At 36.9% G+C, this 144,179-nt stretch overlaps 1 protein-coding gene across 1 annotated transcript; it reads left to right on the plus strand.

Annotated features, from left to right (window-relative positions):
- Positions 1 to 46,276: 46,276 nt before the first annotated feature.
- Positions 46,277 to 112,813, plus strand: FAAH2 (fatty acid amide hydrolase 2). The gene is given in 8 exon segments (XM_058535074.1): positions 46,277 to 46,331; positions 46,334 to 46,467; positions 51,318 to 51,340; positions 61,874 to 61,995; positions 105,093 to 105,139; positions 106,786 to 106,889; positions 110,188 to 110,390; positions 112,542 to 112,813. Coding segments are annotated over 8 exon segments (960 nt in total).
- The last annotated feature ends 31,366 nt before the right edge of the window (positions 112,814 to 144,179 follow it).

Below are 144,179 nucleotides of genomic sequence, written 5' to 3' on the forward strand. Positions count from 1 at the left end.
GACCCCAAATGTGTTGAACCTGAATAGGACTACATTGAGACATATTACAATTAAATTGTCAAAAGTGAAAGACAAAGTAAGAATTTTGAAAGAAACAAGAGAAAAGAGACAAGTTATATACAAGGGAACCCTTAAAAGAATATGGGTGAATTTCTCAAAGAAACTTTTCAGGCCAGGAAAGAATGTGTTGGTATATTCAAAATATTGAAAGAAAAAACATATAGGGCCAGCCCCATGGCTTAGTGGTTAAGTGCACGTGCTCCACTGCTGGCGGCCCGGGTTCTGATCCCGGGCGCGCACTGATGCACCGCTTCTCCAGCCGTGCTGAGGCCGCGTCCCACATACAGTAACTGGAGGGATGTGCAACTATGACATACAACTATCTACTGGGGCTTTGGGGAAAAAAAGGAGGAGGATTGGCAATAGATATTAGCTCAGAGCTGGTCTTCCTCAGCAAAAAGAGGAGGATTAGCATGGATGTTAGCTCAGGGCTGATCTTCCTCACAAAAAAATTAAAAAAAAAACTATCAACCCAGAATTCTATACCCCAGCAAAGTTGTCCTTCAGAAATGAATGAGAGATAAAGACTTTCCCAAACAAACAAAAGCTGAGGGAGTCCATGACCCCTACACTTGCCTTACAAGAAATGCTATATGGAATTCTTTGAGTGGAAGTAAAATGATGGTAGCTAACATCATAAAAACATATGAAGGTAAAGGTAAATACATAGTCAAAGTTAAATTCTGTAATATGGTAATGGTAGTGCATAATTCATTTACAACTCTAGTTTATAAGTTAAAAAACAAATGTAGTAAAAATGACCATAGCTACAATATTCTGCTATTGGATACACAATATAAAAATTTCTAAACTGTGAAATCAATAATTCAAGATGTGAGGGGGAGGAGAAGTCAAAGTATAAAGTTTCAGAAGGCCATTGAATTTAAGTAGTTATCAGTTTAAAATAAGATATTATAACTTTAAGAATGTTATGTGAGTCTCATGGTAACCACAAGGGAAAAATATATAGTAATTACAGAAAAATACTTGATAAAGAAGTCAAAGCATACTTATACCAAAGGACATCAAAGCACAAAAAAAAAAAAAACCCACAGGATAAGAAGCAAGGAACAATGGATTTATAAAACAGTCAGCAAACAATTAACAATATGTCAATAGTAACTCCTTATATATCAATAATTAACTTAAAGTTAAATCGATTAAATTCTCCAATCAAAAGACATAAAATGTCTGAATTGATTAAAAAAACAATTCAATGATCCGCTGCCTACAAGAGTCTCACTTTAGCCTTAAAGATATGTGTAGACTGAGGGTGAAGGGATGAAAAAAGATATTTCAAATAAATGGTAACTGAAAAAGAGCAGGGGTAGCTATACTTATATCACACAAATTAGACTTTAAATTACAAATGGTAATAAGAGACAAGAAGGTCATTATATCATGATACAGGGGTCAATCCTTCAAGAATATATAACAATTGTAAATATTTATGCACCAAATAAAGCACCTAAATATATAAAGCAAAAACTAACACAGCTAAAATAAGAAATAAACAGCAATACAATAATTGTTGGGGACTATTAAGAGTGGGGGACCCCTCTCTTAAAAATGGATAGATCAACCAGACAGAGAATCAATGAGGAAAAAGCAGATTTGAACAGCACTATAGACAAAATGGACCTAACAGAGATACATAGTACATACTATCTGATAACAGCAGAATACATATTCTTCTCAAGCACACATTGCACATTTTCTACAACAGATCATATATTGGGCCTTAAAACAAGTCTTAGCAAATTCAGGAAGATTGAAATCATATCAAGTCTCTTCTGTGACCACAATAGTATGAAACTAGAAATCAGTAACAAAAGGAAGACTGGAAAACTTGCAGATACATAGAAATTAACCAACACTTTTATGAACAACCAATGGATTAAAGGAGAAATTAAAGGAAAAATTTAAAAGTATCTTGTAACAATAAAAAATGGAAATACAACATACCAATACTTATAGGATGCAGCAAAATATGTTTTAAGGGGAAGTTTATAGCAATCAATGCCTATATGAAGAAACAAAAAAGATCTAAAATAAACAACCTAAGTCTATGCCACAAAAAGCTAGGAAAAAAAGAACAGACTGAGCCCAAAGTTAGCAGAAGGAAGGCAATAATAAAAATTATAGCAGAAATAAATGAAATCAAAAACAAGAAATAATAGAAAAGATTAACAAAACTATTAGTTGGTTCTTTGCAAAAGTAAACAAAATTGACAAAACTTTAAGTAGACTAGCCAAGGAAAAAGAGAGAGGACACAAATCAATAAAATTTTAAATGAAAAAAAAATACATTACAACTGACACCACAGAAATACAAAGGATCATAAGAAGCTACTATGAACAACTATATGACAAAAAACTGGACGATCCAGAAAACGTGGAAAAATTCTAAAGAACATACAACCTATCAAGACTGAATCAGGAAGAAATAGAAAATCTGAACAGACCAATTACTAGTTAGGAGACTAAATCAGTAATCAAAAATCCCTCAATGAAGAAAAACCCAGGACCAGATGGCTTAACTAATACATTTTATCAAACATTTAAAGAAGAATTAATACCAATCCTTCTCAAATTGTTCCAAAATGTCAAAGAGAGGGTACACTTCATAACTTATTCTATGAGGCGAGCATTACCCTGATACCGAAGCCAATGAAGAACATTATAATAAAAGAAATCTATAAGCCAATATCCCCGATGAATATAGGCAAAAATTTATATGCAAAATTCTCAACAAAAGACTAGCAAACTGAATGGAGAAGCACATTAAAAGGATCTTTCACCATGACCAAGTGGGATTTATCCCTTTGATGCAAGTGTGGTTCAATACACACTAATAAATCAATGTGATACATCACATTAATAGAATGGAAGAAAAAAATTATATGATCATATCAATAGACAGAAAAAGTATTTGACATAATTTGACATCTGTTCATTATAAAAACTCTTAACAAATTAAGTACTGATGGTGCTCAAGGCAGGCCACCCCAAGATGCACCACTCTGGTATGCAGATTATTTCAAGTTGAAGACAATAAAGACTCAGAAGACTCAAAGAACATTTGAGTTTCCCCTCCCAAACTGCCTAAAGAATTTCACATAGAAAATCTGTTTCAGGAAGGAGCCAGTATCATATGATGGCTGCAGTATAATGTAAAATAAGATGCTGTGATAGGAGAGGTAGGAAAGGCACCAAGCCCATTTTATCAAAATTTCTGTCTCTCCCTGGCCACATTCTCTATAGGTGGCCCTGAAAAGAGTTGTCAGACAAATTGCATTTCTATCTCTGTCTTCTTCCCCTCTGAAATCCCAAACCACTACACCCCCAACACCTTCCATGCCTTTAGCTAAAATACTTAAGCAAGCAGCTTAGACAGAATGACGAGCTGCTCATTTCTGAGTTTCTCCCATGTATACATGTTATTAAATTGGTATTATTTTCTCTTGCTAACCTGTCTTTTAATTATTTGGCCAACCATAAGAACTTTAAGGGAAAGGGCAGAGGGCGATTCTCCCTCTTCCCCGACAGTACAGAAGGAATGTACCTCAACATAATAAAGGACACGTATTCCAAACCCATAGCTAACATCATACTCAATGGTCAAATGTTGAAAGCTTTTCCTCTAACATCAGGAACAAGTCAAGGTTCTCCACCCTCACCACTGCTATTCAACTTAGTACTAGAAGTCCTAGTCAGAGCAATCAGACAAGAAATAAAGAAATAAAGAAAAATAAATAAAAAACTTCACAATGGTAAAGGAAGAAGTAAAATTGTCACTATTTGCAGACAACATTATTTTATGTATAAAAAAATCCTAAAAGTTCCACCAAAAATCTGTTAGATATAATTAATGAGTTTAGTGAAGTTGTAGGACACAAAATTAGCATACAAACATCAGTGATGTTTCTATACACCAACAAAAAATTGTGTGAAAAAGAAAATGATCCCATTTACAATAATATCAAAAACAATAAAATATTTAGGAATAAATTTAACCAGAGGCAAAATATCTCTACACTGAAAACTTCAAGACATTAGCAAAAGAAATCAAAGGAAATATAAATACCTGGGAAGGTATCCTGTGTTCATGGATTAGAAGACTTAATATTGTGAAAATTTCCATACTACCCAAAGCAATCTTTATATTCAAGGCAATCCTGATCAAGATTCCAATGACATTTTCTTCAGAAGTAGAAAAAACAATCCTCAAATTTAAATGGAACCATAATAAACCCTGAATAGCCAAAGCAATTCTGAGAAAACAAAGCAGAAGGTATCACACTTCTTGATTTCAAGCTATATTATAAAGCTAAACAATCAAAACAATATGGTACTGGCATAAAAACAGATGCATAGACCAATGGAACAGAACCAAAAGCCCAGAAATAAGCCCGTGCATATATGGTCAACTAATATTTGACAAAGGAGCCAAGACCACACAATGAAGAAATGATAAATGGTGCCAATTATATGTATATGTAATATATATATATATTATATAATATATATATGTCAATTATATCTCAATAAAACTAGGAAAAAATCTTAAGTATGGTACAATATATATTTATAGCCATGAAATTCACATTGATACAATCCTTCAAATTTAATCAAATTTCATCAATTATACATGCACTTATCTGTGTGTGTGTAACTCTATAATTTCATTACACGTCTAGCTTCACACAACCGTCACTACAGTCAAGATATTTAACTGTATCATCACAACAAGACTCCCTCTCTTAGTCCTTATAATCACACCGTCTATCTCCCTGTAGTAACTTCAAGGGATTTCAGTCCTAAGCAAGGAAACATATATGACCAGAAGGTGGCAGCAGCATGCAAGTATTTAGGCAGTACTTTGACAGGTTTTCCTAAGGGTATGGAAAGGAGATGGGAATGGTGGAGCAGGTAGAAATAAAATCCCCTGGGGAACAAGGGCACCAGAAGGGAGCTTACATATCCAGGTAATGTTGCTCAGCAGCTCAGTGAGGAATCTCTGGGTCAGAGACCTACAAAAGACAGCAGCAATTTTATAGATCCAAGTTTTATTATATCTACGGCTAACGGATGTTGGGTGCAGTTTTGTGTGTTATGCAAAGCAAGCAGGCTCTAAATAGCTAAAATCTGCTTATTTGGGCTATCTTTAAAACAACTGGATATATAAAGTTTGAGTTTGGTGTTGGTGGACTTTTGAGCTAGTAAATCTCAGCCTGCTGTGAAGAAATAAACAACATAAGGTCAATATACAGAAACCATCTTTGGCTCTTTTATACAACACTCCCTCCTTCCATCTCTAACTCTAGAATCTACTAATTTTATCTTCATATCTATGATTATGGTAATTCAATAATATTTTATAAATGGGATCATGCAGTACCCATCCTTTTGAGATTTGTTTTTTCACTCAGCAGATTCTTTTTGAAGTTAATCCAAGCTGTTGCGTGTATAAATAGTTCATTCTTTTTTATTTTCGAGTAGCATTCAATGATATTGATGTACCACAGTTTGTTTTTGCAATCACCTGTTTAAGGATATTTTGACACTTTCCAGTTTGGGGCTATTATGAATAAAAGTTATATCAGCATTTATATATAAGTTTCTGTGTGAAAATAAGTACTCATTTGTCTAGGATAAATAAATGCCCAAGAACAATAGCTGGGTTATTTGTAAGTTTTCATTTTTAGTTTTAAAAGGAATTGCAAAATTATTTTCCAGAGTGGCTATACTGTTTTACATTTCCACCAGCAATGTGTGAATCATCTAGTTTATCTTTGTCCTCAATAATATTTGGAGTTGTTACTATTTTTTAAATTTTAGCCATTATGAAACATATGTAGTGATAGCTCATTGTTGTTTTAGTTTGCATTTTTCTAGTGGCTAATGATGTTTAATATCTTTTCATGTGCTTATTTTTCATCTGTGTGCCCTCTATGGTGAAATGTCTGTTCATATTCTTTGCCCATTATCTGATTGGAATGTTTGTTTTTTTAATGTTGAGTTTTGAGTGTCTGTTATCTTAGTCAGCTCAGATTGACAGAAATAATACCATAGATTTGGTGACTTAGAGATTTATTTTGTACACTTCTGAATGCAGCTGCCTTCTCCCTGTGCCCTCACGTGGAAGAGAGAGAGCTCTGTGATATCTCTTCTTATAAAGGCACTAATCCCAACATAAAGATTCTACCCTCATGTCCTCATCTAAAACTAATTATCTTTCAAAGACCCTGGAATGATTAAGGCAGAAGAGTCTTGCCTCCTGCGATGTACTGGCCAGATAGAAGAGGCATGACTCTGGATTGGTTAGTTTGCATACCAAAAGCTGAGCCCTTTACCATCTCTAAGAATTGGCTTGACCCAGGAGGGCCAGTGTCTCCCTAGCTAAAAAGGTTTTTAGGATGTCAAAACATCATAATGTAGAGAAAATAAAAAATATAAACAATATAGCCCATTTCCACATACTGTAACATTAGAGATTAAGGTATGAATTTTGGGGGGACACAATTCAGTCCATAGCACTTATGTATTCTAGCTACAATTCTTTTGATAGATGTGTAATTTGTAAATATTTTCTCCCAGTCTGTTATTTATCTGTCAGCTTCTTAACAGGGTCTTTCACAAATAACAATTTCTTGATTTTGATGAGGTCCAATTTGTCATCTTTTCCTTTTTTGGTTAGTGCTTTTGGTGTCAAATCTAAGAACTCTGTCCAGCCCTAGATTTCAAAGATCTCCTATGTTTTTTTTCTAGAAGTTTTACATTGTTTGTGATCCATTTTGGGTTAAATTTTTATAAGGTGTAAGGATTACATTGAGGTTCATTTTTCTGCCTATGGATATTCAGTTTCTTGAAAAAGCTAACCCTCCTCCATTGAATTACTCTTTCTCCTTTGTTAAAAATTAATTGGACATTCTTGTGTGGCTCTATTTCTGGGATTATTATTCTGTTGAACTGGTCTGTCTGTCCTTCAGCCAGTAACTCAGATTTTTGATCACTGTAGCTATATAGTAAGCCTTAATATCAGAAAGAAGGATTTGTCTAATTTTATTTTTATACTTTAAAATTCTTTGGTTATAATAGGACATTTTCCGTCTTATCAAAATTTTAGAAAACTTGTCCATGTATACAAAATAATAAAAACATTGCTGAAATTTGTGATAGCAATATTAAACCTGTAACAGATTGAACAGACTAAGACAGGCATGGTATACTATCTTTTTTATACTTGATGGGACTCAATGTGTTAATATTTGTTATTTATTTTTGTCTAAGTTCATGAGACACTGATCTGTAATTTTCTTTTTAGTGTGGTTTCATTTTCTGGTTTTGATACCAGGTTATTACTGGCCATATAAAATGAATTTGGAAGGGTTTCCTTCCTCTTTATTATCTGGAAGGGATTGTGTAAAATTGGTATTAATTCTTCTTTGAAAGTTTGGTAAAATTCTCTAGTGAAGCCATATGGAATGGAAATTTATTTTATTTGAGCTGTTTAATTAAAGATTCAATTTCTTTAATGGTTATTGTACTATTCATGTTATTTATTTCATCTTGAATGAATATTGGTCATTGGTGTTTTTGAGTCATTGATCATTTCTTTTAAGTAGTCAAATTTATGAGCATATATTTGCTCATAGTATACCCCTATTACCCTTTTAATGGCTGCAGGATTTGTTTCGATATCCCTTATTTCACTACTGATATTGGCAGTTTATGTCTTTATTTCCGTTATCTTTGTCAGGCTTGCTAGAAGTTTATCAATTATATTGATTTTTTAAATCAGATTTTTGTTTCCCTAATTTCTCTTTTTGTTTTGTTTCAGTTTTGTTGATTTATACTCTTATATTTATCTTTATTTATCTTCCTTCATCTTAATTTGAGTTTATTTTGCTCTTATTTTTCTATTTTATTGAAGTAGGAAATTGCATTATTGATTAAAGTCATTTTCTCTTTTCTGATGTATATATATGCATAGATTTTAGTGCTATAAATTTCTTTTAGTTGTATATATTTTTAAAACATATTCTTTTGAGCCTTTCTTTATGACCTATGAGTCGTTTAGAAGTGAGTTGTTTAATTTTGAAATGTTTTGAACTTTCCTTGTTGTCTTTTTGTTATTGATTTCTAGTTTAACTATATTATAGTCAGAGAATGTATTATGTATGATGTCAATTCTTTTAAATTTGTTGAATTTTGTTTGATGGCCTAGGATACAATCTGTCTTGATCAATGTTTCACGTGAGTATAGAAAGAATATCTGTTCTGTATAAGTTGAGTGATGTGTTCTATATATGTCAATTAGGCCCTATTCATTGACTATGTTGTTCAGGTCTATATCCTTGCCAATTCTCTGTCTAGTCCTTTCATCAGTTGGTGGATTCATGGTTGAAAGTTCTTTTAACACTTGAAAAATGTTGTGCCACTTCCTTCTAATCACTATAGTTTCTGATGAGAAGTCTGCTGTAATTCTAAAGGATGTTCTTTTAAAGATAACATCTTATTTCTCTAGCTGCATTTAAGGTATTTTTCTCTGCATTTAGTTTTCAGAATTTTAATTATAATATATGTTGTTGTGGATTTCTCTAAGTTTATCCTCTTTGGGTTTTGTCAGTTTCTTGAATCTGTAGGTTCATGTATTTTGCCAAATTTGCTGAGTTTTCGACCATTGATTTGAATACTTTTTCAATCCCACACTCTTTCTCCTCTCCTTCTGGAATTGTTTTTGGATCTTTTCTTATAGTCTAACAGGTCCCTGTGGCTTTGTTCATTATTTCTGTTTTCTTTCTCTTTTTCAGATTGAGTAAACTCTTTTGATCTGTCTTAAAGTTTACTCATTCTTTCCTCTGTCATCTCCACTCTACTATGAAGTCCACCCAATGAGTTTATTTTGTTTTTAATATTGGTTATTGCATTGCTCAGCTCTTTAATTTCTATATGGTTCTTCTTTTTATAACTTCTGCTTCTTTGCTGCGATTGTCTATGTTTTCAGTTGTTTCAAGATAATTCTTAATTGATTGTTGAAGCATTTTTATGTTGGCTGTTTTAAAATTTTTGTCACATAATTCTAGCATCTGATTCATCTTATTATTGGCCTTGGTTGACTGTCATTTCCCATTCTGTTTGGGATCTTCCCGGTTCTTATTATGACCAGTTATTTTTTTATTATATCCTGGATATTTGGTTATTATATTAGGATACTCTTGATCTTATTTAAATTCTTCTATTTTTGCAGATAGTCACCCTGTTTAGGTTTATTGTGTAGCTTCTGGATTAGTTTTGTGGACTTTAATTCCAATAACTTTAGTTTTCAGACTCATTGCAGTGTTATTCTGGTCTGCTTCATTCTTCTGATGTTGCTGGTGCTTCTGTTCAATCACTGTTGGTTCCATGTTGGGGGCACAGGATCCTTCCCTTGAATGCCTCGCGCCACTGCGCCACTGTCTGAATTTGGAAGTGAGGGTTACAGAAGCTCCTGGGTCTGGGTTTCCATTTTACACTGTGGGTAGGACAGGAGGATAGAGGGCTTCAATGCTGCTGCCACTGTGGGCAGATTGGGTGACTTGCCAATGCCTTGGTTGTGAAGTAGGGGTTGGGTTGGGTTGTGGCTTTGCTGTTGCTGCTGCTGCAGGCAGATTAGACCATCTGCCCATATACCAATTGTGGGGCAGTGGTTGGAATATCCTTGAGATTTGAAGCTGGTACCACATGCAGATCAGCAAGCCTGCTGGTGTTTGGGTTGTGTAGCTAGAATTAGAATTTTTCAGTAGGTCTCTTTTGACCTTCCTCTTTCCTGGTCTTTTTTCCAGAGACAGGTTAAAATCTGTCTAAATTGGTTTTTTTTTTCTATATTTTTGGCTGGTTTAGGTTTTGGGCCACTCCAGTTTCTAGTATGAGCTAGGTGAGAGACATAGAGAAAACCCAGGGAATTGAACATGTTGTCATTCCTCAAGTCCTGAGGTTCCTAGCCTGTATGCTTTCTTATTTTCAGCTTTCAGAGTCTTTATATGTTGTCTAATTATTTTCAGGGTATTTCCAGGGGATTTAGGGGGCAGGATCTTGGAAGAGTGAGTCTATGACATATTTCATAACTGGAATTCCCTTATAAACTTTTAAGGGGAGTTTGTCATTCTTATTGAGGTTTCGTGAGTGGAATCAATGTCTTTATGGAATAGAATTTATACCTTCAGTCCATCATTCCCCAAGCTCATGTAAAAATCTCAGCTCCTTTGAGGTACCTGTCATTCAACCTAACCTCCCTTTATTCCACTAGATTTGGCAAATGGATCACTGTCTGCCTCTGTACCTTAAGTCCTGAAATAATGGTTAGTGTTTTTAATGTACACATAAACAACTTACCCAACACATTTATTTCTCAATTTCTTCACCTCCTCATCTTCAGTCGTCCTTTTCTACATTCGTATGGATACATCTTATATTTTCTCATCTCCCAGAAATACTTCACATCTTTACTTCTTTATCGCCATCTAAACTATCTTGCTTCAGTGTCCTAATGTTGCCACCTTATTCTCAGTGGATAACTCCAATTCATAGAGAACACCAGAATCTGTAAGTCTTGAACTTCAAACTCCATAAATTGACAAATCCATACAGTTCCCTGACTCCATATTATTTCTTCTTGCAACATTGGAAGAGGTGTCTCACTTTTTGTATTGGTTAATTCTTCCGGTGTGTCTCTAGTTTCTGTTTCATCACTTTGGGAACCTTGTACTATAAATTTCCCCCTTCTCTACTCTGTATTTTATTCTATTATTTTTTAAATCCATCTGGTATTTTTGAAAAATATTTCATTCTCATATTTTAACTTAAATTTTTTATTCCTCTAGACAATTTAAGTATAACAAATTTACAATTTGAAACTGAAAACTTATTAGAGGCCTACTTTTGCTGCTTGTTCTGTCTGCCTTCTCTCAATCACGGTGGCTTGTTTTCTTTCTTTTGTTTGTAATTTTGTATTATGAACTCATGTTTGGTGAATTTATATCTATGGGTATCATTTGTAGTGTCGCCTGGTGCTATGGACTGAACTATGTTCCCCCAAAGTTCATATATTGAAGTCCTAACCCCTAGAACTTCGGAATATTACTGTATATGGAATAGGGCCCTTAAGGAGGTAAATAAAGTGAAATGAGGTCATATGAGTAGGCCATAATCTAATATGACTGATGTTCCTATAAGAAGAGGAAGAAACACCAGGGATGTATGCGTACAGAGGAGAGGCCGTGTGAGGATGCAGTGGTAAGATGGCCGTCTGTGGGCCAAGGAGAAAGGCCTCTGGAGAAACCAAACTTGACAATACCTTGATTTGGAGTTCCAGCCTCCAGAAGTGTGAGAAAATAAATTTCTGTTGTTAAGCCATCCAATTTTTAGTATTTTGTTATGGCAATCCTAGTAAACTAATATACCTGTGCCAACCCTTTGTCATCCCAGAAAGAATTTAGGCTAATTTCTACTAGGTGCACTGAGATACTACTAAGTTGGGGTTACTTTATGCTAATTTCTAAGTCTGAGTCTTTCTAGATCTTGCAGGTAGTCTAAACTAGAACTCAAAAATAATGTGAAGATAGGATTGTGGTTATGGATTGTCATGGGATTATACCTTTCTACCTAGAACTCAGGTTTTACAGAAGTTTTTTCTTACCTTTCTTTGCTGCTGGCTGTATATTTTATCTAGACCACACTTTTCTTAGCCTGTAGACCTTCAACGGTCTTAATTTTATGCTGGTGTCTCAATCCAAGATTCTTACTTTGATAGGGTCTAACTCATATTTCTTGTCTCTTTGTGGCCATTAAACTTCAATCCTCTTTTGTTATACAGATCATCAAAAGTCCTCAGTATACCCATGACTTTGACATCAACTTACCTTTATTTTTTGAATCACGGGGATTATTCTTACTTTTGTATGAGCTCAATAATTCTTTTTAATGGGCTAATTTTACACTTTACACAGGATATCTAGGTATTTTGGGGTGATATCTTTTTCATGAAATTGTGTCCACCATATTGCTGGAAAGACAACTACTCTTTTTCTATATTTTATTTCATGATATATATTGCTGCTATAATTTTTGTTTTCACTACTGCTATGGTTGTGCTCTACAAGTTTTAGCAATTAGCGTTTTAGTGTTTTTTCTTTTTGTCACATAGTTCCAAGTCATATGTAATTTCCCTTATGATTTTCTCTTTAATTAAAGTGTTATTCAGTTTTAGTTTTCCTTAAAAATTGAATATTTTAACTAATCCTTTGATCTCTAATTTGATTGCATTAGATCAGATAACATAGCTTGTATAATGATGATTTTTTGGATTTACTGAGATTCTTTTGGGACATAGTTTATGGTCAATTACTGTGACTGTTCCATGCGTCCTTGAAAAAATTGTGTATTCACTTTTGGTTAGGTATAAACCTCTATTAATTTTATCTATCTATCTATCTATCTATCTATCTATCTATCTATCTATCTATCATCTGTCATCTATTTGTGGTAGGCAGAATAATATTCCCCCAAAAATGTCCATATGCTACTCCCTGGAACGTCTGAATATGTGTTACCTTACATGGCAAAAAGGCCTTTCCAGATATGATTAAGTTGAAGAAGCTGACATGGGAAGATTATCTGGATTATCTAGGGGGACATAATCTAATCATATGAATCTTCATAAACAGAAAACATTTTTTACTGTTCATGATCAGAAAACCAGAGGGATAGCAGTGTAAGAATGATTCAGCCCAATATTGCTGGCTTTGACGATGTAGAAAGGAGGCTATGAGCCAAGCAAAGTAGGAGGCCTCTAGAAACTGGATAAGGGAAGGAAACAGTTTCTTCTCTAGACTCTCAAGAAAGAAATGCAGCCCAGCTGACATCTTGATCTTAGTTCAGTGAAACCCATGTCAGACTTCTAACCTACAGCACTGTAAGATAATAAATTTGTGTTATTTTTAAGTCACTAAGTTGATGATAATTTCTTACACGGCGATAGAAAACTATCTATGCATATTTGAGTGTATTATTCATGTTATTCAGTCTTTCATATATTTGCTTATTTTTGTTCATTTGATTTATTAATCCCCCAGAGGGGTATATGTTAAAATTTTTCAGTTACAAATGTTGGTTTTGCTATTTTTATTTATAGTTCTTTTTGGATAAATGGATAAATGCTTTATCCATTTTGAGGTTATATAATAGGGTGCATATCATGCATATTATGTTTATGGTAATTATATTTTCTTGATTTCCTATTACTTGCCAGTTTATGGTATCTCTATTTGTCCTGGGAATTTTGCCTTAAAATATATTTTGTTTGATATTAAAATTGCTGTTCCATTTTCCTTTATTTCACATCCACCTGGCAGACCTTTCCAGCCATTTATTCTCAACCATTTACATTTTTTGTTTTAAATATATCTCTTAGAGATATGTTACTGGATTTAATTTTTAAATCCAATCTGTGAGTTTCAGCCTTTTAACCTGGGTGTTTAATCCATTCATATTTGCTTAATTACTGTTCTATTAGGATCTATTTCTGCCATCTCATTTTATGTTTTCTATTTATTAAGCTTTCTTTTAAGTTTTTTAAACTATTTTTCTTTTATTAAGTTGAATTATCTTCTGTTCATTTGAACATTTTACATTTAATTTTTCCATTTCAGGTAATCTTTTTAAAACCCATACATAGGCTTATTTTGCATACCTATTTCTTAAGTTTATTAATGTATGTTTTTTCCAAATAAGACAAACAATTTAGCATGCTGTCACCTCTCTATGGTCTTTTTAAAAAAACAAATAGTATCCTCCTGTGCAGGAAAAGTTAACATAGCAAGCTTGAAACTGCTATCCTTAGAAAGGTCTGCTTATAAGATTGTCCTTTGTCTGGCATCTAAAAACTTGGATTTGGGGAGATTTTCTACCATTGTCAAACTAATAAAAATGGCACACTGTGACTAAATTGTTTGTGCAAACAATGTGGTTTATGCTGAACACTTGCTTTCCTTGTGAGACTCTGTAATCTTGGTACATGTAGGCAGAGAGTGCCTATGTGACAAACTCCTAATAAAAATCTTGGGCACTGAATCTCTAATAATCTTCCCTGGTAAAGAACATTTCACATGTGCTGTCACAATAAAATGCTGGAATAATTAAGTATGTTCTATGTGCCTCCATTGGGAAAGGACTCTTAAAGCTATTCCTGGTTACCTCTGGACTTCTTTTCCTGTGCCTTTTCTCTCTGTTGGTTTTTCTTTGTACCACCTTGCTGTAATAAATTTTAACCATGAGTATGAGTGCATACTGAGTTGTGTGAGTCCTCCTAGTGAATCATCAAACCTCAGAGTGGGCCTAGGGATCCTCAACACACTTCCACATCACCACCATTCTGGTGATCATCTAGAATCTTAGCTATTTCTTGTAACAAATATGTTTTATTCTTATTGATATTTTAATTAACTTTACTACTATGTCTCACAGCATGTTCCTAGATTTAGTTCTCCTCTGAACTTTTTATTTAGAAGGTTGTATTAAGATAATTATAGCTACTCTAACAGATAAAATACCAAATCTTGGCACCTTAACACAGTAAAATTTATTTCTCATTTATATAAAGTCTGAACAGGTATTCCTAATCAATGAGTAGCTCTTCTCCAAGTACTCTAAGTAGTGGCTCAGATAATCACACTCTTATCTTTTGGTTTCTCTATTTTTAAAACTTGGCTTTGAAGTTTGCCAGCTTGAGGAATGCGCATGAAGGATGATGTATGTGAGGCAGTTTATATGCTAGCCCTGGAAGTATTATACTCACTTCCAATCACATTCCATTGGCTAGAATTCAGTCATATGGTCTCACCCAATGTGTATAGAATGAAGAGAAAGCAGAGTTGATGAACAACCAACAGCCTCTGCCAGAAAGGTCAAAATATGTTATAGTTTACACTCAATATTTTTTGTTTTAAATACAGTTAAACAGTAAGACAAAACTTCACACGTGTTCTCTCCACACAACAACTTCCTTCATTTAATTAACCTAATTAATACAAGCACAAGGGCAAGAAAATGTGATAAAAGGCAAAAGATGAGTTGAATATCTAAGTTGAACCCTGCAAGTCTAAATTCTCTGAAGATATTGGCATCAGAATCACTCGTGGTTGCCTCATCCTCTTCCATGTCCTGTCCAATGTCATAGAGAATCATTTTCTTAGGATTATAAAGGATATTCAGGCTTCCCTAACTTACATTAACTTATCCTCTATCTGGATTTTAGTACTGTCTGCACTGTGCCAATCTTAATGGTGCATCAGGGCTTGCTCCCAGTAGGCATTCCTAATTTCATTTATGAAGGTGTTTCTTTCCACTCAAGATCTTGTAGTAATATTTCCTACTGATATTCTTATGTTTTAACTGTACATTTTTCAGGAGTTGCTTACAATCTTCTGTTTTCTCCATCTCATATACATTCCCATAGTCCTACTCTACTTTCTTGTACTATTCTGTGCCTAGATAGCTGCAAGTTCTTCTCAAGAAGGCTTTTATGTAAAGATCATTAAGCTTAACTGCATGTATGCAGTCTTCTATTGCACTGTGCAGTTTTCCAAAGTTGAAGTTAATAATACTCTGATTACAGTAGAGTTTGATATTTGTTTGTATATTGTTAAGGTCTATCCCTAGGGCTCCTAAGTACATTTCATAAGCTAATCTGTAACTTCTTTTTAAAAATGTTTTGGTCCCACCTTCTTTCTTTGACTTAAGTATTTACACATATTTTCCAGATTTTTCATGGTCAAGAGCAATCTTAAGGGCCTGAACAAAAAACTTTACTGAGTTCTCAATAAAGTCTGCATAATACAGGAGAAGGCATGTGTGTATAGGTCATCTGCATTGGTGCAATCCATATGTAAAATATCACTGGCCATAGATGTACTTCAGGGCAATTCCCAAGGAATCTTAAATATTTTGCTTTGGGCACTTTGAAATGATGGGAGGCAGGAACAAATTTTAGGGCTAAATCTATGCAGAGAAGAATTTTCTAAAAATATTATTAATCAAAATTAATTTTTTTCATTTTCTCATTTCCTATCGTAGTGCTGATATTCTTGTTTTAGTAATGCCTGAATTTTGTGGTGTGGTTCTAAGGTTTTCTGGAAAGAGTAACAACAATTGTTGCATTCTCTAGAAGAAGGTAACATGCCTTCTCGTAGGTGATTCCAGGCAAAGAAGTTGCTCAAACTCACTGATTTCTGGGCCTGTCTGAAGGCTTCTCTGAACTTTCCAAAACCTCTAATCAGATAATTGATTACTTGGACATTTAGATTTCTTATTAAATGTCGATGACTTTTGTATAAAACTTTTATAAATTTCATGTAATTTTTATTGGCACTGTAAGAATTTCTTTGTTTCATGAAATACTATGCTTCCTTTTATTTCCTACTATATGGGCAACTATGGCTTGGTGGCTGCCGGATACTTCACACTATTCAGCAGCTGTCTTCTGGGTCAGCATGTCTTATGTGGAGTAGATGATTAAAAGTACTTTCTAATGGAAGAATGAGTGGTGCTACTGCATGGCACCCAGAGAAACTCCATATCTTTTGATCTACTGCAGGTGTCTACTGTTTTACTTTGGTAATGGCATCAGAGTTAGGGGAAAGTCTTGTTTATAGGGAATGACACATGGTCTATAGGTCTCAAGGAGAGATAGTCACATCGAGGGGCCAACCATTTAGAACTTTCCTCATGCTACTGAGGATCTTGTCTCATTATCATCTCAAATCCTTATTCAATGTATTCTTTTCCTGGACTCAGAGGAATTTGATGACGGTAAGGGACAGGGTGAACTTAAGGTTCAGAATGAAAGAACCCCAAACACTACTCTTTAAATCAGGAGTGTGGGCAGAGTTCCAGAGCTCCTACCAAAAAAGGCAGTGAAAGGCACTCTAGTTCCTCAGCTTTCCTCATCTCCTTGATGCTTGGTCCTGCCTAAACCACAGTAACATTTTACGTCTACTATCTTAGTCTCTGTTCTCCTAGAATCCAAAGTATCATTGGTTCATCTCTGTTATGGTGCTGAATCTATTTATGTTGATTACGCCATCTCAATACTAACTGGAGTGTAGGTAGACATAGCAGTTTGGACATGCTTCCACCCAGGGGTTAATGGGGAAGTTACTGAGATTATGTGGCTTGGTCCAGGTTGTCTCTACCTCTAATGCCAATAAACTTTCAGCTCAAGCTTTCCTTATTGCTGCCTGGGTTCCAAGAATGATTTCACAGTGAGTTTTTTTTATAGTTAAGCTCCTAAGGCACTGTATGCCTGAGAATATCTTTATTCTGCACTGAATTTAAATGACAATGTAGTTAGATACAAATTTTCAAGTCTGTAGTTTTTTTTCCTTCAGTACTTTAAAAATATTGCTTCATTTTATTCTTGCATCAGTTTTGGAAAATGTTATAGTATTAATCTTTTATATGTTGCTTTGCAAATGATCCACTTTTCCCTTTGGAAGCTATTTTAAATTTATTTATAAAATTAAAATTTTATATATGTATTGAATAACTAATACATTCACATGACTAAGAAATTTCAAAGTTAAAAGTGGCTACCTTTCTCTGTGGTTTTCCTCACTTCTTCATTTTTTCTCTTTTCTCAGGTGTAAACCTAAACAAAAACAACCTGCTTACTAAGGGAGAACAGTTTTGCTTTCTCTTTTTACTGTATGCTTTTAGAGTACCACCTTCTTTTCTAAAGTTATTCTATTAAGCATTATTTTCCCATACAAAACCAATATCCTCCAGAAGGATTCTGGTGCCTTCTAGTTACACTTGGATGCCAGTATTCGTTAACTGTCTCTGGGTTACATGTCCACTACCTTCCCTACTTCAATTGCGACCTGGGATTCATGTGGTAACCATTTTCTTTACTTTATGGACCGAATCTATGTTCTTGCTCTTTTATTGTTACTTCTCTTCCCCTCCCCAGCATTCTTCACCTCACTTCCCCCACCTCACATCTCTCTATGTACAAACACACACCCACTCCAGATATTAGATTGTTAAGCCTCTCTACACTTGACTCAACAGATACAAGATTAATAACTATAAAACGCTTGAGCTCCACCTATTTTACTTTTTACCTGACCCTCTCTCTAAATCTTCTTCTGGAGGTCTCACCACAATTTGTATCTACTCACTTCTTCATTTTGACTCTTTTTTATGTGACAGTGTTCCTCATATCCAAACACAATGGGCATGCTAGCCATATGTTCCAGCCTCCAGATTGGACTCAAGGTCACTTATGTGAGCAAGAACACAAAATATGTAAAATCAGGCCTATGCCTGAAAATCTGGAATGCATGACTATTACCACCTTTAGGGAGTACAGCAGACATCTATCTCTAAATTGTGGGAAGAGAGGTGGGAACTACTTTAGTAGTAGTTAAGAAAATTATTCAATAAACTCAAAAGTATAAGAAATATTACATTATTTTATTTTTCTTTAAATCATATAAAATTAGACTCTGAGTTTTGATCCTGCCAGGCTGATTAATAATTCAAGGCCCATCATTATCAGAGCTTCATCCCCACCCCAACCCACCCTCCACAATTGTGCAGAAGTCCTGTAGGTTTTATGCAGAGCAAAATGTTGTAGGAAGCAACTTTGTTATTTGTTTCAAACTGTTTAATAGTGAGTGATATAATCTTAAAATCTGATACAGTATTTTCATTCTGGGCTTCTGTATAGTATTTGGGCATAAAAACCTTTGATGAGAATGCAGCCTTGGTTCCAGGGTGCACCCTCCATAAACAAATTATGCTGTCATTCTTCCTGGAAGTTTTATGGACATCAGGTCCCTCACTACTAGTGGCATCAGTAGACCACTATCCACTTTTATTTTGGTGGAATTCCTATTCCTTCTTTTGGTCTTTTGCCTCTCCCATTAATGCCACTTCCTCTCTCCTCTCCCCATCCAGCATATCTGTTTTAATCTTCTTAGTAACTTTAGACTTTCACAAAAGCCAGTAAGAAATGTTGTTGCCTAGCAATTTCTGATTTCTGTGTTATCAACACTTCTAAAACAAAGGAACCCAAAAATTTTCTAGTAGAATCATGGTAGAAAAATTACATAGAACAGAACACAGCTAGCTGTCATTCTTTTCAGTTCTTCTTTATCAGTACAAACAAAACACAAATTAATGGCTCAATTATTTTATTTAATTTTGTTTAGTGTATACTCTACTATGATTTGAACACAAGAATGGGTAAGCTTGAGTGGAAATGCAGCAGAATAACATTGACAGAGCCTTAACTCTTTCCATCTCATCAGTAAAGGGAATTTGTGCCTTAGTCATATGGATATCTCTTCATATTTCTGTTTTAAAAAGGACTGGAATTATGATAATTCACACTAAATAAGCCAATAATCATAGATCAAAGATCCCAGTCTATGTATTCCGGAAAAACTGAGAAATGCAGGTACTGATCTTACAGGGACTAAAACGGGGACTTTATTTTGAGGAAAAGAAAAATGAGACAAATCTAATATTTATTGTTGTCTATTACATACTAGGTGTTTTGGTGAGTATTTCATACTTGATACGTCATTTAATCCATACAACGAACCTATGTTATAGTTACTGTTATCACTCCTATTTTACAGATGAGGAAACTAACACTAGAGAAGGTATGTGACTTGAGCAAGTTATACAGATACTAAGTAGCAGGGTCAGGATTCAGTTGCTGGCTCTCTGCCCATGACTCTACTCACAAGATATATCCATAGTGTATTCCTTCCTTCTCTCCCTTACTCCCTTATTCACTCAGCAAACTTTTGTTAGGTTCATTTATTTCAGCTTCATATCTCATCTCTTCTGAACAATATGACTAGTGACATTTCTCTTATTTTCCTTTTCCTTTATTTCAGAAGCTACCTCAGGAGGAGAAAAAACACTGAATTTCCACTGAATAAATCCTCCTTTTTCAGTTCATTGATACCAATTGAGCATGCCATCAGTGACACTTTCTGGTCAGGAAGCATCTTTTATTTAATTCCTTCTAACCTGTACAGGTTCTCAGGAATAAAGCCTTGAACTAGGTTTAGCCAATCAATGTATTTCTTTCCTGGGCCACAGTGATTAATTCAAGGTTGGGCATGTAACTTAAGCTCACCCAGTTGGAGTAACTCTTAGAGATTCTCTTGGGGATGAGGTAAAACAGATTCATTCTTTCCTGTGGGGCATATTGACTAAACATATAGCCCGGGAGCTGTTTGCAGCCACATTGGCATCATAAAGAGCACCAACACTAGGATGAAGCAAACACCGTGGAAGGCAGATTAGGTGCTGAATAAGTTGACTATCACAGGAATTTTCAGCCAATTTGTTTCTTTTATTTGCTTAAGCTTTTTTGGAGTAAGATTTTCTGTCACTTGGCATCAAATGCGTCCTAACCCATACACAAGACCTGCATAGTTAACCTCTGCCTGCCTTTCAAACCTCAGTTCCTACAACTGCCTCCCTAAATTACTGTGTTTCAGACACTGTAGTCTTCATTCAGTTACTTGGCCATGTCAAATTCTTTATCATCATAGCATTTCTGCAAATTCTGATCACTCTGCCTGAGATGTCTTGTCTTTCCTGGCTGGATCCTTTTTACCCCACAGGTCTCTGCTTAAATGTCACCTTGTCAAAGAGGCCTATCATCTCTGATGATCCATTTAAAGTAACTCTCCTCCATGCAGAAATAGAAGTATAATGATGTACACCTGAAATTTATACAATATTATAAACCAATGTTACTGCAATAAACAAAACACATAAATAAATAAAATAAAAAAGTAGCTCTCCTCCTCTCTAACCATCTCACCCTCCCATTCTATATCTCAATCCTTTGCCTTCTTCATAGACTCATGCTAGGTTTTGTTCTTATCTCTTTCCTCTATGAGATGTAAACCTTTATTAATCTTGTTCAATCTTGGGTCTTCAGCACTCAATATGTCAGTGCCAGTCATATGGTAAGTACTTAAGATTATTATGGACTAAATTAATGAATATGGTTCTTTGCCCTCATGGAACTTACAGTAGAGAGGGCCAAAGATATCAGTGGTTTAAATAACCCCATTATAAAAGAACAATTGCATAAAATATGATCAATTTGATGGAGGAAGAGGGAAGAGCTATGAGGAAAAGGAAGGCAATAAGAACAAGGACAAAATTTATGATTTCTTGCCCAATACACATAAACTGTCCTACATAAAGAACAATTAATTTCAGTGACTTCCTTTTAGTTACTATACTTCTTTCTGGAAATGTTTTGTGATCAGCTGGGATGTGTTGTGCTTCTACTGTGCCATATATAGCCACAGATCATTTAAGACTATATCAAGGTGTGTTTTAAAGTAATTCTTTTCTCAGAAGAAGATAATATAGATGGACCACTGAGAAAGACAAAATAATCAAACTAATACCTATTTAGTATTTACAAATTGCATAAGACTAATTAACTACCGATTTGTTTATTCTAAAATTGAGTTTCTATTATATTACAGGTATTATGCCACATAATAGTAACATAGAAACAAATCACATCTGTTCCTCTGCACTCACGGATCTTATAGCTTAGTCAGGGAAATAGCCAAGTAAAAAAAATAATTATTATGTAATGTGGTAAGGTGGCATAAGAAAGACGAACACACAGTGTTGTAGAAACACACAAGAGAGACATCTTAGCTAGCCTGGAAGTCAGGGAAGCCTTTCCAGAGGAGGTATCTATAGGCTGAGTTTTGAAAGATGAGGGAGGATTAAATGAATAATGGGGCAAAAGGGCATTTCCTCACCTTTAAGGTACTTAACTATTCACTGGAGGTTAATCTTCATGGCTGAGTCATACATTTATTTCATTATTCTTGATCTAGTTTACCCTACTCTCAGAAACCTGTTCCTTTATTCCTTATCACCATATATTACTTAGTATAGAAATACATACTTAGAAATTGTTAAGAAATTCTACATTGACATATTGTGAGTTATCACAGGGTTCCTTGTATTTTTCTTATATGTTTGGTTTTTAAAAAATAATAGAAATAATAATATAATAACAGCTGCCATGTGTTTATTCACTTATATATTCAGCAAAGGTTTATTGAACATAATGTATATGCCATATATTGGTGAGGTGCTGAGAATACCACTGTGGACATAACAGACATGTACTAGATCTTCAAGGATTTACACTTGTGTTGAATGCTTGGTAAGTGCCATACCCAGTGCTAAGTACTTTACATATATTACCTCATTTAATTCTCACAACAATCCCATAAGTTACGGAGTATTATCCACATTTTTTCATAGAAAATCTTCAGTTTAGATAGGTAAACTGATTTCCTAAATAATTCTTCATTTCATGAAAAGTTTTACTTGCAGGAAATTTCAAATTTTAATTTTAAGTGCATATAGATTATACTTTAAACCAAGGCTTATGGAGAAAGTGAAGTAATTGTCATAAAATCCCACATATTTCTTTATACTTGTGTATGTATTTGAATGAGTGTGGAGAAAGCTATGGAAGGGTACACACTAGGCTGCTAACAATGGTAACTGGATGAAATGGAGGAAGAAAGATAATGAATGAGGAATCTTACAAACTTTTTTTATCTATTGTTTCACTGTATTGTTTCTGTATATTGTTTTATGTATTGTTTCACTGGTTTTTGTGAACATATGTTAATTGTATAATTTAATAAAGGAATTTAATTAAAAAATTGAAAGCTTAAACGGTACTTGCCAATACAAGGGTTACAAATGAATTAATGTTATTTTTAAATGAGTAAAAAACACATAAATGACATCAACCCTCTTAACAAGTTTTTAAATGTACAGTAGGGTATTGTAAACTATAAGCACAGTGTTGTAGAGTAGATCTCTAGAATTTTTTTATCTTTCATGATTGAAACATCATATGCATTGAACAGCAACTCCTTATTTCCCTCTCTCCCCAGCCTCTGGCAACCACCATTCTACTCTTTGCTTCTATGCATTTGACAATTTTATATACCTCATTTAATTCAAATCATGCAGTGTTTGTCCCTTGGTGACTGTCTGATGTCACTTAGAATAATGTAGTCAAGATTCATCCATGTTGTAGTATATAACAAGATTTCTTTCCTTTTATGGCTGAATAATATTCCATTGTATGTATATACCATATTTTCTATATCCATTCATCTATTGATGGGCTTTTAGGTGGTTTCTATTTCTTGGTTATGGTGAATAACAGTGCTGTGAACATGAGAGTGCAAATGTCTCTTAAAAATCCTAATTTCAATTCTTTTGGATAAATACCCAGAAGCAGGATTGCTAGATCATATGGTAGTTCTATTTTTAACTTTTTGAGAAATCTCATACTATTTACCATAGTGGCTACATCATCTTACATTCCCACCAACACTGCACAAGGATTCCAATTTCTCCACATCCTTACCAGCACTTGTTATTTTCTGTTTTCTTTTTTTTTTTATAATGGCTATCCCAGCAGATGTGAGGTGATATTTCATTGCGGTTTTGACTTGCATTTTACTAGTGATGTTGAGCATTTTTTTCATATACCTGTTGGCCATTTGTATGTCTTCTTTGGAGAAATATTTATTTAAATCTTCTTCCCATTTTTAATCAAATTATTTGGGTTTATTTATTTTCTTTTTGCTATGGAGCTGAAGGAGTTTCTTACACATTTTGGATATTAACTTCTTATCATGTAATGGTTTGCAAACATTTCTCCCATTCCATAAGTTGCCTTTTCACTCTATTGATTGTTTTCTTTACCGTACAGAAGCTTTTTAATTTGATGTTGTCCCACTTGTCTATTTTTGCTCCTGTTGCGTATACTTTTGGTGTTATATCTAGGAAATCATTCCCAAGACCAATGTCATTAAACTTTTCCTCTATGTTTTAGTCTAGGAGTCTTACAGTTTCAGGTCTTACTTTTAAGTCTTTAATCCATTTTGAGTTGACTTTTGTGTATGATGTAATATAAGGCTTGAATTTCATGTTTTGCAAGTGGTTGTCTAATTTTCCCAACATAACTTGTTGAAGAGGCTATTCTTTCCCCATTGTGTATTTGTGGCACCTTTGTCAAAGATCAATTGACCATAGATTTATTTCTGGTTTCTCTATTCTGTTCCATTGATCTCTGTGTCAAACTTCATGCCAGTATCATACTGTTTTGATTACTGTATCTTTGTAATACGTTTTGAGATCTGTAAGTGTGAAGGCTCCAGGTCTGTTCCTCTTTCTCAGAATTGTTTTAAAAATTTTGAGGTCATTTGTGATTCCATATGAATGTTAGGGTTGATTTTTCTATTTCTGTGAAAAACGCTCATGGGATTTTGATACAGATTGCACTAAACCTGTAAGATTGCTTTGGGTAGTATGGACATTGCAACAATATTAACTTCCAATCCATGAACATGGGGTGTCTTTCCATTTATTTCTGCCTGCTTTCATTTCTTTCATCAATGATTTCTAGTTTTCAGTGTACAAGTCTTTCACCTCCTTGGTTAAGTTTATTTCTAAGTATTTTATTCTTTCTGATGCTATCATAAATGGAATCATTTCTTCATTTCTTTTTGAGATTGTTCATTGTTAGCGTATAGAAACACAATGAATTTTTGCATGTTGTTTTTGTATCTTGCTACTTTACTGAACCTATTTTTTAGTTCTAAGAGTGTTTTTTTGTGGAGTCTTTAGGATTTTCTAAATATAAGGTCTTGTCAGCTGCAATTAGAGATTATTTTACTTCTTCTTTTCATATTTGGATACCTTCAATTTTTTTTCTTGCTTAACTGCTCTGGCTACGACTTGTTTTGTGACATAACATGTTATCTGTTCTGGGCAATGTGCAGTGTAGCTTGAAAGGAATGTGTATTCTGCTGCTGTTTGGTGGAATGTTCTGTATATGTCTGTTAGGTCCATTTGATATATAGTGTTGTTCAACTCTGTTTCTTTGTTGATCTCTCATCTGGATGTTCTATCTGTTATTAAAAGTGGTGTATTAAAGTCTCCTACTATTATTGTAGAGTTATCTATTTCTCTCTTCAGTTTGTCAATTTTTGCTTCATTTAATTAGGTGCTCTGATGTTGGATGCATATATGTTTATAATTTTTATATTTTCCTAGTGAATTGACTCTTTTGTCATTATATAATGTCCTTTTTTGTTTCTTGTGACAATTTTTTTTTCTTAAAGTCTATTTTGTTTAATATAAGTGTAGCCATCCTTCCTCTCTTTTGGTTCTCATTTGCTCAGAATATTTTTTCCATTCATAGTTACTTTTAACTATGTGTGTCCTTAGATATAAAGTGAGTCTCTTCTACACAGCATATAGTTTGATCCTATGAGGTTTCTTTTTACCCAGTTGTCCAATCTATGTTTTATAATTGGAGTGTTTAATCCATTTACATTTAAATTGATTACTAATAGGGAAGTACCTACTATTGCCATTTTGTTAATTGTTTTCTGTCTCTCTTGTCACTCTTTCATCCCTTTTTCTTCTCTTGCTGTCTTTCTTTCTGTGTTGTTGATTTGTTTATAGTGACATGTTTTGATTCTTTTCTCATTCCTTTTTTTTTTAAATTTTTTGTTTATTGCAGTAACATTGGTTTATAACATTGTAAAAATTTCAGGTGTACATCATTGTACTTCTATTTCTGCATTCCTTTCCTTTTGTGTATCTATAGATTGTTTCTTTGGGGTTTCCATGGGCTTACATAAGACATCTTATGGTTGTACAATCTATTTAAAGCTGATCACAGCTTAAGTTCAATTGCATACAAAACTCTGTGCTTTTACTTTACCCTCCCCACAATTTGTTATTGATGTCACAAATTACATCTTTTCATATTTTCTCTCTGTTAATATATTTTATATTTATAGCTCTTTTTCATACTTTTGTCTTTGAATTTCTATACATGAATTAAAAGTGATTTATGAACCAACATTGTATTATTACAGCATTCAGTATTTGTGTATATATTTACCTTTAGCATCAAGCTTTATACTTTCATGTTGCTGTTTATCATCTTTTCATTTCAAAGTCAAGGACTCCCTTTAGCATTTCTTGCAAAGCAGGTCTAGTGTTGTTGAACTTCCTCAGCTTTTATCTGGAAACATCTTTATTTTTCTTTCATTTTTGAAGGACAGTATCACCAGATATAGTATTCTTGCTTGGCAAATTTTTCTGTCAGGAGTTTCAGCATACCAGCCCACTCCTTTCTGGCATCCAATTCACTGATAGTCTTATGAGGGAATCTCTTTGTATATGGCAAGTCACATTTCCCTTACCACTATCAAAATACTCCCATTGTCTTTAATTTTTGACAATTTGCGTATAATGTGTCTTGGTGCAGACTTCATGGGATTTAAGTCTTTGATGAATTTTTGGTTTCTTGAATCTAGATGTCCATTTTCTTCCTCAGATTTTGGAAAATTTCTGCCATTATTTATTTTTTCCCCAGCTTTATTGACATATAATTGACATATAATATTGTGTGCATTTAAAGTGTACAATGTGGTGATTTGATGCACATGTATATTGTGAAATGTTTACCACAATAAGGTTAGCTAACACATCCTTCACTTCACATAATTACCATTTTGCTGTTGTTGCTGTGGTGAGAATATCAAAGTTCTATTCTCATAGCAACTTTCAAGTATAAAATACAGTGTTGCAACCCATAGTCACCATACTGTTCATTAGATACCTGAGACTTATCTTATAACTGAAAGTTGTAGCCATTGACAACTATCTTTCCATTCTTCCCACTCCTCAGTCCCTGGAAACCATCATTTTACTCTCTGTTTCTATCAGTTCAATATTTTAAGATTCCATATATAAGTGAGATCATACAGTATTTGTCTCTTTCTGTCTGACTTATCTCACTTAGCATAATGCCTTCAAGGTCCTTCCATGTTGTCACAAATGGCAAGATTTTATTCTTTTTTATGGCTGAACAGTATTCCATTGTATATATATACCACATTTTCTTTATCCATTCATCTGTCAATGGACATTTGTGTTGTTTCCATATCTTGGCTATTTTAAGTAATGCCACAATGAACATGGGGTGCATATATCTTTTTGAGTTAGTGTTTCATTTTCTTTGGATAAGTACCCAGACATAGAACTCCTGGATCATATGATAGTTCTATTTTTACTTCCTTGAGGAACCTCCATACTGTTTTCCATAGTGGCTGCACCAACTTGTATTCCCACCAACAGTACAAAAATGTTCCCTTTTCTCCATATTCTTGCCAACACTTATTATTTCTTGTCTTTTTGATAATAGCCATTCTAACAGATGTAAGGTGAGATCTCATTGTGGGTTTGTTTTGCATTTCCCTCATGACTAGTGATGTCAAACATCTTTACATGTACCTGTTGACCATCTATATGTCTTCTTAGGAAAAATGTCTATTCAGATCACTTTCCTAATTATTAACGAGAATTTTTTTTTTCTATTGAGTTATATGAGTTGTTGATATATTTTGGATTTTAACACCTTATCAGATATTTGATTTGGAAATATTATCTTCCATCCAGTAGGTTGCTTTTTCATTTTGTTGATGGTTTTCTTTGTTGTGCAGACATTTTAGTTTTTTGTAGACACACTTATCTTATTTTTGCTTTTCTTGCTTTGCTTTTGGTGTCAAATCCAAAATCATGAAGGAAATCATACAGTATTTGACCTTCTCCCTCTGACTTATTTCACTTTGCATTATACCCTCAATGTCATTAAGTAGTAGATAATAACAACAATAAACAAACACATAGGGACAGAGATTGGATTGGTGGTTACCAGAGGGGAAGGGGGGAGGGAGGAGGGCAAAAGGGATAATTCAGCACATGTGCGTGGTGATGGGTTGTAATTAGTATTTGGGTGGTGAACATGATGTAATCTATGCAGAAATAGAGGTACAATGATGTACACCTGAAATTTTTACAATGTTATAAACCAATGTTACTGCAATAAACAAAAAATTAAAAAAAAATCCAAGATAATTGTAAAGACAAATGTCAAGGAACTTACCACCTATGTTCTTTTCTAGTAATTTTATAGTTTCAGGTCTCACAGTCAAGACTTTAATCTATTTCAAGTTGATCTTGTGTATGATGTGAGATAGTGGTCAAGTGTCATTCTTTTGCATATGGCTGTCCAGTTTTCCAAACAACATTTATTGAAGAGACTTTCCTTTCCCCATCGTATATTCTTGGTTTCTTTGCTGCAAATTAATTGACCATATATGCATGGGTTTATTTCTGGGCTGTCTATTCTGTTCCATTGACCTATGTTTCTTTTTATGCCAATACTATACTGTTTTGATTTATATAACTTTGTAATATAGTTTGAAATTAAGGAGCATGATCCCTCCAGCCTTGTTCTTCTTTCTCAAGACTGCTTTGGCTATTTGGGGTCTTTTGTGGTTCCATACAAATTTTAGAATTGTTTGTTCTATTTCTGTGAAAAATTCCATTGAGATTTGGTAGGGATTACGTTGAATCTGTAGATTGCTTTGAGTAGTATGACTTTTTATCAATATTAATTTTTCCAATCCATGAGCATAAAATGTCTTTCCATTTATTTGTGTCTTCTTCTTTCCTCAATGTCTTGTAGTTTTTAGTGTACAAGTCTTTCACCTCCTTGGTTAAATTTATTTCTATGTAGTTTATTCTTTTTAATGTAATTGTAAATAGAAATGCTTTCTTAATTTCCCTTTTAGATAGTTTGTTATTAGTGTATAGAAATGCAACAGAATTCTGTATATTGATATTGTATCCTATGACTTTATTGAATTCATTTATTAGTTCTAACAGTTTTTTGGTGGAGTCTTTAGGATTTATTATATATAATATCATGTTATCTGAAAATAGTGACAGTTCTACTTCTTCCTTTCCAATTTGAATGCCCTTTGTTTCTTTTTCCTGCCTAATTGCTCTGGACAGGACTTCCAATACTACGTTGAATAAAAGTGGCAACAATAGTCATGTTTGTCTTTTTTCTGATTTATAAAAAAAGCTTTTAGAATTTCACCATTGAATATGATGTTAGCTGTGGGCTTGTAATATATGGCCTACATTATGTTGAGGTACATTCCCTGTATACACAATTTTTTTAAGAGTTTTTATCAAAAAGGGATATTGAATTCACACAAATGTTTTTCCTGCATCTACTGAGATGATCGTATGATTTTTATCACTCATTATGTTAATGTGGTATATCACATTAGTTGATTTGTGGATGATAAACTATCCTTGCATTCTTGGAATAAATCCCACTTGTTCATGGTATAGGATCATTTTAATGTGTTGTTAAATTCGGTTTGCTGACATTTTGTTGAGAATGTTTGCATCTAATGTTCATCAGGGATATTGGCCTGGGATTTTCTTTTCTTGTGGTGTCCTTGTCTGATTTTGGTATCAGGAAAATTTTGGTCTTACAAAATGAATTTGGAAGTGTTCTATCTTCTATTTTATGGAAAAGTTTGAGAAGGATAGGTATTAATTCTTCTTTGAATGTTTGATAGAATTCAAGTGAAGCTGTCTCTTCCTGGATTTTTGTTTGCTGGGATGTTTTTAATTACTGATTCAATCTCCTTGCTGGTAATTGATGTGTTCAGATTTTCTATTTATTCATCATTAAGTTTTGGAAGTTTGTATGATTCTAAGAATTTATTCATTTCTTCTAGCTTATCCAGTTTGTTGGCATATAGCTTTTTATAGTATGCTATTATTATTCTTTGTTTTTCAGTGGTATCTGATGTAATTACTCCTCTTTCATTTCTGATTTTATTTATTTGAACCTTCTCTCTCTTTTTCTTAGTGGGTCTACCTAAAAGTTTGTCAACTTTGTTTATCTTTTCCAAGGACCAGATCTTAGTTCCATTGATCCTTTCTATTGTCTTTTTATTCCCTATTTTATTTATTTACACTCTGATTTTTATTAGTTCCTTTATTCCACTGAATTTGGGCTTCATTTGTTCTTCTTTTCATAGTTACTTTAGGCATACTGTTAGATTGTTTATTTGAGATTTTTCTTTTGGTAGGCCTGTATTGCTATAACCTGCCCTCGGAGTACCACTTTTACTGCATCCAGTCGATTTTGGTATGTTCTGTTTTCATTTTCATTTGTCTCCATTTATTTTTTGATTTCTTTCTTGATTTATTCATTGATCAAATAGTTGTTCAGTAGCATATAACTTAGACTTCACATATTTGTGATTTTTCCAGCTTTCTTCTTGTAGTTGATTTCTACTTTCATATCATTGTGGTCAGAAAAGATGCTTGATACAATTTCAATATCTTCTTAGGTTTATTCAGACTTGTTGTTTTTTCCAACATATGATTTGTCTTTGAGAATGTTCCATGTGCACTTGAGAAGAATGTATATTCTGCTGCTTTTGGATAGAATAGTCTATACCTTTTACGTTTATCTGGTTTCAATTAAGGGGTATGTTTTCTTGTTGACATTCTGTCTGGACGATCTATCCACTGATATAAGTGGGGTCTTAAAGTATCCTACTATTATTTTGCTCTTTTCAATTTCTTCATTTAGGCCTGTTAATAATTGCTTTATATAATTTGGTGCTCCTGTGTTAGATGTATATATAGTAATAAATGTTATATATTCTTGATGGATTGTCCCGTTTATCATTACATAATGTCAATTTTTGTCTCTTGTTATTTTTTTTGGCTTGAAGTCTATTTTGCCTGATAAAATTATGGCTACACATACTCTCTTTTGGTTGCCATTTACTTGTAGTATCATCTTCCATCCCTTCACTTGGAATCTACGTTTGTCTTTAGAGTTATTATGGGTCTCCTGGAAACAGCATATTGTTGGTTCTTGTTTTTTAATCCATCCAGTGACTCAGTGTCTTTTGATTGGTGCTTAGGTTGATTATTGATATATGAGGACTTAATACTGCCATTTTATCTTTTGTTTTCTGGTTGCTCTATATTTCCATTGTTTCTTGTTTCTTGTGCCATTTCAGTTTGGTTGTTTTCTGGGATGTGTTTCTCAGTTTCCTATTTTTGTATGTTTTGTGACTCTGTTATGAAGTTTTTTCTGGTTACCATGTGGCTTTAATGAAAGATCTCATTGATAAGATAGTCCTTTTTCTGCTGATAGCCTCTTATCTTCATTTGCCTATGCAGGCTCTGTCCTTTCCTCATTCCCTTCCATGTTTTTGTTGTCACAAATGATCCCTTTTTGTATTGTGAGTTCACTACCAAATTAATGTGGTTATAGTTATTATTAAAGTTTCCTTTCCCTTTAACCTTTATGTTATAATTAAGCGTATACTGTCCTGTATTGATACAGAATTGCAATTTTCTGATTCTGTCTACCTATTTATCACCCGGCTCAAAGCTTTGTACATCTTTGCATTTTAATTTCAGGTAGGAGGCCTCCTTTCAACATTTCTTGTAAGGCAGGTATACTGGCAGTGAACTACCTCAGCTTTTGTGTGTCTAAGAAGGACTTTATTTCTCCTGCATATCTGAAAGATAAATGTTGGCTAGAGTCTTCTTGGCCAGCAGTTTTCATCTTTCGGTATTTTGAATATATAATTCCGCTATCTCTTCGCCTGTAGAGATTCTGCTGAGAAATCTGCTGATAGTCTAATGAGGATTCCCTTGTAGGTGATTTTTTTTTTCTCCCTGGCTACTTTTAATATTCTTTCTCTGTCATTGATTTTTTGACAGTTTTATTATCATATGTCTTGGAGAAAGTCTTTTTGTGTTGAGATATTTGGGTATTCTAGTAGCTTTGTGTATTTGTATATATACATTTTCTTCCCCGGGTTTGGGAAGTTCTCAGCTATTATTGCTTTAAATAAGCTCTCTGCTCTCTTCTTTCTCTCTCCTCCTTCTGGGATACTCGTTATTCTTATGTTGCCCTTTCTAATGTAGTTGAATAATTCTAGTAGAAGTTCTACGTTCTTTTGTTAAGTTTTACTTCTCTCTTCCTCTACCTGCATCATTTCTAGTTTTCTATCTTTGATCTCTCTAATTCTCTCTTCCATATGATCTGTTCTATTTCCTGTGCTTTCTAATGCATTCTTAATCTAATTTATTGAGCTCTTCAGCTACAGAATTTTTGTTGGTTCTTTTTTAGAGTTTCAATCTCTTTGGTAAAGTAGTCCATCTCTTCACTGATTTTATTTCTGAGATCATTGAACTGCCTGTCTGAGTTTTCTTTTAGCTCATTGAGTTTTTTCGTGACAGCTATGTTGAATTCTTTATCAGTTGAGCACAATCTTCCACTACTTTATGTTAGGTTTCTGGGAATTGTTTTCTTTTTGTAGTACTAGAGTAACATGACTTTTTGTGGTGCTTGCTGAGTTATTCCTCTGCTGGCATATTTGTTGTAGCAAACACATTTTTTATTTAGGTATAACTTTGTTTTGATTCAAACTTTTCAACTGCTTGGTGATTAGAAAACTTTCTTTTGTTTATCATTAGGTGCCAGTATAGTGATAGTTTTGGGAATGTCTTACCTATACTACCTCTGGCTATTTTTGAGGATCTGCACATTGTTCCACCGTCTACTGCCTTTATTTGGGAGGTCGCCAGTACTCTTGTTGCCATCTGCGCTTCTGGGGGTCACTGATGCCTTGCTGTTGCTGGTGTCATTGCAGTCACTGGCTTTGCCACTGGGGGCACAGGGATGGTTGACACCTTGGCCACATGAGGACCACCTGGGTTGGAAGCTCTGCTGTTGTGATAGGGTTGGGGGAGACAGGGAGGAAACTTGGTATGTGGGGCACAATCTCAGCTGTTGCCTGTTACCTTATGGTTATAGGCACCACTCCAGTTGGGATGTTGGAGCTCAGTGTGCATCTCCACTGCTGCTACCAGGCTCTGAGCTGAAGCTGTGGTCCTGGGATCATGAGGATCCACCTCCACTGCTCCTCTGCTTCCCATGGCTGCAGGTGCCACTGTGCTGGCTGGCTGGAGTCTCACACACACCTCTGCTGCTACCTACCAAGTTCTCTGGCTCTGGGGGCAGCTGACTCAGCCATGACAGACGGGATCCAGGATCCTGGGCTCTGCTTTTGCTGTTTCCCTGGTTAGCCTCCTCTATGTGCTCTAATTCACCTACTTTCATATGTACCAATGTGTGGATCTTTCTGGCATCCTGGTGTGTTGTCCAAAGTAGCCTTTGTTGCGTTAAGGAGGTTTTATTCACTGTAGATTGATGAGAGAGACAAAAAGATCCTCTCACACCACCATTATGATGACGTATCTCCATTTTATGTTTTTAATGTCACATTTTACATCTTTTTAACTTGTGTATCCCTTAACTAATTTTTGTAGTTAGTACTTTTTCTCCTGATAGCCTGTCATCTTCATTTCCCTATGAAGGTTCAGTCCTTTTCATTTTCCCCTTCTATGATTTTGTTGTTATGTTTTGGTTATCCCTTTTTGTATTGTGAGTTTGTTACCAAATTGAAGTCGTTATGGTTATTTTTAATGCTTCTTTTCCCTATAACCTTTATAATTAAGTGTATACTGTCCTATTCTGATACAGACTTGCAATTTTTTGATTCTGTCTACCTATTGATTGTCTTGCTCAAAGCTTTGTGCATCTTTGCATTTTTGTTTCACATAGGAGGCCTCCTATCAACATTTCTTGTAAGGCAGGTATACTGGCAGTGAACTCCCTCAGCTACTGTGTGTCTGAGAAAGGCTTTATTTCTCCTGCATATCTGAAAGTTAACTTTGCTGGATAGAGTATTCTTGGTTGACAGTTTTCATCTTTCAGTATTTTGAATATATCATTCCACTGTCTCCTGGCCTGTAGGGTTTCTGCTGAGAAACCTGCTGATAGTCTAATGCAGATTTCCTTGTAGGTGATTTTCTTTTTCTCCCTGGCTACTTTTAATGTTATTTCTTTGTTGTTTATCTTTGGTAGTTTTATAATTATGTGTCTTGAAGCAAATCTTTTTGCATTGGGATAATTGGGCTGCTGCCATATCTTCATAGATTTGTATATCCATTTTCTTCCCCAGGTTTGGGATGTTCTCAGCTATTATTTCTTTAAATAAGCTCTATGCTCCCTTCTTTCTCTCTTCTCCTTCTGGGATATTCATTACCCCTATGTTGCCCTTTGTAATAAGGTCAGATAAGTCTCATAGAATTTCTACTGTTTTTGTACTAGTTCTCTCTCTTCTTCTAGCTGCATCATTTCTAGTTTTCTACATTGAAGATCACTAATTCTCTCTTCTATATGATCTGCTCTATTTCTAATGTATTCTTAATCTAATTAATTCAGTGCTTCACCTCTAGAATTGTTGTTTGGTTCTTTTTTAGAGTTTCAATCTTTTTAGTAAAGTATTCCTTCTGTTCTTTGATTTTATTCCTGAGCTCTTTGAACTGCCTTGCTGAATTAGTTTTCTTGTAGCTTATAGAGCTTCTTCATGACAGTTATTTTGAACTTTTCATCAGTTAGATCCCAATTTTCCATGACTTTCTGTTTGGTTTTTAGCAAATTCTTTTCTTTTTGTAATGCAATGGTACTATGACATTTTGTGGTACTTACTATGTTATTCTAGTACAGGCATATTTGTTGTAACAAACACCTTTAAAAAATTTACGTATAGCTTTGTTTTAATTCAGTTTTCAGCTCTTTGGAGATTAGAAGCTTTTCTTTTGCTTTTCAGTAAATGGCGCTATAGTGCTAGTTTTTGATTTCTCTTACCTGAGCTGCCTCTGGTAAGCTGCCTCAAATATATTTGAGGATCTGCATGTTCCACCATCCATGGTCTCTATTTGAGGTGTCACCAGTACTCTTGTCATCACTGTTTGTGCTTCTGGGTGTCACTGATGCCTTGCTGTTGCTAGTGTCAATGTGGTCTCTGGTTTTGTCTCCTTGGGGCATAGGGATGTCTGATGCCTCAATCACATCCTAAGTAGGAAGCTTCACTGCCTTAGTGAGGTAAGAGAGAGGGTAGGGAGGGAACTGAGTTCATGGGGGCACTGCCTCAGCTGTTGTCTATTACCTTGTAACTTCAGGTGTCACTGTGGTTGAGTTGCAGAAGTCCTGTGCACACTTCCAATGCTGTTACTAGGCTCTGAGCTGCAGCAAGGGGATCTATGATCATGGGGCTTCACCTTCGCTGCTGATCTGCTTTTCATCCCACTGCAGCTGTCTGAATGGAGTCACATGCATGCCTCTGCTGTTGCCCATAGAGTTCTCTGGGCTGGGAGTGGCTGGCTTAGCTGAGGTAGCTGGGGATCCAGAATCCTGGACTCTGCCTCTGCTGTTTCCCAATTTAGCCCACTGTATGTGCTCCAATCCACCCAACATCATATGTACTGATGTGTGGATCTCTCTGGAATTCTGGTGTGTTGTGCAATACAGCCTTTGTTGGACTGTGGATATTTTACTCACTGTAGATTGAAGGGGAGAAACAAAAGGACCCTCTCATGCCACTATGAAGATGACTTCTGTTAGTGATCCATTCTTTTGCTTCATCTAGCCTGCTATTGAACCCCTTTATTGTATTTTTCACTTTTATTCTTCAGCTCAGTGACTTCTACTTGGTACTTTCTTATATTTTCTATCTCTTTGTTGTAATTCTCACTTTGTTCCTCCATTCTCCTCCTGAGCTCAGTGAGCATCTTTATGACTATTATTTTGAACTCTTTATCAAGTAAATCACTTATCTTCACTAAGCTCTTTTTCTGAGGATTTTTTTTCATTTGGAACATATTCCTCTATTTCTTCCTTTTCATTATCTCTCCTATTTGGTGTCAATGAATTAGATAAAGTGGCTACCTCTTCCAGCCTTGAAGGAGTGCTCTTGTGTAGGAGATGAAACTAATTGTTTAACCCTGTCTTAGCTGTTGGTTGTCTCTCAAACTTTTGTGATTGTCCAAATTGTGGGTGTGCCAAGGCTTGTCAGTGTCTCTTATTTGAGAATCTCAGTAAGCACCTAGATTCAAACTGATTTGTAGTCAAACACTCAGACAGCAGTTTTTACAGTATGCTAATATACTTCTTTGAGGGGAAGACTGGCAGATTGGTATTTCTGTCTATTCCCTTTATCCTGAGCCCTGTGGCGATAGCCAGTTAAGACCTGTTTCTTTCTTTGCTGCTGTCCTATTGAAACCATGAACGCAAGACCTGTTGGTCATTAGAGACAAGCTATCTAGCGATGTGTCCTCTGGGTGGCAGACACAAAAGCTGGAGTGCCAGACATGTACACTAGCTCCTACCTGTGAGATCCTGATTACCTTGCACAGGACAGAGGGGGAATCCAAAGGTGGCACCTGCCTGTTTCCCTGGTCTCTGGAGAGGATTGTAGTTAGCCCCTCTTTGTGTGTTTAATTAGAATCCTGCCCTTCTGGCCACACCTAAGAGGATAGGGTTTTAGGCTTCATTCACAGATACTAGTGACCAGGAACAAGGCAGAGGGAGAGTGAAGGAATGGCTCTCATTGTCCTCTATCCTCAGAGAGCACTTCAGTAGGCCACTACATCTGTGCCAATCCAGAAGCCTGCCCAGAGTGAATCTCCAAAGCAAGCAAATAACCCTCTTTCACAGAAAGCCTGGGGGTATTTTTCAGTCTAATGACTCTGCACTGTGCCTTGGAGATAATAGCTGGGCCTGAACTGTCTCTCTGTTTGTTACAGTCCCATGAGTTCCATAAACACAAGTCCTAGTGGTCACCAGAGCCAAGTGATCAAATGGGGTCCCCTGGGGACAACCACAAAAACCGGGGCACCAGATGCATGTACACACTGGAGCACCAAGTGCATGTACAAGCTCCCCTCTGGGAGATAACATTGCTCTGGAGCATATCAGAGGGAGAGCACAAATATAGTGCCTGTCCTCTGAGGTCTCTGGAGAAGATTACAGTCAGTTCCTATGTGTATTTGATTAGAAGAGTACCCCTCAGGCTGCACCTATGAAGATAAGCTAATAAGTCTTTTTCATAGAAAGACTGGACACTTAATTCTGTTGTGTCTCTGCTGTGCCTTGTGGTTGGTAGCTGGTGAAGAACTCTTTCTCCATTTGTTAGAGTCCTGTAGGACCCAGGACAGTACGCCCCTCTGGCGACCAAGCCAGGCAGTCTAGATGTGTCTTCTCAGCAGCAGATGCAAACATTGAGGCACCAGGTAAGTGTGCAAGCTCCTTTCCTGTAAATACCAATGTCTGGAGTGAGGCCGAGAAGGAGCATAAAGATGAGGACTGCCAGTTTCCATCTTCAAAGAGTATTTCAGTAGGCTCCTAGATGTGTGTTGAATTAGATGCCTACTCCCCAAGCCAATGTTTTAAGATAAGCAAATAAGCCTCTTCAAAGAAAGTTTGGGCACTTTTCAGTTGGCTGCCTTTGTGCTGGGCCCTGGGGTGTAGGAGTCTGCATGAGAACTCTATAAGAACTGTCTCTCAGTTCACTATAGCTTTATGAGTCTCGTGGACACAAGCCTTTTTGGTTTTCAAACCAGATGTTTTAGGGGTTCATATCCCATGTGCAATCCTTAAAAGTTGGGGTGTCAGATGTGGAATTCAAACCTTTTGCTCCTCAGGGAGAAGTTTGGGGTTGTGAGTTTCCTCCTGATTGTGGGTTGTCATGCTTAGGGTGGGATATAGGGTGATATTTTGTCTCAGCACCTTCTATCCACTTTGATGTGGGTTTTTTATTGTTTGCCCAATGTGTAGGAGTAGCTCGGCTAGTTTTGGGGATTTTTTCCAAAGGAAATTGCTGTCTATGTAGCTGTAGATTCAGTGTGTCCATGGGAAGAAACATGATTAGAATCCTCCTACATTGTCATCTTGAATTGTAACTCACAATATGGCTTTTATACTTCACTAGAACTAGTAAATTATGACACCAGGAGACTTGACAATTATGTACATATAATATAACACCTAGAGCAAACACTAAAAAAAGCTATACAAACATACATACTCAAAATTTAATTGACCTTTATAGAACACTCCACCAAAAAACAGCAGAATGTACATTCTTTTCAAGTGCCCAGAGAACACATACCAAGATAGAACATATCCTGGGCTACAAAACCTCAATGTATTTAAAAAGTTGGAATCATGCAGAATGTATTCTCTGACTGCAATGGAACCAAAATAGAAATCAATAACAAAGAGATAACAGGAAATTATCCAAACACTTGGAAAATAATCAACACATTTTTAAATAATCCATGAATCAAAGAGGAAATCTCAAGAGAAATAAACAAATACATTGAAATGAATGAAAATGAAATTACAACATAGCAAAATTTGTAGGACACAGGTAAAGCAGTGCTGAAAGGGAATTTTATACTACTAAGTGCATACATTAGAAAAGAGGAAAAGACTCAAATCCATAATCTAAGCTTTCTCCTCAAAAATTTAGAAAAAGAAGAGCAAAATAAAATAAATAACATGCAAGAACCACAAGGAAAGAAATAAAGATAAGTGCAGAAATCAGTGAAATTGAAAAAACATAGAGAAAATCAATGAGACAAAGAGCTTGTTCTCTGAAAATATCAATAAAATTGACAAAACTCCCACAATACTTACAAAGAAAAAAGAGAGGACACAAATTCCTAACGTCAGAAGTGAAACAAGGGATATCACTACAGAGCCTGCAGACATGAAAAGGATAATAAAGGAGTATTATGAACAACTCTAAACACATAATTTTGACAATTAGGTGAAATGGACCACTTAGTCAAAAAGCACAATCCACCACAGCTCACCCAATATGAAATAGATAATTTGAATAACCTTATAATTTACATTATATTGTATATAACCTTGTAATTTACATTTACATTAATTGTATTAATAATTTAAAGATTCCCCAAAAAGGAATCCCCAGGTCAAGGGGATTTCAATGGAGAATTATATCAAATGTTTAAAAAAGAATTAACACCAATTATGTACAATCTCTCCTAGAAAGTAGGAGAGGAGGCAATACTTCCTCATTAATTTTATGTATGTATTATTCCTCTGATACCAAATTCATATAAAGATAAACTAATGAAGAAAACTACAGACCAATATCTTTCATGAATATGGATGTAAAAGTCCTTAACAAAATATTACCAATAGTATTCAGCAATATATAAAAATAATTATACATCATAACTATGTGTGGTTTGTCCTGGAGATACAGGGCTAGTTAAACATTTCAAATCAATAAATTAATCTACCATATTAATAGACTAAGGAATAAAATTCACGTGACCATATCAATCAATGTAGAAAAAAAGCATCTGACAAAATTCAACATCCATTCATGTTAAAAACGCTCAGAAAAATTGGAATAAAGAGGAATTTCTTCTACTTGATAAAGACCATTTAAAAAATCTACAAGTAACATTATACATGATGGTGCAAGTCTGAGTGCTTTTCTTCTAAGATCAGGAACAAGACAAGAATTTCTGTTCTCACTACTCATATTCAATATAGTCCTGGAAGTTCTAGCCAATGCAATAGGAAAAGGTTAAAGAAAATTCATACAAATCAGAAAGAAAGTAATAAAAATACCCCTAGATGAAGTTGACATCATGGTCTATATAGATTGTCTATTGAAAATCTATATAGAATATATTAAAAAAAACCCTAACAGTAATAAGTAATTTCATCAAGGTTGCTTGTATTTGTATATACTAGCAATGAACACATGGACACCAAAATTAAAAATACAATATCATTTACAATCACTGAAAAATGAAATACTTATTTGTAAATATACCAAAACATGTACTGGACTTGTTTACTGAAAACTACACAAAGCTGATGAAAGAAGTCAATGATGATCTAAATAAATGGAGAGATAAGCCACATTCATTGATTAGAAGACTCAAAATAGTAAAGATGTGAATTCTTATCTGAATTCACATCTTTACTATTCTTTACAAATAACATACACATTTAACACAATTTTTATCAAATTCCAGGAAGAATTTTTATAGATATAGATATTATTATTCTAAAATTTACATAGAAAGGCAAAAGAGTAAGAACAGCTTAAAAGTCTTTGAAAAGGAAGAATAAAACATGAAAAATCTGTCTACTCAATTTCAAGATATTATATAGCTCTTGTAATCAAGACTGTGTGGTATTGGTGGAAGAATAAACACATAGATTAATGGAACAGAACAAAAAACCCAGAAATAGACACACACAAATGTACAAAATTGATTTTTAAAATAAGGTGTAAAAACAATTCAATGGAGGAAAGATAGACTTTTCAATAAATAGTGCTCGAGCAGTTGGATCTATAGGCCAAAAACCCCCTCAACCTAAATCTAACAAATACCTAAAAATTAACTCATACTGGATCATGAACTTAAATGTAAAAGTATAAGATTTTAGAAAAAAAAACATAGGAGAAAATCATTAAAATCTAGGGTTTGGCAAAGAGTCCTTGGAATTGACGTCAAAAGCGTGTTCCATAAAAGAAAAAATTGATAAATTGGATCAAACCAACATTAAAAACTTCTGTTCTGTGAAAGAATATGTAAAGAGGATGAAAAAATAGGCTACAGATATGACGCGTCTGACCAAGGCCTAGTGTCTGGATTATACATAGAAATCTTAAAACTCGACAGTTAAACAAAGACATAGATAACAGAGAAAAGATTAGTGGTTACCAGAGGAGAAGGAGGGTAGAGAGAGGGCAAAAGGGGTAAAGGGGCCCATTTGTACAGTGAAGGGTAGCAACTAGACTTTTGGTGGTGAACACAATGTAGTCTATGCAGGAGTCGAAATATAATGATGTACATCTAAAATTTATATAATGTTATAAACCAGTGTTACCTCAATAAAAAAAATTTCAACAGTTAAAAAAATCCACTTAGAGAATAGACAAAAGTCAAGAAGAAAATTTTCACTGAAAAGAATATCCAGGTGGTATATAAACACATGAAACATCATTAGCCATTAGGGAAATGCAAATTTAAACCACAATGAGATATCACTACACACATAGTAGGATGGCTAAGATCAACAGTAGTGACAAGAACAAATACTGGTGAAGATGTGGAGAAACTGGATCACTTATACATCATTGAGGGGAATATAAAATTGTACAGCCACTCTGGAAAGCAGTTTGGAAGTTTCATAAAAACTAAAAAGTCATCTACCATATGACCTAATTGCATTCCTGGGCCTTTATTTCAGAGAAATTAAGACTTATATTCACACAACAACCTCTATATGAATGTTTACAGCAGCTTTATTCATAATAGCCCCAAATTGTATACAACCCAGATATCCTTCAATAGGAAAATGGTTAAACAAACTGTGACACATCCATATCATGGAATGCTACTCAATAATGAAAAGGAATGAACTATTGATACACACAACAACCTGGATGAATCTCCAGTGAATTATGCTGAGTAAAAGTAGTCAATCCCAATTAGTTACAATACTGTATGATTTATTTCATATAACGTTCATGAAATGACACAATTATAGAAATGGAGATTAGTGGTTGCCATGGGTTAAGAAGGGGATTGGGTAGGGTGGAAGTGGTTGTGGCTATAAAAGGACAACATGAGAGATCCTTTTATTGATGGAAATGTTCTGTATCAATGCCAATATCTTCACCATGACATTGTACTATAATATGGAAGATGTTATCATTGGAGAAAACTGAGCAAACATTACTTGGAATTTCTCTGTATTATTTATTACAACTGCATGTGAATCTACAGTTATTTCAAAATAAAAAGTTTAATTAAAAATAATATGTGAGAAAAAAACAAATTTTATTGGTGGAGGGTGTGTCTGTGTTCAAAATCCTATCATTTCCTATTCATTTACCTATTTTGTTACCATCTATCAAGCCACATAACTTTTTGCCTACCCTAACCAGAATTTTGTGGTTACTGATACATATGTTTTTTTTTATATCAGTATTTCTGAAAGGGTAGAAGGAAGAACTTTGTTTTTCATAGTTGTGAAGGTATGCATGTGTATCCGTGAGTAAAGGTCCATATTTTTATTATGAGTATATGTTTATTGAAATGGGTGTATATTTTCATATGCATCTATGGTTGTATTTATCTATGTGAGTGGTAGTGGGTTGAGTGTTTTCTGGGTGTTTGAGAGGGGAAAGTGTCTGTCAGGAGTTCTCAAACAAAATTATGTTGGCTCCAATCATTCACATATTAAACCAGCACTTTGAGTGCCTCCTCAGTTCCAGGCTCTGGTGATACAGAGATGACTAAGATAGGGTCCTTACCATAGGAGATTTCCACTCTTTTTGTTAGGGGGATGTTTAATTAGTGTACAACGTGCTGAGTGCCATCATAGGGAAAAATATGGTGTGCTGTTAAATGCAAAGGAAGAGTGTCTAATCAGACTGGGGATGATAGTGGTCAGAAAAAACTTCCTAAAAGGTACATTGTCTGAGTTGAGCCTTGAAGTTTGAATAGTTGTGTATGTCTCAGGGGTGCGGCAAGAAAGAGGAAGTGGATACCACCTAAGAGAGTGTTATATAGCATATGTAGTTTAGTTCAGGGTCTTCAAGGTGGGGGATTGTGTGTAAGCACTATCGGGAGTACGCAAGATAATATACTGGAGTGTGGGAAAACACGAACACTTTTTAAAGAAAATCTTATACTTCAATTTACTTATTACTTTGTGTTATATAATGTACATTTCATATTACTATATAAGATATAATCTTAATATTTGTATTAGAACAGTACAATACAGTCTGTATGTAAACATATACAAACATATTAGGGGGCATGCTAATTATTTTAAATAGCAGTTTCAGTTTGGAGACCACTGTTTTAGGGAACTGTAGTTTGGTATAGCTGTAACAAAGAATGCGTGTGTAAGGAATTGGCAGGAGGTAAAACTGGGAGAGACAGCAGTAACCATGCCCTTAATGGTCCCAACTCCATGCTAGCATCTCTGTGCACAGTAGGAAAAACTCTGCAAAGAAAAGAAATCACATAATGGATAATATAAGTAAATTGTTAATTGATAAACAGTTGAGAAAGGATACTAAGGGTAATATTGATGAATGTAATCACAAACGGAAAGTTCAACAGATTTTTACATAAATATTTAAAATATCTTTATGTTTTAACATAACTTTTAACGATATTAAAAGGCAAACAACTTACTGGAGACAATATCATAAATATATGGGGATTATACAAGCTTAATACCCTTATTATATTAAGAACTTTTACAAATTAGATTTTTTTTAATTTACTTTATTTTTTATTCCCGTAACATTAGTTTATAACATTGTATAAATTTCGGGTGTACATCATTATACTTCTATTTCTGCATATATTACATCATGTTCACCACCCAAATACTAATTACGATCCATTACCACATGCATGTGCCTAATCATCCCTTTCACCTCCCTCCTTCCCTCCTTCCCCTCTGGTAACCACCAATCCAATCTCTGTCTCTATGTGTTTGTTGTTGTTTTTATCTTCTACTTATGAGTGAGATCATATGGTATTTGACCTTCTCCCTCTGACTTATTTCACTTAGCATATACACTCAATATCCATCCATGTGGTCACAAATGGCAGGATTTCATTGTTTCTTATGGCTGAGTAGTATTCCATTGTGTATATATACCACATCTTCTTCATTTACAATTGTAACAAAAAGAATAAAATACCGAGGAAGAAACTTAACCAAAGAGGTGAAAGACCTGTACACTGAAAACTATAAAAGATTGCTGAAAGAAATTGAAGAAGACACAAGGAAATGGAAAGATATTCTGTGCACTTTGATTGGAAGAATTAACATAGTTAAGATGTCAATGCTTCCTAAAGCAATCTATAGATTCAATGCAACCCCTATCAAAGTTCCAACAACGTTTTTCACAGAAATACAACAAAGAATCCTAAAATTTATATGGAACAACAAAAGACCTTAAACAGCCAAAGGAATCCTGAGAGAAAAGAAAAAAAGCTGGGGCTATCACACTTCTTGATTTCAAAATATACTACAAAGCCATAGTAAACAAAACAGCATGGTACTGGCACAAAAATAGACACACAGATCAATGGAATAGAATCGAGAGCCCAGAAATAAACCCACACATCTACGCACAGCTAATTTTCAACAAAGGAGCCAAGGACATACAATGGAGAAAGGGCTCTTCAACAAATGGTGTTGGTAAAACTGGACAGCCACATGCAAAAGAAATGAAAGTAGACCATTATCTTATACCATACACAAAAATTAATTCAAATGGATTAAAGACTTGGATATAAGACCTGAAACCATGAAACTTTTAGAAGAAAACATAGGAAGTATGCTCTTCAACATTGGTCTTAGCAACATATTTTCAAATACTATGTCTGACCAAGCAAGAGAAACGATAGCAAAAATAAACAAATTAGTTTTTAAAAGGATAAAACCCCAAAAATTTGGCAGGGGATGTGAACAAGCAATTCACAATAGAAGAGATACAAATGACCCATAATCACATAAAGAAGGTGTCATCATCACTATAAATCAAATAAATATAAATTTAAACAACACTGAGAATCAATTCTTCACTTATGAAATTGGCAGAGATAATACTCACTTTCATGAAGATATAAAAGACAGGTCAAATATACACAGCATAAATAGAAGCATAAATTACTTTATCAGAAAATAATAAAATTTAAGTGTAGTGAATGGTTTTGAAAAGGGACAGATTGAAGGCAGCATAACACTAGTTAGGAAGCTATTACATAATTCAGGTAGTAGCAGTGGGAATGGAGAATAGAGAACAGGTTGCAGACACACTAAGGACGTTAGCTCTATAGTGGAAACATATTTAGGAAAGAGTCAAGGATAACTCTTGAGTCTCCACCTTTGATTGCTAAATGGATGGTGGAATTACATAAATCCCCCCTGACTTTAATAGGTAGATCACACCCCCTCACACACACACTCATTCTTTTTCCTCTTTGGAGAGGGAATAGGGAAAACATATGCAAAGATATGGAAGGGAGAGAGACCCTTCAGGTAGTTCAGTTTGGCAGGAGCATAGCATGGGAGGGATGGAACAGGCTAGGGATGAGGTAGGGAGGTTTTCAAACACCAATCGTTATATCTTTGAATACCATACAAAGTAAATGGGCGTTGAACCTGAGAAAAAAAATGGGGAATCATTGCAGCCTCATTGGCAGGGGAGTAACATGGTCAGATCTGTATATTAGAAAGAATACTCTAATGAAGCAAAGGTGATCAGTTAGTTATTTGTAGAAGTTCATGTAAATGTCAGTGAGATCTGAGCTAGGGCTGAGTCAGGAGGGAAAAGCGTTAAATTGGACTTGGTGACGATTTTTGAGGATGAGAGAAAACGAAGAATCTGGGATGAGTCCCAGATTTTTGGCATGGTTGACTGAGTGGATGAAAATGCAATAGATGGACCTAGAGGAGCAGCAGGTTTGGGAAGATGAGTTTTGGTCATATTGAGTTTAAAGGATCTATGAGCTATTCATGTGGAGATGTCAAATTGTCATTGGATTCAAGCATTTGGAGTTTAGGAGAGAGATGTGGGCTAGAGATTTGATATTCATCAGTACTATTTGTGATCTTATAAGGATTAAATAATATGGATATAGATAATATATACACGCTTGGCATTTAGTTGTTTGTTGAACATATTGAATATTTACATACAAAAGTATACTTACAATACTTTTTTCACAGGTACAACTGAAATAAATTATAACTATCACTTATAACACACTATTTACCATGAATTGTGCTGTGTTTGATTATCCAGTGTTTACCATAACTCTTTAATGTAGGAGCAATTATTCCCATTTTTCATTTGAGCAAACTGAGTACCAGAGACAGTGTAAATTGGCCAAAGCCACCTTGTGGCAGAGCTGGGAACTCCAAAGACAGTGTTCCTTCTTATATCTCACTTTCAGTGTTGGGTTACACCAGTGCTAACAGCTGGTTGCATTGCACACAGAGTTGTTTAGACTTCAGCTCCGCCCGCCCCCATCTCTGGCCCAGAACCCAGCAGGTGATGATAAATAAGCTCCTGTGGAATTGTGGGTAGATATTGGACTTGTAAATGAAAGGATTCCTAACCACCTCCTTGCTTAGTCTTTTCTCCTCCTTCTTGCCCATGGTGCACGCAACTCTGAAGCACTAGGACCATGCAGAATCCAGGCCGCTATGGCACCTCTGTTCACCACCTGAATCCAGTTGCTGCTCCTGCAGTTGGTCGGCTCCCCCTTGGCCTAGTAGGCTGAGCAGCTCCAGCCTTTCGCGGCCCCAAGTTTGGGTCAAAGACCACCTGGCCTGTGACTGAACCATTACTCCTGCTTTTGGGTGTGCAGCTGGCCAAGCTAATCCCACAGAGGAAGGTAAGAGTGCAACGCAGGCTAGATCAAAAGAGAGTGGAGGGACAGGTATTTAAGTGGACAACTCCAAGAACTTTAGTGGTGGTGGTGGTTGTGGTTCACGAGTTTGGGTATGGTGGAAGTCAATTTCCTTTTCACTCTCTACTAGGGCGACATAGGGGAGGCATTCATTGGGGATGAAAGGAGACTTTTGGAAGTTGTAGTATGCTTACACCCAGAACATTTGCTGTGCACATCATTTGGACTATTTTGGCACCCCTCAGAGTCCTTCCTGTCCGTTTGTCCTGTTTGTGCATAATAATTGTGCGGGGGTAAATCCAGTGTGGTTTGCAAACTGATTTTCAGTCCCGGAAATTTTCTCTCTGTCTCTCTCTCAGGTATGGTTTACAAAGTGATTCTCAGTCATGAAAATTCTCTCTCTCTCTCTCCCTTTCTCCCTTTCTCTCTTTCTTTTCGGCCCTGGGTCTAGCTTCTGTTTTTTGTCCAAAATATTTTTTTATAAAAAAAAAAAGTAATACCTGTGGCTACCATATATTTAGTGCATAGTAAGTACATGTAAAATACTGTGCTGTGTACTTAAATAGATTTTGTCTCACTGATGCAATTATTTAGGTAATATCCTCATTTTACACATGAGGAAACCGAGGTAAAATGATCTGCACAAATACACAAAAAACTGTGGAAATTCTTAATCCAAATATTTAAGCAGCTCAAACAATTGTTCTCTCTAGAGTTGTGCAGGCAGGACCATCCATTTCTGTATCATATGAATAGATAGTTCCCTAAAGTTCTTGAGCTATAGTCTAGTATTCTTTCTTTATCCCTGCCTTGTCTTTGTCCCTCTATTGTCTCATTTGTTTTCCCTTATTGCTTTATTATCATAATTTAGAATGCTTTTCTACATACTGGTAACCTTTCAATGACATTTCCTGCCTCTCTCAGCCCTGTATCCCTCATGCATGCTTTTGTTAACAATTGCAGAGACAGTGAGATATAGTGGAAGGACACTAGGTTTCAAATTTTGGTCTGCCTCTTCATAGTTGTGTGACCCTGGGCAAGAGGTGCCATGACAATTGCAGATAATGCAGGTCAAGCACGTGGCACATAGTGTACTGTGTAGAATAGTGATTAGAAGGATGGACTCTGGAGCCAGACTGAAATCCTTGCTCTCTTACTACCTAGCTATGCAATCTCGGAGACACTCCATAAAATTTTTGTGCCTGCCACATCCCATAGGAAAAATAGACGCAACAATAGAATCTACCTTATAGAGTTGTGAGGGTTAAATGAGTTCATATATGTTAAACTCTTAAAAATACCACCTGACATAATAGTTCTATATAAGTTTTAGCTATTATTACTATTAATCATCAGGTTTTTGGAAATGATAGCCACTATTAATGTTTATGCTTACCCATGAGAAGAGATTATCTACATATAGTTTATATAAAAGTGTTCTGAAGGGGAGAAGTGGGCAAGATACAGTCTTATTTGTCCTAGTTCTCCCTCAGGCCCTCCAAGGTTCTGCCTCCCACAATGTTGATATTAACAACTTCTGCCCTTCCTTTTGTTATGTACTCTTTGATACTTCCTTCTTTTATCTAGAGCAGTTGTTCTCATCTGGGGACAGTTTTGTCCCCCAGAAACCATGTGACAATATCTGGTGACATTTTTGGTTGTGACAACAGGGTGAGGGTGCTACTTGTATCTAGTTGGTAGAGGCCAGGGATGCTGCTAAGCATACTACAATGCACAGGATACCCTACTCCATAATAAAGAGTTATCTGGCCCAAAATGTCAATAGTGCCAAGACTGAGAAACACTTCCCTAGACCATTGAGTATTTGAGAAAGGTGGCTTCCTTTTAGTCTTATTGCTAGGGCCTGGGAGTAAGCCATTAAAAAAATAAATGATGATTTGACCTATTCCTTATGTGAGGCTGGATCAGTACCAGTTACATTTTTGGTCAAGTCTAGGGCTCTAGCTGGAATAATAACAGCTATCATTGATAGAGTGCCTACTGTGTACTAGGAACTTTGCATATTTTATCTCCAATTCTCATATTAAACAGCAAGAAATTACTCCAAGATCAAGATGAAAGTGTAAATATAAGGGAATTGACACTATTACCTATTTAAAGAGCATTAACTCCAACAGTCTGTGTATATTCACTCAGATGTTACCTACATACATTCAAATGTTATCTTTTGGTGCCTGAGTACATGAATGGGTGAATCCTGCACGCCAGGTGAAGGAAAGTTCTAAAGTACTGGTATCTTCAGTTTGCCTTAAGACCTTCTCAGAAAAGTCAAGTATTTTTCTGTCTTCTTACTTACCCTGGCTTTGCAATCAGGATGGTCCCTGTCTTCTTTAGTGTTTATACTATTACTGCAGGCTTGAAAAGGCCATTAAGTCATTAATCTGTTTTCCTTATCTCTCTGAGGGCCAAAGCTTTGCCTTTTATCTTTCATCTTTCTCGTGTAAGTGACAACCTCTATGGGCTTCGGATTCCTTACTTGTAAAATGGGCATAAAATAGTACTTCATAAAGTTGTCTGGATACATGAATGGAATAATGGCTATGAAATACTTCGCACATGCTCAATAAAAATTAACTAATATTATAGGCTTTAGTCTTATATTTCAGTGGGAAACGGAAATACAATCATGGATGCTAGCCTTTACGGGGGGAATTTTTTTTTCTTGTCCCTGCCACTTTGTTTTAGTTTTATCAAACCCATTCTCATGATGTGTATTCACAAAATTGCCTACAAATATACACATGCACACACACTCACATGCACACACATGCTTATAATTTAAGTATTCATTTTGATGCAGTGAATCAATTCCATATTTTACATGTTGTTGAAAACTCTGTACAATGAAATAAAAAACCTGTGATATAGTCTTTGTTCCTTTTAAAAATTTTATTTATTTATATTCTTCACAAATTAGGAGTGTGGGCTTCAGAGAATTTAAAATGTGTTGCTTTCGGTCTTATGGCTAGTAAGTGGCTCTTGCTTCCCCCAGTGTGGCTTACTTTTTATCTTTTAAGTAAATGTCCTGATAATAGAATCTACCTTATAGGGTTATTGTGAAGACTAAATGAGTTCATATACATAATGTTCTTAAAATAATGTCTGGTGTAATAGCCCTATATAAGTCTTAGCTATTATTATTGTCAGGTGTATTATTAATATGTTTGATGCCGGCCCTGATATCTGTTCCTCTGCGTTGAACCCAGCATATATGGGGTTAAAACCAAAGAGCACTCATTCCCCCTTCCCTGCTTCTCTAAGTTACATTCACAAGTACATATTGGTTGTTTTTTTTTTTTTTTAATTTTTGTTTATTGCAGTAACATTGGTTTATAACATTGTAAAAATTTCAGGTGTACATCATTGTACTTCTGTTTCTGCATAGATTACATCATGTTCACAACCAAAATACTAATTACAACCCATCACCACAACCTGTGCCTAATTATCCCTTTCGCACTCCTCCCTCCCCCCTTCCCCTCTGGTAACCACCAATCCAATCTCTGTCTCTATGTGTTTGTTTATTGTTGTTATTATATACTACTTAATGAAGGAAATCATACGGTATTTAACCTTCTCCCTCTGACTAATTTCATTTTGCATAATACCCTTAATGTCCATCCATGTTGTCACAAATGGCTGGATGTGATCTTTTCTTATGGCTGAGTAGTATTGCATTGTGTATATATACCACATCTTCTTTATCCATTCATCCCTTGATGGGCACTTAGGTTGCTTCCAAGTCTTGGCTATTGTGAATAATACTGCAATGAACACAGGGGTGCATGTATCTTTATGCATTGGTGTTTTCAAGTTCTTTGGATAAATACTCAGCAGTGGAATGGCTGGATCATACGGTAGTTCTATCCTTGATTTTTTGAGGAATCTCCATACTGTTTTCCATAGTGGCTGCACCAGTTTGCACTCCCCCCAGCAGTGTATGAGTTCCCTTCTCTCCACATCCTCCCCAACACATGTTGTTTCCTGTCTTGTTAATTATAGCCATTCTGACAGGGGTGAGGTGATACGTCATTGAAGTTTTGATTTGCATTTCCCTGATAGTTAATGATTTTGAACATCTTTTCTTGTGTCTGTTGGCCATCTGTATATCTTCTTTGGAGAAATGTCTGTTCAGGTCTTTTGCCCATTTTTTAATTGGGTTGTTAGATTTTTTGTTGTTGAGATGTATGAAATCTTTATATTTTTTGCATGTTAACCCCTTATCAGATATATAGTTCGCAAATATCTGCTCCCAATTGTTAGGTTGTCTTTTCGTTTTGTTGATGGTTTCCTTTGCTGTGCAGAAGGTTTTTAGATTGATGTGGTCCCATTTGTTTATTTTTTCTATTGTTTCCCTTGCCTGGTCAGACATGGCACTTGAAAATATGCTGCTAAGACTGAAGTTGAAGAGCATACTGTCTATGTTTTCTTCTAGAAGTTTCATGTTTTCAGGTCTCACATTCAAATATTTAATCCATTCCAAGTTAATCTTTGTATATGGCATAAGATAATGGTCTGTTTTCATTCTTTTCCATGTGGCTGTCCAGTTTTTGCAATACCATTTATTGAAGAAGTTTTCCTTTCTCCATTGTATGTTCTTGGCTCCCTTCTTGAAAATTAGCTGTCGATAGATCTGTGAGTTTATTTCTGGGCTGTCAGTTCTGTTCCATACATCGATGTGTCTGTTTTTGTGCCAGTACCATGCTGTTTCGATTACTATCACTTTGTAGTATATTTTGAAGTCAGGGTGTGATACTTCCAGCTTTGTTCTTTGTTCTGAGGATTCCTTTGGCTACTCAGGGTCTTTTATAGTTCCATATAAATTTTAGGATTCTTTGTTCTATTTCCATAAAGAAGGTCATTGGGATTCTGATTGGGGTTGCATTGAATCCGTATATTGCTTTAGGAAGTATGGATAATTTAACTATGTTAATTCTTCCAAACCAAGAGCACAGAATATCTTTCCATATCTTTGTGTCTTCTTCTGTATCTTTCAATAATGGTTTATAGTTTTCAGTGTACAATTCTCTCACATCTTTGGTTAAGTTTATTCCAAGGTATTTTAGTGTTTTTGTTGTGATTGTATATGGGATTGTATTCTTAATTTCTCTTTCTGCTAATTCATTGTTAGTGTATATAAATGGAACTAATTTTTGTATGTTGATTTTGTCTCTTGCAGCTTTATTGTATTCATTTATTATCTCTAAAAGTTTTTTTGGTGCATTCCTTAGGGTTTTCTATATTTAAAATCATGTCATCTGCAAATAGTGACAGTTTCACTTCTTCCTTTCCAACTTGTATCTCTTTTATTTCTTTTTATTGCCTGATTGCTTTGGCTAGGACTTCCAGTACTATGTTAAACAGGAGCGGTGAGCGTGGGCATGCTTGTCCTGTTCCTGTTCTTAGAGGGATAGCTTTCAGTTTTCCACCATTGAGTATGATGTTGGCTGTGGTTTTGTCATATGTGGCCTTTATTATATAGAGACACTTTCTTTCTATACCCATTTTATTCAGAGTCTTTATCATATATGGATGCTGTATCTTGTCAAGTGCTTTCTCTGCATCTATTGAGATGATCATATGATTTTTATTCTTCATTTTGTTAATGTGGTGTATCACATTGATTGATTTGCAGATGTTGAACCATCCATACCTCCCTAGAATATAAAAAGTTGATCATGGTGTATGATCTTTTTAATGTCTTGTATTCAATTAGCTAGTATTTTGTTGAGGATTTTTGTATCGATATTCATCAGTGATATTGGCCTGTAACTTTCTTTTTTTGTGTTGTCCTTGTCTGGTTTTGATATCTGGGTAATGTTGGCTTCATAGAATGACTTAGAAAACTTCCCCACCTCTTCAAATTTTGGAAGAGTTTGAGAAGGATAAGTATTAAGTCTTCTTTGAATGTTTGGTAGAATTCACCAGGGAAGCCATCTAGTCCTGGACTTTTATTTTTCGAGAGGTTTTTGATTACTGTTTTGATCTGCTTACTGGCGATTGGTCTATTCAGATTCTCTGTTTCTTCTTGATTCAGTTTTGGAAGGTCGTATAATTCTAGGAATTTATCAATTTCTTCTAGATTATCCAATTTGTTGTCATATGGCTTTTCATAGTATTATCTTATAATCTTTTGTATTTCTGAGGTGTCTGTTGAAATTTCTCCTATTTTGTATCTGATTTCATTTATTTGCGCCTTCTCTCTTTTTTTCTTGGTGAGTCTAGCTAAAGGCTTGTCAATTTTTTTACCTTTTCAAAGACCCAGTTCTTAGTTTCATTGATTTTTTTCTATTGTTTTTAATTCTCTCTTTCATTTATGTCTGCTCTGATTTTTGTTATTTCCTTCCTTCTACTGATTTTGTGTTTTGTTTGTTCTTGTTTCTCCAATTCCTTTAGCTGCATTGTTAGATTGTTTATTTGAGATTTTTCTTGTTTGTTGACGTAGGGCTGTATTCGTATAAACTTCCCTCTTAGAACCATTATTGCTCTATCCCACAAATTTTAGTATGATGCATTTTCATTTTCATTTGTCTCCAGGTATTTTTTGACTTCTCTTTTGATTTCTTTGTTGACCCAGTTGTTGTTCAGTAGCATTTTGTTTAATATCCACATATTTGTGGATTTTCCAATTTTCTTCCTGTAGTTGATTTTTAGTTTCTTACCGTTGTGGTCAGAAAAGGTGCTTGTTATTATTGAAGTCTTCTTGAATTTATTGAGACTTATTTTGTGGCCTCATATGTGATCTACCCTGGAGAATATTCCATGTGCATTTGAAAAGAATGTGTACTCTGTGGCTTTTGGATGGAATGTTCTGTATATATCTACCAAGTCCATCTAGTCTAATGTGTCAATTGAGGCCAATGTTTGCTTATTGATCTTCTGTTTGGATGATCTATCTATTGGTTTGAGTGGAGTGTTAAAATCCCTTACTATTATTCTGTTACCTTCTATTTCTCCTTTTTTGTCTGTTAGTAATTTCTTTATATATTTAGGTGCTCCTATTTTGGGTACATAGATATTTACAAGTGTTATATTCTCTTGTTGGATTGTTCCTTGATCATTATGTAGTGCCCTTCTTTGTCTCTGTTACAGTTTTTCTTTCAAAGTCTATTTTGTCTAATATAAGTATTGCTACCCCAGCTTTCTTTTCATTGGTGTTTTTTTTTTGTGTGTGGGTGAGGAAGATCAGCTTGAGCTAACATCCATGCCAATCCTCCTCTTTTTTGCTGAGGAAGACTGGGCCAGAGCTAACATCCGTGCTGATCTTCCTCCATTTTATGTGGGATCCTGCCACGGCATGGCCTGACAAGCAGTGCATCAGTGCACACCGGGGTCTGAATCCAGGACGCCAGCAGCAGAGCACACGTACTTAACTGCTATGCCATAGGGCTGGCCCCTTTCATTGCCATTTGCATAGTGTATCTTTTTTCCATCCCTTCACTTTCAGTTTGTTAGTACCTTTAGTTCTGAAGTGTGTCTCTTTTATGCATCATATATATGGGTCTTGTTTTTTTTATCTAATTGGCCATGCTATGCCTTTTGATTGGAGCATTTAGTCCATTGTCATTTAAAGTAGCTTTTGATAAGTATGTACTTACTGCCATTTTGTTACTTTTTTTCTTGGTGTTTTAGTAGTTCTTCTTTGTTCCTTTCTTCTCTTGCTCTCTTCCCTTGTGGTTTGATGGCTTTCTTTAGAATGATATTTGGGTTCCTTTCTCTTATTTTTTTGTGTATTTATCATAGGTTTCTTGTTTGTAATTACCTTGAAGTTCATATATAATTACCTAGTTAAATAGCAATCTATATAATGTTGATGGTCTCTTTAACTTGACTTCATTCTCAAAACTATACTCTTTACTCCCCTCCTCCCATGTTTTATGTTTTTGATATCATATCTAACCACTTTTTTGTGTGTATTTGTATCCTTTATTCTCTTATCATGGAAATAGATAATTTTAGTAATTTGTCTTTCGACCTTCATGTTAGCTTCATAGGTGGTTGATCTGCTACCTTTATTGTATATTTGCTTTTACGGTGATTTTATTGCTTTTTTTTGATAATTTTCTTATTCCTATTTGTGGTCTTCTCTTTTCCATTTAAACAAGTCCCTTTAGCATTTCTTGTAAAGCTGGTTTCTTGGTGATAAACACCTTAAGTTTTTGCTTGTCTGGGAAACTCTTTATCTCTCCTTCCACTCTGATTGAAAACCTTGCTGGGTAGAGTATTCTTAGCTGTAGGTTTTTTCCTTTCAGCACTTTAATTATATCATGTCAGTCCTTTCTAGCCTGTAAGGTTTCTGTTGAGAAGTCAACTGATATTCTTATGGGGTTTTCTTTGTATGTAACTTGTTGCCTTTCTCTTATGGCTTTCAGGATTCTCTTTTTATCTTTAATTACTGACATTTTAATTATAATTTGTCTTGGTGTGGGCCTCTTTGGATTTATCTTTTTTGCTGCTCTCTGTGCTTCCTGTACCTGGATGTCTTTTTCCTTCCTTACATTAGGAAATTTTTCAACTATTATTTCTTCAAATGGATTCTCTGTGCCCTTGTCTCTCTTCTCCTTCTGGGACACCTATAACATGGATGTTAGTGCCCTTGATGTTGTCCCAGAGGTCCCTTAGACTGTCCTCATTCTTTTCAATTCTTCTTGCTTTTTTGTGTTCAGCTTGGCTGATTTCCTCTAGTCTTTCATCCAGGTCGCTGATCCATTCTTCTGTATCATCTACTCTGCTATTGAGTCCCTCTAGTGAATTTTTCATTTCCAGTATTGTATTCTTTATTTCTGATTGGTTCCTGTTTATATTTTCCAATTCTTTGTTGAAGTTCTCACTGAGTTCATCCATTCTTCTCCCAAGGTCAGTAAGCATCCTTATGACTGTGTTTGAACTCTCTGTCAGGTTGATTGTGTATTTCTGCTTTGTTTAGCTCTTGTTCTGGGCTTTTGTCTTGTTCCTTTACTTGGAATGTATTCTTGTGTCTCCTCATTTTGTCTCTTTCTCTGTGCTTATATCTATGTATTAGGTAGGTCAGCTATGTCTCCCAATCTTGGAGAGCTGGCCTTATATAAGAGATGTCTTATGAGACCATGCAGTGTGCTTCCCTTTCATCACCAGTTCCAAGTGTTTCAGGGGTGTTCCCTGTGTGGGCTACAGGTGTCCTTCTGTTATGGTATGGTTGTTCTTACTGCAGGTATCCAGCGAGGCTAGGCTGTCCCCTGGCTGGCTGATTGTGATGCTCAGCTATGTGTGGCTGCTACAGTCGTTTTCAGTCACTTTATCGGGCCTGGGGACCCCCAGCCCAGTTGGCTGCAAGGTCTAATAGCACATTCCTGTTGCTGTTTTTCTGTTAAGTGAGTAGGCCCCCAACATGGCTGGTTGCTAGTTTCAGGGGCTTACAATTGCTGTAGGCCTCTGGCCAGGAAGGCTGTTGTCACCTCGCTCAGGGTTTCAGCTGAGTGGGGCTGGCCCCAGGCATGGGAGCACCCAATTTATTCAGGCTTTGCAAGGTGGGGCCGATCCCCTGTGTGGCTGTTTGAGAAGCACAAGTCTGCTGCAGCTGACAGGCCCCACCACCTTCAGGGCCACACACCCCATCAACACAGTCCTGCCCTGTGCGTGCACCCTGAGCCACTGATGTGGACTCAGTTACCCCACTGCAGAGGCCCCCCCCCCACAATGCTCTGACCTGCACAGGTGGATGCACTCGCCTGCTTGCAGAGGTCCCAGGCACTGTCCTATGGAGGCCCACAAGTTGCCTGAGGACTTGCTGTTGGGTGGGGCCCATCCCTAGGGTGGGCTGCCTGCCCTTGCTGAGGTGGATTAAATCAGTGCTCCAGTGGGTGGGGAAGGCCCCTGCACTAACTGGCCAAAGGAAGAACTCCCATAACCTCTGCCAGCATCTGTGTCAGCACACCTCTACTAGATGACAATAATAGCTGCTGCCAGTGTCTGAGTCCCTTGAGTTCTCCATCCTCACTGAGATGCACCCAGACCCTATCAAGTGAGTCTCTTTTCACCAAAGGACTGTGTACATTTCTTCTGGTGATTTTAGGTTGCTTTCCAAAACAGATGAATTTGTGCGTGGGCCTTTTAGGAGTAGGCTTTTTTTCCCCCTTATGTCCAATAGCTTTTCTGGGGATATTCCCCATTGTAGTTAATAGCCAGCAATGCCAGGTGTTATGATACTTGTCTCAGTTGTCCTGAGTCCAAAAGGTGTTTATTATGGTAGCACTCCCCCACTCAGATCTCCCACTTCTCCAGGGAAGGCTTCATACCTTAAGGTTGCTCTTAGCCAGCTGTGAAGCATGGCAGCTAGATGCTTTTTGCTCTCCAGAAAAGAATTTCTGCCTCTTCCACCTCAGTTAGCACCATCCCTTTTTGTGGGGTTTCTTTTTATCCAGTTTTAAGTTCTCTCTTAGGGGTAATTGTTCCAAGATTAGTTGTAAATTTGTTGTGTCCATGGAAGGAGGTGAGTTCAGAGTCTGCCTGGTCTTGACACCATGCCCTGTTTCCAGGAATTTATCCATTTCTTCTGGGCCACCTAAGTTGTTGTATAGTTGCTCACACTAGTCTGCTATGATCCTTTGTATTTCTGTGTTATCAGTTGTAATGTCCCTTCTTTCACTTCTGAATTTACTTATTTGAGTCGTTTCTTGTTTTTCTTAGTCTGGCTATGTTTTTTTTTAATCATCTCAAAAAAAAAAAGAAAAAATTGTTATCTTTCAGTAAACCAGCTCTTGCTTTTATTGATCTTATCTAGTATTTTTGCCTGATTTTCTTGATTTGCCTATCTGTGCTCTCTTGTAGCTCACTGAGCTTCCTTAATACAATTATATGAATTACTTTTCAGATAATTCATGAATCTTCATTTCTATGTGGTCAGTTCCTGGAAAATTATTCTGTTCTTTTGGTGATGTCCTGTTTCTTTGATTTTTTTTGTATTTCTTTAGCTTTGTGGTGATATGTGCACATTCGATGGTGCGATCACCTCTTACAGACTTTACAGGCTGGTTTTCGTGGATTAAGACCTTCACCTGTTGTTGGGTTTGTGGGAGCCAACTGGATGGAGTGTGGAGGTTTTGGCCCCAGGGAAATCCCTGCGGCATAGTCTCTGTGCAGCTTTGTTAGCTGAGGTCAGTGTCAGTGAAGATTGCAGGAATCCTCAGTGGCCAAGGCTGTAGATGTCTGCAGTGGTGGTGAGGGCTGCTGGGGCCATCCTGATTTCTTTTTATCTCATGAGAGATGCTCTTACTGAAGGGATCCCTCTTGGCACTGGTCATAGCTCTCAGGCTCTCTCACAGTGGTGGTGGCTCCAGTGCCTGTTGCATGTGCTCACATGGAGCTACCACGGAGTCAGATTCTCAAGCATGAATGCTTGTAGAGAAATACTGCTTCAGGAGTCTGTGACAGTGGCACTCTGCCATAGCAGTAACTCTGGTGTTTGACATGTGGGTGCATGCAGAGCAGCCATAGAGCCTGGTTTTGAAGTGTGGGTGAATGTGGACAGACAGTGCCTCTGAAGCCCTGGTCTTTCTCCAGCCTGGACCAGTGGTGTCTCTGGTGCCTGAGATGTGGATGCTCATAGATCAGGCTGTGAAGTTGGAGTTTAGAATGCAGGCACTTGCAAAGTAGCTGCAGAGTTGAGGTCTGGACCATGGATGTGTGTAGAGTGGCCGTGGAGCTGGTGTCTGAAGTGCAGGTGCACACAGAGCAGCCATTGCTCTGAGGTCTGAGGCGTGCATGGTGTTGGGGACCTGGCATCCCTGTTTCCAGAGCAGTGCAACTGCAGCTTTCTTTTGGGGAAGATACAGCAGTGTTTCCCTCTATGGAGGGTTCATGTTGCTGATGGCTATTAATTACCTCAGCGGTAAAAGCTCCTGGTGCCCCCTGCAGAGCATCTGTTGTAGTCTGTGTTGACGAACACTACGGGATTCCTTGCTGTGAAAGCTTCAGGGAGTCCATGGCTGTGATGGGGGTTATTGAGTTTCTCAGTGGAAATATCTGCTGAAGTCCTCTACAGAGAAGTCCATTGAGGACCACCATGGCATCCCCTGCATGGCTGATTCACATAGCCTCTACCCTTCTTTGTTCTTAGCAGTCTTCAGATGTTTCCCCTAAGCTGGTCTCTCCAGCAATCCTTTCTGCTTGATTGTCTTTTTTTCTCCACTGTGTTGCTGTAGTTTCTTAATTGGACTCTTTAGTTGTCCTAGGGCTATTTTGTTTCATAGATAGCTGTCTGTTGTTTTTTGTAGGATGATAAATGCTGGTATCTCCTACTCTGTCATCTTGCTGATGTCACTCCTCTAGAATAGCTCTCTTCTGTTATTTTATTATTTACCTGTTATACATATAAATACATTTTATTCTTCCTTAAAGTTTGATTTTAGAATTTCATGCATATATTTATTTATATTTTATACTTATAATTATAAATACATTTAGCCTCTATCTTCCACGACTTCAAATACTGTTTGCAGAATGATAACTTCGAGACCTTTCCTCTAAGCTCCATTCCCTTATATACATCTTCCTACTTGATATCTCCACCTAGATGTCCTGTCGGCACCACAAAAATGGAAATAATTAAAATTGAACCCATCACCTTCCCTCTTTCTCTATATTTTTTGTCTCAATGAATGGTACCATCATCTACCAAGTAATGTAAGCCAGAAAACTGAAAAATAAACTTGATTTTTCCCAGTTCTTCACCTCTCACACTCTAATTTCCTAACATTCTCTATTAATTCTCCCTTCTAAATAGCTCTCTCAATATATGCTGTCATCTAAATAGCTCTCCACTTTTCTCCATCCCAACAGGAGACACATTGGTTCCAACTGCCATCATTTTGCCTGAAGTATTCTTCATGCTTCCAGTTTTGGCCCCTTCCATATTTTTTACCTTGCAAAAGCCAAAGGGAGTCTAAATCATAAAATAGATCATGTCACTTTCCTGCTTTAACCATTTCAATCTTCCACCTCCTATGCATTCTATGTAAGGGCCCTTCATGGTCTGGCAATCCTTAGTTTTCTGGCTTCATCTAATGCCTCTCTCCCACACATAACTGCTTGTTACTCCACCTGGGTCTTCTTACTATCATCTGAAGGGTCCTTCTAGTTCAAGACCAGTTTCCTGAGTTATTTTCACCTGCTAGTCACAAAATGTTTCCTTTAGATGCTGCCTCCTTCTAGTGTCCATCTCTATCTGGGTCCTCCTTTTTCTAGTCTTGGATATTGTGACTTGAGGTCCTTTTTCCTGACCTTCCCTAAATGCAAGTCTACAGGCTCTTCTGTTTCTGCTTTGTATCGGGCGTCACATCCAGAGAAGCTTTCAAAAAGTAGTAGTCTTAGGAATGTGGGTGCTTTACTGAGGTTACAGTTTTCTGCCTATTGGAGATGCTGGTCTTAGGTTCTCAAATCTCTCTGAATTGGTAACTGAAAGCACTTTTATTTACGGAGAGTGGTAATCCCCAGCTTCACATACTTCTGACTTTCTTTATGTACAACCAAAGTCTGTTTGGGGTTCCCTTTCTCTTTAATAAGAAGCATTGATAATATCAATTCTAGTTAACATTTCAGTACTTCAGTGTTCCAGGCACTACTGTAAGTGTCTACAAATGTGTTAACTTGTTAAATCATATTAACAATCCTGTGAGGTAAATATTATTAGTTTTGTTATTCATATGAGGAAACTGAAATAGAGAAAGTTTAGGTGACATGCCTAAGGAGACACAGTAAAGAGTGGAGCTGGGATAAAAATCTATGTATTCTTTCTGTAGATCATTACTTTACAAAAGAAATAAAATGTGAACCACACATGTAATTTTGAATATGCTAATAACCAAATTTTAAAAAATAAAAAGAAACAGGTCAAATTAATTTTAGTAATATGTATTGTTTGGCTATGTCAAAAATATTATAATTTCAACATATTGCACTGGTCACTTTTCAAATACTCAATAGAAACATGTGGCTTATTGCTACTATATTGAACAAGTCAGGTCTAGAGTCTGTGTTCTTAGGCTTCAGAACCAACTAAACCTTGATATAAAATTATGGTTATGTTATTTATTAGCTGTGTGATCCTGGGCACAATTCTTAATGTCTCAGAGTCTAACTTTCCTCATGTGTAGATTGTGCATAATAATGGCACCTACCTAACATGATTGTTAAGTTTGAGCAACTGTATATTGTTTAGAGCAGTGCCTGGCACATATCAATGATTGTTAACTATCATCATCATCATCATCTATTATCTTGGCACAATCTAGAACTCATGTTTCTTCCTTTTCTGGCATATTGTCTTATACACTTGACAGTGATAAATCCTCCTTAGGCAGTCCCAAAAATACTTTGCATCCATTGTCTCATTGCATCCTCACAGCCACCCTTCCTATGTAGACATCCCAAATTTACAACTGAGGCAGCTGAAACCCAGTGAGATAAAAGAACTTGCATAGATTACAGAAGTAGAAAATGAGAACTCCAGAATTTTTGTTCATCTTGAAGATGTAGACTTTATCATACTTATTTTTGTTTGAATACTTTGAATATTTGTTGAAGTAATTAATAAACATCATTGCTACTTCCAGTGAGCTCAAATTTATTAAAGTTATTTTTTAAGTCACATGATAATTTATTTAGAGGATTTAAAATTCTTCTTTTGAAAAGTTACTGTTTGAGATATTGAGAAATTCCATTGGCATTTTATAATTTAGTGATTGTATTGCCACACACACTCCAACTGTGTTATTTTAGACGTATTGATTTAATTGTATGTTTCTGAGCATTGCTGTAATATGTGTTTATTATAAAACATCTGAAAAAGACAAAATAAAAACAAAAATAAATTACAAAAAATCATAATCTTTGCACCAAAATAGTGATTATTCACCGCTAACATTTGGTTTGTTTACAAATACATGTCCATTTTTTCACATTATAGAGATTATACTAGGAATATAACATTGTAATCTTCTCTTCGTGTTTAAATTAAATCACTTTACATCATAAGAATTTTCAAAATGCAGTAAAAACTTTTAGGAAACACCACTATTATTGACTATACAGTTGTCCATAATAGATAGCTATAATAATTAATTTGGTGACAGGTTGCTTTCACATTTTTTCCAATATAAATAATGATGCACTGACCATCTTTCTCTATGTATTTTTGTTAGTATATTGGATTATTGTACTTTTGCTGAATTCCTAAATGGAGACTCACTGGCTCAAAGGGTCAGCTTTATAAGGCTCTTGACAAGTACATTAATTTCAAGGTGTCAATCCATGTTCTTTAATAAAGTTGGGAAGATGGCAACCTTATGTGTTTTATGTAGCTCTCTTTCATTTCTTTATAGATTTGGGCAGCCAGGAAGGAAGCTCATGCTGTAGATAAAAAACTTGCAAAGAAGCAGGAAGATGAAGCCACCCTGGAAAAAAAATGGCCCTTGTTTTGGGTTCCTTTGACAGTCAAGGAAGCTTTCCAGCTACAAGGTACTGTTCTTTCTATTTTCTTTCTTTACATACATGGGTTCAACTCACAAATGGCATATTTTTCTCAACTTATAAACTGAAAAACATGTTATCAAACTGGAACACTAATACAAGCTTCGTCAGTTTCGAAATGAAGGGAAGTATTCTGCAAGTTCCATTAGAAGAGAAACAATAATGGCCATCATCTGTTAGACCTGTATGGCATATGAGGGGCTATGCTCATTGTACATTAATCCTCAAGCAGCTTATAAAAATTATATTATTATCTCATTTTTCAAATAAATAAATTGAAGCTCATGAACCTAAACTAGCTTGACTAAAGCCAAGCTGGGACTCTGATAAGAACAGGTGATTTCTCTATAATGCAATTCTTATTTTAACTTTTGGCTGGCCTCAAAAGTAAATGAAAATCCAAAATGTTTGGAAATTAAACAATATACTTCTAAATAACTCATGGGTCAAAGAAAATATCAAAAGGGAACTTCTGAACTGAAAAGAAACAAAAGAACAACATACCAAAACTTATGGGATGCAACTAAAGAAGTGCTTAGAGGGAAATTTATATCTTTGGGTGAGTATATTTGATGAAAAGAAAGATTTAAAATCAATACCCTAAGTTTCCACCATAGCAACGGGGAAAAGGAGAGCAAACTAAACCTAAACCAAGTAGAAAGGAAGGAAACAATAAAGATTAAAGTGGAAATCAGTGAGATAGAAAACACTAAAACAAATAGGTAAAATCAACGTAACCAAAAGTTAGTTTGAAAAGATCAACAAATTTGACAAATTTTTAGCTACACTAACCAAAAAAAAAGGAGCAAGAAAGTAAAAATTAGTAAAATCAAAAAAGAAAGATGGCATGAGTACAGTTTTCATCTTAAAGGGATTACAAGTTAATAATAGGAACAATATCATATAAACAAGTTACACAACGTAAATAAATGGAAAGATTCCTAGGGAGACAGAAATAAACAAAACAGACTCAAAAAAAAGGAAAATATGAATAGACATATAGCAAGTAAAGAGATTGATTTAGTACTCAAAAATCACCCCACAAAGAAAACCCAGACTCAGATGACTTCACTATAAATTCTATCACATATTTAATGAAGAAATAATGTCAAATACTTCAAAAACTCTTCTAGAAAATAAAGGAGGAGGGAACACAAAAATAGAACTAGAGACCAATGTCCCTCATGAATGTAGGTGCAAAAATCCTCAACAGAAATAATTTAAAAATGAAACCAGGAACATCTTAAAACAATTGTATGTTATGACTAAGTGGAATTTATCAAAGGAATGCAAGGTCGGTTTAACAACAGTGAAAATGCTAGAACTAATTGACTAGTTTGGTAAAGTCACAAGGTACAAACACATTAAAGCTGATTTTTAAAAAGTGGAGTAAATAAAGAAGTTGGAGGATTATCTTAAACCTATAACCTTTACTTCTCTCAAAATTGAGAGAAGAAGAAGTAGAATAAAAAAAAGACTTTGGAGTCACACAAACTTGTAATTTAATTTTGGTTCTCCCTTTTCTTGGCTGTGTGACCTTGAATCTATTTTTTAAAAATTTTAAACTTATCTGAGAGTTACACCATCAAGATGGCAGAACAGGAGTTTTCTACTGTTGTGCCCCCACAGAATGTTGATTTAGGCAGTCACTGAAAGACTAGAGTACCTTTGTGGGAATCCAGGAGTCCAGCAGAAAAGTTCCAGCACACCTTTGGAGCAAAAAATTCTAAAAATGGATGCATTGAAAAGGGTAAGAGGAACAGTTTCACTTTACCCACATCACTCATCCCCCAAGGCAGCAAGGGTCAGCAACGAGAGATCCTTGCAGCCTGTGATTTCTGAAATGGGGGGAATGGGAGCATGTGAGGGAGTGCATGGCTTCCCCAGCCATGTGGGATGCTGTTCAAGAGGCCCATTCTTTCTTACATCATTCAGATTACTGAAGTGATCAGCAAGGTGTAGGCACTGGGAGAGGCTGGAAACATAGTAGCCAGGGCTCAGAACACAGCAAATAATTACTACTAACCACATCTCAGTTTTTCCTACCAAACCATACAGACTCCATCAGGAAGCCTGTCTATGAACTCCTGAAGATGCCTCATCTGCAGTCCCCTCCCAACTGGCCCAAGGGCACACCCAATGTTCTTTACATCTCATCCACACCTCCTTCCCACTCCCATGTGGCTGGCTCCCAGTGCACACTCCCACATACTGTGATAGCAAGACATTGCAGATGGTTAGCAACAAACGCAGAAAGCCAGCCTGACTGCAGAATTAGGTAAAGTTTCACAAACTTGAGCATTTCAGGGCACTACCCTAGGGAAAACAAATTGGAGGCTCTTAGCACCCAGGCTGGCTTTGTGAAATCAAGAGAAGGCATACAATCTTAATAATTTCCCTCTAAGAGGGAATAAGAAGTCTACAGTTGGCACGTTGTTCAAAATGTCTGAGAAAGCCTCAGAATCCCAAGGCACACTGACAGGTGCAGGTATCTCTTGAAGCCAGTCAGTAAGGACTGGATGTGGTAATTCCACAAATGCAAAGACAGTACCACAAGACTTCAAGTAAATGAAGACTCAAAGAAACATGACATCATCAAAGGAGCACAATGATTTTCTGGTAACAGACCCCAAAGAGATGGAGATCTATGGATTTTTCAAACAATTCAAAATAATTGTTTTAAGGAAGCTCAGTGAGCTACAGCAGAATACAGACAACTCAACAAAATTAGAAAAACAATACATGAACAAAATGAGAGTTTCAACAGAGAAAGAAATCGAAAAAAAGAACCAAAAAAACTGTGGATCTGAAGAATACATTCAATGAAATGAAAAATGCAATAGAAGACATCAACAGCAGACTCAATCTATCTGAAGAATATGTGAATTTGATGATGTATCCTTTGAAATTATACAGTCAGAGGCAAAAAAATGAATGAAAAAAGAGTAAAGAAAGCCTACATGAATTATGGGACACCATCAAGCAAAGACAATATTTATATTATAAAACTACCACAAGTAAAAGAATGTGAAAGAAAGTGACAAAAAGATTATTTAAAGATATAATGGCTGAAAACTTCCCAAATCTGTTGAAAAATATGGACATGCAGGTACAGGAAGCTCATAGGTCTCCATAAAGGTACAGTCCAAAGAGGGCTTAACTAAGACATATTATAATAAAACTGTCAAAAATGAAGAAAACACATCTTCTTTATCCATTCATCTGTTGATGGGCACTTAAGGTTGCTTCCAAGCCTTGGCTATTGTGAACAATGCTGCAATGAACAGAGAAGTATCTATATCTTTTTGAATTAGTGTTTTCCTTATTCTTTGGATAAATACCCAGAAATGGAATAGCTGGATCATATGGTATTTCTATTTTTAATTTTTTGAGAAGTCTTCATACTGTTTTCCATAGTGGCTGCACCAGTTTGCACTCCCACCAGCAGTGTATGAGAGTTCCCTTCTCTCCACATCCTCTCCAACACTTGTTGTTGTTTCCTGTCTTGTTAATTATAGCCTTTCTGACGGGCGTGAGGTGATATCTCATTGTAGTTTTTATTTGCATTTCCCTAATAATTAGTGATGTTGAATGTCTTTTCATGTGCCTGTTGGCCATCTATGTATCTTCTTTGGAAAAATGTCTGTTCATATTCTTTGACCATTTTTTATCAGGTTGTTCATTTTTTTCTTGTTGAGATGTAGGAGTTCTTTATATATTTTGGAAATTAACCCATTACCAGATATATGATTTGCAAATATTTTCTCCCAGGTGGTGGGTTGTCTTTTCATTTCATTAATGGTTTGTTTTGCCATGCAGAAGCTTTTTAGTTTTATGTAGTCTCATTTGTTGACTTTTTCTTTTGTTTCCCTTCCCTGAGATGACATGGTATTAAAAATGATACTGCTAAGACCAATGGTAAGAACATACTGCCTATATGTTCTTCAAGGAGTTTTATGGTTTCAAGTCTTACATTCAAGTCTTTAATCCATTTTGAGTTAATTTTTGTGTATGGTGAAAGATAATGGTCTACTTTCATTCTTTTGCATGTGGCTGTCCAGTTTTCCCAACACCATGTATTGAAGAGACTTTCCTTTCTTCACTGTATGTTCTTAGCTCTTGTGTTGAAAATAAGCTGTCCATAGATGTGTGCCTTTACTTCAGGGCTCTCAGTTCTGTTACATTGATCTGTGTATCTATCTGTTTTCATACTAGTACCTTGCTGTTTTGATTACCACAGCTTTGTAGTATATTTTGAATTCAGGGAGTGTGATACCTCCAGCTTTGTTCTTTTTTCTCAGGATTCCTTTGGCTACTCAGGGTCTTCTTTTGTTGTTCCATATAAATTCTAGGATTCTTTCTTCTATTTCCATGAAAAATGTTATTGGGATTCTGATTGTTCTTGCATTGAATGTGTAGATTGCTTTAGGTAATACTGGTATTTTAACTATGTTTGTTCTCCCAATCCATGATCACGGAACATCTTTCCATTTCTGTATGCTGTCTTCAATTTCTTTTAATATTGTTTTATAGTTTTCAGTGAGTAGGTCTTTTACTTCCTTGGTTAAATTTCTTCCCAGGTATTTTATTGTTTTTGTTGTGATTGTAAATAGGATTGTATTGTTGATTTCTATTCTGCTAGTTTGTTGTTAGTGATACAATGGAATAATGCTCAGCCATAAAAAAAGATGAAACTGCCATTTGCAACAGCGTGGATGAACCTTGAAGCTAGTATGCTAAGTGAATTAAGTCAGACAGAGAAAGGCAGGTACCATGTGATTTCACTCATATGTGGATGATAAACAAACAAACACATAGACATGGAAAACAGGTTTATGGTTACCAGAGGGGAAGGAGATGGGGTGAGGGCAAAAAATGTAAAGGGGCACATATGTATGGTGACAGATGAAAACTAGACCTTTGGTTGTGAACATGATGCCGTCTATACAGAAGCTGAAATATAATGATGGACACCTGAAATTTACGCAGTGGTGTAAACCTCAATATGAGTGACCTCAATAAATACAAAAAGAAAGAGAAGAAAACAAAGAGAGAATTTTGAAAGCAGCAAGAGGAAAAAAATTCATCTCAATCAAGGGAACTCCCATAAGTCTAGCAGCAGAGTTTTCATTGGAAATCTTAGATGTCAGGAGAGAGCGGGATGATAAATACAATGTGCTGAAAGAAAAAAACTTCCAACCTCTTGCCAACTACCCTACCCTGAAAAGCTGTTCTTCAAAAATGAAGGAGAGGGGGCCGGCCTGGCGGCGCAGTGGCTAAGTGCGCAGGCTCCACTTCGGCGGCCCAGGGTTCACAGGTTCGGCTCTCGAGTGCGCACTGATGCACCGCTTGTCAAGCCATGGTGTGGTGGTGTCCCATATAAAATGGAGGAAGATGGGCAAGGATGTTAGCCCAGGGCCAATCTTAGCAAAAAAGAGGAGGATTGGCATCAGATGTTAGCTCAGGGCTGATCTTCCTCGCCAAAATGATGGAGAGATAAAGACGTTCCCAGATGAACAAAAACTGAGAGAGTTCATCGCCACTAGACCTGCCTTACAAGAAATCCTAAAGGGAGTTCTTTGAGCTCAAATGAAAGGACGTTGACTGGTAACATGAAAACATATGAAAATATAAAACTAATTGGTAGACATAAGTATAATCAAATTCAGATTCTTCTAATACTTTAATGGTGGTGTTTAAATCACTTAACTCTAGTATAAAAGTTGAAAGATATTTTTCAAATAATTAAAGTTACAATAATTTGTTAATGGATACACAATATGAAAACATACAAATTGTGACATCAAAAATATAAAATGTTGAGCGGAGTAAAAGTGTAGGATGTTTGTATGCCATCACAGATAAGTTGTTATCAGATTAAAATAGACTTATAATTATAAGATGTTTTATGTAAACCTCATGTTAATCACAAAGCAAAAGCCCACGGTAGATACACAAAAGATAAAGAGCACAATATGTAAGTGTGCCACTGTGGAATATCATCAAATCAGAAAAGAAGAGAGCAAGAGAGGAGATTAAGGAAAGTCCAAAAGAGCCAGAAAACTATTAAGGAGATGGCAATATTATGTCCTTACCTATCAATAATTACTTTGAATTATCCAATCAAAAGACATAGAGTATAATACACACAGAGTAATGTTTAAGAACACATGTTAAAAAATGTTTGTAATAGTGCTACTTGCTTGCTATGTTAAGAACAGTGTTATTTCAGGAAATGAATATGATGGACATTCTGGAATGCATATAGAGAAATGTTTAAGAACACTTTAAAACAGATGTTTGTTGGAGATGCTTGCTATGTTGAGAAAAGTTTTATATCAGTGAATGGATCTGATGACCACTCTGTAATGTATGTGGAGTTGTGAAAAAGAGACACAGAGTGGCCTAATGAATAAAAAACAAGACCCAACAATATGTTGCCTACACAAGACAAGAGACAAAGAAAGTCATTATATGATAAAGTGGTAATTTTATCAAGAGGATATAACAATTATTAAAAGATATGCACCTGAAATCAGAGCACTTAAATATATGAATCAACTATTAACCAATCTGAAACACAGAATAGTAAGCAAGAAATAATGTAGGGACTTCAATACCACAATTTCAAAAATAGATAGGTCATTCAGTCAGAAAATTAATAAGAATATAATGGACTTGAACTAACTTTATACCAGTTGGACCTAACAGACATAGAACACTCAATCCAACAATAGCAGAATACACATTGTTCTCAACCACACATGGAATATTCTCCAGATGTATGGTTTGCTAAGACCCATGTCGAAGAACGTACGGCCTATTTTTTCTTCTAGAAGTTTCATAGTTTAAGGTCTTACATTCAAGGCTTCAATCCATTTGGAGTTAATTTTTGTGTATGGTGTAAGGTAAGCGTCTACTTTCATTTTTTTTGCATGTGGCTGTCCAGTTTTCTCAGCACCATTTGTTGAAGAGAATTTGTTTTCTCCATTGTATGTTCTTGGCTCCTTTGTCCAAGATTGGCTGTCCATAGATGTGTAGGTTTATTTCTGGTCTTTTGACAGACACAGAGAACAATGGAATAGAAAACATAGGCAGTACACTCTTCGACATCCGTCTTAGCAACATCTTTTCAAACACCACGTCTGACCAGGCAAGAGAAGCAATAGAAAAAATAAACAAATGGGACTACATCAAACTAAAAAGCTTCTGCACAGCAAGGGAAACCATCAACAAAATGAAAAGACAACCTAACAATTGGGAGAAGATATTTGCAAACCATACTTCTGATAAGGGCTTAATCTCCAAAATATGTAAAGAACTCATGCATCTCACCAACAAAAAAACTACCAACCCAATTAATAAATGCGCAAAAGACCTGAACAGACATTTCTCCAAAGAAGATATACAGATGGCAAACAGACACATGAAAAGATGTTCAAAATCACTAACTATCAGGGAAATGCAAATCAAAACTACAATGAGATATCACCTCACGCCCGTCAGAATGGCTATAATTAACAAGACAGGAAACAACATGTGTTGGAGAGGATGTGGAGAGAAGGGAACTCTCATACACTACTGGTGGCAGTGCAAACTCGTGCAGCCACTATGGAAAACAGTATGGAGTTTCCTCAAAAAATCAAGGATAGAACTACCATATGATCCAGCTATTCCACTGCTGGGTATTTATCCAAAGAACTTGAAAACACCAATTTGTAAAGGTACACGCACCCCTGTGTTCACTGTAGCATTATTCACAATAGCCAAGACTTGGAAGCAACCTAAGTGCCCATCAAAGGAAGAATGGATAAAGAAGATGTGGTATATATACACAATGGAATACTACTCAGCCATAAGAAACGATGAAATCCATCCATTTGTGACAACATGGATGGACATTGAGGGTATAATGCAAAGTGAAATAAGTCAGAGGGAGAAGGTCAAATACCGTATGATTCCCTTCATTAAGTAGTAGATAATAACAACAACAAACAAACACATAGGGCCAGAGATTGGATTGGTGGTTACCAGAGGGGAAGGGGGGAGGGAGGAGGGTGAAAGCGATAATTTGGTACATGTGTGTGGTGATGGGTTGTAATTAGTATTTGGGTGGTGAACATGATGTAATCTATGCAGAAATAGAAGTACAATGATGTACACCTGAAATTTTTACAATGTTATAAACCAATGTTGCTGCAATAAACAAAAAATTAAAAAAAAAAAAAGAATAGTTTCGCCACTTTAAAAATCCTATGTTCTTCCCTATTCATTCCTACCCTCTCTATACTCCCCCTGGAAGCCATTTATTTTTTTGTCTCTATAGTTTTGCATTTTCAAGAATGTCATATAGTTAAAATTGTGCAGCATGTACCATTTCCAGACTGGCTTCTTTTACTTAGAAATATGCATTTAGGTCCCTCCATGTCTTTTTGTGGCTTGATAGCTCATATTTTATTGATGAATAACATTCGATTGTAGAGTGTACCACCATTTGTTTATCTATTTACATAGTGAAGGACATCTTGGTTGCTTCCAGATATTGGCATATATGGACAAAGCTGCTATAAACATTCATTTGTAGCTTTTTATATGGACATAAGTTTTTTATTCAATTGGCTAAATAACGAAGAGCACAATATGTTTAACTTTGTGAGAAACTACTGACTGCTAACTGTCTTCCAAAATGGCTGTATTAGTCAGAGTCCTCCATAGAAACAGAAGCAATAGGATATATGTAGATAGATAAGTAGATAGATAGATGGATAGATATGGATAGATAGATGATAGATATATAGATGATAGATGATAGATAGATAGATAGATAGATAGATAGATAGATAGATAGATAGATAGATAGAAACATAAATATAGATGGATGAATATATATGAGAGAGATAGAGATTTATTTTAAGGAATTGGCTGGCCCATGCAATTGTGAGGGCTGCCAAATCTGAAATCTGCAGAGCACACAAGCAGGCTGGAGACCAAAGGAAGAGTTGATGTTGCACCTGGAGTATAAAGTAGTCAGAAGGCTGAATTTCTTCTTTCTCAGGGGCTATAAGTCTTATTTTTCACTTGAGGCCTTCAAGCGATTGAATGAAGCCCACTTGCATTATGGATAATAATATGCTTTACTCAAAGTCTACTAATTAAAATGTTAATATTATCTAAAATATACCTTCACAAGACATTCAGAATGGTGTTTGACCAAATATCTGGGTACCTTGGCCTAGCCAAGTTGACATATGAAATTAACCATTATTATTTTTTCCATGGTGAATTCTACCTCTTTTTCCAGCTTAATTGAGGTAAAATTGATGAATAAAAATTTTATATATTTAAGGTGTGTTGATATATATATGATTTTTTGATATATGTATGTTGTGAAATGATTACCACAATCAAGCTAAGAAACACATCCATCACTTCACATAGCTACCATTTTTTGTGTGCTGTGAGAACACTTAAAGTCAACTCTTTTGCAAATTTCAAGTATACTATGCACTATTATTAACTATAGTCATCATGCTGTATATTAGATCTCCAGAACTTATTTATTCTGCATAACTGAAACTTTGTACCCTTTGACCAACATTTCTCCATTTCCCCTAACTCTCGTCTCCTGGCAACCACCATTTTACTCTCTGCTTTTATGAGTTGGACTATTTTAGATTTCGCATATAAATGAGATCATGCGGTATTTATCCTTCTATGTCTGGCATATTTCACTTAGCTTAACCATTACAAGTGAAACCCTTGTAAACTTGGCACCCATATACATCTCCTTAAGCCATACTTAATCTCCAGTAAAGACAATAACAATGTCATACTTCCACCTAACATGATACCACTCCTGCATATAACCAAAAACATACTGACTCTTTCCCCAGAAGAGTATGCAAAGTCCATGGGTAACGTTCACTCTTCTTGATATCTTGTTACTTAAATAGTATGATGCAAAATTAACAATACTTAAATACTATGATAGAAAGTCAATACATCTTATGTTACATGATAAGGGATAAGAGAGGGAACAAATAAAGTTATTTGCTTAATTACACACATATTTATTAAAACAATAAGGAAGAAATATCCATGGCAATTCCTTATTTTTATAAATGGTCACATAGTCGTAGCTGATATTTATAACTACCTTCTTCCATTACTCATTCTATATTTCCTTTGCCTTGAGCAAGCACCCCAGCTGGCCATTGTTCTTTACCTGGTGAGGTGACTTTTGAAAGTAAGACCTTTAAGCCAGCACAGAATAAGGTCGTGGGACAGGAAACAAAAATTATGCTAGTAGACCACTAGGAGTAATAATGGGTGGTGCCACTCCCCTTTCCACCCTATGATTATTGAATCCATGAATCTTGGCCATGGAGGAAACAGCACCATATATTCAACACTGATTCAGAGCATGTACAGACTCCTGGAAACCTTGCCCTAGCCTTGCAATGTATTGCCACCTGGATAACACTGTTACTGAGTCTTCAAAAGGCAACTCCACCATTCTGTCAAGCCAATTGCTTCAGAATGATGGTGTGTTAGTCAGCTCTGGCCGCCATAACAAAATACCATAGATTGGGTGTCTTAAACAACAGAAATATATTTTCTCACAGTTCTGGACTCTGTAAGTTTGAGATCAGCGTGCCAGAATGGTCAGGTCCTGCTGAGGACTCTCTTCCTGGCTTATAGACAGCTGCCTTCTCATTGTGTCCTCACATGGCGATGATTTCTCTCTCTCTCTCTCTTTCTCTCTCTATCTCTCCCTCCCTCCCCTCTCTCTCTTGCATTTCTTATAAGGCCACAGCTCTATTGGCTTAGGGCCTACACTTATGACCTCATATAACCTTAATTACCTCCTAAAGACCCTATCTTTAGATACAGTCACATTGGGCATTACGGATTCAACATATGAACTTTGAGGGGACACAATTCAGTCTATTGCAGTTTAAAACATTGTAAGACCACTGATTTCCATGAGTGTGGGCCCATTGCTCCATTTCATTTACAGTGAAATGAGTTTCTTGATCAGAAGCAATCCTGTGTGGAACAACACGATAGTGGATAAGGTATTCTGTAAGTCCATGGATGGTAGTTTTAGCAGACAAATTGTGTGCAGGGAAGACACATAGTGTGTGTTGAGAGTTGGTTATTAAAGGCTCCAACTATTATTTTATTCCTGTTTATTTCTCCTTTTAGTTGTTAGTATTTTCTTTACGTATTTAGGCTTAGATGTTGGGTGCATAAATATTTACAATTGTTGCATCTTCTTGATTAATTGACCTCTTTATCATTATATAATGATCTTTTTGTCTTTTTTGAACATTTTTAGTTTAAAGTCTATAGTGTCTGATAAAAGTATAGCAACTTCTGCTTTTTTCGGTTATCATTTGCTTGAAATATCTTTTTTCCTCCCTTCACTCTCAATCTATGTGTGCCTGTAAAGCTAAAGTGAATATCTTGCAGGCAGCATATTGTTGGATCATGCTTTTTTCCCCATTTATCCATTCTGTCTTTTTCGTTGAAAAAAATTTGACATGTAACATTGTGTAAATTTAAGGTGTATGTATTATTTTGATATATTTATATGTTGTAATATTATTGCCAGTGTAGCAATATTTTTCACATTGCTTAATTATACTACAGTATTGTCTATATTTATTGTACTGTGCGTTAGATATCTATGGCTTATTTATATTCATTGCAAATTTGTACCCTTAAACAACATGAGTCTTATTCTCCCAACCCCAATCCTCTGGAACCACAATTTTACTCTCTGTTTTTTACAGATTTGACTTTTTAGATTCTACATATAAGTGATATCATACAGTACTTGTCTTTCTCTGCTGGATTTATCTCACTTAGCATAATGTGCTCAAGGTCCATCCCTGTTGTCACAACTGGCATGATATCCTCCTTTCTCATGATTGCATAATATTCCATTGTATATATATACCACATCTTCTTAATTATTCGTCTGTTGATGGGCATTTAGGTTATTTCCATCTCTTTGCTATTGTGAAGAATGCTACAATAAACATGGGAGTGCAGTCATGCATCGCTTAACAATGGGGATGCATTCTGAGAAATGTGTCATTAGGTGATTTTGTTATTATGCAAACATCACAGAGTGTACTTACACAAACCTAGATGGTATAGCATACTAGACACATAGGCTACATTGTACTAATCTTATGGGACCACCATCGTATATGTGGTCTATCTTAGACCAAATGTTGTTTTGCAGTGCATGATTGTGCATATATCTCTTTGAAATCCTGTTTTCATTTTCATTGGGTGTATACTCCGAAGTGGAATTCTATTTTTAATTTTTTGAGGATTGTTTTTCATAGTGCTTGGGCCAAATTACATTCCCACCTTCAGTGTATAAGGGTTCCCTTTTCACTACATCCTCAGCAGCACCTCTTCTCTCTTATCTTTTGGATGATAGCCAATCTAACAATGTAAAGTGATATCTCATGGATTTAATTTGCATTTCCCTGATGATTAATGATGTTGAGCATTTTTTCATATGCCTATTGGCCATTTTGATGTCCTCTTTAGAAAAATATCTACTTATTTTTTCTGCACATTTTTAACTGAACTGTTTGTTTTTTCTTAAAAGTTGTATGAGTTACTTGTACATTTTGTATATTAACCTCTTATCCAATATATTTTTTGCAAAAGTTTTCTACAATTTGGTAGGTTATTTTTTTCATTGTGTAAATTGTTTCTTTTGCTGTTCAGAAGCTTTTGAGTTTGATGTAGTCCCATTTGTTGATTTTTGCTTTTACTCTTTGTGATTTTGGTGTCATATCCAAAAAATATTTGACAAGACTAATATTGAAGAACATCTTTCCTAGGTTTTCTTCTAGGAATTTTATGGTATCACATCTTATGTTTATGTCTTTGATCTATTTTGAGTTTATTATTTTGAGTGGTATGAAATAGAAGCCCAATTTCATTATTCTGCAGGTGTTTCTTCAGTTTTCCCTGTACCATTTGTTGAAGAGATTATTCTTTCCTCATTGGGAATTCTTGGCTCCCTTGTCAGATATTCATTGATTGTATATGCCGGGATTTAATTCTGGGCTCTGTATTCTGTTCCATAGGTCTAAGTGTCTATTTTTGTGCCAGTGCACTGTTTTTATTATGATGGCTATGTAGTATAATTTAAAATCAGGAAGCATGACATCTCTCACTTTGTTTTTTTTCCTCAGGATTGCTTTGGCTATTTGAGGTCTTTTCTGTATCCACACAAATTTTAAGGTTGTTTCTTCTATTTCAATGAAGAAAGTCTTTAGTATTTTGATGAGGATTATGTTGAATCTGTAGATGGTAGTATGGACATTTTTGAAATATTATTTCTTCCAATCCATAAATGTGGAATGTCTTTCCACTTGTTTCTGTCTTCTTTGATTTCTTTCAGCAAAGTCTGGTAGGTTCATCCTACAGATCTTTCACTTTCTTAGTTAAATTTTTTCTTAAGTATTTTATTGTTTTTGATGCTATTGTGAATTTGATAGATTTTTAATTAAATTTTCAGATGTTTTATTATTATTTTAAAAGAATGCAATTGTTTTCTGTGTGTTGATTTTATATCCTGCAACTTTACTGTAATTGTCGATTAGATCCGAACATTTTTTATTGACTCTTTAGGATTTTCTATGTATAAGATCATATCATAAGTAAACAATGACAATTTTACTCCTTTCTTTCTGATCTGGATGCTTTTTATTTCTTTGTCTTGTCTAAACCCTCTAGCTAGGACTTCAAGTACTATACTAAATAAGAGTGGTGAGAGTGGTGTTCTTGTTTTATTTGTGATCTTACAGGAAAATCTTTCAACCTTTCACAACTGAAGATGATATTAGCTGTGGGCTTGCCATATACGGCCTTTATTATAGTGAGGTACATTTCTTTTATACACAATTTGTTAAGAGTTTTTACCATGAATAGATGTTGAGTTTTGTCAAATTGCTTCACTGTGTCTTTTGAGATGATCACATAATTTTTTTCTTTCATTCTATTAATGTGGTATATCACCTTGATTGATTTGCATATGTTGAATCATCTTTGTATCCCATATATAAATCCCAATTGAACATAGCGAATGCTTCCTTTAATGTGCTGTTGAATTCGGTTTGCTAGTACTTTGTTAAGGGTATTTGCATCTGTGGTCATCAGAGAAAGTGGTCTGTTCTTTCCTTTTCTGATAGTGTCCTTTTCTAGCTTTGGTATCAGGCTAGTGCTGGACTCCTAATACGAGTTTGGAAATGTTCCCTCCTTTTGATTTTTTTGGGAGAGTTTGAGAAATATTGGCATTAATTCTTCAATGATTTGGTACAGTTTACAAGTGAAGCCATCTGGTCATGGGCTTTCTTTGTTGGGAGATTTTTGATTACTGATTCAATTTCCTTCATGGTAATTGGTTTGTTCAGATTTTCCTTCTTTCTGATTCAGTCTTGATAGTTTATATGAGTCTAAGAATTATTTGATTTCTTTTAGGTTGTCCAGTTTGTTGGCATATAGTTGTTCATAGTAGCCTCTTATGATCCTTTGTATTTCTGTGGTGTCAGTTGTAGTATTTCTTTTTTAATTCTTCTTTTTATTGATTTGAGTTCTCGCTATTTCTTGGTTAGTCAGTTGTGTTAATCTTTTCAAAGAATCAACTCTTAGTTTTCTTAATCTTTTCTATTGTTTTCCTGTTCTCTATTTTGTTTATTTCTGCTCTAATATTTATTATTTATTTCTTGTAAATTTGGGGTCAGTTTGTTCTTTTTCTAGATACTGTAGGGTTGGAATTATGTTGTTTATTTGAGATCTTTCTTGTTTTCTAATGTAGATGTTAATTGCTATGAATCACTTCTTAGAACCACTGTTGCTGTGTACCATAAGTTTTGGTATGATGTGTTTCCATTTTCATTTCTCACAAGATACTTTTATATTTTCCCTTTAATACCTTATTGATACACCCGTTATTCAGGATAATGTTTAATTTCCATGTATTTGTGAGTTTTCCTGTTTTTCTCCTGTTAATGATTTCCAGTTACACAGCATTTGGGGCAGATAAGTTACTTAGCATGATTTCAATCCTCTTGAATTTCTAAGCCTCATTTTGTGGCCTAACAAATTGTCTATACTGGAAAATGTTCCATTTGTGCTTGAGAAGATTGTGTACTCTGTTGTTAGAGAGAATGCTCTGTGTTTGTCTGTGAGGTCCTTTGTGTCTATAGTGTTGTTCAAATTCACTGTTTCCTTATTGATTCTATGTCTGCATGATCTATTCATTGGTGAAAGTGGGGTATTAAAATCCCCACTATTATTGTATTGCTGTTTATTTCTCCTTTTATTTCTGTTAGTTTTTGCTTTATACAATTAAGTACTCCAGTGTTGAATGCATAAGTATTTAAAATTGTTATATTTTCTTGATGGATTAACCCCCTTATCATTAAATAATGACTTTTGTCTCTTTTTACCATTTTTAGTTTAATGTCTATTTTGTGTGAAAAGTATAGTTGCCTCTGCATTATTTTGGTTACCATTTGCTTGAAATATCTTTTTACATCCCTTCACTCTCAGTTTTTATGTGTCTTTATGGCTAAAGTGAGTCTCTTATAGGCAGCATATTATTGGATCTTTTTTTTAAATCTATTCAGCCTTCTTTGTCCTTTGATTGAAGAATTTAATCAATTTACATTTAAAGAAATTATTGATGAGTAAGGACTTACCATTGCCATTTTGTTTATTGTTTTCTTGCTGTTTTGTAGATCCATTGATGCTTGTTTCTTATCCTGCTGTGTTGTGTTTTGTTTTGATGTCTTTTGGTATCAGTATGCTTTGACATCTTTATCATAATCTTTTGTATAGTTAATATAGGTTTTTCCCTTGTGGATACCATGAGATTTACATAAAATATCTTAAGATTATAACACCCTTTGTAAAATTGATAACAACTTACCTTTGATAGCACTCCAAATCTTTACACTTTTACTTCTCTTCCCCTCTTCTTTTAGGTTATTGATGGTACAATTTACGTACTTTTTATATTGTGCATCCGGTAACAGATTATTATAGTTATAGTCATTTTTACTACATTTGTTTTTTAATTTTTAAACTGGAGTTGTAAGTTAATTATGCACCACCATTATCATATTGAAGAATCTAATTTTGACTATATTTTTACCATTGCCAATGAGTTTTATGGTATCTTTTTATGTTTTTATGATGTTTAATGCCCTTATTCTTTCACTTGAAGAACTCCCTTTAGCATTCCCTGTATAGCAGGTCTGGTGGTGAATAAATTTCCCCAGCTTTTGTTTATTCAGGAGAGTCTTTATCACTCCTTTATTTCATAAGGACAGCTTTGCCAGGTATGCAATCTTGGTTGACAATATTTTTCTTTCAATAATTTGAATATATCATTCTCTGACCTGAAATGTTTCTGTTGAGAAATTTGCTTATTGTTTTATAGGGTTCCCTTCTATGGGACATGGCACTTTTATTTTACTGCTTTCAAAATTCTTTGTCTTTGACTTTTGACAATTCAATTATGTGTCTCATTGTAGCCCTATTATACTTCAACCCATGTACAGTCTTTGGCCCTTATGAATCTGGATGTCCATTTCTCTCTCTAGTTTTGTGAATTTTAAGTCATTATTGCTTTAAATATACTTTCTCTCTCTTTTTATTTTCTCTTCTGGAATTCCCATAATGTGGATATTGTTTCTTTTGATGTTACTCATAGTGCCATAGGCTTTCTTCACTCTTTTTCATTCTTTTTTCTTTTTGTTCCTCTCACTGAATAATTTATAATGTCCCCTTTTCAAGATCATTGATTCTTTTGCATGGTTGAATCTGATTTTGAAGCTCTTTTTTTACTTCTTCAATTCAATCATTGTATTTTTCAGCTCTAGAATTTCTTTCTTTTTTTTTTTTTGATAGTTTCTATTTCTTTATGGAACTTCTTGTTTTGTCCTTGCATTCTTCTCCTAATTTCATTTAGTTTCTGTGTGTTCTTGTACTTCACTAAACTTCTTTATGAAGATTATTCTGAATTCTTTTGTGACAGTTCATAGATCTCCATTTATTTAGGGTCAGTTATTAGAACATTACTAGTTTCTTTTGGTGATGTCAGGTTTACCTGATTTTTCATGATCCATGTTTCCTTTTATTGGTATCTGGGTCTTTTAGTAAGAAGACTCCCCTTCCAGAATTTATTTCTTCCCTTTGGCAAAGACAGTTCTGCACTAGTCAACTCTGATTTTCTGGACTTGTGAACTGGTAACATCACTGTGCACGTTTGGCTTGCTATCAGAGTATATTTTGAGGCAAGGCCACTATCTAAGATCTGAGGTCAGTTGAGCAGAGTGTAACTGGCTGAGAACAGTTGGACAGGAATGCTGGCTTGGTTCCCTGCCCACATGAGGCTGTAGGATGTGATCCACAGTCATGGGGATTCTCTGGTTGGGTTTACTACACAATTGGGACTGGGTACTATACTCACTAGTTGATAGGTTTATGAATTAGTTTTCCTGCACAAGTAGGGGAGCAGAACAGACTGCAGGGACTGCATAGTTTGCTGTTTTCAGACTAGAATCAGACTAGACTATGCACTGAATTCCCTGGCCAGATGAGGATACTGGTTTTGCTCTGCAGAATGGGAAAGCCACAGGCTCTCCGTTCTGTTCAAGTGCAACTGTAAGAAGGACCATTGGATGGCTTATACACCTTCCCATGTGCTCTGATTAGGTCCTCTGTTGGGAGGGCTAAAGGCTGTATTCAGCAATAGGATGGGCTATGAATTAGTTTTCCTGCATGGGTGGAACAAGACAATACGCTCCAAGGCCAGCAAGAGGGCTTGTTTGTGGTCTTGACTCAAGTTGACCCATGCCGAAGTTTCCTGTTTGAATGGGGACACGGGTTTTGTTCTGCAGATGACCTACTGTGTCTGATTTTTTGTCTGTTTTTACTGAGGATGATTAGCCCTGAGCTAACATCTGTTGTCAATCTTCCTCTTTTACTTTAGCTTCAGGAAGACTAGCCCTGAGCTAACATCTGTGCCAATCCTCCTCCACTTTATATGTGGGTCACAGCCTCAGCATGGCTGATGAGTGGTGTAGGTCCATGCTCGGAATCTGAACCCGTGAACCCAGGCCGCCGAAGTGGACCATGCAGAACTTAACTGCTGCACCATTGGGCCAGCCCCTTTGTTTTTTGTTTTCTATTTATTAATTGAATAACATAATTTTATTTATGTTTTTAATTGAGATAACATTGGTTTATAACGTTATATAAATTTCAGGTGTACATCATTATATTTCAATTTCTGTGTAGAATACATCATGTTCCCCACCCAAAGACTAATTACCATCCATCACCACACACATATGCCCAGTCACCTCTTTTGCCATCCTACTTCCCCTCTGGTAACCATCAACCTAATCTCTGTATCTATGTGTTTGTTTCTTGTTGTTGTTATCTTCTATTTATGAGTGAGATCATATTGTATTTCACTTTCTCCCTCTGACTTATTTCGTTTAGCTTAATACCCTCAAGTTCAATCCGTGTTGTCACAAATGGCAAGATTTAATCTTTTTTTAATGTCTGAGTAGTATTCCATTGTGTATATATACCACGTTTTCTTTATCCATTCATCCGTCCCTGTTGGGCACATAGGTTGTTTCCAAGTCTTGTCTGTTGCGAATAATGCTACAATGAACATAGGGGTGCATATATCTTTATGCATTCATGTTTTCATGTTCTTTGGATAAATACCTTGCAGTGGAATAGCTGGATTGTATGAAAGTTGTATTCTTAATTTTTTAAGGAATCTCCATACTATTTTCCATAGTGGCTGCACCAGTTTGCATTCCAACTGGCAAGGTATGAGACTTCCCTTTTCTCCACATCCTCTCCAACACCTGTTATTTCTTGTCTTGTTAATTACAATCATTCTTATGGGTGTGAGTATATATCTTATTGCAGTTTTCATATGCATTTCCTTAATAATTAGTGACGTTGAACATCTTTCCATGTGCCTGCTGGCCATCTGTATATCTTCGTTGGAATGTCTGTTCAGGTCTTTTGCCCATTTTTAAAACTGTGTTGTTAGTTTTTTTCTTGTTGAGATGTATGAGTTCTTTACATATTTTGGAGATTAACTCCTTATAAGATATATGGTTTGCAAATATCTTCTCCCAATTGTTAGGTTGTCTTTTTGTATTATTGATAGTTTCCTTTGCTATGCGGAAGGTTTTTAGTTTGATTTAGTCCCATTTGTTTCTTTTTTGGTTGTTTCCCTTGCGTGGTCAGACATGGTATTTGAAAATATGCTGCCAAGACCGATCTTGGAGAGCATACTGCCTATGTTTTCTTTTAGAAGTTTTATGATTTCAGATCTTACATTGAAGTATTTAATTTATTTTAAGTTAATTTTTGTGTATGGTATAAGATAATGGTCTATATTCATTCTTTTCTATGTGGCTGTCCAGTTTTCCCAACACCATTTACTAAAGAGAATTTCTTTCTCCGCTGTATGTTCCTGGCTCCTTTGTCGAAAATTAACTGTCCATAGATGTGTGGGTTTATTTCTGGGTTCTTTATTATCTTTCATTGATCCATGTGTCTGTTTTTCTGCCAGTGCAATGCAGTTTTGATTGCTATAGCTTTATAGTATACTGTGAAATCAGGGAGTGTGATACCTCCAGCTTTCTTCTTTTTTTCTCAGTATTCCTTTGGCTATTTGGGGTCTTTTCTTGTTCCATATAAATTTTAGGATGTCTTGTTATATTTCTGTGAAAAATGTCATTGAGAATTTGATAGGGATTGCATTGAATATGTAGATTACTTTAGGAAGTTTGGACATTTTAACTATGTTAATTCTTCCAATCCAAGAACATGGAAGATCTTTCCATTTCTTATGTCTTCTTCAATTTTTTTCAACAATGTTTTATAATTTTCAGTGTACTGGTCTTTCACCTCTTTAGTTAAGTTTATTCCAAGGTGTTTTATTCTTTTTCTTGCAATTGTAATTGGTATTGTATTCTTAATTTCTCTTTCTGCTACTTTATTGTTGGTGTATAGAAATGCAACTGACCTTTATATGTTGACATTATATCCTATAACTTTACTGTATGAATATATTATTTCCAAAAAGATTTTTGGGGACTTTTTGGGTTTTCTACATACAAAATCATGTCATCTGCAAATAGTGACAGTTTAACCTCTTCCTTTCCAATTTGGATTCCTTTTTATTTCTTTTTCTTGCCTGATTGCTCTGGCTAGGTCTTCCGGTACTATGTAAAACAAGACTGGCAAAAGTGCACATCCTTGACAGGTTCCTGTCCTTAGACAGATAGCTTTCAGTTTTTCTCCATTGACTGTGATATTAGCAGTGGGTTTGTGATCCTTCTATACCTATTTTATTCAGAGTTTTTATCATAAATGGATGCTGTATCTTGTCAAATGCTTTCTCTGCATCTATTGAGATGATCATGTGTTTTTTATTCCACATTTTGTTAATGTGTTGTATCACGTTGATTGATTTGTGAATGTTGAACCATCCCGCGTCCCTGAAACAAATCCCACTTGATCATGGTGTATGGCCTTTTTAAAGTGTTGTTATATTCAATTTGCTCGTATTTAGTTGAGGATTTTTGCATTGATATTCATCAGTGATATTGGCCTGTAATTTTCATGTTTTGTGTGTTGTCCTTATCTGGTTTTGGTATCAGGGTAATATTGGCTTCGTGGAATGAGTTAGGAAGCTTCCTCTCCTCTTCAATCTTTTGGAAGAGTTTGAGAAGGATAGGTATTAATTCTTCTTTGAATGTTTGATAGAATTCACCAGGAAAGCCATCTGATCCTGGACTTTTAAATCTTGGGAGGTTTTTGATGACTATTTTGATCCCCTTACTGGTGATTGGTCTATTTAAATTCTCTATTTCTTCTTGATTCAGTTTTGGAAGGTTGTATGATTCTAAGAATTTATCCATTTCCTCCAGATTATCCAATTTGTTGGAGTATAGCTTTTCATAGTTGTCGCATAATCTTTTGTATTTCTGAGTTGTCCATTGTAATTTCTCCTCTTTCCATTCTGATTTTATTTATTTGAGCCTTCTCCTTTTTTCTTAGTGAGTCTAGTTAAAGGTATGTCAATTTGTTTATCTTTTCAAAGAACCAGCTCTTAGTTTCAATGATTCTTTTTATTGCTTTTTTAGTCTCTATTTCATTTATTCTGCTCTAATTTTTATTATTTCCTTCCTTCTACTGATTTGGGGCTTTTGTTTGTTCCTCTTTTTACAGTTCCTTTAGGTGCCCTGTTCTACGTTTATTTGAGATTGTTCTTGTTTGTCAAGTTAGGCCTGTATTGCTATAAACTTCCTCTTAGAACCACTTTTGCTGTATCCCCTAAATTTTGGCATGTTGTATTTTCATTTGTCTCCAGGTATTTTTTGATTGACCCAGTCATTGGTCAGTAGCGTTTTATTTAATCTCCACATCTTTTTGGTTTTTCTGATTTTCTTCCTGTAATTGATTTCTAGCTTCTTGCCATTGTGGTCAGAAAAGATGCTTGGTATAATTTCAATCTTCTTAAATTTATTGAGTCTTTTTATGTGGCCTAAAATGTGATCAATCCTAGAGAATGTTCCATATGCATTTGAAAGAATGTGTATTCTGTGGTTTTTGGATGGAATGTTCTGTATATATCCACTAAGTCTATTTGGTTTAGTGTGTCATTTAAGGCCAATGTTTCCTTATTGGATGATCTATCCATTGGTATAAGTGGAGTGTTAAAGTCCCCTACTATTATTGTGTTACTGTCTACATTTCCTTTTATGTCTGTTAATAATTGCTTTATATATTTAGGTGCTCCTATGTTGGGTGCATGGGTATTTACAAGTGTTATATCCTCTTGTTGGGCCATTCCCTTGATCATTATCTACTGCCCTTCCTTGTCTCTAGTTATGGTTTTTGTTTTAAAGTCTATTTTGTCTGATATAAGTATTGCTGCTACAGCATTCTTTTCATTGCCATTTGCATGGAGTATCTTTTTTCATCTCTTCACTTTCAGGTTGTGAGTGCCTTTAGTTCTGAAGTGTGTTTCTTGTATGCAGCATATATATGGGTCTTGTTGTTTTTTCTTTTTTGGTGAGGAAGATTGGCCCAGAGCTAATTTCCATTGCCAATCTTCCTCTTTTCCTGAGGCAGATTGGCCCTGAGCTAACATCTGTGCCCATCTTCCACTATATTGTATGTGGGCTGCCTGCCACATCATGCCTTCATAAGTGGTGCATAGTTCCACACCCGTGATCCAAACTTGTGTACCCCGGGCCACCGAATGGTAGTGCATGAACTTAACTACCTTACCACCGGACAAGCCCCAAGGGTCTTGATTTTTATCCAATCAGCCACTCTGTCTTTTGATTGGAGCATTTATTCCATTGACACTTAAAGTAGCTATTGATAAGTATGTACCTATTGCCATTTTGTTACTTTTTCTCTGAGTGTTTTAGTATTTCTTCTGTGTTCCTTTCTTCTTGTCTTGCTCTCTTCTCTTGTGGTTTGATGGCTTCCTTTAGTATTATGTTTTGGTTCCTTCCTCTTAATTTTTTGTGTATTTGTTATAGGTTTCTGATTTGTGATTACCATGAGGTTCATATATAATAACCTACGTATATAGCAATGTATATTAAGGTAATGGTTTCTTAAGTTTGACCTCTTGCTCAAAGCTCTACTCTTTTACTCCCCTCCTCCCACATTTTATGTTTTTGATATCATATTTAACCTCTTTTTTGTGCATGTGTATCCATTACATTCTTATCATAGAAATAGATAGTTGTAGTAGTTTTGTCTTTTGACCTTCATACTAGCTTCATAGTTGGTTGATCTGATACCTTTCTTGTATGTTTACCTTTACCCGTGATTTTATTATTTATTTTTTTTGCTAATTTTCTTTTTCCTATTTGTGGCCTTCTCTTTTCCACTTAAATACATCCCTTTGGTATTTCTTTTAAGGCTGGGTTCTTGGTGATAAACTCCTTATTTTTTGGTTCTCTGTAAAACTCTTTATCTCTCTTTCCTTTCTGAATGATAACCTGCTCATGTGTAGAGTATTCTTGGCTGTAGGTTTTTTCCTTTCAGCACTTTAAATATATTTTGCCACCCTTCTCTAGCCTATAAAGTTTCTGCTAAGAAATCAGCTGTTAGCCTTATGGGGTTTCCTTTGTATGTAACTTATTGCCTTTCTCTTTCAGCTTTTAGCATTCTCTCTTAACTTTAATTCTTGATATTTTAATTATTATGTGTCTTGTTGTGGACCTCTTTGAGTTCCTCTTGTTTGATGCTCTCTGTGCTTCCTGTACCTGAACGTCTTTTTCCTTCCTTAGGTTAGGAAATTTTTCAGCTATTATTTCTTCAAATAGATTCTGTGCCCCTTTGTCTCTCGTTTCTCCTTCTGGGACACCTATTACACTCATGTAAGTGCCCTTGATGTTGTCCTAGAGGCTCCTTAGACTGTCCTCATTCTTTTTAATTCTTTTTTCTTTTATCTTTTCAGCTTGGGTGGTTTCCTCTAGTCTTTCATCCAGCTTGTTGATCCATTCTTCTGTGTCATCTACTCTGCTATTGAGTCCCTGTAGTGAATTCTTTTCCATTATTGTATTCTTCAGTTCTGATTGGTCCATTTTTATATTTTCCAATTCTTTGTTGAAGTTCTCACTGTGTTCATCTATTCCTCTCCTAAGATCAGTGAGCATCCTTATGACAGTTTATACTCTTTATCAGGTAGATTGTTTATCTCTGTTTCTTTTAGTTATTTTTCTGAGGATTTGTCCTGTTCACTTATTTGTCTCCTCATTTTGCCTCTTTCTATGTTCTTGTATCTATGTGTTAGGTAGATCAACTATGTTTCCTCATCTTGGAGAAATGACCCTATGTAAGAGATGCCTTATGAGGCCCAGAAGTGTTCTTCCCTCTCATCACCAGTTCCAAATGTTCCAGGAGATTCCCCTGTGTGGGCTACATATGTCCTTCTGTTGTTACAGGGTTGTTCTTGCTGCATGTGCAAGGGGAGGCTAGGTTGTTCCCCTGGTTGTAATGCTCAGCTGCATGTGGCTGCTACGGGTCCTTCAGTCACTTTGTCAGGTGGGGGGAACCCCAGCACAGTTAGCTGCAAGGCCTAATAGCACATTCCTGATTCAGTTTTTGTGTTAAGTGAGTAGGCCCCGAGCGTGGCTGGTTGCTAGGCGCAGGGGCTTACAATTGCTGTAGGCCTCCAGCCTGCAAGGCTGTTGTCAGCTCCCTCAGTAGTTTACCTGGGTGGAGCCAGTCCTATTTGTGGCAGCACACAACTGTTTCAGGTGTTGGAAGGTGGGTCCAATCCCCTATGTGGCTTAAGATTGCTCCCGGCCATGAAGCGCCACAGCTAGAATGTAGCTTTTTCCTCTCCAGAAATGAATTTCTGCCTCTTGCACCTCTGTCAGCCCTGTCGCTTCTTGCGGGGTTGTTTTTATCCAGTTTCCAGTTATCCCTCAGGGCTAATATTTCCAAGGAGAGTTATAATTTTTTTTGTGTCCATAGGAGGAGATAAGTTCTGAGTCCTCCTACGCTGCCATCTGCTCAGCAATCTCCCTCAGCTCTGCCTGTTGAATGCTCCACTCAAACATTGCTGAGCTACTAAGATTTCCAGGTATTCCATCCAGGCTTTATGGTTGGGCAGGGCCAGAGGCTACACTCAGCAGTGGTTAGGGCTATGAATTATCTCCCCTGTCTGTGTGGAACAGGAGGGCCTGTTCCAAACAGCTTCTCAGGTGTTCCCAGTCAGGCTTTCTATCTGGTAAGGGCCAGGAGGTACATTCAGCAGTGGGTGAGGTTATGATTAGCTCTTCTACCTGGGCAGAACATAGAACAAACTCCAAGTTCAGCAAGGCTCTTTGTGATTGTCATTCAGTCTGATGCACTCTCCAAGTTTCCTAGCTGAATGACGCCACTGGCTTCCCTTTGCAGACAATCAGCTCTGCCTGCCATACTCTCTCCTTGAGCAGTGCTTGGTATGCAGCTTCTAGGTCTTTTTGCCAGGCTTTCTGGTCAGGCAGGGCTGGGAGCTAACTGAGCAGTGGATAGGGGTGTGATTGACCTTCTCTGTCTGGGAAGAACAGGAAAGCCATCTCCAAGGTGCCTCTCAGGCATTCCCTGTCAGGCTTTCTTGTTGGGGAGGTGCTAGGAGCTATACTCATCAGTGGGTATAGTTATGAATTAGCTCCCTTCTCTGGGAAGAACAGGAGAGAGTGCACTACACAACTTTCTAAGTGTTCTTTTTCTATCTTTCTGATCTGGAGGGTCCAGGAGCTACAATCAGCACTGGATAGAGTATGAATTAGCTTCCCTGCCTGCACAGAGTGGGGGAACTGATTCCAATCCTGGAAAGACTCTTTCTTTGTGGTCTTGACTCAAGCTGACTTGCTCTCCAAGTTTCCTCTTCAAACAGGGATACTAGTGTTTCTCTGTGAATGATCAGCTTTGCCAGCCGTACTCTCTGCTCAAACATTGCTAGTCTACGTAGCTTTCAGGTGGTCTGGCCAGCCTTTTTGATCAGATGGGACGGGTAGGTACATTTCTTACCACTGTGATCAGGAAATATTGTTGCCATTATTTCAATCTTCTTAAATTTGCTAAGACCTGTTTTTTGTCCTATCATACAATCTATCTTGGAGAATAAATCTACCCCATGTGCACTTGAGAAGAATGTGTACTCTGCTGCTGTTGGATGGAATGTTCTATATATGTCTGTTAATTGAATTTGGTGTAGACTATACTTCAATTCGAAAGTTTTCTTGTTGAATTTCTATCTAGATGATCTGTCCCTTGCTGGCGGTGGGGTATCAAATTCTCCTATTATTGTATGGTTGTCTACTTCTTGCTTCAGATCTGTTATTGTTTACTTAATATACTTAGGTGCTCCGATGTTAGGTGCATATATATTATGATTGTTACATCTTTGTGATATATTGACCCCTTTTTCATTATATAGTGAACATCTTTGCTTCTTGTTACCATTTTTGGCTTAAAGTCTATTTTGTCTGATATAAGTATAGCTATCCCCACCTTCTTTTGGTTTCCACTTGTATAGAATTGCTTCTTCCATCCCTTCACTTTGAGCCTATTTGTGTCTTTAGAGCTGATGTGAGTCTCCTGTAGACAGTGTGTGATTGTGTCTTTTTTTTTCATCCATCCAACCACTCTATGCCTTTCGATTGAAAAATCCACTCCATTTACATTTAGAATAATATTGGTATGTCAGGACATAGTAATTCATCTTGCTGTTTGCCTTCTGTTTGTTTTGTATCTCCGTTGTTTCTTCTTCTCTCTATTTCTGTTTGCATTTGTAAATTGATGGTTTTTGCATTACGGTATGTTCTGGTCCCTTTTTTTATTTTTCTCGAAGCTACTCTAGATTTTTGCTTTGTGATTACCATGAGGATTACATAAAACATCTCATAGATAAAACAGTCCCTTTTGTGCCAGTATGCAAACTTATCTTGCTCATCTATAAATGCTCCACTCTTTTATTCCTTCCCTTTTGTATGTTTAATGTTACAATTTATCTCTTTTTATGCTTTGTATTCTTTAACAAATCATACTAACTATAGTTATTTGTAATAATCTTTTCCTTTAACATTTATACTATATTTAAGTGGTTAACACCATTTTAATATAAAGTTAGTTTTAATTCTATTTTGCACCTTTACCAGAGTGTTGTGTACTCTCACATGTTTTCATGACTCTAATTAGCGTCTTTTCATTTTAGCTTGAAGAACTCCTTCAGCACTTCTTATAACGTAGGTCTAGTGGTGGTGAACTCCTTCAACTTTTGTCTGGAAAATGCTCTGTTTCTCCTTCATATGTGAAGGATAACTTTGCCAGATACAGTATTCTTGGTTAGCAACTTTTGTCTTTCAACAATTTCAATATGTCATTCCACTCTCTCCTTGTCTGCAGTCTTTCTGGTGAGAAAGCCACTGATAGCGTAATGGGGGTGCCTTTTCTTTGTTTCCCTAGCTGCCTTTAAGATTTTTTCTTTATCATTGATTTTTGACAGTTTCATTGTAATGTGTCTTGGAGAAAGTCTTTTTGCATTGAGATAATAGAGTGTTCTATTTGCTTCATGGACATTTATGTCCAAGTCCTTCTTCAGTTTGGGGAAGTTCTCAGCTATTATTTCTTTAAATAAACTCTCTATCCCCTTTTCCCTCTCTTTCTGGTACACCAATTATTCTCATATTTGTCTTTCTGATCAGAGTCTATAGGTTTTTTAGGGTTTTTAATTAAAAAAATCATTTCTCTCTCCTCTTCTAACTGAATTATTTCTATATTCTTATCATCCAATTCACTTATTCTTTCTTCCATCTGGTCTGTCCTGTTACCAATGGTCTCTATTGCATTCTTCATCCCATGCATTGAATTCTTTAGCTCTAGAATTTCTGTATGGTTCTTTTTTATAATTTCAATCTCTTTGTTAAAGAACTCCTCCTGTTCTCTAATCTTATTCCTGAGTTCCTTTAATTATCTTTCTGAATTTTCTTGTAGCTCATTGAATCTTCATAATATCTATTTGGAATTCTTTATCAGTACCACAGTATTCAGTATCTTGAGTTTTGTTGTTTAAGAATATTTTCCTTTTGAGATACCATATTTCTTTGATTTTCTATAGTCTCTGTAAGTTTGCACTTCAGCTTTCATATTTGTAATAGCAGATACCTACTTAAATATTTTTATTATGTTATGTTTTGTCTTTACAATTTAACAGCCTTGCTATTAGAAATCTTTCCTTTATATTCCAGAAGGTGGCACCATAGCTCGTTTGTGATTTCTCCCTTGTACACCAGGCTTGGCCTATTATCTACACTTTATCTGTTTCTACCATAGCTTCCTCTCACAGGTGCACCCTTGAGCATACACAGAGAGCTGGCAACAGAGTGAGAGTAAAGTGAATTTTGCACTTGGAGCTTTGGGGAAGTGTATGGGCCAGGTGGGGTGATACTCAAGTGGGATAATCCCAGAGGTTTGTGGGTATACTTCTTGGTTAAGACCTCTGGCAGATAGCAGTACACACATTCCTTTAATGCCCTTTGATAGTCTTATCTGCTTCCTTCCCTTTCTCCTCCCTACCCCTAGTCATGGAGGTATCTCCTTAGAAATCCAGGTGCTTCTGCATAGAAAAGCATTTCTCCAGCCACAACCCACATGGTTGCGGTTGCTGAGCAGTGACTTACCACTTTCACTTTTCATCTCCTCCATGGTCGAGGTTGTCTCATCCCACTTCCTCTAATGGACAGATTGCTGCTGTGACCACCAAAAGCCCAGCCACTTGCAGTGTCAGCCTGGGAAGGGGGATTGCCTTGACAAATTCCTCCCTCTCCTCTGCTTCCAAACTGTCTTTATCCCTCTCCAATGTCATGCCGGAGTCTCTCCTCAGGAAGATTGGCCTTCCACAAATAATCTCTCAGCCATGGATGTCTGCAAAGTTTTGCACGATCCAGGTTCCTGTTTTTCTGATTCTTGTAGCTGGTGTTTTGGCAAATTTGCTGACACTTTTGGATCTTCAGCTCCCACTTGGGATCTCTATGTTGATTTTTGGATGCACAGGGGGGCTATAAACATCTTGATTCTCTTGGTGTAATGTGCAGAGATACTTTTGATCAGATATGAATGTCAAATTAGTTGTTAAAAAAGTGGAGAGAAAAGAGCAATGACATGCTACCATAATGCTGATGTCACTTGTCTCCTTCATTTTTGAACTACAATTTTGCCATACATTTTATTTTTGGTCTACAGTTATTTTTTTCTTTATTTCTTTAAGTTTTCTGCTGAGTAAACCACAGGTCTTCTTATAGAGCCTCTCTTGTACATGATGTGTTACTTTTCTCTTGCTACTTTCAAGATTGTCCTTGTGTGTTTGATTTTCAAGAGTTTGATAAAAATGTATCTCATTGTGTGTCTTTTTGGGTTTACCTTTTTGGAGATGGTTGAACCTTTTGTACTTGTATATCCAATTTTTTCTTCAAATTTGAGATGTTTTCAGCCATTATTTCTTCAATAACGTCTTTTTCTCTCTTTCTTCTTTTGGGACTCTCATAATGTGTCTGTTATTCCTCTTGATGGTATCCTGTGAGTCCCTTTATCTCTTTTCACTTTTCTTTATTATTTCTTTTTCTCCTCATACTCAGTGATTTCAAATGACCTGTCTTCAAGTTAGTTGGTTCATTATTCTGCTTGTTTCAGCCTTCTATTGAACACTTTTAATGAATTTTTAAATTCATTTACTGTTTTTTTAGCTCCAGAATTTTTTGTGGTTTATCATAATTTATATCTCTGTGTTTATATTTGAATTTTGTTCATATCATTTTTTTTTTAATTTTTGTTTGTCCATGTTTTCCTTTAACTCATTGAATATTTTTAAGATAGCTGTTTTAAAGTCTTTCAATAAAGTCAGAGATGTGTTTCTTTAGAGCTCAGTATCTGGATATTTATTTTGTTACTTTGAATAGGCTATGTTGCCCTGTTTCTTTTTATAACTTGTGATCTTTTTTAGAAAATTGGGTATTGGGAATCATAGCCACCTCTCCTGGTCTTTGCAGGCTGGCTTTGTGCAGAGGAAGTCCTTGCTAATTAAGCTGGCCTAAAGACTTAGTGTCCTCTCAAAACTTTTGCAGATGGGTATTTTTTGGGCCTGCACATTTTTTAGATTCCAGTTCCTCTGTTCCTCTGACTTTTTTACTGAAGTACAATTGACACACAATAGTGTATTAGTTTCCGTTGTACGAATAGTGATTCAATCATTTTATACATTATGAAATAATCACAATTTTGTCTAGTTACCATCTGTCACCATACAAAGTTATTACAATGTTATTGAGTATATTCCCTATGTTGTACATTACATCCCGTGACATTCATTTTATGACTGGAAGTTGGTACCTCTTAATCCCCATCCCCATGCTCCCATCCCCCTCCCTGTGGCAACCACCAGTTTGTTCTCTGTATCTATGAGATTCTGTTTTGTTTTGTTTTTTAGACTCCATATATAACTGAAGTCATAAGACACTTGTTTTTCTCCATCTAACTTATTTCACTTAGCATAATACCTTGCAGGTCCATCCATGTTGTTGCAAATAGCAAGATTTTATTGTTTTTTATGGTTGAGTAATATTCCATTGTATATATATATCACATCTTCTTTATCGATTCATCTATCATTGGACTTAGATGGCTTCCATATCTTGACTATTGTTAATAATGCTGCAATGAACATGAGTGCCTATATATTTTTGAATTAGTGTTTTTATTTTCTTTGAGTATATACTCAGGAGTGGAATTGCTGGATCCTATGATAGTTCTATTTTTAATTTTTTGAGGAACCTTCATAATGTTTTCCATAGCAGCTGCATCAATTTACATACCCACCAACAGTGCATGAGTGTTCTCTTTTCTCCACATCCTCACCAACATTTATTGCTTGTCTTTTTGATAATAACCATCTGACAGGTGTGAGATTTTATCTCATTGAGGTTTTGATTTGCATTTCCCTTATGATTAGTGATGTTGAGCATCTTTTCATGTGCCTGTTGGCCCTCTGTGTATCTTCTTTTGAAAAATTTCTATTCAGATCCTCTGCTCATTTTTTAATTAGGTTGTTTTTTTTTTTTTTTTGGTATTTAGTTGTATGTGTTCTTTATATATTTTGGATATTAACCTCTAATCCAATATATCATTTGCAAATGTTTCTCCAATTCAGTAGGTTACCTTTTCATTTTCTTGATGGTTTGCTTCACTGTTCAAAAGCTTTTTAGTTTAATGTAGTCTCATTTGTTTATTTTTGCTTTTGTTCCCCTTACCTGAGGAGACATATCCAAAAAAATCGTGTTAAGGCTGATGTCAAAGAATTTACTACCTATGTTTTCTTCTTGGAATTTTATGGTTTCAAGTCTTACATTTAAAGTGTTTAATCCATTTTGAGTTTACTTTTTGTATGTCGTGCAAGAAAGTGGTCCAGTTTCATTCTTTTGCATGTAGCTGTTCAGTTTTTCCAACACCATTTATTAAAGAGACTGTCTCTTCCACGTTGTATACTCTTGCCTCCTTTGTTGTATATTAGTTGACTATATAAATATGGGTTTATTTCTCGGCTCTTTATTCTGTTCCATTGGTCTGTGTGTCTGTTTTTGTGCTGGTACCACACTGCCTTGATTTTTATAGTTTTGTACTACAGTTTATAATCAGGTAGAATGGTAATTCCAGCTATGTTCTTTCTCAACATCTCTGTGGCTATTTTGGATCTTTGGTGGTTCCATACAAATTTTAGGATTATTTGTTCTAGTTCTCGGAAAAATGTCATTAGTATTTATTTAGGGATTGTTTTGAATCTGTAGATTGCTTTGGGTAGTGTGGACATTTAACAATATTAATTCTTCCATTCTCTGAGGATGGCATACTTTTCCATTTATTTGTGTCATCTTCAATTTCTTTCATCAATGTCTTATAGTTTTTAATATACAGGTCTTTCACTTCCTTGCTTAAATTTATTCCTAGGTATTGTATTATTTTTGATTCAATTGTAAATAAGATTGTTTTCTTAATTTCTCTTTCTGATAGTTCGTTATTAGTGTATATCAATGCAACAGCTTTCAGTATATTAATTTTGTACACTGCTTTTTCTTTTAATTCATGTATTAGTTCTAGTAGATTTTTGGGGGGATATTTAGGGTTTTCTATATAGTAACATGTCATCTGAAAATAGTGACACCTTTATTTCTTCATTTCTAATTTGAATGCCTTTTTTTCCTTGCCTAATTGCTGAGGCAAGGACTTTCAAAACTATGTAGAAGAAAAGTGTCAAGAGTGGACATCATCTTCTTATATTTGATATTAGAGGACAAGCTTTCAGCTTTTCAACATTGAGCATGAGGTTACCTGTGGGTTTGTCATATATGGCCTTTATTATGTTGAGCAATTCTTGCTTTATACCCACCTTGTTGAGAGTTTTTATCATAACTGGATGTCTAATTTTGTGAAATGCTTTATCTGCATCTATTGAGATGATTATATGATTTATATCCTTTGTTTTGTTAATGTGGTGTATCTCATTGATTGATCTGTGAATATGGAACCATCCTTGCATCCCTGGAATACATCCCATTTGATCATGGTGTACGATTCTTTTAAAGTATTGTTGGATTCAGTTTGCTGATATTTTGTTGAGGATTTTTGCACCTAGGTTTATCAGGGATTGGCTTGTAATTTTCTTTTTTTGTAGTGCCTGGGGTTTTCATATCACAGTAATGCTGGACTTGTAAAATTATTTTGGAAGTGTTTCTTTGTCTTCAGTTTTTTGGAGTAATTTGAGAAGGATAGATATTAACTCTTTTTTAAATGTTTGGTAGAATTCACATGTGAAGTCATCTAGTCCTGGATTTTTCTTTGGGGGGGTGGTTTGATTACTAATTCAATTTCATTGCTAGTAATTAGTGTATTAAGATTTTCTATTTCTCCATGATTCAATCTTGGAAGATTGTATGTTTCTAGGAATTTATCCATTTCTTCTAGATTGTCCAATTTGTTTGGTTATAATTGTTAATAGTACTTTCTTGTGATCCTTTGTTTTTCTGTGGTATTAATTCTAACTTCTCTTTCATTTCTAATTTTAATTATTTGGGCTCTCATTTTTATAATGAGTCTTGCTAAAGCTTTATTAATTTTGTTTACCTTTTCATTGAACCAGCTTTTTGTCTTATTGATCTTTTCCATTATTTTTGTCTCTATTTTATTGTTTCTGCTGTGATCTTTACTATTTCCTTCCTTTTACTAACTTTGAGTTTTATTTGTTCTTTTTTTTCCCAGTTCCTTTAGGCCTAAAGTTAGATTGTTTATTTGAGATTCCCCCCCCTTTTTTTTGAGTTTGGACTGTATCACTATGAACTTCCCTCCTAGAACTGCTTTTGCTGTGTCCCATTAGATGTTGGAATGTTGTTTTCCGTTTTCTTTTGTCTCAAGGTATTTTATAAATTTCCACTTTGATTTTTTCATTGACTTGTTGGTTGTTTAATAGCTTGTTGTTTAGTCTCCACATGTTTGTGTTTTTTCCAGTTTTCTTTTTGTCATTGATTTCTAGTTTCATGCCATTGTGATCAGAAAAGATACTTGATATGATTTCAGTCATCTTAAATTTATTGATCCTTGTTTTGTGGCCTAACATGTGGTCTATCTTGGAGAACGTACCATGTACACTTGAAAGAAAACTATGCATTCATCTCTTTTGGAGTGGAATATCCTGTATACATCTATTAAATCCAATGAGTCTAATGTGTCATTTAAGGTTGATATTTTCATATGGAGTTTCTGTCTCGATGATCTATCCATTGCTATAAGTGGGGTGTTAAAGTATCCTACTGTTATTTTATTGCTTTCAATTTCTCCCTTTAGGTCCATTGATACTTGTTTTATATATTTTGGTGCTTCTGTGTTGTATGCATATATATTTATTAATGTTATATGTTTTTTCTGGACTGACCTCTTTATCATTCTGTAGTGTCCTTCTTTGTCTTTTTTTACAGCATTTGTTTTAAAGTCTCTTTTGTGTGATATGAATATAGATACACCAGCTTTCATTTTGTTTCCATTTGCATGAAATATCTTTTTCCATCTCTTCACGTTTAGTCTGTGTGCGTCTTTACTTCTAAAGTGAGTCTCTTGTAGGCAGCATAAAGATGTGCCTTGTTTTTTTATCCATTCAGCCACTCTTTGTCTTTTGATTGGTGAATATAGTTTATTTACATCTAAACTAATTATTGATAAGTGTGTCCTTATTGACATGTTGCTAATTATTTTCTACCTGTTTCTGTAGTTCCTCCCTGTTCCTTTCTTCTTCTCTTTCTCTCTTCCTCTGTGTTTTGAAGGTTTTCTTTGATTTTATGTTTAGATTTCTTTATCATTTTATTTTGTGTATTTATGATAAGTTTTTCTTCTTTGTGGTTACCGTGAGGCTCACATATAACATCCTATGTGTATAACAGTCTTTTTAAGATGATAGCAACCTGAATTTGAACAGATTCCAAAACTTAACATTTTTACTCACTCCTACACATTTTGCATTTTTGAAGACACATTTTACATCTTTTTATTTTATGCATCCATTAACCAATGATTGTAATTTTAGAAGCAATTCTTTTGTCTTTATACCTTCATACTTGCTTTATAAGTCATTGATCCACTATCTTTACAATAAATTTATCTTTTCCAGTGAGATGATTACTTTGTATGTTTTCCTATTATTTATTGTTTTTTGTGAGGAAGACTAGCCCTGAGCTAACATCTGTCACCAGTCCTCCACTTTTTTGCTGAGGAATACTGGCCCTGAGCTAACATCCATGCTCATCTTCCTCCACTTTATATGGGAAGCCACCACAACATGGCTTGACAAGCAGTGTGTTGGTGCATGCCTGGGATCCAAACCCCAGGCCGTGGCAGTGGAGTGTGCACACTTAACCACTACACCAGTGGGCCAGCCCCTCTTATTATTAATTAGTGTCTTTTCTTTTCAGCTGAGAGAAGTCTCCTTAGCATTTCTTGTAAAGCCAGTTTAGTGTTGATGAACTCCTTTAGCTTTTGCTTACCTGGGAAACTCATAATCTCTTCTTCAATTCTGAGTGATGACCTTGCTGGGTAAAGAATTCTTAGTTGGGATTTTTCTTCCTTTAGTCACTTCGAATATGTCCTGCCACTCTCTTCTGGCTTATAAAGTTTCTGCTGAAAATTCTGCTGAAAGCCTTATGGGCTTTCCCTTGTATATAATAAATTGGTTTTCTTTAGCTACTTTTAAGATTCTCTCTTTATCCTTAACTTTACCATTTTAATTATCATGTGTCTTGGTGTGGTTCTCTTTGATTTCATCTTATTTGGAATTCTCTGGATTTCCTAGACCTGGATGTCTACTTCCTTTCCCAGATTAGGGAAGTTTACAGCCATTATTTCTTCAAATACATTTTATGACCCTTTGTCTCTCTCTTCTTCCGGGACACCTAAAATGTGAATGTTATTCTGCTTGATATTGTCCCAGAGGTCCCTTAAGGTATCTTTTCCTTTTAAATTTTTCTTTATTTTGCTCCTCTGTCTCAGTAAGATCCATTGTTTTGTCTTTCAGCTTGCTGATTTGTACTTCTCCTTCATCCATTCTTCTAGTCAACCCCTCTAGGATGTTTTTCAGTTCAGTTATAACTTCTGATTGGTGGTTTTTATGTTTTTTGCCTCTTTGTTGAAGTTATCACTGTGTTCATCCTTTCTTCTCTGAAGGTGAGTGAACATTTTTATGACAGTTACTTTGAATTCATTATCAGGTAGGTTGTTTGTCTCCATTTCATTAAGATGTTTTTCTGAGGATGTGTCTTATTCTTTGATTTGGAACATGTTCCTTTATCTCCTAATTTTGCCTGACTCTCTGTGTTTGTCTACATGTATTAGATTAAACAGCTACCTCTCCCAGTCTTGAAGGAATTGTCTTGTGTAGGAGGTGATTCATGGTGCCCAGAAGTTCCATCTGCCCTGCCCTCCAGAGTCAGGTACTCAAGGGGTGTCGCTCATGTAGACTGGTGCCTCCACCAGATGTAGCAGGGCTGTGGCTGCTGTGAAGTGAAGGCAGGGCATGATTGTCTCACCTAGTGTGGTTATGGTGCAGTTGTGGCATATGGTGGGTGGGGCTTGGTACATTTGATCAGACTGGTTGTAGGGTACCTCCTCCATGGGGAAGGTGAGATGCAGGATGCTCACCCATCCTAGTTGCAATGTGGCTACAGTGCAAAGTGAACAGAGCTCAGGGTGCTCAGCATTCCTTGTTGTGGTGTGGCTGCTATGTGGGTTGAGCTGGGCACAAATATACACACTGGTGCCAGTAGCCTACAGAAAGGGCACCAAAGATGAGACCTGCCAGCTCTGTCACCAGCAAGTTAGAATGAGATTGCAAAAGTGGCATCTACCAGCATTTCCATCCCTGCAGAAAGTCACTTCAGTTTCCTACTTCTCCAGCAACCACTTTAGTATTAGTAAATGGGTCTCCTCACTTATTGTTTAGGTGCTTTTCAAACTATTGTTTTTGTGCTGGATCTCAGGGTGAGTGGGTCTGCATGTGAGCCCTTTAACAGCGGTTCTCACCTGTTCTGAAGGGTGGGCAGAGCACAGAGCATGCCCACTATTGTTAGCAGGCTACTGGGAGGGCACCAAAAATGGAAGCTGCCAACTATATCATCAGCAAGTTAGAATAAGATTGCAAAAATGAGGCCTACCAGTGTTTCCATCCCTGGAAAAATTCACTGTAGGTTCCTGCTTCTCTGGCAACCACTTAGAGTTAATAAGTGGGTTTCTCACACTTAAGCACTTTTAAAACTGTTGCTTTTTCACTTTATATCAGGGTTAGTGGGTCTGTACATGAGTCCTTTAAGAGCAGGCTCTTTGTTCTCTACAGTTCTGTGTTTTCCCTGGACTTAACCTCTGTTGATTTTCAAAATGAGATGTTTTGGGGCTTTTCATTACAGTGCTGGACCCAAGGGGCAGGGTGCCTGATGTGTGGCACAGTCCCTTCACTCCTTGAAGGAAAGTTCCATATTTTGGGGATCCCTTTCCAATTGTGGGACATTGCACCTTCAGTGGGGTCCCAGGTGAGACCAGGTGCTTCCCTTATCCTTCCTGATGTGTCTTTTGTTTCTTTTGTTTTAGAGGTACTGTTAATCCAGTTCTAAGTTCTTTTTCAAATGAAAAGTCTTCCATATATAGCTGTAAATTTGTTGTATCCTTTGTAGGATGTGAATTCACGGTCTTCCTATGCTCCCATGTTGAAATTCCAGATCTGACTACATTTTAATGTCTTAATTTCCCTAAATGTCTCATCCTTGTCTCTTCTTAAGGCCTTGATTTTTTAAAATTTTATTTCTCTGCCTGTAACATCTTGTACCCAGGCTGCTCTCTTTCAGATAAGAGAGAAATCAGCCCCTCAGTCTACCCATATACTACCAAGAATTCTATGAGAAAATTCTTTTCTTTTCTTTCTGTCCTAATGGAGGAGTCAGTAGTTGGGATGCTTCCTCCCAATCTCAATGCACTGTGCCAGGGAGGGGTGGGACAATGGTGAACAAAGGTACCATGAGATTTCCTAGCATTTTAAGTGTAGTCTTTCTTTTCTAGGCATTTGCTTTGTTGCTTCAGTTTCTTAACTTGTTTCCAGAGGTCTCACAGAGCTACTTCGGTCTGTGTGTTAGTGTTTCCATGGAAGAAGGAGTGACTAGAGATTCCTTGTCAGACATCTTGCTGAAATCACTCTCCAATGATATCTTTTTCTAATCATGTTGGTCTATTTTTATATCTTCATTTTCTAAGGTTGTGGCTCACCTGGAAACTATGCTAGGAGCCTCGGTTCAACATGTTAAACTGAAGTAAATGAAGTATTCTTTTCAGTTGAGGATAACAATGATGTCAGGAAAGGGACATGATGGGAAGGTATGTTCACTTCTTTCCTTCCTTCCTTCTGTAAATATTTACTGAGCTTCTGTTGTGGGCCATATGTTATAGATATGGAGAAATGAAATTCATAACAAAAATAAGTGACAAAGTTAAATAATTGAAGTCTAGATGGCTTGGTGAGTGCTATAATGGTGTAAGCATATATAGTTGTAGGAACATAGAGGGTGGGCCCATCTCTATATTGCAGTCAGTAAAGGCTTCTTGGTGGAGGAGTTTCTATCCCCCAATACTTGAATGATTTGGAGGCCTTAACCAGGTAAAGAAGTGATAAAGGCTATTCCAGGCAGAGAGGACATCATGGACAAGGGCACAGGGATGTAGATTTATCCTAGTATGACATGTATTGGATATCAGAGCATTTGACTTTCAATAAAGTATAAAGTGAGTAGGTAATCCCAATTGTCAAGAGCCCACTTTGCCTCCCCTCTCAGAGGTTTTTTAGAGACATGCATATACTTATATGCTTTTCTCCTCTTCCTGTTCATATCTGCTAAGACTAGAAGCTGATGTGGGTACTTGTGAAAGATACTTTTCTTATGCTTTTTTAAGGCTTGTTAAGGATTTTAAATATGAACTCTTAAGAGAAATACGTTCATGCAGGTGTCTGCCCCACCCACCAGTGCACCTGAGGCAATAGTGTGTAGCCAGGCAGCAGGCAGCCCAGCCCAGGAACCAGCCCCACCTACCAGGAAGCCCATAGCAGGCTTGCAACACTGGTCCCCTCAAACAGCCACACAGAGGATCCGCCCCACCTACCAATGTCTGAAACACTTGCATGCTGCCATGCCTGCAGCCTGCCCAGCCCATCAGCCATCCTGAAGCAGCAATGCACCACAGAACTGCATAACCACTTGTTGCCAGAAGCCTGTACCATCTAAAGCAAGTTGACAACAGCTGCATACCTTGCAGCTAGCCTCACTGGAAACCTTCGCTGCCCAGAAATGCATCTGAGGCAGCTGAGCAATGCAGGGACATGCAACCAGCCACTCCAGGGGCCTGACACACCAGAAAAACAGCAGTAGTTCTGTGCTACCGGACCTCACAGCCAACCATGCCAGAGGCTTGTCCCACCCAATAACATGCCCATAGCAGGCACGCATGGCTGGGCCTCACAACCAGCCAGCCCAAGGACCACCCTAGCCTACTGGTGTGCCCACAGCAATAACAACTCCATGACAACAGAGGGTACATGCAGCCCAAACAGGAGATACCCCAGGAGCATTTGGCAGGGATGACAAGAGGGGAGCAAATCCCTGGGCCCCATTAGACAACTCCTATATAAGGCCACACTTCCAAGATTTGGAAATGTAGCTGATCTACCTAACACATAGAAATAAGCACAGAGAAGTAGGCAAAATGGGAAGGCAAAGGAATATGTTCCAAATAAAAGAACAGGGCAAATTCTCAGGAAAAGAACTAAACAAAACAGAGATAAACAATCTACCTGATAAAGAGTACAAACTAATAGTCATAAGGATGCTTACTGAACTGGGGAAAAGAATAGATGAACACAGTGAGCACTTCAACAATGAATTAGAAAATATAAAGAAGAACCAATCAGAGCTGAAGAATACAATAATGGAAATGAAAAATTCACTAGAGGGAATAAACAGCAGAGTAAATGACACAGAATGGATCAGCAATCTGAACAAAAGAGTAGAGAAAATCACTCAAGCTGAGCAGGAAAAGGAAAAAGGAACTAAAATGAATGAGGATGGGGCTGGCCTGTTGGCATAGTGGTTAAGTGCGTGTACTCCACTTCAGTGGCCCAGGGTTCACAGGTTAGGATCCTGAACACGCACCGATGCACCACTTGTCAAGCCATGCTGTGGCAGCGCCCCATATAAGGTAGAGGAAGATAGGCATGGATGTTAGCCCAGGGCCAATCTTCCTCAGCAAAAAAGAGGAGGATTCACATCAGATGTTAGTTCAGGTCTAATCTTCCTCACACACAAAAAAAAGAATGAAGATAGTCTAAGGGAGCTCTGGGACAACATCAAGCATACTAACATTAGCATTATAGGTGTCTCAGAAGGAGAAGAGAGAGACAAAGGGGCAGAGAACTTATTTGAAGAAGTAATAGCTACAAACTTCCCTAACTTGGGGAAGGAAACAGACATCCACGTACAGGAAGTACGTAGACTACCAAACAAGATGAAACCAAAGAGACACACACGAAGACACATTATAGCTAAAATGTCCAAAATTAAAGATAAAGAGAAAACTCTAAAAGCTGCAAGAGAAAAACAACAAGTTACATACAAAGGAAACTCCATAAGGCTATCAGCTGACTTTTCATCAGAAACCCTACGGGCTACAAGGCAGTGGTACAATATACTCAAAGTACTGAAAGGTAAAAATGTATGATCAATGATTGTACACCTGGTAAGGTTATCATTCCAAATGTTAAGAGAGATAAAAAGTTTTCAAACAAGCAAAAACTAAAGGTTTTTATCACCACTAAACTGGCCTTACAATAAATGTTAAATGGATTTATTTAAGTGGAAAAGAAAAGACTACAAATAGGAATAATAAAATTATCAAAGTAAAAACATCACTGGTAAAGGCAAATATACAGTAAAGGTAGTGAATCAACCGTCTATAAGTATGAAGATCAAAAGACAAAAGTACTAAAATCATCTATATCTATGATAAGAGGTTAAAGGAGACACAAAAATAATAGAGATAAAATATGATAACAAAAACAAAACATAGGAGGAAAGTAAAAGTGTAGGACTTTTAGTAAGAGGTCAAACTTAAGAGACCATCGACTTAATATAGATTGCTATTTACATAGATTATTATATATGAACCTCATGGTAACCACAAACCACAAACCTATAATAAATACTCAAAATATAAAGAGAAAGGAACTGAAAGGAACCAAAACACAACAGTAAAGAAAGCCATAAAATCACAAGGGAAGAGAGTAAGAGAAGAAAAAAGGAACAGAAAACAACTAAAATACACAGAAAAATAGTAGCAAAATGGCAATAAGTGCATACTTATCAATAGCTACTTTAAATGTCAATGGACTAAATGCTTCAATTTAGTCCAAAAGACTGAATGGATAAAAACATAAGACCCACATATATGCTGCATGCAAGAGACACACTTCAGACCAAAGGACACTCACAAACTGAAAGTGAAGGAGTGGAAAAAGATATTGAATGCAAATGGAAGCAAAAAGAAAGCTGAGGTAGCAATCCTTATATAAGACAAAATAGACTTTAAAACAAAAAGTGTAACAACACACAAAGAAAGGCATTACATAATGATAAAAGGAACAATCCAACAAGAAGATATAACACCTGTAAATATCTATGAACCCAATATTTGAGCACATGAATGCATAAAGCAAATATCAATAGACGCAAAAGTACAAATTGACGGTAACACAATAATAGTAGGGAATTTTAACACCCCACTTTCTAATGAATAGATCATCCAAACCGAAGATCAATAAGGAAACATTGGCCTTAAATGACACATTACACCAGATCTTAGATATATACAGAACATTCCATCTAAAAACTGCAGGATACATATTCTTTTCAAATGCACATGAAACATTTTCCAGTATAGATCACATATTAGGCCACAAAACAAGTCTGGATAATGGTTGAAATAATATCAAGCATGTTTTCTTACCGCAATGGTATTGAACTAGAAATCAACTATGGACAGAAAACTAGAAAAGTCACAAATATGTGGAGATTAAACAAAATGCTACTGAACAACTATTGGTTCAACAGAGAAATCAAAGGAGAAATCAAAAATACCTGGAGGCAAATGATAATGAAAATTCCTACCGAAATCTGTGGGATGCATTAAAAGTAGTAGTAAGAGGGAAGTTTACAGCAATACAGGCCTACCTCAAGATACAAGAAAAATCTTAAAAAACCATCTAAAATTATACCTAAAGTAACTAGAAAAAGAAGAAAAACCAAGGTGGCCAAATCAAAAGCAGGGAGGAAATAATAAAATTCAGAGTGGAAATAAGTGAAATGGAGACTAAAATACCAAAAGAAAAGATCAATGGAACTAAGAGCTGGTTCTTTGAAAGGATAAAAAATACATTGACAAACCTTTAACTAGACTCACCAAGAAAAAAAGAAAGAAAGCACAAATAAGTAAAATCAGAAAGAAAAGAGGAGAAATTACAACAGATATCACAGAAATTCAAATGATTATGAGAAAATGCTGTGAAAAGCTATACACAAAAAAATTGGATAACCTAGAAGAAATGGATGAATTCTTAGAATTATACAACTTTTGAAAACTGAATCAAGAAGAAATAGAGAATCTGCATAGACCCATTCAATAGACAGAAAGGAGATTGAAACAGTAAAGAAAAACCTCCCCAAAAGCAAAAGTCCAGGACCAACTGGCTTCCCTGGTGAATTCTATCAAACATTCAAAGAAGATTTAATACATATCCTTCTCAACCTCTTCCAAAAAAAACTGAAGAGGATAGGAAGCTTCCTAACTCATTTTATGAGGCCAACTTTACCCTGATACAAAAATCAGACAAGGACAAGACAAAAAAAAAGAAATTATAGGCCAATATCACTGATGAATATGGTTGCAAAAATCCTCAACAAAATATTAGTAAATCAAATATAACAATATAGTAAAATGATCATACTCCATGGTCAAGTGGGACTTATTCCAGAGATGCAAGGATGGTTCAGCATCCATAAATCAATTATCATGATACACCACCTTAACAAAATGAAGAATAAAAATCACATGATCATGTTAATAAATGCAGAGAAAGCATTAAACAAGACACAGCATCCATTTATGATAAAAACTCTGAATAAAATGTGTATAGATGGAAAGTACCTCTCAATATAATAAAGGCCATATATGACAAAGCCATAGCTAATATCATACTCAACAGAGAAAAACTGAAAGCTCTCCCTCTAAGAACAGATACCAGACAAGGATGCCCACTTTCCTCACTCTTATTTAACATAGTATCGGAAGTCCTAGCTTGAGCCATTGGGCAAGAAAAAGAAATAAAATTGATCCAAACTGGAAAGGAAGAAGTAAATTGTCAATATTTGCAGATGACATAATATTATATATAGAAAATCCTAAGGAATCCACCAAAAAACTATTAGAAATAATGAACAAATACAGCAAAGTTGCAGGGTGCAAAATCAACATGCAAAAATAAGTTGTGTTTATGTCAAGTAACAATGAACTAGCAGAAAGAGAAATCAAGAATACAATCCCATTTACAATAACAACAAAAAGAATAAATAGCTAGGAATAAATTTACCCAAGGAGATGAAAGACCTATACACTGAAAACTATAAGACATTATTGAAAGAAATTGAAGAAGACAGAGATAAATGGAAAGATATTGTATGCTCATGGATTGGAAGAAGTAACATAGTTAAAATGTCCATTTTCCCTAAAGAAATCTAAAGATTCATTACAGGCCCAATCAGAATCCCAACTATATTTTTCACTTATATGTGGAAGATAAAAAACAACAACAGACAAACACATAAACAAAGAGAATAGTTTGGTGATTACCAAACAGGAAGTGGGGACTGGGAAGGGTGAAAGAGCTAATACTGTGCACATGTGTACAGTATTAGAGAACCATGAAAAAAAAAGACAAGTTAAATTTGACATCATGAAGAAATATAAAAATTATTTTGAAGTATTTTTAACTTTTGTATGCATGATTGCTAGCAGGAATGTGTGTGTTGGAGTGTGACAGACCCAAATTTAAATCATAAGCCACTTCCTAGCTCTTTTTTTGACCAGAGGAAGTTACTTATCTATTCTTTACTCATCTGTGAAATAAATCTATTGATATTGTGTTACAGTATTTTTTTGTGGATTAAGAATATTTCTTGTTGGGCCAGCCCCGTGGCTTAGCAGTTATGTGTGCGCGCTCCGCTGCTGGCGGCCCAGGTTCGGATCCCAGGCGCGCACCAATGCACCGCTTCTCCGGCCACGCTGAGGCCGCGTCCCACATACAGCAACTAGAAGGATGTGCAGCTATGACATACAACTATCTACTGGGGCTTTGGGGAAAAAAATAAAATTAATTAAAAAAAAAAAAGAATATTTCTTGTAAAATGCCTGACATATAGTGTCCCTTCAATAAAGGAGAACTCTCATGATCCCTTTCTACCATAAAGACAATAAGTTATCAGTCACTATACTTACGTTTCAGAAAAAAATAGCCTGTTTCTTTTATATAAACACTCTGGAAATCTCTCAAAATAGGAAGTTCATGTAAAGCCACAAGCTGAGCATGTTTGGATCTGAGACCTAGAGCCATAATCAGAGTATTAGACCAAAACTAAAGCAAAGATTAGTAGCAAAAAGTTCATTCTGAGTTCACTTGAAGGTGATTTTCTCTTGTAACTTGGAGAAACTGTCAACATGGGTGCCAATTGTTAAAATTGATCCTGAAATTAAAATCCTGAAATAAGACAAAAGGGGGAAACCTCTGGCCTCTCACCTTGAATAATGATGCCTGATTCAGAGCTGATAGTCATAATCACTCTAACATGTTTCTCACTAATGGTTTATATCTTAAGAACAGATACATTATATGGGTACTTGAAGCTTTTACTTGGAAAAACGATGTGGCTATTTTCTCAGCCATACTTTTTTTATGGCAATGTAGCTGCTTTATTGTAAGAAGTTTATTGAGTTATAATTTACATACCATGGAAATGGCCCATTTAAGGCATAAATTTCAATGATTTTTAATATATTCACACAATTGTGCAACTATCACCGCAATAAATTTTAGAATATTTTCATCACCACAAAAAGAAACTCATACCCATTAGCAGTCATCCCTTCCAATCTCCTCACCACTCCCCAGCATTAAGCAACAACTAATCTACTTTCTGTCTCTATAGATGTGCTTGCTTGGACATTCAAATAAATGGATTCATACATTTTGTGATGTTTTATTACTGGCTTCTTTCACTTAGCATCATGTTTTGAAGTTTCAACCATGTTGTACCATGTATCAGGACTTTATTCCTTTTTATGGCTATATAATAGTCTATTGTATTGATACATTTTCTTCACTCATTCATCAGTTGATTGGCATGTGGCTATTGTTAATAGTGCTGCTATGAAAATTCCTATATACATTTTTGTCTTAACCATAGTTTTTTGAGAGAATACTTGTGTTTCCTTTCTTTTCTTCAATCTCAGGAATGTGTGCAATTTGTAGATCTGCTTGATGACCATGGAAAGCCTATCAATACTCTGTGGCAATTGATCAAATGGTGCCTGGGCCTGTCACTGCACACTATCCCTTCCTATTGGTATATAAATCATTTTTTCTCCAAGACTAGTTTGATGCCTTTGGGGGATGGAGGAACATTTTACCAAAAGTATACTAGTAAGAACCACTTGCAAGGCTTTGAGGAAAGCTGAAATATATGAACAAGCGAATCAGTACCCACCATGTACTGATCTCTCTCTACGTGCCAAGCACTGTCCTGTGCACTTTATCTCATTGATTTTCACTGTACCTATTATAATGCCCCTTTTATATGTTTAGAAACCTTAATTCGGAAAGGTTAGATAGCTACCAAGTTAAGGAGCACTCTTCAAATGCTTGTCTTACAAACTGAAATGCCTATGATTCTTTCTCTTTGTAATGAATTGTAGTTAAATATCTAAATATAAATTTTGGACAATATATTTGACTTTAGGGATAGGCTTACTTAGGAATATTTTGGTAAAGTAATCTATTGAAATGTTAATTATCAGTCATGTAGAGTAAGTTCAGTTGAAGCAGCTCATCAAAGATATTAGTGTGGCTATGGACACTTGTTGCAGAGTTGATGATTGTTGCTATTGTAAATAAATGCTTATTGAGTACCTGAGTGCTGGATGTTAGATTTTTGGCACCTTTACATGTGTTTTCCCTTTAAAAATTCAAGAAAGTCTGATAGTACCTAAGTATTGTTAGCTTATCATAGTGAGAAACTGAGGCTAATAGAGCTTAGTTAACTTATTTCATACTGGGGTCTATTCTTAACTTTTCCAGATGTTAGCTTGCTTAACCTCTATTCAGTTGCTTATATTGTCATTGTTTCATTTTTCTCATCTGTAAAATGGGATTAATAAAAGTATGTACTACCTATGTGGTTGAGTGGGATTAAATAATATGTACTTTCTTGCATTGTTTTGTCAGTTAAATGAGATTATGCATCTAAAGCATGTGAAATACAACCTAACCACACATGTACTGGGAATTTCAAGTTTATTTATGAAGATGGAAATACAGATCTTGGAACATCATAAAGACTCAATAAATAGAAGCTATTTTTATTATTGTTATTATCACATAGCTCTACTAATGAGGTCTCTATCATCAGAGATTGCTCTATTGGAGAAGACACTGTGCTTTCAATGGCTATAGTACTCTGATTCCATCAGGAGAATATTTCTGAGGACACTGAAAGCACTCATTTGCCAAATATTTGCCAGAGTGACTTTCAAAAGAATCTTGACAGTATTATAGTCACTGATGTCCTCTTTCTTGTGCATAGCCATGAAAATTCAAGAAGAGTGGTATACTGGTATCATCTTTAAGCAAATCCTGAGTTGTCTGATGGCAACTCAGTTCACACAAGAGATCACATTTTATCATCCTAGATCATGTCAGTGGCTCAGCTGAGCTGTCATGTGTTGAGATGGCCATTTAAAGCAACACGCCAAAATAGAAGTAACAGTGAAGCCTTTAGTCACAGCAATAGTATAAGCAGGAGGCTAAAACTGGAGAAAACACTGACTTCCCCTCTGTTCCTTTCCCCCATGGAAAGTTTCACCAGTCAAGGGTCAAATGGATCAGCACAGATGTGAATGTCTTCTCGCTGTTAAAGGAGCCCTGAAACAAAAGACTCCAGCAGCTTTATGGGACCTTACATCAGGGATAGGAAGAGGGAGAGAAAATAGGAGTGGAAAAGCCCTGAGAAGTGAGTCAGAGTGGGGAAAAGTGTCTCCAAGGTTTCCCCCTTCCCTCCCCATAAAGAAGCCTCGGCAGAGACATCTGAGGAAGACCTGTGCCAAAGGCCTAGGATAAAGAGATATAGGAACGGAGGTGCCTTGGCTAGAAATGCAAATATGCACAAGAACATGACAGGCCAGAAGGTCCTGAGTTCTTGACTACAACACCTTATAGAAATTTCAGTGCACTGGCTGTGCTTCATGTCTGGTTTGAGAAGGGCAAGTGCCCTCTTGAGTCTTCCTAGGTAAAGACTTTGTAATTGTCAATGGTCACACCTGAAAAATCACACATGGGAATTTTAGCCAAGAGCCAGAATCTTCAGATAAAAGTATTCCAAACCATAGCAAAACTTTTATTCTTAGAGATGTACATTGAAGCATGTTTTACAATAACAAAACATTGGAAACACCCTAAAAGTTTAGCAACAGAGGAATAGGTAGCAAATTATGGTTCATATATAGGATAAAATTGCATGTAGTCACTTAAGGCCAAGTTTATGAAGCTGTGCTAATGACATGGATATTTATGTATGTTAAAATAGTAAGTGGAAAAAGTGGAATATTTTACATACGGTATGAGCTCTACTACCATACATATAATAATTGCATAGAAAAGTACTTGAACTAAGTATACTAACATGTTTACAATTGTTTCCCTTGGACACTCTATTTTTGAGTGCGTTCTTCATCCTATTTTAATCCTTTGAAATTTTTCTTAATTTTTATAAGACTTACATGTTCATTTCATAATAAAGAAAATAAACTTTTTAAAATAAGTAAACTTAATTTTAAAATAAATATTTAATATTAAATACTGAATATTTGTGATGTTTAAGCACTTATGGTGTGTAACTAATCTGCAAAATATGTATACATATGTGTGTATTTATGATCTTTTTATAAAGTAATTTAAAACTTGAACGTAAATTAGCTAGACTCTTTTAAAAATATAATTCTATTATAAAGTTTTGCTAAGAATTATCTGCATGAAGATGTTTATTGCAGAATTTAAATTTTGGAAACAGTCTATGTGACCAACAATTATGGGCTATTTAAAGAAAAAACACCTATGGTACATTCCTACAATTAAAATGTTATGGGGGCCAGCCCCAGGGCGTAGTGGTTAAGTTTGGTTCACTCTTCTTTGGCCACCAGGGTTCGTGTGTTCAGATTCTGGATGCAGACCTACATCACTCATCAGCCACACTGTGGTGGCGACCCACATACAAAATAGGGGAAGATTGGCACAGATGTTAGCTCAGGGAAAATCTTCTTCAACAACAACAAAATATTATGTAGTCATAATGTAAACATTGTCAATGATGGTTTTCAATGATGTTAAAAATCCGTATGAGATATTATTCTGTGGGAAAGGCTAGGGACTCTATATACAGCATTACCACAAAAAACTAGGAGTTAACATTAAATTATCAACAATGCTCATGTATGGATGGCAAGGTTATGAGGTTTCTTTTTCATCGCTTTCTTACTTTCTCAATGTTCTAGAATTACTATGTATTACCTGAATAAGAAAGGATGTAAAGAACACTAGAATTTAAAATGAAGTTTTGTACCTTAACTGCTTATAAATTATCATTCTGTAGGACTGGCCATGTTGGAGGAAAACCTCAAATATAGCAGTGAGAAACACAAAAAGTTTAAGGCAGTGGAAGGAAGCCTGCATAAAGAGCTGGTGGAAATGCTAGGTGATGATGGTATCTTCTTACATCCCTCCCATCCCACAGTGGCTCCCAAGCATCGTGTTCCTCTGACAAGGCCTTTCAACTTTGCTTATACAGGTACCTAACCATACTTTCTAGTCTGTAATCTTAAAGAAATGGAGCTGTTTTCCAAGAAAAACATAATTTCATTTTGCTGTTGGACAAGTTTTACACACGCATGTACAAAAATGTTGTGTAATTAAAAATAAATTCCATAAAACAGTTGCTATTGTCATATGTCAAAGATATTTTGCTGATGTCTGCATTCTGCCCAATAACCCTGCAAGTGAGTATGAGTATCTGTATTTTACAGCACTGAGCCTCAGGGAGGTTCAGTGACTTGTCTTCACTCACACAGTGTGAGCTCACTGAATCCAAAGTCTACCTTGTCTACTCTGATGCATAGTAAAGTCAACTCAGCCTTTTTCCCAGAATCTATGGCTTCCCAGATGCTAGTACAAAATATAATTCTCCAAGGTGACCATTTATTTGCCATAACTATCATCCCTTCTGAGTTTGATTCATTCTGTTGTTCACCCAATTAATTTGCTTGAGTTTTACCTGGTTTGGGAACTGTGGCTGAACCAAGGTTGTGTGAGGTCTAAAGGCCCCTGGAAATGTACTAGGTCAGTTTCTATGGTTTCTCTAATGTCTCTTCCAGGGAACCACACTACTCTTGGAGAGGGGATAGAAAGGCCTTTATCAAATACACATTCCTCCTGTCTGTTCCACTTTAACTTGGAATTCAGAGCTCTGCTTACTGGGTTTCAAATCCCTAGCTCTACAAGGTTCTACCTGTGCATACTGGAACAAGATATTGAATCCTTATGAACCTATTTCCTCATCTGGGATGTCAGGGTAATCCATGCTTTGCATCATTACTGTCAAGGGTAAATTAAATCAGACATGTGAAGTACTTGGCATAACAGTAGTGGGGGATGAGAGGGAGGGGGTATCAAATAATAGTTTCTATCCTTTATTCACTCACCTTTACTGTAATTCTTGGCTTTGGTCACTCACCTCCATTTTCTTGAAACTTTGAAACAAGTTGCTGCCTAAATTGCCATGCCTCAGTTTCCATCACCTAGCTACTCAAGTTGTGAAGACAAGGAAAATACTATATAGGAGAGAACCCAAATAGAAAGTCACCAGTTACAGCTTTTTTCTTTTGTTTCTATTTTTTATTTTATCTTTTTATAAACATCTATATGTAGTTTAATAGCTTGCTCACTAATCATTAAGGAAATAAGAAAAGATGTCTGCCTCCACCCATAGATCGGATGGATGTCCCACCCTGAGATCAGATGCCTTTCCCACCTGGAGACCAGCCCCTATATAAGTGGCCTGTAGTCTTTGTTCTGTAAGATTTTTTTTTTTTTGGACATTAGTCAGCCATCTTCCGTCTTGCTAGCAAGCTGTAGTAAATAATCCCTTCTCTCCTACCTCTTTGCCTCTTGACTATTGGCACATCTAGCAGCGAGCAGAAGACTCCCCTTGGGTGGTAACAAAACAAAATAGTTTCCTACCTTGGGGCCTTTGATATTTGCTCTGACTGGAAAATTCTTCCTCCATATAGTTACAAGATTTACTTCACTTAGGTCTCTGCTTAAATGTCATTTCCTCAGAGAGACCTTCCTGACCTCCTTATCTGAATTAGCATTCTGTGCCTGTCCATATCCCCCTATGCTGGCATAAGCTGAGATCATAATTTTCCTATCTCTCATAGCATAAATCCTTACACCTCTTCTACTTAAAATCCTTCCTCATAACTTTCAACAACACTTTCATTTGAATGTCTAACAGGCATTGCAAATTTAACATATCCAAAACTAAACTGCTCCTCCTTCAGTCTCCCACCTTAGTTAATAGCAACTCTATTCTTCCAGTTCCTCAGGCCAAAAATTGTGCAGTCATCCTTGACTCCCCTTGCTCTCTGACACTTCACACCTAAACATTATCAAATACTTTCAGTTCCATCTACAAAATATATCCAGAATCTTACCACTTACCACACTTGTTACTGCTACCATCCTGCTCCAAGTCACTAACGTGGTTCACCTGGATATCTACAATAGCCTAACTGTAATCTCCATACTTCTACCCTTGCTGTTATGTAAAATGTAATTCCGAGCCTGTGAATTCTCTGCTCAAAACTTCCAATGACTCTCAACTCACTTAGTGTAAAAGACTAATTAGCAAACATTTGGTCCTATCCAAAACGTCCATAAGACATTTGGTCCCTGCCAAAATGTCGTGGACAGTTAGTCCTATCCAAAACATCCATGAGCATATTTGGTCCATACCAAATCGTTATGGACAGAACCAAATATCAAGGACCTCTTGGTGTGGACCGAATGTCTCCATGGACATTTTGGACAGGACCAAATGTGACCAGATATCAAGACCATTTTGACATGGATCAAATGTCTGATGGACGTTTTGGACAGGACCAAATGGTCCTTCAGGTATCAAAGACCTCTTGGCATGGACCAAATGTCTGATGGACAGGACCAAATGTCAAGGACATTTTGGTGTGGACCAAATATCTTATGGGCATTTTGGATAACAATGAATGTCCTGCAAGGAAAAGACAACGTCTTTACAAATGCTTACAAGGCCCTACATGTTTCTGACTCCTTGGTAACTCTCTGACTTCATCACCACTCTCTTTCTCACTCATGATCACTTTGTTCTAACCACACTACCCTCTTTGCAGTCCCTCAAAATCAGCAGGTATTTTCTTACCTCAGGACTTGTACATTCACAAATTCTGTCTCAAATACTTTGCCTATAACTGTCCACATGACTCCTTCAACCTCTGCAAGTCACTGATCAAATGTCACCTTCATAATGCCTTCCCTGTCTACTCCATTTCAAATTGTGATCCATTCCCATTCCCTGGAACTCCCTATTCTTATCTCCAATTTCATTTTCTTCCAGAGGACTTATCACCATCCAACATAGAAACATTATTATGTTTATTGTCTGTCTCCCTGACTAGAAAGTAAGATCTATGAGGCAGAGATTTTGTCAGTTATATTTTATAGTGTATCCCCACTGCCTAGAATAGTGCCTCTTACAGAGTAGGCATGCAAGTATCTGTTCAATAAATGAGTGAATGGTTTCAGTTCTGTAAGATCTGATGAAAGAACTGCAGCTGTCGGAGTTAACAGAAAGAATGATTAGTTAGACTATACTGGAACATTAGAGGCATAATTCACTGAGCTTATTTCTTTTGGCACCACACATGGGCCAACTGAAGCCCTATGTTTTTACAATTGCCAGCATGAAACTTCAAAGATTCCAGCCTTTATAATCTAGGTCCCTACATCTGCCAATAGTGCTAAAATCACCACAATGATCAGACCTTCAAAGGTCTAAAGAAGTAAAGTCAATTTAACCAAGGGATAGAGGGGAAAGGCTGTGTGAGCAAAAAGTGCAGTTCCAGTGGCCAGAGCATCATATTTGCATGTGACCTTGTGCTGTTTCTCCTGGGCACTGGTGAGCACTGTGAGCTGTGCAGGGCCCAGATTTTAGAGCTGTGCCCACTCCCCTGCGCTATGGATATTTTCATATCTCTGGTTGGGAAGGGATGAGAGATTTGGGAGTTTTAATCCAGTCCTGAGTCACTGAGACTGCAGGGGAGGCTGCAGGTGCAAAACATACTTCCCCACATCACCTCCACTCCTGCCTCCTCCTGACCCAGCATCCTTCTGAAGTTTTTTATTTATTTATTTTTATAACCTTTTTTACTTTTGAATCTTTCCCCTTACTTTTTTTTTCAACTCCCATATGTCCCTCCATTCCCCAATGCTGGGTCCTTTAGTCCTCATCATACCCTAATGCCTTTTTATCATTTCCTCCTGTTCATGCCCCCCTCCTTCTCATCAAGCACTTCCTCTTCCCACATCCGACTCTATGTCTTTCTCCAGCCCTCTCCCATATTCATTTGTTATTTTCCAATGACCCTGGGTTCTTGATTCAGACACGTCCATCCCCTCTTTATCCTGAGATTTTCACCAATTACTACCCTTGGCTCTTACCCCCTTTCCATGGGCTTCCTAATCCAGATTCCTCCCTAGTCCCAGCTTGTCCCACATTCTGTGCCCATCCCTTTATTTGATGTCTCCAGCTGCATTTTAACCACACTGGTTTCATGGAAGCAACAACTTTCATTGTTTATAAAGGGAATTGCACTTATTTGTCAGTCCTGGAATCAGATAATTCTTCCAAAGTTTTACTTTTGCAAATTTGCTCCTACCTTTAAGGGCTTCAGATGGCATTTTGTTTTGGCTCCCAATTTTGCATATAATGAATGTCAAGTAACTTGTTAGCTGAATAATAGTGTTAATGGAAACATCACTGATGTCCTGCCTCTAATTCTGGTACTACTATTTTCTTGGTTCTGTTTTAGTTTTACTGTATACAGAAAGAAATCTATTATCTGGATAAATTGGTCACCCCTTCTCTGAATTTTTTAGTATTTCTCTATATATCTTCCAATATCAGTAAATACATAGTAATAGTCCTTTTAGATATATTTGTGGTCTTCTGTCAGCTTTCTTGAACTCAATTTGAATTTACTCTCCATCTTTGCTGTTCTCTGTCCAGAGAAACCTGTGCTGTTCTAGTGTCACAGTGCACTATGATTTTTCCTGTGTGTGTGTGTGTGTGTGTGTGTGTGTGTGTATGTGTATGCATGTGCAAGGTAAATGGCCCCAAGGTCTTCCAAGAGGAAATAAAAACTTTGATATTACCCTCCTTCCCTGTTTTACCATTTTGATTCATAGCACATGGCCTTATTTCTGATGCTTCTTCTCGCCTTCTTTATTAGTCAGAGTTCTCTAGAGAAACAGAACCAATAGAAGAATAGGATATAAATTTATATCTATATCTATCTATCTACACTAGAATACCTCATTTTATTGCACTTCACAGATATTGCATTTTATACAAGACCCTACACCAACAAAATGATTATGACTCACTGAAGGCTCAGATGATGGTTAACACTTTTTAGCAAAAAGTTTTTTAAATTAAAGTATGTACATTTTTCTAGATACAATGATATTGCATACTTAATAAACTATAGTATAGTGTAAACATAACTTTCACATGCAGTGGGAATCAAAAAAAATCACGTCACTTGCTTTATTGCAATACTCACTTTATTGCAGTGGTCTGGAACAAAACCCACGGTATCTCCAAGGTATGCCTGTATCTATATTATAAGGAATTGGCTCACATAATTATGGAGGCCGAGAAGTCCCATGACATGCTGTCTACTAGCTGGACACTCGGGAAATATGATGATGTAGTCCCAGTATGAATCTGAAGGCCTAAGAATAAGAATAGCCAATGGTATAAGCTCTAGTTCCAGTCCAAGGGCAGTAGAAGACTGAAGGTTCCAGCTCAAGCAGTCAGAGAGAGTCAGTTCTCCCTTCCTATGCCTCTTTGCTCTATTCAGGTCCTCAATGGATTGGATGATGATCACTCATATTAGGGAGTATAATCTGCTGTACTGAGTCTAGAGTTTCAAATGCTAATCTTTTCTGGAAAAATTCTTACAGACACACCAAGAAATAACATTTATTTAAATATCTGGTTACCCCATGGCCCTGTCATGTCAAGTTGACACATAAAATAGGCCATCACAAGTCCACTCATTGTGAACTTGGCTCTCATATACATCTCGTTAAACTACACTTAATCTCCAAATAAAGACAATAACAAGGTCATGATTCTACCTAACATGATACAACTATGCTGCATACAACTGGAAATGCACTAACTCCTTCCCCAGAAGAGGAAGTAAAGTCCTCAAGTGATGTTTACTCTTCTCTTTGGTATCCAAAAACTTAACTCCTATGATATTAAATCAATACATCTTATGTTACATGATCAGGGAATAAGAGAGGAAATAAAACAAAGATATATATATATATATGTATTTATCGACACACGCATACAAATGCATTCTAAACAAAACAAAGAGGAAATGTTGAGTAATGTAAGTATACTGACAAAATATAAAGTTCAAGCCCTCATTTCCCCCACAGAAACACATATTTAAAAGTGATATAAGTAACCAAATAACTTTATGAGTGGTCCAGATTTCAGTTAAGAAGTTGTAGTACCCAGGACAAGAACAAAATCAAGATCAACCTCAGTCAAATGAGTAAAAAAAGGAATTTCACTTTACCTGTGTCATCCCCACACCCAAGCCAGCAGAGTTCAGTACCTAGAAAAATTATAACTCTTCTCTGGGGGCTGGAGGAGAGTAGGGTGAATGTCCAATGTAACCTCAGTACTCTCTGTAGTCCCCAAGGTGCTGATTTTGTCTCACTTCATGTGCAGCACTGAAAGAACTGGCATAGCTTGGAGAACTGAGGCAGCTAGGGGAACAGATACCTTATAGAATCTGACATAGCTCCATGAGGCTCAGAGAAGGTACATAATTGAAGCCTCTCCTCCAGAAAGGAGGGAGGGTTAGAGTGTGACTCCAATGCCCCTAGCCCTTCAGCACACTCACTGAGGGGCTGGTCTCTGCCCAACTTGCATACTGAAAAAACTTGCATACTCAAGACACATGGGGAAGCTGTGGCTGGCATAGTTTTGCAAGGCTTGGAGAAGGTCCACAATCAAGGCCTCTCCTTCAGGAGAAAGGGATGAATGGAGTATGGCTAAAAAGACCCTGGCCATTCAGCATGTTCTGTGAGGAGCTGAGTTCACACAGAGTGCTGAAGAAACTGGCAGAGTCCTGATGCCTGGGAAAGCTATGTCCTGCACGGCACTATGAGATTTGGAAAAAATGCATAACTCAGGCTTCTCCCCCAGGAGAGAGGAAGTAGGGTGGAATGTGCCCAAACATTCCTAGCATACTGTCCAAAGGACCAATTTCTATCTCACTTCACATGGAGTGATGATAGACCTGACATAGTCAGACACCAGAGGGAATAATAGATTAAGTGCTCCTAAAACAAAATTTTTAAAGACTTGATACCTGGGCCAGGTAGGAATAAAGGCCCAGAATCTCTAGCAGGGCTGACAAAGCCATTCCCAGTCAAAACCATTCAGTAAAGATTTAAAGACGGGATTATTTCTCCAAGTGTGCAGACACAAATATAAAGCTACAAGGATCATGGAGAATCAGAAAAACATGACACAATAAAATGAAAAAATTAAATCTTCAGTCACTGATCCTAAAGAAATGGAGATCTATGAATTGCCTGACAAAGAATTCAAAAGAATCATCTTAAAGCCATGTGAGTTAAAAGAGAACACAGATAGACAACTACACAAAATCAATGAAATGATACATGAACAAAATAAGACTATTAATGAAGAGATAGAAGTGATAGAGAAGAGCAAAACAGAAATTCTAGAGCTGAAGAATACAATAAATGAACTAAAAATTTACTAGAGAGTTTCAGCAGTGGACTTTATGAAGCAGAAGACAGAATCAGTAAACTTGAAGATAGGTTACTTTAAATTATTCAATTAGAAGAGCAAAATGATAAAAGAATGAAAATAAGTGAAGAAAGCACATGGGAATTATGGTATACCATATTGATACAAAGCAAATCAATATATACATTATGAGAGTTCCAGAAGGACAAACAACAAAGAGGCAGAAAGCTTATTTAAAGAAATAATGGCTAAAAACTTCTCAAATCTTAGAGAAAAATGGAAATCAAGATTCATAAAGCTCCCAAGGCTAGAAACAGGATGACTCTAAGAAAGTTACATTGAAATATAGTATAACCAAATTGTCAAAAGTCAAGTATAAAAAGACGATTGTGAAAGCAGCAAGAGAAAAGCAACCTGTCACATCTAAAGGAGAGCCCCGCCCACCCACAAAGGTTATCAGTGGATTTATCAGCAGAAACCTAACAGATCAGAAGATAGTGGGATGATTTATTCAAAGTGCTGAAACAAAGAAAAAAAAAAACCTACCAACCAAGATTATGTTACCCAGGAAAACTGTGCTTCAGAAATTAAGAAGTAAAGACTTCCCCAGACAAACAAAAACTGAGGGATTTTTATCACCACTAGACCTGCCTCACAGGAAATGTTACAGGGAGTTCTTTAGGTTGAAATGAAAGAAAACTAAAAAGCAACACAAAAGCACATGAAAGTATAAAACTCACTGACAACTGTTAATATATAGAAACATACAGATTAGTGTATTAACATAATGATAGTGTGTAAATTACTTTGGGCTTTAGTATAAAAGTTAAAAGACAAAAGAATTGAACAAACAATGGGTCAAAGAAGAAATCCAAAGGTAAATCAAAAAATACTTGAGACAAATAAAAATGGAAATACAACATATAAACACTTATAGGATGCAGCAAAAACAGTTCTGAGGGGGAAGTTCATAGCAAAAAATGCCTACATCAAGAAACAAGAAAAGTCTCAAACAACTTAACTTTATATCTCAAGGAACTACAAAAAGAAAAACAAACAAAGCACAAATTTAGTAAGAGGAAGAAGACAACAAAGATCAGAGCAGAAATAAATGAAATAGAGACTAAAAGACAATGGAAAAATTCAATGAGCCTTAGAGCTGGTTTTTGAAAAGATAAACAAAACTGACAAATCTTTAGCTAAACTCACCAAAAAAGGGGAGAGAGGATTCAAGTAAGTAAAATCAGAAACGAAAGAGGAGATATTACAACTGATACCATAGTAATACAGAGGATCATAAGAGACTACTGTAAACAATTATACACCAACAAATTGGAAAACCTAGGAAAAATGGATAAATTCCTAGAAGATACAACCTACCAAGACTTAATCATGAATGTAGAAATAGGAAATATGAACACACCAATTACTAGGAAGGAGATTGAATCAGTAATAAAAAATCTCCCATGAGGCCAGCCCAGTGGCATAGTGGTTAAGTTTGCGTGCTCCGCTTTGGTGACTTGGGGTTAACAGGTTCAGATCCTGGGCACGGACCTACACACTGCTCATCAAGCCATGCTGTGGCAGTTTCCCACATACAAAATGGAGGAAGTTTGGCACAGATGTTAGCTGAGGGCCAATCTTCCTTACCAAAAAGAAAAAAATAACAAAACTTCCCAACAAAGAAAAGTCCCCGACTGGATAGATTCTACCAAACATTTAAAGGTGAATTCTACCAAAATGAATTCTACCGAACATTTAGAAAAGAATTTAATACACATCGTTCTCAAATTCTTCCAAAAAATAGAAGATGAGGGAACAGTTTCAAACACATTTTATGAGGCCAGCATTACTGTACCAAAACAAGACAAGGACACTACAAGAAAAAAAAAATGAATTACATGCCAATATCCCTGATAAACATAGACACAAAAATCCTAACCAAAATATTGGCAAACTGAATTCAACAATACATTACAAGAATCATATATACCATGATTAAGTAGGATTTATTCCAGAGATGTAAGGATGGTTCAACATTTGCAAATCAATAAATGTGATACACCACATTAACAAGATGAAGGATAAAAATCATTTGGTCATCTCAATTTGACAAAAGCCTTTGACAACATACAACACCTATGTATGATAAACACTCTCAACAAAGTGGGTACAAAGGGAACATTCCTCAACATAATAAAGGCCGTATATGACAGGTCCACAGCTAACATTATACTCAATGTTAAAAAGCTGAAAACTTTTCCTCTAAGATCCATAACAAGACAAGAACGCCCACCCTCACCACTTTTATTCAACATAGTATTGGAAGTCCTACCCAGAGCAATTAGGTAAAATAATAAAATAAAATAAAAGGCGTCTAAATCAGAAAAGAAGTAAAACTGTCATTATTTGCAGATGACATGAAATTATATATAGAAAACCCTAATGATTTTGCCAAAAAGCTGATAAACTAATAAAGAAATTCAGTAAAGTTTCAGGATACACAATCATTATACAAAAATCTTTTGGAATTATATACACTAATAAGAAAATAGCAGAAAGAGAACTTCAGAAAAGAATTTCATTGGTAAGTGAGGTCAGCATCATGGCTGAGTGAGCTTCCCCCATTGAACTCTCCCCTTCTAAGACACAACAAAAAGGACATTCATATTCCAACAGAAGCTATGCACACAACACAGGGGATGTCTGAGGCACTCAGGCAGCCATACACCCGAGGACTGAGGTGCTTGGGATCTCCAGAGTAAGTGGAAGGAGGTAAGAGGAGCTCCCTTCCTTCCCCAAGGACTGCGACCCAGAGACTGAGACCACATGGCTCTCAGAGGAGGGGGAGATGTGGCTCGCCACGTGAAAAACGGCACTCTCCAAGACCCCTCACAGCCCAAGAGGATCCCCATACGGAGGGAGCAGAACTGTTACAAGGGTAGTTTCAACAAGCTAGCACCTCAGGAGAGCAGAGAGCAACAGCAAGGCGAGAAACCTCTGAGATTCGGGAGGCAAATGTAAGCATCCCTCCCCCACCTGGCTCACCCGACTGGCACTTCAGCACAGCAGCACTTCAACTCAGCCCCATCCCCAGAGGCAGCGGGCCACAGGTGCCCGGCCCGACCAGCAGTGGGGTGAGACTGCAACCCTGCACCAGAGGCAGCCGCAGCTTAGTCCCCACCACACCACAGCCCCAGCTGCTCCAGCTGGACGAAGCCACGGCCCCAGATTCCTCGGCTTCCCTGTGTCATGGCCCCAGCTCTTTTGGCTGGAACATGACCTGCCACCAGCTCCTTCGGTTTGACTGGACCCCCCGGCTCCAGCTGCTTCGGCTTGACCTGTGTGCATGGTCCAGCTGACTTGGTGCCAACAACTTCAGCCCACTGCACTCCTTTGGCCCAGAAGCGCTCCAGTTCCTCCTTCCTTGGCCCAGCACACTCCAGTTCCAGCTTCTTTGGCTCAGTGCACTCCAGTTTCAGTTTCTTTGGCCCAGCACACTCCAGTTCCAACTTCTTTGGCCCAGCGCACTCCAGTTCCAGCTTCTTCAGCCCAGAGGAGCTCCAGCTCCTGCTTCTTTGGCCCAGTGCACTCCAGTTCCAGCTTCTTTGGCCCAGCGACACTTCAGCTGCTTCAACCCAGCTGCACCTGAGCCTAGCTGCTCCAGCCTATCTGTGCTCTAGCTCCAGCTGTTTTCATGCTTCCCCCCCAGCAGCTTCTACTCAGCCACACTGCATATAAGCCAGGGGCCAACAAGAGTGCCCACAGATTGAGGCAGGCCAGAATACAGAGCCCTTGACCCCACCCAGTGGCAGCAGGAGGAAACTGTGATTTTCACTATGAGGAAAGGTAAGCCAACACGAACAGGCGCCATGCAAAAATATATTAAATCTCCAGACCAAAAGGAAAATGACAAGCACCCAGAAGTCAACCTGGAAAGCACAGAAATGTGTAACCTTAAGGAGAGAGAATTCAAAATAGCCATCATACAAAAGCTTAATGAAATACAAGACAACACACACAGACAATTCAGTGAAATCAGGAGTTTCTTCACAAAAGAGATTGAAACTATAAAAAAAAAAGCCAATCAGAAATCTTAGAGATGAAAAACACAATAGAGGAAATAAAAACAAATCTGGAAGCCTTAAGTACCAGAGCTGACAATATGGGAAAAAGAATTAGCAATATTGAGGACAGCAATTTTGAAATGCTCCAGATGGAGGAGGAAAAAGAACTAAGACTAAAAAGAAATGAAGAAACCCTCTGAGAAATATCTGACTCAATGAGGAACTCCAACATAAGGATTATATGTATTCCAGAGGGAGAAAGGGAAAAAGGAGCAGAGAACTTGTTCAAAGAAATAATAGCTGAGAACTTCGCAAACCTTGGGAAGGAGCTGGAAATACCAGTGAATGAAATCAATAGATCTCCTAAATATATCAACACGAAAAGACCCTCTCCAAGGCATATAGTAGTAAATCTGGCAAAAGTCAAGGACAAAGAAAAAATATTAAGGGCAGCTAAACAAAAAAAGAAAAATAACATACAAAGGATCTCCTATCAGGTTCTCAGCTGATTTCTCGACAGAAACTTTACAGGCTAGATGAGAGAGGAACAATATATTAAAAACTATAAAGGACAAAATCTTTCAGCCAAGAATACTCTATCCAGCAAAAAGATCCTTCAGATATGATGGAGAAATAATAACAATCCCAGATAAACAAAAGCTAAGGGAGTTCATTGCCACCAGAACCCCACTACAAGAAGTGCTCAAGAAGGCCCTCATCAATGAGGAAAAAAGAGAAAGGGGATTCAAAGTTTTGAACAAGGAGGAAACTAGATCATCGAAACCAGAAAAATTTCCTTCGTCTATCAAAATAGATTAGCAAACACTAAATTATAAAACCAAAGATCAAGGGAAGGTAAGCACCAAAAATAAATATAACCTCATCATGTTAAACACGAACTCACAACACAAGAAGGAACAAGATGTGACAACAATAACAGAGAATGGGAAGAGGAAAGGGGTTGAATTGACTTAGTCTAAGGGAATAAGAGGCCATCAAAAAATGGACTATCACATCCACTAGATTTTTTATACAAACCTCATGGTAACCACTAACCAAATAATCAGAACAGAATCACACAAAGTAAGAGAAAACTAAGAGAACCCCCATACACAATTAACAAATTGCATTGGTAGTCCAAAACACATGGGACGAAAAACAAAAGAAACGCAAAAGAACTGGAAAAAGAGTAATGAAATAACAATGACAAGCCGCCATATATCAACAATTACCCTAAATGTAAATGGACTGAACTCTCCAATCAAAAGACATAGAGTGGTGGGATGGATTAAAAAACAAGACCCAACAATATGCTGCCTCCAGGAAACACATTTAAGCTCTCAAGACAAACACAGGCTCAGAGTTAAAGGATAGAAGACAATACTCCAAGCTAATGGCAAACAAAAGAAAGCATGTGTTGCCATACTTATATCAGACAAAGTTGACTTCAAGATAAAACAGGTAATGAGAGACAAAGAGGGGCATTATATAATGCTAAAAGGGACACTCCAGCAAGAAGACATACCACTTTTAAATATATATGCACCCAATACAGGAGCACCAAGGTACATAAAGCAACTATTAACAAACCTAAAAGGAGATATTAACAACAACACAATAATAGTAGGTGATCTTAACACCCTACTCTCATCAATGGACAGATCATCCAGACAGAAAATAAATAAGGAAACAATGGACCTAAATGAAAAACTAGATGAGACAGACTTAATAGACATATGCAGAGCACTCCATCCTAACACAGTAGATTACACATTCTTCTCAAGCACGCATGGAACATTCTCAAGAATAGACCATATGTTGGGAAACAAGGCATGCTTATATAAATTTAAGAAGATTGAAATCATAATAAGCATCTTCTCAGATCATAATGCCATGAAGAAATAAATCAACTACAAGGAAAAAAATGGGAAAGTGACAAAGCTGTGGAGACTCAACAACATGCTGGTAAACCACCAGTGGATCATTGATGAAATTAAAGGAGAAATTAAAGCATATATGGAGACAAATGAAAATGAAAATACACTGTACCAACTCATATGGGATGCAGCAAAAGCAGTCCTGAGAGGGAAACTTATAGCAATACAGGCCCACCTTAACAAACAAGGAAAAACGCAAATAAGCAACCTCAAACTATGCTTAACAGAATTAGAAAAAGAGGAACAAACTAAGCATAAATTCACCAGAAGGAGGGAAATAATAAAAATCAGAGCAGAAATAAATGAAATTGAAATAACAAAAACAATAGAAAGGATCAATGAAACAAAGCGCTGATTCTTTGAGAAGACAAACAAAATTTATAAACCCTTAGCCAGACTCACCAGGAAAAAAAGAAAGAAGGCTCAAATAAATAAAATTAGAAATGAAAAAGGAGAAATTACAACAGACGACGCAGAAATACAAAAGATTATAAGAGAATACTATGAAAAACCATATTCCAACAAATTGGACAATCTAGAAGAAACGGATAAATTCCTAGACTCATACAGCCTCCCAAAATGGAATCAAGAAGAAATAGAGAACCTGAATAGACCAATTACAAGTAAAGAGATTGAAACAGTAATCAAAAATCTCCCAAAAAATCAAAGTCCAGGCCCAGATGGCTTCACTGCAGAATTTTGCCAAACATTCAAAGAAGACTTAATACTTATCCTTCTGAAACTATTCCAAAAAACAGAGGACGAGGGAACACTTCCCAACACATTCTACGAGGCCAACATCACCTTGATACCAAAGCCAGGCAAAGACAATACCAGGAAGGAAAACTACAGACCAATAGCCTTGATAAACATAGATGCAAAAATCCTCAACAAAATATTTGCAAACCGAATACAGCGATACAATAAAAAGATCATACACCATGATGGGATCGAGTCAAGATGGCGGCGTAAGCAGACTCAGAACTCACCTCCTCCCATGGACACAGCCAATTTACAACTACTCATGGAAAAATTACCCCTGAGACAGAACTAAAAAGTGGATAAGAAGAACTCCTGCAACAACGGACAATCCTAACTGAGGTAGAAAGGGCAGAGACTCCCTTCTGGGGAGGAAAAACACCGCCTTCACAAGCCATCAGCTTCACGGCCGCTGGGAGCAGCCCACAGGTACGTAGCCCTCCATGGAGGCACGGGGCCCTGAGCCGGGGAGCGCCCCCACTGTGGGCATTTTGTGGACCCAGCACAATCGAGACCAGTGGCATAATATCTGACTTTGCCTGCTACTAAATGATCGGGGAGTACCCTCAAAAAACCCGGTTAACAAAGAAACTAAAACCGGCTCTTAAAGGGCCAGAGTGCAAACTCAACCGTTTCAGAAAGCATCCTAAAATCAACAGAAAGAAAGGTGCACAGTGCTTTGGTGACAAGACTCTCACCTAAGAGGCCCTGAGTTCATCTCAGTGAGGGGTGAGACCTCTCCATGGACTGTGACATTGGCGGCAGCCATTGTTGTGGCCTGGTGTGAGCGTGCTGACACAGACACCATTGGAGTTCTCCCTGAGGCCTGCTAGCCAAGGGTCTACCCCACCCACTAGACCACCGATTTAATCCAGCTCAGCCAGGGTAGGCAGCCCACCCTAGAGACTGGCCCCACCCAACAACAAGCCCTCAGGCAACTTGTGGGCCTGCATAGATTGGTGACTGGATTCTCTGCAGCCTGGCAACAGAGCCAACTTGAGCGGGGCAGGGTGTGCACAAGGAGCGGGTGGAGAGTATGGGGTAGTGGCAGAGTGTGTGGGGCTCCTGCTGTGGAGAGACTGGCTCTGCTTGGGGAAGTCAGGGCACTCACATGGGGCAGGACTGTGTTGACTGTGTGTGTGGACCTGTGGGCAGCAGGGCTTGTCAGCTGCAGAAGACTTGTGCTTCTCAAAGACCCACATAGGAGGTTTGCCCCACATTCCAAAGCCTAAAACAATTGGGTGCTCCTGTGCCTGAGGCCAGCCCCACCCAGCTGCAATCCTCAGAGAGCTGAAAAGAGACCTAATAGGCTAGAGGCTTACAAAAATTGTAAGGCCCTGTGCCTAACAAACTGCCACGCTGGGGGCATACTCACTTAAAAGAAATACTGCAACAGAAATGTGGTATTAGAACTTGCAGCCAACTGTGCTGGGGCTCCCCACACCTGATAAAGAGACTGAAGGGCCCACAACAACTACAAACAGCTGAGCATTACAACAGCTGGCCAAGAGCATAACTTGGCCTCCCTGGGCGCCTATAGGGAGAGCCAACAGGCCACAACAGGACACACGTAGCCTACATAGGGGTCACCCATGGAACATTGAGAACTGAGGGAAGCACAATGAAAGCCTCCTAAGGCATCACTTACATAAGGTCACCTATCCAAGAGCAGGAGATGTAGCTGACCTACCTGATACGTAGACAAAAGCACAGGGAAAGAGGCAAAATGAGGAGGCAAAAGAATACATTCCAAGTAAAGGAACAGGACAAAACCCTAGAAAAGGAACTAAGTGAAACAGAAATGAGCAACCTACATAAGAGAGTTCACACTAAGAGGGTTAAGGATGCTCAGTGATCTGGGGAGAAGAATAGATGAACTCAATGAGAATGTCAACAAAGAAATGGAAGATATAAAAAAGAACCAATCAGAAATGAAGAATACAATACTGGAAATGAAAAATTCACTAGAGGGACTCAAAAACAGAATGGAGGATACAGAAGAACGGATCTGTGAGCTGGACGGAAGACTAGAAGACATTACCCAAGGTGAACAGGTAAAAGAGAAAAGAATTAAAAAGAGTGAGGACAGTCTAAGGGACCTCTGGGACAACATCAAGCGCACTAACATCCATGTTATAGATGTCCCGGAAGTAGAAGAGCGAGACAAGAGGGCAGAGAATCTATTTCAAGAAATAATAGATGAAAACTTCCCTAACCTAAGGAAGGAAACAGACATCCAGGTACAGGAATAACAGAGAGCCACAAACAAGATAAACCCAAAGAGGCCCACACCGAGACACATCATAATCAAAATGTCCAGAATTAAAGATAAAGAGCGAATCCTAAAAGCCGCAAGAGAATGTCAAGTTACATACAAAGGAAACCCCATAAGGCTATCAGCTGACCTCTCAGCAGAAACCTAACAGGCTAGAAGAGAATGGCATGATATATTTAAACTGCTAAAAGGAAAAATCTTACAGCCAAGAACACTCTACTCAGCAAGGTTATCATTCAAAATGGAAGGAGACATAAAAATTTTCCCAGACAAGCAAAAATTAAAGGAGTTTGTCACCAAGAAACCAGTGCTACAAGAAATGTTAAAGGGACTGATTTAAGGGGAAAAGAGAAGACCACAAATAGGAAAAATTATCTATTTCCATGATAAGAACGTAATGGATACAAATGCACAAAAAAGAGGTTAGATATGATATCAAAAACATAAAAGGAGGGAGGAGGGGAGTTAAAGAGTAGACCTTTCAGACAGAAGTCAAACTAAAGAGACCATCAATTCTGTATAAAAGAAGAAAGGAACAGAGAAGGACTACAAAAACACTGAGAAAAAAAAGTTAAAAAATGGCAGTAAGTACATACTTATCAATAGCTACTTTAAACGTCAATGGACTAAATGCTCCAATTAAAAGGCATAGGGTGGCTGACTGGATAAAAAAACAAGACCCATATATATGCTGCCTACAAGAGACACACTTCAGACATAAAGACACTCACATGCTGAAAGTGAAGGGATGGAAAATGATACTCCCTGCAAATGGCAATGAAAAGAAAGCTGGGGTAGCAGTACTCATATCAGACAAAGTAGACTTTGAAACAAAAACTGTAAAAAGAGACAAACAAGGGCGCTACATAATGATCAAGGGAACAATCCAACAAGAGGATATAACACATGTAAATATTTACGCACCCAATGTAGGTGCACCTAAATATATAAAGCAATTATTAACAGACATAAAAACAGAAATAGATGGTAACACAATAATAGTAGGGGACTTTAACACTCCACTTGCACCAACGGAGAGATCATCCAAACAGAAGATCAATAAGGAAACATTGGCCTGAAACGACACACTAGAACAGATGGACCTAGTAGATATATCCAGAGCATTCCATCCAAAAACCGAAGAATACAAGTTCTTTTAAAATGCACGTGGAACATTCTCCAGGATTGATCACATCTTAGGCCACAAAACAAGTCTCCATAAATTTAAGAAGATTGAAATAATACCAAGCATCTTTTCTAACCACAACGGTATGAAACTAGAAATCAACTATAGGAAGAAAATCAGAAAAGCCACAAATACGTGGAGATTAAAGAAAATGCTACTGAACAACGACTGGGTCAACAAAGAAATCAAAGAAGAAATCAAAAAATACCTGGAGACAAATGAAAATGAAAATACGACACTCCAGAATTTATGGGATACAGCAAAAGCAGTTCTAAGAGGGAAATTTATAGCGATACAGGCCTATCTCAACAAACAAGAAAAATCTCAAATAAACAATCTAACAATACACCTAAAGGAACTGGAAAAGTAAGAACAAACAAAGCCCAAAATCAGTAGAAGAAGGGAAATAATAAAAATCAGAGCAGAAATAAATGAAATAGAGACCAAAAAAACAATAGAAAAAATTAATAAAACCAAGAGCTGCTTCTTTGAAAAGATCAATAAAATTGACAAAACTTTAGCTAGACTCACCAAGAAAAAAAGAAAGAAGGCACACATAAGTAAAAACAGAAAGGAAAGAGGAAAGGTTACAACAGACACCTCAGAAATACAAAAGATTATAAGAGAATACTATGAAAAGCTATATGCCAACAAATTCGACAATCTGGAGGAAATGGATAAATTCTTAGAATCGTACAACCTTCCAAAACTGAATGAAGAAGTAGAGAATTTGAAAAGACCAATCACCAGTAAGGAGATCGAAACAGTAATCACAAACCTCCCCAAAAATAAAAGTCCAGGGCCAGACGGCTTCCCTGGTGAATTCTAGCAAACATTCAAAGAAGACTTAATACCTATCCATCTCAAACTCTTCCAAAAAATTGAGGAGGGGGGGAAGCTCCCTAACTCATTCTACGAAGCTGACATTACCCTAATACCAAAATCAGACAAGGACAACACAAAAAAAGAAAATTACAGGCCTATATCACTGATGAACATCGATGCAAAAATCCTCAACAAAATACTAGCAAATCACATACGACAATACGTTAAAAAGATTATACACCATGATCAAGTGGGATTTATTCCAGGGATGCAGGGATGGTTTAACATTCGCAAATAAATCAACGTAATACACCACATTAATAAAATGAAGAATAAAAATCACATGATCATCTCAATAGATGCAGAGAAAGCATTTGACAAGATACAGCATCCATTTATGATAAAAACTCTGAATAAAATGGGTATAGAAGGAAAGTAGCTCAACATAATAAAGACCATATATGACAAATCCACAGCTAATATCATCCTCAATGGTGAAAAACTGAAAGCTATCCCTCTAAGAACAGGAACCAGACAAGGATGCCCACTGTCACCAATCATATTTAATATACTACTGGAAGTCGTAGCCAGAGCAATCAGGCAAGAGAAAGAAATAAAAGGGATCCAAATTGGAAAGGAAGAAGTGAAACTGTCACTATATGCAGATGACATGATTTTATATATAGAAATCCCTAAAGAATCCACCAGAAAACTTTCAGAATTAATAAACGAATATGGTAAATTTGCAGGATACAAAATCAACATACAAAAATCAGTTTCATTTCTGTACACTTACAGCGAAGTAGCAGAAAGAGAAATTAAGAATACCATCCCATTTACAATTGCAACAAAAAGAATAAAATTCCTAGGAATAAACTTAACTAAAGAGGTGAAAGATCTGTACACCGAAAACCATAAAACATTTTTGAAAGAAATTGAAGAAGACACAAAGAAATGGAAAGATATTCCGTGCTCTTGGATTGGAAGAATTAACATAGTTAAGATGTCCATACTTCCTAAAGCCATCTATAGGTTCAATGCAATCCCTATCAAAGTTCCAACATTTCTCACAGAAATAGAACAAAGAATCCTAAAATTTATTGAAACGACAAAAGACCCCAAATAGCTAAAGGAATCCTGAGAAAAAAGAACAAAGCTGGAGGTATCACACTCCCTGATTTCAAAATATACTACAAAGCTATAGTAACCAAAACAGCATGGTACTGGCACAAAAACAAACACACAGATCAAGGGAATAGAATCGAAAACCCAGAAATAAACCCACACATCTATGGACAGCTAATCTTTGACAAAGGAGCCAAGAACATACAATGGGGAAATGAAAGTCTCTTCAACAAATGGTGTTGGGAAAACTTGATAGCCACATGCAAACAAATGAAAGTAGACCCTTACCTTACACCATACACAAAAATTAACTCCAAATGGATTAAAGACTTGAATGTAAGACCTGAAACTATGAAACTTCTAGAAGAAAACATAGGCAGTACGCTCTTCGACATCGGTCTTAGCAACATCTTTTCAAACACCACGTCTGACAGGGCAAGAGAAACAATAGAAAAAATAAACAAATGGGACTACATCAAACTAAAAACCTTCTGCACAGCAAAGGAAACCATCAGCAAAACGAAAATACGACCTAACAATTGGGAGAAGATATTTGCAAACCATACATCTGATAAGGGTTTAATCTCCAAAATGTATAAAGAACTCATGCATCTCAACAACTGAAAAACTACTAACCCAATTAAAAAATGGGCAAAAGACCTGAACAGACATTTCTCCAAAGAAGATATACAGATGGCCAACAGACACATGAAAAGATGTTCAAAATCACTAACTATCAGGGAATTACAAATCAAAACTACAATGAGATATCACCTCACGCCCATCAGAATGGCTATAATTAACAAGACAGGAAACAACATGTGTTGGAGAGGATGTGGAGAGAAGGGAACTCTCATACACTGCTGGTGGGAGTGCAAACTAGTGCAGCCACTATGGAAAACAGTATGCAGCGTCCTCAAAAAATCAAGGATAGAACTACCATAGGATCCAGCTATTCCACTGCTGGGTATTTATCCAAAGAACTTGAAAACACCAATTTGTAAAGGTACATGCACCCCTGTGTTCATTGCAGCGTTATTCACAATAGCCAAGATTTGGAAGCAACCTAAGTGCCCATCAAGGAACGAATGGATAAAGAAGATGTGATATATATACACAATGGAATACTACTCAGCCATAAGAAACGATGAAATCCAGCCATTTGTGACAACATGGATGGACATTGAGGGTATAATGCAAAGTGAAATAAGTCAGAGGGAGAAGGTCAAATACCGTATGATTTCCTTCATTAAGTAGTAGATAATAACAACAATAAACAAACACATAGGGACAGAGATTGGATTGGTGGTTACCAGAGGGGAAGGGGGGAGGGTGAAAGGGATAATTCAGTATATGTGTGTTGTAATGGGTTGTAATTAGTATTTTGGTGGTGAACATGATGTAATCTATGCATAAATAGAAGTATACTGATGTACACCTGAAATTTTTACAATGTTATAAACCAATGTTACTGCAATAAACAAAAAATTTAAAAAAAAAAGATCATACACCGTTATGAAGTGGGATTTATACCAGGGCCACAGGGATGGTTCAACATCTGCAAATCAATCAATGTGATACAGCACATTAACAAAATGAGGATTAAAAACCCTATGATCATCTCAATAGATGCAGAGAAGGATTTTGACAAGATCAAACATCATTTATGATAAAAACTCTCCACAAAATATGTACAGAAGGAAAGTACTTTAGCATAATAAAGGCCATATATTACAAACCCTCAGCCAACATCATATTAAATGGGGAAAAACTGAATGGCATCCCTCTGCAAACAGGAAGGAGACAAGCGTGTCCACTCTCCCCACTCTTATTCAACACAGTACTTGAGGATCTGGCCAGAGAAATTATGCAAGAAAAAGGAATAAAAGGAATACAAATAGGCAAGGAAGAACTGAAACTCTCACTGGTTGCAGAGGACATGATCTTATATATAGAAAACCCTAAAGAATCCATTGGAAAACTATTAGAAATAATCAACAACTACAGCCAAGTGGCAGGGAACAAAATCAACTTACAGAAATCAGTTGCATTTCTGTATACCAACAACAAACTAACAGAAAGAGAACTCAAGAAGACAATCCCATTTACAATTGCAACAAAAAGAATAAAATATCTGGGAGTAAATTTAACCAAGGAAGCGAAAGACCTTTACAATGAAAACTATAAGACATTATTGAGCGAAATCAATGAGGACATAAGGAAATGGGAAAATATTCCATGCACTTGGATTGGAAGAATAAACATAGTTAAAATGTCCATACTACCTAAAGCATCTACAGATTCAATGCAATTCCAATCAGAATCCCAAGCACGTTCTTCAAAGAAATAGAATAAAGAATACTAACATTCATATGGAGCAACAAAAGCCCCATATAGCTAAAGCAATCCTGAGCAAGAAGAACCAGGCTGGAGGCATCACAATCCCTGACTTCAAAACATAGTACAAAGTGATAGTAATTAAAACAGCATGGTACTGGTACAAAAACAGACACACAGATCAATGGAACAGAATTGAAAGTCCAGAAATAAAACCTCATATCTATGGGCAGCTAATCTTTGACAAAGGAGCTAAGGACATACAGTGGAGAAAGGAAAGCCTCTTCAATAAATGGTGCTGGGAAAACTGGACAGCCACTTGCAAAAGAATGAAAGTAGGCCATCTTCTTTTGCCATACACAAAATGGATCAAAGACCTGAAGGTGGCACCTAAAACTATAAAACTCCTGGAGGAAAATATAGGTAGTACACTACTCGCCATCAGCCATAAAGGGATCTTCTTGAATTCCATGTCTACTCAGACAAGGGAAACAAAAGAAAAAATAAACAAGTGTGACTTCATCAGATTAAAGATCTTCTACAATGCAAATGAAACCAGGATCAAAATGAATAGGGAACCCACCAGCTGGGAAAAAATATTAGCACACCATATATCTGACAAGGGATTAATCTCCATAATATATAAAGAACTCACACAACTGAATAACAAAAAAACAAACAACCCAATCAAAAAATGGGCAGAGGAAATGAACAGACACTTCTCAAAGAAGATATACAGATGGCCAATAGGCACATGAAAAGATGCTCAACATCACTAGTCATCAGGGAAATGCAAATCAAAACCACACTAAGATATCACCTTACACATGTTGGAATGGCTATAATCACCAAGACCAAAAGCAACAAATGCTAGAGAGGCTGTGGAGAAAGGGGAACTCTAATTCCACTGCTGGTGGGAATGCAAACTGGTGCAGCCTCTGTGGAAAACAGTATGGAGATTCCTCAAAAAATTAAAAATAGAAATACCTTATGATCCAGCTATCCCACTACTGGGTATCTACCCAACGCACCTGAAATCAACAAACCAATGAGGCTTATGCACCCCTATGTTCATCTCAGCATTATTCACTATAGCCAAGACATGGAAGCAACCCAAGTGTCCCTCGACTTATGAATTGATAAAGAAGATGTGGTATATATATACCATGGAATACTACTCAGCCACAAAGAAAGACAAAATCGTCCCATTTGCAACAACATGGATGGACCTGGAGGGTATTATGTTAAGTGAAATAAGCCAGAAAGAGAAAGACAAACAGGGCATGATTTCACTTATATGTGGAAGATAAACCAACACACAGACAGAATTGTTGCTGGTTACCAGGTCTAGGGGGGTGGGGGTGGGCACAAGGGGTGGAGGGATGCACTTATATGGTGACTGATAAACAATACTGTACAACAAAAATTTCACAATAATGAAAAAGAAAAGAATTCCATTTACAATTGCATCAAAAAGAATAAAATAGCTAGGAATAAACGTAACCAAGGAGGTGAAAGATCTATACATTGAAAACTACAAGGCACTGATTGCAGAAATTGAAGAAGATTCAAATAAATGGAAAGATATTCTGTGTTTATGGATTAGCAGAATTAATATTATTAAAAAGTTCATACCATCCAAAGCAATCTTCAGATTCAATGCAATCCCTATAAAAATTCCAATTGCATTTTACACAGAAATAGAATAAACAATCCTAAAATTTGTATGGAACCACAAAAGGTCCTGAATAGCCATAGCAACCTTGAAAAAAGAAGAATAAAGCTGGAGGCATCACACTTCTGATTTCAAACTATATTGCAAAGCTATAGTAATCAAAATAGTATGATATTGGCATAAAAACAGACACAGAGATCAACGGAATGGAATAGAGAGCCCAGAAATAAACCCATGCATATATGGTCAATTAATTTAATAATAAAGAAGCCAAGAATATACAATGGGAAAAGGACAGGCTCTTCAATAAATTATATTGTGAAACTGGAACAGCCACATGCAAAAGAATGAAACTGGACCACTATCTTACACCACACATAAAAATTAATTCAAAATGGATCAAACATTTGAATGTAAGACCTGAAACCATGAAACTCCTGGAAGACAACAACTTCCTTGACATAGTCTTAGATATAATTTTTTGAATTTGACACCAAAAGCAAAGGCAGCAAAGCAAAAATAAGTGAGTGTGACAACATCAAACTAAAAAGCTTCTGCATAGCAAAAGAAACTATTGACAAAATGAAAAGACTACCTACTGAATGGGAGAAAATATTTTCAAATCACATGTCCAATAAGGGATTAATATCCAAAATATGTAAAGAATTCATACAAATCAATAGCAAAAGAAAAAAAAATCCAATCCAAAATGGGCAGAGGACCTGAATAGGTGATTTTCCCAAGAGGACATAAAAATGACCAATAGTTACACGAAAAGGTGCTCAACATCACTTATCATCAGGAAAATGCAAATAAAAATCACAATGAGATATCACCTCACACCTGTTAGAATAACTATTATTAAAAAGATGAGAAGTAACAAGTGTTGGCAAGGATGTTAAGAAAAGGGAACCCTTGTGCACGTGCACTGTTGGTGAGAGTGTAAATTGGTGCAGGCACCATGGAAAACAGTATGGAGATTCCTCATAATATTAAAAATAGAACTACCATTTGATCTAGCTATTCCACTTCTGGATATTTTACCAAAGAAAACAAAAACACTAACTTGAAAAGATATATGCACCCCCATGTTCATTGTAGCATTATTTACAATTGCCAAGATATTGAAGCAACCCTAAGTTGTCTATCGATGGATGAATGGATAAAGAAAAAATATGTATAAAAATGTAATATTATTCAGCCATGAAAAAGAAGGAAATATTGTCATTTGTGACAACATGGATGGACCTTGATGGGCATGATGCAAATAGAAATAAGTCAGACAGAGAAAGACAAATACTAGATGATCTCACTTATATGTGGAGTCTTAAAAAAAAAAGAACAATAAGCCAAAAATAAAAAATAAAACCCCAAGCTGATGGATACAGACAACAGATTGGTGGTTACCAGAGAATAGGCAGAGAGATGGAGGTGGGTGAAATGCGTGAAGGGGGCTTGAAAGTTCAAATTGCTGGCTATAAAAGAAATGCCATCAAGATGTAATATACAGCATGGTGACTATAGTTAATAATACTGTATTATATATTTGAGAGTTGCTAGGAGAGTAGATCTTAAAAGTTCTCATCATAAGAAAAACATTTTTTGTGACTGTATGATGATGGATGTTAACTAGACTTATTGTGGTGATCTATTTCTGTATAGCAATAGAATTATTGTGAAGATTAAATTAGACAATATGTATACAGTACATTGCACAGTACCTGGAATACAATAAGCACCTAATACATTTGGATTTTTTTTACTTGTTTATTTTGTTAGTTTCTATGTTGTTCTGTAGTGGAAACTGAGAGAAAAAGAAAACAGGTGTAACTTGAGCTGAGACTTTAAAAATAAAGGGAGTAGATGAGAGAGTGGGTCTCAGGCAAAATACAGTGTGAGCAAAAACATGAAGATTTGGGAGAACAATTACGTGAGTGCAGGAGATTTCAAACCATTTCATGGAGCCTTCTCACAGCTGGATGTTTTTGTGTGTGGGAGGAGACAAGGTGATGGTGATGGTGGGAGACACATATGCAGCATTCCTTTGGGCCTAAACACTTCGTTTCAGGTAGAGGAGAATCTCTTTGACTTCTTTTATCTATTGGGTTTCCAAATAAAGTTTCTTTTGACTACCGGATGGACAAACTGCTCAGTTTGTGAAATTTCTAAGTTACTTGGCAGTGAAATGGGAGAAAAGGCTAGAGAGTGAGACTTGGACAGGATCTTTAGTGATTAAGACATGGTCTCTGGATCCAGATTTCCCTGGGTCCTCGCTGTGTGACCTTAAGAAAAACACTTAAACCTCTTCTTGCCTCAGTTTTCTCATCAATAAATCAAGTAGTAACTCCAAAGCACTGTTGTGAAGTTTAAATTCCTAATACTTGTGAAGAACTAAGGATAGTGCCACACAAAGAGTAAGCACTCCACTTTTGTTGGCAATTATTATTAGCTATTATAGTGTGCCTTAAATGCTGTACCAAGTTGTCTAGGCTATATCCTGAAGGATTTAGAGAGCAATGCATTAATACAACAAAAATATTTGAATGCCTGCTGTGTGCCAGGAACTGTTATAGGTTTTTGGGATACATTAATGGATAAAACCAAAAATCCCTGCCCTGAAAGAGCTCACACTATTGTTGAGGAGGAGGGAGATAGTTGATAAACAAATAAGTAAAATATATTCTATGCCAGCTGGTGATAAATATTTGGAGAAATATAAAGCAGAGGAGAAGGATAAGGAGTGAAGGGTGTGTTGCAATTTTTAATGAGATGGTCACGGAAGGCTTCACTGAGAATGTAACGTAAGCAATGACCCAAGGGAGGTAGAGGGCAAGTCATTTAGATAGCTTGGTGGTTCAGGCAGAAGGAACAGCAGACGCAAAAGCCCTGAGGTAGAAATATGGCTGCTATTTTTGAGGAACAACAGGGAGGCCAAGGTGACTTGAGTAGACTGAGTATGAATGAGGAAGAAGTGATAGTTGATGAAGTCAGAGGGTTAGCAGGTGTCAGAAATCCATAGGGCCTTATAAAAATCTGTGAAGACTTGGACTTTCACACCAAGTGAGATGAGAGTATGGAAGATATTGAGCAGTGGAGTGACAGGATATGACATGTTTTAACTGGATCACTATGATTATTATGCTGAGAATCAAGTACTGTGAAAATTCAGAAATGTGAAATAAGCCAGAACAAGAATAGAAACATGCTCAGTTAATTAAAATTCTATTAAGGGATCAGGGAGGGAAGTGGATGGGATCAAAAGATAGTACATTCTAATTTCATTTTAACTGAAATCATATAAAAAGACTTTTAGCAATCTTTGACATCATATCAAGACCTATGGGTCTACAGATAGTCTTTCTTGTATAAACCACACTTATACAAGGAGAGGGGAGAGGGAGGAGTCCTTCATCTGCAGCACAAGAGGGGTACACACAGGCCATTGCCCTGCACTGGCTACAGGGCAAGACCCACTAGCAATGGAGCACCAATGCTCAGTATTGAAGCTGATCTTGCTGTCTCTTCTCTATGTGAGTAAAGCATTGTTTCATTCAGTGCATGTGTGAGTCATGTCTTTCTTGGTAACCCCGACACCTACAAACCATGGAGTTCGTTGACATCCTGGTACTACTGTACCTGGTGGCAGATGTTATTGTGCTATTTTCTATCCTACATGCAGTGGGACTACTTTCCTGGAAGTGGTAATAGGTGTCACTTGCTCAACAGTTTGGTGCATCGAGCAGGGTCACCAACAAAGTATATCATAGCATGGTGGAGGCACAATGGCTTAGCAGTCCAGCCATCCCAGGGTGGTGCCATCTCCCCAGGGGGTGATGGGCTTACTGAAGTGCTGGCCTCTCTATGATCTCTTGGGGATAAATGGTATGTAATCAATCTCCCTGGCAACATGGATGAGCTGGTGCAATGAATGAGAGGGGAAATGCAAGAGGTTGATCCTAGGAAGACTAGGGAAACTATATCCTGGCTCTTTGCAGCCTTTATTCTCCCACTCCACCTACCAACTCCCATTATGTCCCAGGGGTTGCAGGCAATGTCCAAGGGACATATGGAGCCCCCATGCAAGAAGCTCCAATAGGTATAAGTTTCTTGTGGGCCTCAAGTAAGACCTGTTTTCACTCAACACAAAACCACTGATGGTGTTGCTGAAAATGAAACTTTTGAAAGGAGGTGCTTTTCTGAGAGTGAAATACAAAAACTGAACAACAGATATGGACAGAAGCCAGGGAAGTCTGACGCAGCTTGGTTGGTGCACCCATTTGTTGAGAGGGTGTTGCACACCCAAACATTGTGGGAAGAATAGCAATCTAGGGAAGTGAACAACTGACTCCCTGCTGCAGAGCATTTTTGCTCACATTGAACAGGACAACTGACAGGACAGAGACAGAGATTAACCCATGCCACATTTCATCTGAGTGGCAGGGAGTATGAGGACAGTGTTTATGACTGGGGGGGGACTACCCTGAGAGTAAGACCTCCCGGAAAACTGTTCATGATGCCATAACTATTCCTTGGGTAAAATCCGTAGATACGTAGCTATATGACCCTTCCCCTAGGGACACAGACAACACAGTTCTGTCCTGGACTACACTGGGAGTTTTCATGTGTCCAGAGAATCCCCAATAGAAGACTCCCTCTCCCTACTCCTGTTCTCTGGAATGACCATGAGGGAAGTGGTGGAGAAGCTCCACTGAAACATGCCACTTTGGGGTGGAAGTGGCAAGAAGTTCTCAGCCGTTGCTACAGAGGAAATCCAAGATGGACAGAAGCCTGGCAAAAAGTCAAAATGGAGCTAGAATGATGACCAAATAAAGAAAAAGGAAGAGGCAGGTCTGACCCACAGAGCAATGTGGCTCTGGTTATTGAAACAGGGAGTAGACAAAACAGAAATTGTTGAGATTTCCACAGAAGGTCTTTGCAAATGCTATTGGGCAGAAGGAGGTTCCTCTAAGTTAAAAGTTGAGGCTCTGGTCAAAGCCATAAAAGATAAAGAGGAGGCAGAATCACAAGACTAAAAAGATCTCAAGTCCTGCATAGCAGCTTTCCAAGTCCATGAATACAGTCTAGGGAAGGGGGATGTACAGGTTGCCAAGGCTCTCCTACACCCCGACCAGAACAATAAAGAAGACTGTTCTGACTGTGTGTGTGAGTCAGGTAATGAAGATGTATCTTGACCTTATTCCCTTTAAATAGAATGATTAGGGGCCGACCCCGAGGCTTAGTGGTTAAGTGCACGCACTCCGCTACTGGTGGCCCAGGTTCGGATCCTGGGCATGCACTGATGCATCGCTTCTCTGGCCATGCTGAGGCCGTGTCCCACATACAGCAACTAGAATGATGTGCAACTATGACATACAACTGTCTACTGGGGCTTTGGGGAGAAAAAGGGAATAAAAGGAAGAGAGTTGGCAATAGATGTTAGCTCAGAGCCAGTCTTCCTCAGCAAAAGGAGGAGGATTGGCATGGATGTTGGCTCAGGGCTGATCTTCCTCACACACACAAAAAAGAAATCCTTAAAAAAAAAAAAAGAATGATTAGAGGTGGTGCCAAGTTCCTAGGCCCCCACTGGAGGCCTGTGGCTCTACCTTTCTGTGAGGATAGAAAGGGAGAAAGGGAGGATTTAGACTTTTATGGGGCTTTTGAATACTGGTGCTCAAGTGACTGTGTTCTTAAATTCCCACAGAGGTTGAGGTAAACTGGTGACATTGGAGGAGTTGGAGATGAATGTGTTGACCCATCACAGACAGTTTTGCATATGCTTATAGGTGGGGTCTTTTGGGCCATTTTGGGCACCAGTGACTGTGGCTCCCACCACTGAATGCATTATAGATATTGACATTTTGACTGCTTGCCACTGGGAACATCACTGCTACCTCAAGTGATATACCCTCTCAAAACAAAGAATTGAAGCCATAACAGTGAAGCATATCCACATTTTCCCACCACCTAAGTTACTCAAGCTGCAATGTGTTATTCAACAAAAGAAGTACTACATATCAGGCAGAGGAAAGGACATAAAACTCTTGATACAGGGCTTGCCACAGGCAGGATTATTATATATCACCCTCTCACAGTTTGACAGCCCAGTCTGACCCATTAGAAATGTCTTAGGTGCCTGGAGGCTGACAGTAGACTACTACAGGCTGATTTCCAAGGTGCCACTCTTGGCTTTTGTGGTACTCAACATTATTGCCACCACTGAGACTGTGGCAGCCCACATGGAAGATTGGTACACAGTTATTGATCTGGCTAATGCCTTTCTCTCAATCCTTTTGTGTTATGAAAATCAGTACCAATTTGTGATTACATGGAATGGCCTGCAGTATATGTTCACTGTACTTCTGCAAGGATACATCAATTCCCCTGCAAAATGCCACCAGTGGGTAGGGTTATCTCTGCAACAAGCCCAATTACCTGCAGAAATATTTGTCATCCACTATATTGATGACGTCTTCACTACTGGCCTAAGAAACAGACTGACCAGGCCTTACATAAGGTCATAGATACTATAACAAACATAGGCTAGGCTGTAAACCATGATAAAATCCAGGGACCCACTCAACAAGTGTATTTCCTGGGAGCCATCTAGGCTGGTAATCAGAGGAGTATCCCTAATCAAGTTAAACAGAAGCTGCTGTCTCTGTCAGGCCTCATCAACAAGAAAGAGGCTCAACAGCTGGTAGGCCTGTTTGGCTATTGGAGACAACATATGCCACATCTGATTATTCTTTTGACCCCTTCAGTCAAGGTTATCCATAAAACAGCCACCTTTGAATGGGGACCCCAATAACAGAAGGCTCTAGATGTTGTGCAACATGTAGTGGCACAAGCCCTGCCATTGAGGCCAATGGAGCCTGCCAAGTTTATGAAACTACAGGTCTCAGTGACTCTTACCCATGCAGATTGGAGCCTATGGCAACAAAAGACTGCTACTGGAGTGTGTCGTCACCTTGGGTTTTGGAAATGTAAATTATCTAAGGCAGCCACCAGATACACCTTCTTTGAAAGGCAACATCTACTCTTCTCTTGGGCCCTAATGGAAACAGAATGCCTGGCCACTGAAGCACTATATGTCACCTTAAGACCTGAGCTCCCTATCCTCACGTGGATATGACTAACCCAACTAATAAGATAGAACACGCTCAGCAAAGCTCCATCATTAAATAGAAATAATACATCCAAAATTGAGCCCAACCAGGGTCCCAGGAGGTCAACTGACTCCATGAACAAGGAGCTGCTTTGCTGGAAGGTTATGAATGACATATAAGGAATGCTCCTGCCTCTCCCTTATCTATATGAGACCCACAGTTTGGAGATATCCCAGCTGATGGTATGACTTAGTTCAGAGATGGATCCACTAAACTCAAAGTTGATGAGTCCACTGGGAAACTGTGGCCATCCACGTGAAGAATGCTCACCTTTTAACTGAGACCTGGTGATGATGCTGTGCCCAATAGACTGAGCTCCATGTAGTAGTGATAGCTGTGCATGCCATTCCAATAGGTACTCCTTGATATATATTTGCAAATTCATGGGCCACTGCAAATAAGCTAGCCATATGGTATGGTAATTGGCAGACTAATGATTGGTCCATTAAGGGTTCCTCTGTGTGGGGAGAGGGATTGTGGTAGCAGCTTGCAGACTGGGAAGGAGACCTATATGTCACAGACATTGACGCTCATGGCAAAGGACCATTCAAAAGGGAAAATAAATGGAATGCTGGTGCTGACCAAGCATGCATTCAACAAATCGCCAAGATTCGCCATTGGGTCCACCACAGAACAGGACATGGAAGTCCATGTCAGATGCATGATGGGCCAAATCGTGAAGACTCTCCCTAGAAGAAATGGAAGCCAAAGATATAGCACAGTCGTGTGACTCATGCTAGCAAGCCTGTACAATGTGGTGGCTGGACCACACTAACTAAAGCATAGGCCCCACACAAGTATGGCAAATTGACCACATTGGACTGCTAGTCCCTAGTCACAGATTCTCGGCATGCTTCAGTGCCATGAACACATATTCCAGATACAGGTACTACTTTTGTGGCTTTAGGAAAACACCTTTGCCATATGTTCAGATATTTAGCAAGATTCTAATCTGATCAAAGCACCACATTCATTGCACAAGCTACATAGCAGTAAGCATACTCTCGTGGCATAAGATGGACCTTTCATGCTCCCTATCACCTCCAGGTGAATGGAGTTGTAGAGCAATGGAATGGGTGACTCAAATGACAACTATAACAAGGCCATTGAGAAGGACAACTTACTAGATGGTAACTCTGCCTAACACAAGCCATTTGGACATTGAACACTGCACTCCAGCATAAGGGAAACATGGCGCTGAAATACATGCTGTGAAACAATGAGCTTGGAGGGAGTGGAGGACCAGGTAGGCGCTTGATTAGGCTGTGCCTCTGAAATATCAATCTCAGTTCTTTTTCTCTTTTTCCCACTGGAACATGCTCGCTGTGGGTGATTTGTGGTTGGTACTGCAGTGGTGCCACCAATAGGGCTTCCTGATTCAAACCTGGAGACAATGTTACCTTTGGTTACCTCCTTCATGCGGGACCCCAAGGGAACAAAGGAAGGAGCAACAGAATATTGATGCTCTTGGATTCTACTGGTTGCACCTGGGACTCCTAAACCTTCGATACATGTGGGTGCTTTTATAAGAGATGTCAAATTTGTTCAGGATGTGACCTCCTTTTCCAGGTTTGATGACTAGGGCCAAGTGACAGGGGTAGTGGATCCCCAGGAAAGTTTTAGCCTCAGGACTTGGACAAACAGCCTGGGTAGCTATACCTCAACAATCCTCATTCCAGATAACTGGAAAAGGGTACCTCTGGTCTCAGGAGGTTCGTGGAGCAGGAGGAGAGAGGAACATTAGTTTTTCCTCTTCTCATTCTTACGGAAGCCTCTGTTGTGCCTGCTATAACAGCCTGATAAGAATCAGCATGACCGTGGGAAGAGGAAGTGAACTTAATGTTGTATTTGTCATCCCAGTCTGAAGTCCTTCACATCCCACACCTCCGTTGTAATGGCCTGGCCAATATACAATGATGTGGACCTTCCTCAAGCAATCCAAGACAAACAGCACTCACTAAACTCACTAGCCAAGTTAGTGATGAACAACCAAATAACTCCCAACTACCTAGTTGGTGGAATAGGATAGCATTGTGTTATTGCTAACACCTTTTTGCTGTATGTATATTAACAATTCAGGGAAGGTAGAAACTGAGCTGGAGAAGATCCATGCTCAGGTGGGATGATTATCACCTGCACATCCACAGTACCCCTATACTCATTTTTTGACCTTTTTACTTGGATTAATCCAGGCACTTGGATTTTCTTGTTGAGGACTATCCTCCAGGGAGGCCTAATCATCCTCCTGGGTCTGGTTACCCTAGTGATCTGGTGAAATGCTGTCTCAAAATGACAGGAAGATTTTTCAAGAAAACTACCTCTACATGGATTGTTCTGGATCCCTGGTTGGACATAGCTCTGCCTCAAAATTTGGGGCAGACAATGATCACACCAGAATTGATATGCTTTATCAGCTATTTCAGCAACCAAGCAAGGGTGTGAGTGGGTGGACTGTTGGGAAATGCAGTCTTGAGTGCGCTGTCTTTGGAACGCTGCAAGGTTGCATAACAGTGGACTTAGGCCTGAAACATTTACTTGCAGGGAGATAAGGAACCCTGGCAGCCTGTGTTGAACATATCAACTTGCATGGGAATATCTTTTCCTCTTCCAGGTTTGATGTGTACTTCTTTGTTCTGCTTAAGCCTGTGATCAATGGCTCTCAGGCACACTCCCAGCTTTTGGTATTTCAGACCCTATGGGGAAAGGGGAGGGTACTTCACTTGCAGCACAAAAGGGGTGTATGTAGACAATAGCCCCACATTTGGTGCAGGGCGAAATCCACCCGGCTAAGGGGGCCAGTCCTCACTATTGAAGCTGATCATGCTCTCTCTCTTCTCTATGTAAGTAAAGTTCTGTTCTATTCAGTGTCTGTGTAAGCTGGGTCTTTTTTGGTGACCCTGACACTGGCAAAGCATGGAATGGGTTGACGTCCTGCAACTACTGGTAGTCATTGTTTTGCTATTTGCTATTCTCAGTGCAGTGGGACTCTTTCCGCCAGATAAAAACAGATGTCACTTGTTCCACAGTTTTCCATAGTAGCTGCACTGTTGTATATTCTCACCAGCCATGCACAAGGGTACTGGATTCTCCACAGCCTTGACAACA

Source organism: Diceros bicornis, chromosome X, assembly GCF_020826845.1.
Source record: "Diceros bicornis minor isolate mBicDic1 chromosome X, mDicBic1.mat.cur, whole genome shotgun sequence".
NCBI classification, from domain to species: domain Eukaryota; kingdom Metazoa; phylum Chordata; class Mammalia; order Perissodactyla; family Rhinocerotidae; genus Diceros; species Diceros bicornis.